Here is a 144,179-nt window from a genome sequence, read left to right as displayed (position 1 = left end):
CAGCGCTGGCCGGCGGCCGGCGGTTGTTAATTTCCAATAAAGTTATAAAATAAAAAAAATAAAATAAAAATTAATAATCTCTTACACGAATACACGTTGCACACGGGAGCAGCGCAAATTTAAATTCACACTAATATCATACACACACAGGAGCAATTTAGCTCATAGTAACTGCTACAGGGTCCCCACGGGCCCTCCTCTGTCATCCAGAGCCACTGTCAGCTGACTCAGGGAACCTTCCCCGCCCCCTTCCTTCCCTCATTCACTTGCTTCTGTCCTCTCCAGCTAAAATAAAATAAAATAAAAAATGTGTGTGGGTGTGTGTATGTGTATATATATATATGTATATGTGTGTATGTGCGTATGTATGTATATATATATATATATATGTATGCATGTAGATAAATGAATAAATAAATAAGTTTCAACACTTTCACGCTTCACAGATAAGTCACTCCACAGGTCAACCCTTCACACCGCACGTTCAGCAATTCCCGCTACCCTCCACGTCAGGTCCCACAACGCAGGGCATCCGCAGCCCACCAGAGTATTTCGTTAGATCACAGGGACGGCTGGGGATCCCTGGGTTGTGGGTCGGTAAATGGCGCAGTCAATGGACTGCTCCGGGCCCCCCCCCCCCCTATGCCTCTGACTGTTGTTGCAGACCCTGGGTTTTCGGCCGTGCTAGCCATTTTTTTCGTCTGCCAAGGGTTTTTCAAACAATTTCCGCCCGTGTCGACCACCGCCTGTTCCACTCTGCTACATCTGCGGACGTTTCGGTAAATACTTCTTTTCAGTCACCGTTCTGTCACCAGTCACACGGCGGGTTTTGCTTCCTGTCATCCCACCATGTTCATTGCCGGGTTTTCTTCAGGTTTCACGCATGTCATTTCATGCTCCAACATGTCTGTGGCCTGTTCCGTGTCAGGCTCACGCATTATTCATTACCATTTGTTGCCCATGTCGCCACGGGCTCACGTTTTTCCCAGACTATATCTGTTGCCAGTCACGCTTCAGGCTCACGTATTATTTGCCGTCAGTGCCTGTTTCAGGGTTATGTTTCCAATATATCATGTCTGTTGCCTGTCACATTTCAGGCTTACGTTTTTCTTTTCTGTTGCCAGTTACGTTTCTGGCTTACGTTTCTAATCTATCATGTCTCCTGCCTGTTACGTTCAGGCTTACGTTTTTCTTTTCTGTTGCCAGTTACGTTTCTGGCTTACGTTTCTAATCTATCATGTCTGCTGCCTGTTACGCTTCAGGCTTACGTGTTTTCTTTTTGTTGCCAGTTACGTTTCTGGCTTATGTTTCTATATGTATCATGTTGCCTGTTACGCTTCAGGCTTACGTTTTTTCTTTTATTTTTGTCGCCTGTTACGTTTCAGGCTTACGTATCCACTGTACCACGTCTGTTGCCTGTCACGTTTGTCAGGTTCACGTTTCTCTTATGTATTTATTCCCCGTTACGCTTCAGGTTTACGTTTTTTCATCCATTACCGGTTACAGGCCAGGTTCATGCTGTTAATCACTATTCTTTGTCGCTATCATTTTTTTCCAGATTCAATCAATATTATTTTCTACAGTACGACCCCAGTTTTTGTGTTCTTTTTCCAAAAAAAAAAAAAAAGAGTATTGTTACAGACCCTGGGTACTCTGCCGTTAATCTTCAACCAGGGATCCATGCATCCTTACAGAGGTCATAAAATTCCCCACTTGGGGTTCAACCAGGTAGGTGCCGGTTTTTTAGTCCTTCTCACTCCAGTCACACTCAAAGTTTTTATTCTCTCCACACAGTCAAGCAGCTGCAGCGAAGTATATAAAAAAAATAAAAAAAAATAAAAAAATAAATGATGGTTCCCTATGTCACGGTTGGGATGCATTGGCGCGTTCCGGTCTGCGTAGTCTCCCCCTCACGTTACCAATTATTTTGCAGTCACCGGGTGCTGCGCCACTCTGGCTGCGCTCGTCAGCCAGGTTGCGCTCATTTGTCCCGTTTGTGCCGACCATCGCTTTCCACTCTCTACATCCACGGACATTTCCGGCAACTGCTTCATTTTCTACCACACATTCGCGGTCTTCCAGGCTACGCTGCTATGCAACTTCCTATTCCTTTGTCACCCGCGTCAGGGTCACGTCATAGTCACCAGGTTGTCTCCAGTCACGTCTCAGGTCACTTCTTGTTCATGTCACCATGTTTTGTTTCTCTGTCATACCTGTCCACGACAGGCTGTTGCTGTCACGTGTCAGGCCTATGTATCAATTGGCGGTAACGGCCAGGCTCACGCCTCTTGCCTCCCACGGCCTGTTCTGTCCAGGCGTCCGTTCCTTTCTCAATCATTGGCCTGTCACGTTTCAGACTCACGCTTTATTACCATTGCCACTTTTTGCGCTTCAGGCTCACGTGCACATCTCACCACGTCGGGTGGCTGCCACGGTTCAAGCTCACGTTTTTTTTGTTCAGTGTATCATCTGTTGCCTGTCACGTTCAAACGCACGTTTCAATCTGTCATCTTGTTGCCATGTTTTATCTGTTGCCTGTCACGTTTTTCAGGCTCACGTTTTCAATTCATCATCTGTTTCTGTTACGCTTCAGGCTTACGTGTTATTTTCATTGTCTGTTGCCTGTTACGTTTCAGGCTTACGTTTCTAATTTATCTTAGGTTGCCTATTACGCTTCAGGCTTACGTGTTATTTTCATTATCTGTTGCCTGTTACGTTTCAGGCTTACGTTTTCAATTTGTCATAGGTTTGGCTGTTACGCTTCAGGCTTACGTTTCAATCAATTATCTGCTGCCTGTTGCGCCTCAGGCTCACGTGTTTTTATTTTTCAGGTGTTGCCTGTCACGCTTCAGGCTTACGTTCATGGCACGCCGTGTCTGCCACCGGCTGCGCATCTATGTACGTTTCCAGTTTCCGTTGCCTCTTTCGTTTAGGGTCCACGTTCGTCACTTCTCATGCCATGGTTATCGCGCTCAGGCGTACATAAGTGTCCGGATCACTCAAAGTCTTACGTTGTATCATTTATTTTCTGTTACCTGTCGCTTCAGGTTCACACTGTTAATTTACTGTTTCTGTCGCCTGTCATGTTTTAGACTCGATTCGGTAGTCTTTTCTCCGGTACGATTTCAGGTTTTATGTTTGTTTTCTCTTTTTGTTTTTCTTTTTCCTGTCTGGGGCCAAGCACGGTTAGCCTTCTCACGTCATTTCACGCTTAGTCCATGGTCCCGCCGTTCAGAGCACTAGACACTCGCTAGTCCTCCTTTAACCACCATTCACGTCTCGGGTGTCGCTTGCAAGGTACGGGGCTTCCTGGTCAAATGTTATTTTCTATTTGTCACTTCGCAGCTGCAGTATGTCGCATTTCCAACATCAAAGAAGGCCTATCTGTACCGGAAACACCCGCATCCAAGTGGCCCTATGGAGTTGGTCAATTCCGAAGTTGGTTACGGAGCTTAACCGGAGAGGGTTCCAATACCCTGTTTCCGCCGTAAAGCAGAGCCGTATAGGCTACTGATGGCTGAACCAGCAGCCCCGGACTTGGAGCAAGTCTCCATGTCCACCCTTCAGGTGTCCCTGGCGCAGCTACATGCCGGGATGGACTCCGTCGCCTCCTTGGTTTCGGACGTCCAGACCAGCCTCCTGGCCGTCAAGTCCTACTGGGGGCTGCCACCTGTCCAGTCCACTCTAGCCTTGCCAATAACCTCCACCCTAGGGCCCGTTCCCCCAGGTAGGGTTCCGTACGCTACCGAGACTGCTCCCTCGCTTTTCATTCCCTGCCGCAGCCAAACTGCTTGTCATTACAACGAATGTAGGGCCCCTTCATGCATGTTTCAGGGCTCACCCCAGCCGATGGGTCCTCAGATTCAGGCCATCCTGTTCCACTATCCTTCAACACCTTCAACGATATTTGGCCAAAGTCCAACATTTCTCCATGTTGGAAGACCCCGAAAGTAGGTCGGTTTTCTGTCTCAAACGGTTAGGGGGTGTTCAGAAGAGTAGTCACGCGGTCGTCCCGAGCAGGCAGGCTGTGTCAGGGGATCATTTAGAAGCTTTCCACCTCCCTAGATGGTCTTCCTTTTGGGCTCCTTTCCAGCACTATCATAAAGGCTGCCATGTTCTTTAGTTCCGCGGGTTCTTAGGACACAGCGCATTCACCCACAGTTTCAGTCAGGTCCAAGGGTTTAACCGGGGGTCAGCTGGTATGGCACGACGACCATTTCTCCTCACATCTCCTCACTTCCAACCTCACAGGTGGGTCCACCAGTGGAGGTGAAGTTCCTCCAGTCTACCAACGCATGGGCCCGGTCCAGGTGCTCAGGAGCCGGCTGGCAGCTCTGGGGGACTCCGCCCCTGACCGCCCATGGCTCCCGTTCCAGGTCTCGGCCCGCACGGCCTCGCAGTTTCATCTCCCACGTTCGCACCCTGGCGGCGGGCTTGGGTTTCAACCCCAAGACCATTTCAGGACACTCCTTCCGTATTGGAGCTGCATCCGCGGCTTCAAAGCACGACGTCCCCGGCCACGTCATCCGCAAATGGGTCGCTGGCGCTCCTCAGGCTTCTCACGTTACATTCCTACCCTCAGGCCGAGATATCCCAGGCATTCCACAGTTTGGTTTTGTAACTTGGTCAGTGGCGAAGGTTTTTCTCTCCCTACTCATATGTATTTTTGCCCCCTTTTAGGCTTACCCGCGGCATGGCTAAGGGCACCTCTCCAGCCATATCAGTTTAGGCAGGTTGGTTTCCTCTCTCAGGTCTCAGCACGTTCGGGGCACCAGCTCTCTGCCGTAGCCATGACCACAAGTAGTTTAAGGCTGACATGTCAGCCTGCATTTGTGGGAGGGGCGTAGGCGCTCTTAAAAGGAGGCACGCCCTCTCCTCATGTGCGGGCGTTTTCGGTGCCCCACCCTCCCTCCCCTTTTCTTTCCATACTCCTCAGGGTATGCCCCCTTTTAGGCTTACCCGCGGCATGGCTAAGGGCACCTCTCCAGCCATATCAGTTTAGGCAGGTTGGTTTCCTCTCTCAGGTCTCGGCACGTTCGGGGCACCAGCTCTCTGCCGTAGCCATGACCACAAGCGTATTAAAACGCATTGCACTCGCGGGGAGAAATTGCGCATTTTCCCGCGACGCACCTGCATCTTATCTGCCCCTCACACGCGACGCCCGTGTGAAAGAGGCCTTACAGTGTCAGATTTTTTTTACAATTGCAGTGCGTTTTTTTGTCCATGTTTTTTTTTTTGTAATGATGATGGGGGTTTTTTTCCAGTCATTTTTCTCTGTAGGGAAAAAAAGCCTGAAAAAATGTGACGTGCAAAAAAAGGCTTTTTATGCTACTTTCTTTGTGTATTTATGTGTCCAAATGTTACTTTATTGTAGTGAAACCTCCTGACCTGCAACATGTGCGCAGGTCCGCAGAAGCTAGCAGTCTTGATCCCATCTTCACCTGCGACTTTATTTCTGAGAAAACTGAACTTTTAATATATGCAAAGAAGCAACAGGGGCGTTGCCATTACTCTTAGAGGCTCCATTCTCCCTGCTGCTGCCATGCCTCCTGCACTTTGATTCACAGGGCCTGGCATTGTAACTGTCATCACTCCTGGACCTGACTTTTCCTAATCTTGCTCCTTTGCTGTGTGCTCCAGTACCCAGCACAGCCCAGTACAGAGAAGAACCGCCGGCGAGCTTCTCTCTTGTACTGCTCCTGTTCTGCGCCTGTACTGAAGCGCGTGGCAAAGTTCTAATTTTCTCTCTCTTTATGTCGATTTTGCAGAAATCTGTTAGTCTTTGGAACTTGAGACCTAAGAAGGAGCACATGGACTTTGCTCCCTTCCTCTCTGAAACTCCAGCCTAGACTCTCCTAGAGATTAAGGATGGGGCCAGCCCACATCTAACCTCCTAGGAGGGCTGAGCCCGGGTGATTCACCTTGGGTTTTGCCATCTATGCGCACTATACATAACATGGTAATATAATACATTGCATAACACTTAAAGGATATGGACACTTTTGTAAAAAATAAATAAAAAAATTACACTAATTAATTTTTATTGTGGAGAAAATAATTTCTTCAGTTGGTTCTATTTATCTATGTTTTTTTGTTTATGTTCTACAGCCTGTTCTGCTTCCTATGCACAGCAGGCTGCTCTCAGTGAGTTTACAGAGAATTGGTCATCTGACAGATTTTCTGTAACTCTGGTGTGCACAGGGGAGCACGCACGGTCCCCCTCTCCCTCCTCCTGTGTATGGCAGCATCAGGTGGGCGCTGTGTAGGTCAGCGTCATGTGGGCGCTGTGTATGTCAGCCTCAGGTGGGCGCTGTGTATGTCAGCCTCAGGTGGGCGCTGTGTATGGCAGCCTCAGGTGGGCGCTGTGTATGTCAGCGTCACGTGGGCGCTGTGTATGTCAGCCTCAGGTGGGCGCTGTGTATGTCAGCGTCAGGTGGGCGCTGTGTACGGCAGCATCAGGTGGGCACTGTGTATGACAGCATCAGATGGGCGCTGTGTATGACAGCATCAGATGGGCGCTGTGTATGTCAGCGTCAGGTGGGCGCTGTGTATGTCAGCCTTAGGTGAGCGCTGTGTATGGCAGCCTCAGGTGGGCGCTGTGTATGTCAGCGTCAGGTGGGCGCTGTGTATGTCAGCGTCAGGTGGGCGCTGTGTATGGCAGCCTCAGGTGGGCGCTGTGTATGGCAGCCTCAGGTGGGCACTGTGTACGGCAGCATCAGGTGGGCACTGTGTATGACAGCATCAGATGGGCGCTGTGTATGACAGCATCAGGTGTTTTTTTTTGCTATTTTTCAAGTGGTCTTAAACTTTTGATCACGACTGTATATATAAAATGTATCAAACTGGTGTAAAGTAGAACCTTTCATTTTTCACAGCTTCATTGGAAAATATAAGGTGGAATCTGATTGGTTGCTATGGGCAACTAAGCCAGCTCTACTTTTCACCAGTTTTGATAAATCTCCCCCAATGTGTACATAGCATTGTGTCATCACACTGTACTAATCTGTGTGGGACAAGTGACCGCTCACTGTGCGGACTGCACACAAATACTGTATTCAGAACATAGAAACATAGAAACATAGAATGTGTCGGCAGATAAGAACCATTTGGCCCATCTAGTCTGCCCAATATACTGAATACTATGCATAGCCCCCGGCCCTATCTTATATGAAGGATGGCCTTGTGCCTATCCCATGCATGCTTAAACCCCTTCACTGTATTTGCAGCTACCACTTCTGCAGGAAGGCTATTCCATGCATCCACTACTCTCTCAGTAAAGTAATACTTCCTTATATTACTTTTAAACCTTTGCCCCTCTAATTTAAAACTGTGTCCTCTTGTGGTAGTTTTTCTTCTTTTAAATATGCTCTCTTCCTTTACCGAGTTGATTCCCTTTATGTATTTAAAAGTTTCTATCATATCCCCTCTGTCTCTTCTTTCTTCCAAGCTATACATATTAAGGTCCTTTAACCTTTCCTGGTAAGTTTTATCCTGCAATCCATGTACCAGTTTAGTAGCTCTTCTCTGAACTCTCTCTAGAGTATCTCTGTAGGTGCGGGGCAGCAGAGCTGTGCTGTGTAACAGGATGTGGGGGCGGGGCAGCAGAGCTGTGCTGTGTAACAGGATGTGGGGTGCGGGGCAGCAGAGCTGTGCTGTGTAACAGGATGTGGGGGCGGGGCAGCAGAGCTGTGCTGTGTAACAGGATGTGGGGCGGGGCAGCAGAGCTGTGCTGTGTAACAGGATGTGGGGTGCGGGGCAGCAGAGCTGTGCTGTGTAACAGGATGTGGGGTGCGGGGCAGCAGAGCTGTGCTGTGTAACAGGATGTGGGGTGCGGGGCAGCAGAGCTGTGCTGTGTAAAAGGGATGTGGGAGCAGGGCAGGAGAGCTTGTGCTGGTGCATGTGAAATCCACAGGAACGCCCACAGAAACTCACAGGAGATGACAGCAGTGAGCAAAACTCATAGAAGAGCATTTCTGAGAGCATGTGAAGCAAAACTGATACCAGTAAACAAAGAAGTGCAATTTTATTATGTGCTGCATTACGGTAAGATATGGGGTTATTGATTTTTAGTGCACAAAGGTGCACTAAAAAAAGTCCTTAAGGACACATGACGTAGCCTTTAACCCCTTAGGGACACATGACGTACCGTTACGGCATGTTTCCCGAGTCCTTAAGGACACATGACGTACCGATACGTCATGTGTTGTTCCCATCACCGGCGGGCGGTGATCGGAACAAGGTGCCTGCTCAAATCATTGAGCAGGCACCTCAGCTAAATGCGCGGGGGGGGTCCCGTGGACCCCCCCTCCCCCGTGTCGGCGATCGCCGCAAACCTCAGGTCAATTCAGACCTGCGGTTTGTGGTTTTTACCTGGTGCGGCTGCGGTGCCATCGCGTCCCCGTGGGGCTGTGGGGGGGACCCGATGGCATGGAAGGCTGCGCAATGCCTTCCTGAGGCATCTGCGCTGCCTTCCGGTGAAGAGCCTGTGAGATCCAGCCCCCTGGATCTCACAGGCCCCGGAAGCTGTATGAGTAATACACACAGTATTACTCATACAGCCAATGCATTCCAATACAGAAGTATTGAAATGCATTGTAAAGGAATATACCCCCCAAAGTTCAAGTCCCAAAGTGGGACAAAAAATAAAGTAATAAAAAAAGTTGAAAAAATAAAGTTTTCCCCCCAAAAAATTTAAAGTTTCAAGTAAAAATAAACAAAAACGTCATTTTCCCCAAATAAAGTTAAAAAAATTGGTAAAAAATAGGGGGGAAAAAAGTATACATATTAGGTATCGCCACGTCCGTATCGACTGGCTCTATAAACATATCACATGACCCAACCCCTCAGATGAACCCCCTGTAAAAATAAAAACTGTGCTAAATAAACCATTTTTTTGTCATCTTACATCACAAAAAGTACAACAGCAAGCGATCAAAAAGGCGTTTGCCCACCAAAATAGTACCAATCTAACCGTCACTTCATCCCGCAAAAAATTAAGCCCCTACCTGAGACAATCGCCCAAAAAATAAAAAAAACTATGGCTCAGAATATGGAGACACTAAAACATTTTTTTTGTTTGAAAAGAGCTGTTATTGTGTAAAAGTTACATAAATAAAAAAAAGTATACATATTTGGTATCGCCGCGTTCGTATCGACCGGCTCTATAAAAATATCACATGACCTAACCTCTCAGATGAACACCGTAAAAAATAAAAACTGTACTAAATAAACTATTTTTTGTCACCTTACATCACAAAAAGTGTAATAGCAAGCGATCAAAAAGTCATTTGCACCCCAAAATAGCCAATCAAACCGTCATCTCATCAAAAAATGAGCCCCTACCTAAGATAATCGCCCAAAAACTGAAAAAACTATGGCTCTCAGAATATGGAGACACTAAAACATGATTTTTTTTTTGTTTCAAAAATTATATTATTGTGTAAAACTTACATAAATAAAAAAAAAGTAAACATATTAGGTATCGCTGCGTCCGTATCGACTGGCTCTATAAAAATATCACATGACCTAACCTGTCAGATGAATGTTGTAAATAACGGTGCCAAAACAGCTATTTTTTGTTATCTTGCCTCACAAAAAGTGTAATATAGAGCAACCAAAAATCATATGTACCCTAAACTAGTACCAACAATACTGCCACCCTATCCCGTAGTTTCTAAAATGGGGCCACTTTTTTGGAGTTTCTACTCTAAGGGTGCATCAGGGGGGCTTCAAATGGGACATGGTGTCAAAAAAACCAGTCCAGCAAAATCTGCCTTCCAAAAACCGTATGGCATTCCTTTCCTTCTGCGCCCTGCCGTGTGCCCGTACAGCTGTTTACGACCACATATGGGGTGTTTCTGTAAACTACAGAATCAGGGTCATAAATATTGAGTTTTGTTTGGCTGTTAACCCTTGCTTTGTTACTGGGAAAAATGGATTAAAATGGAAAATTTGCCAAAAAATTGAAATTCTGAAATTTCATCTCCATTTGCCAATAACTCTTGTGGAACACCTAAAGGGTTAACGACGTTTGTAAAATCAGTTTTGAATACCTTGGAGGGTGTAGTTTATAGAATGGGGTAATTTTTGGGTGGTTTCTATTATATAAGACTCGCAAAGTCACTTCAGACCTTAACTGGTCCCTAAATATTGGGTTTTTGAAAATTTCAGAAAAATTTCAAGATTTGCTTCTAAACTTCTAAGCCTTGTAACATCCCCAAAAAATAAAATATCATTCTCAAAATGATCCAAACATGAAGTAGACATATGAGGAATGTAAAGTAATAACTATTTTTGGAGGTATTACTATGTATTATAAAAGTGAAGAAATTGAAACTTGGAAATTTGCAATTTTTTTTTTATGTTTTGGTAAATTAGGTATTGTTTTAAAAATAAAAATGAATTTTTTTGACTTCATTTTACCAGTGTCATGAAGTACAATATGTGACGAAAAAACAATCTCAGAATGGCCTGGATAAGTCAAAGTGTTTTAAAGTTATCAGCACTTACAGGGAGTGCAGAATTATTAGGCAAGTTGTATTTTTGAGGATTAATTTTATTATTGAACAACAACCATGTTCTCAATGAACCCAAAAAACTCATTAATATCAAAGCTGACTATTTTTGGAAGTAGTTTTTAGTTTGTTTTTAGTTTTAGCTATTTTAGGGGGATATCTGTGTGTGCAGGTGACTATTACTGTGCATAATTATTAGGCAACTTAACAAAAAACAAATATATACCCATTTCAATTATTTATTTTTTTACCAGTGAAACCAATATAACATCTCAACATTCACAAATATACATTTCTGACATTCAAAAACAAAACAAAAACAAATCAGTGACCAATGTAGCCACCTTTCTTTGCAAGGACACTCAAAAGCCTGCCATCCATGGATTCTGTCAGTGTTTTGATCTGTTCACCATCAACATTGCGTGCAGCAGCAACCAAAGCCTCCCAGACACTGTTCAGAGAGGTGTACTGTTTTCCCTCCTTGTAAATCTCACATTTGATGATGGACCACAGGTTCTCAATGGGGTTCAGATCAGGTGAACAAGGAGGCCATGTCATTAGATTTTCTTCTTTTATACCCTTTCTTGCCAGCCACGCTGTGGAGTACTTGGACGCGTGTGATGGAGCATTGTCCTGCATGAAAATCATGTTTTTCTTGAAGGATGCAGACTTCTTCCTGTACCACTGCTTGAAGAAGGTGTCTTCCAGAAACTGGCAGTAGGACTGGGAGTTGAGCTTGACTCCATCCTCAACCCGAAAAGGCCCCACAAGCTCATCTTTGATGATACCAGCCCAAACCAGTACTCCACCTCCACCTTGCTGGCGTCTGAGTCAGACTGGAGCTCTCTGCCCTTTACCAATCCAGCCACGGGCCCATCCATCTGGCCCATCAAGACTCACTCTCATTTCATCAGTCCATAAAACCTTAGAAAAATCAGTCTTGAGATATTTCTTGGCCCAGTCTTGACGTTTCAGCTTGTGTGTCTTGTTCAGTGGTGGTCGTCTTTCAGCCTTTCTTACCTTGGCCATGTCTCTGAGTATTGCACACCTTGTGCTTTTGGGCACTCCAGTGATGTTGCAGCTCTGAAATATGGCCAAACTGGTGGCAAGTGGCATCTTGGCAGCTGCACGCTTGACTTTTCTCAGTTCATGGGCAGTTATTTTGCGCCTTGGTTTTTCCACACGCTTCTTGCGACCCTGTTGACTATTTTGAATGAAACGCTTGATTGTTCGATGATCACGCTTCAGAAGCTTTGCAATTTTAAGAGTGCTGCATCCCTCTGCAAGATATCTCACTATTTTTGACTTTTCTGAGCCTGTCAAGTCCTTCTTTTGACCCATTTTGCCAAATAATTATGCACACCTGATATAGGGTGTTGATGTCATTAGACCACACCCCTTCTCATTACAGAGATGCACATCACCTAATATGCTTAATTGGTAGTAGGCTTTCGAGCCTATACAGCTTGGAGTAAGACAACATGCATAAAGAGGATGATGTGGTCAAAATACTCATTTGCCGGCGTTTCCTTCTCCCAGGCTGTAGCGCTGGCCAATCGCAGTGCTCAGCTCATAGCCTGAGAGGTTTTTTCTTTCTTTCAGGCTATGAGCTGAGCGCTGCGATTGGCCAGCGCTACAGCCTGGGAGAAAGAGACGCCGGCAGGCTCCACTGGGTGTAGCCCAACATATGAAGATACCGGAGCCTATACCGGGAGAACGGAGTGGTGCCCAGGGATAATAGTAAGTGCAGGGGGATCCATGGGCGCCGCTCTCCATGTCTGTATACTTAGTTTTGATTTTCTATTCTAGTGAAAGGTCCTCTTTAAGGTGAAATAGGGCTGAGTCCTTAAGGGGTTAAGAACAAACCTATTTGCAGATACCCCCTGCACTGGGGTACTGCATTGTTATTCACAGCTGGGGGTGAGAGCAGTGCTTTCCACAATACAGGGCAGAGCTTTTGGTGCAAGAGTGCTGCCCTCGTTGCACCATTGAGCTCATTTTGCAGAATAGATGTGATTTCTCTGCAATGGAGGCAGAAACTCTTAAATCAGCTGAAAAGTAGGACTCTGGTAGTGCTTCTCGTTTAATAATGGGGTATGTGCTGACATGCCCTTTAAGTAGGGTTAAGCGAACCCGAACTATAAAGTTCGGGTTCGTACCGAGCTTTAGGCTTTTTTGTACCCAGACCCGAACCCGAACATTTTCGTAAAAGTTCGGGTTTGAGTTCGATGTTCGTCGATTTAATGGCGCTTTTTGAAAGGCTGCAGGGCAGCCAATCAACAAGCGTTTAACTAGTGTGCCCTTAGAAGCCATCACAGCCATGCCTACTAATGGCATGGCTGTGATTGGCCAGTGCAGCATGTTACCCAGCCTCTATATAAGCTGGAGTCACGTAGCGTCGCACGTCAATCAGCTCTTACTAGTGTAGGGATAGGATGCTGCTGCTGTGAGGGAGAAAATAGGAAAGATCCTAATATCATAACTTGTTGTTAACTCTGCCATCTACAGCGATTTTTTATTTTTTTTGTGGGTGCAATGCAACATTTTTGTACCCTGCCCTGAGCCCAGTGACACAGAAAAATAAGTTTTATCCGTCTGTTAGTTAGGTGGATACAACAGACGGATAATTTAATCCTGTTCTTTTAGTTCAGTGGGCAACATATACCCATTTTTTAAGTGCACTTGCACTGCATATGTGGGAAGGGAAAATAATATAGGTAATCCGTCTGTGAGTTCAGGGACCCAGGGGGTGACATATTCACATTTCTTTCTGTAAAGTACCCCTGTGCTGCATATGTGAGTGTAATTAATTCAGTAAATCCATCTGTTAGAATATATTTTTACATACATTTTTACATACATTTTTTCCCCCTAAAAAGCACATTTGCGCCCTGCACTGCATTTGTGATAGTGAAAGAAAATCAGTTAAATCCATATATTTCATTTGTGGGTGAAAAAATCATATATATTTTTCCATAAAGTACCTTTATGCACTGCAAATCTGATAGTGAAATATAATCAGTAAATCCATCTGTTTTACTGTGGGTGAAAAAATCATCTTTTTTTTTTCAAAAAGTACCTTTGCGGCCTGCATTGCAAATCTGATAGTGATATATAATAAGTAAATACAACTTGGACATTGTGGGTAAAAAACACATAAAGTACCTTTGCGGCCTACACTGCAAATCTGATAGTGAAATACAATCAGTAAATCCATCTGTTTCACTGTGGCTGAAAAAAATCATATTTCTTTTTCCATAAAGTACCTTTGTGGCCTGCATTGCAAATCTGATAGTGAAATAAAATCAGCAAATCCATCTGTTTCACTGTGGGTGAAAAAATAATAATTTTTTTTCAATAAAGTACCTTTGCAGCGCTGCATATCTGACAGCCAGGCAAAAATTCAGTATATCCATCTGTAGGATTGTGGGGTGACATTTCCACTGTTATCAGGCCAGTCATTCACAAGTGGCTTGGAGGGTGGGTTCCTGCACCAACATAGGCCAGGTACACAATTGTACAGCCAGGGCACATGTGCAATACATCATTTTTACACCTTGGACACAGAAAGATAATTTAACATCTAAAAAATAGATATTTATAATTTAATACTTAATCCATCTGTTTGTTCGGTGGGCGACAAACCGATTTTTGTGTGAAGTACACCTGCACCTGCATATGTGCCAGGGACAATAATATAGTTAATCCGTCTGCGAGTTCAGGGGTTGACATATTTGCATTGTTGGCTGTTTTATACCCCTGCTCTAAATAGCAGACAGGGAAATCATTTAAAAAAATGTGTCTGTTACATTGTTGGGTGACATTAACCCATTTTTGCAGTTGAAAAACCCCTGCTCTGCATTGCTGACAAGGAACAAAATTTTGTAAAAACGTCTGTTACTTCGGTGGGTGACCGCAAAAAATGAGGAGAGCGTCAAATAAGGGATGTTGCTTTGGTCATGGTGCTGCTGGTGTTGGTGGAGCTCCTGTTGCAGGGAGAGGACGTGGTCGATCTGTGCCAGTTACACGCACAAGTGAAACACCTTCCTGAGGTGCGAGTAGGCGACAGAACCTTCAGCGTTATTTGGTAGGGCCGAATGCCGCTCTACGAATGGTGAGGCCAGAACAAGCACAGGTGATAGTAGATTGGGTGGTTGACAGTGGATCCAGTTCCTTTACATTGTATCCCATCCAGTCCCCTGCTGAAAGATCAGAGTTGGCACCTGCAGCCGATGTCCATCCGTCTTTCACCTCACCCCCTTGCAAATCAGCCAAGCAGTCTGAGCCCCAAGTCATGCAGCAGTCTCTTCTGCTTTTTGATGACTCTGCTGGCAGGGTTTCCCAGGGCCATCCACATAGCCCTGCCCTAGAAAAGGAAGAGATTGAGTGCACCAATGCCCAACCACTTATGTTTCAGGATGAGTACATGGGAGGACCATCGCAGCACGTCTTGGATGATGACGAAACACAGGTGCCAATTGATGTGGCTTTCTGCAGTGTGCAGACCGACAAGGAGGGCAGGGGTGAAGACTGGGTGAAAGATGATGTGGAGAACGATGACCCCACATGGAATCAAGGTCAAGCGAGTGACCTGTGTAGTTCGGAGGAAAAGGCGGTGGTCGTACAGAGCCACCAGCACAGCAGAAGAGGAAGCAGGGTGCAAAAGCGGAGCGGCCGTTCCCTAGATACTACGCCTGCTACTGCCCACCACAGCAAGGGACCGAGCACACCAAAGCCAGCTCCAAGGAGTTCCCTGGCGTGGCAGTTCTTCAGACAATGTGCAGACGACAAGACACGAGTGGTTTGCACGATGGCACCCCTGGCACCCCACAAACAGAGGATCTGCCAGCAACACCACCACCTGGGTCACCAAGCATCCCCACCATGTCACACGGAAGCGTTCAGCTGTCTGTCTATCTCCCAAACACTGGAGTGAAAGAGGAAGTACCCCCCTACCCACCCGCGATCCCTGGCCCTGAATGCCAGCATTTCTAAATTCCTGGTCTTTGAAATGCTGTCATTCCGTCTGCTGGACACAGAGTTTTAAAGGGATTCTGTCATGACATTTTAGGCCTATAACCTAAACATATGATCAGGGCTGTACTAATAACCTGAATCCGAAACTGTCCTTATTAAATCTGCCTGTGGCTCTACAGGGAGTGCAGAATTATTAGGCAAATGAGTATTTTGACCACATCATCCTCTTTATGCATGTTGTCTTACTCCAAGCTGTATAGGCTCGAAAGCCTACTACCAATTAAGCATATTAGGTGATGTGCATCTCTGTAATGAGAAGGGGTGTGGTCTAATGACATCAACACCCTATATCAGGTGTGCATAATTATTAGGCAACTTCCTTTCCTTTGGCAAAATGGGTCAAAAGAAGGACTTGACAGGATCAGAAAAGTCAAAAATAGTGAGATATCTTGCAGAGGGATGCAGCACTCTTAAAATTGCAAAGCTTCTGAAGCGTGATCATCGAACAATCAAGCGTTTCATTCAAAATAGTCAACAGGGTCGCAAGAAGCGTGTGGAAAAACCAAGGCGCAAAATAACTGCCCATGAACTGAGAAAAGTCAAGCGTGCAGCTGCCAAGATGCCACTTGCCACCAGTTTGGCCATATTTCAGAGCTGCAACATCACTGGAGTGCCCAAAAGCACAAGGTGTGCAATACTCAGAGACATGGCCAAGGTAAGAAAGGCTGAAAGACGACCACCACTAAACAAGACACACAAGCTGAAACGTCAAGACTGGGCCAAGAAATATCTCAAGACTGATTTTTCTAAGGTTTTATGGACTGATGAAATGAGAGTGAGTCTTGATGGGCCAGATGGATGGGCCCGTGGCTGGATTGGTAAAGGGCAGAGAGCTCCAGTCCGACTCAGACGCCAGCAAGGTGGAGGTGGAGTACTGGTTTGGGCTGGTATCATCAAAGATGAGCTTGTGGGGCCTTTTCGGGTTGAGGATGGAGTCAAGCTCAACTCCCAGTCCTACTGCCAGTTTCTGGAAGACACCTTCTTCAAGCAGTGGTACAGGAAGAAGTCTGCATCCTTCAAGAAAAACATGATTTTCATGCAGGACAATGCTCCATCACACACGTCCAAGTACTCCACAGCGTGGCTGGCAAGAAAGGGTATAAAAGGAGAAAATCTAATGACATGGCCTCCTTGTTCACCTGATCTGAACCCCATTGAGAACCTGTGGTCCATCATCAAATGTGAGATTTACAAGGAGGGAAAACAGTACACCTCTCTGAACAGTGTCTGGGAGGCTGTGGTTGCTGCTGCACGCAATGTTGATGGTGAACAGATCAAAACACTGACAGAATCCATGGATGGCAGGCTTTTGAGTGTCCTTGCAAAGAAAGGTGGCTATATTGGTCACTGATTTGTTTTTGTTTTATTTTTGAATGTCAGAAATGTATATTTGTGAATGTTGAGATGTTATATTGGTTTCACTGGTAAAAAATAAATAATTGAAATGGGTATATATTTGTTTTTTGTTAAGTTGCCTAATAATTATGCACAGTAATAGTCACCTGCACACACAGATATCCCCCTAAAATAGCTAAAACTAAAAACAAACTAAAAACTACTTCCAAAAATATTCAGCTTTGATATTAATGAGTTTTTTGGGTTCATTGAGAACATGGTTGTTGTTCAATAATAAAATTAATCCTCAAAAATACAACTTGCCTAATAATTCTGCACTCCCTGTATTAGCACATAGAATCAAAACTAAAGTCCCTTTAGAGACCCTTTAACATTAAGAGTTTCCTTATTGAGCATATATTTTAATAGGATGAAATAAAGATATATTTTATTATTAGTTAGAGACCCCATAAGGGATTTTTTGGCCTGACAGACCGTTGAGTATATTTTCTATTAGCACATAACACTGGTTTTTATAACCTGTTATTCACCTACCTAAGGTGCCCAAGGGGACGTCGCTTCATACAGTGTGCCCGGCTGCACCCATCTCCGTCTGGTCCAGCGCCGCCTTCCCAGTTGAAATCCCCGCCTTCCTCACCTCATCTCCTCCTCCGCAATCGTCCGGTCCCTCTGCCAGATCCCACGCGTGCGCACTAGGCATAACCTGAGGGACCGGACGATCGGGGAGGCGGGGCTGAGGTGAGGAAGGCGGCGATTTCAACTGGGAAGGCGGCGCTGGGCACCAGACGGAGATGGGTACAGCCTGGCACACTGTATGAAGCGACGTCCCCTTGGGCACCTTAGGTAGGTGAATAACAGGTTATAAAAACCAGTTTTCTGTGCTAATAGAGCCACAGGCAGATTTAATAAGGACAGTTTCGGATTCAGGTTATTAGTACGGACCTGGCCATATGTTTAGGTTATAGGCCTAAAATGTCATGACAGAATCCCTTTAAGAATCGGATGGCGGTGGCTGTCCCACAGTACGTTGTGTCCAGCCGCCATCCCTTCCTTTTCCGCGCGGGTGCAATGCGTGACGTGAACCCATAGCACCCGCACTGAATCCTGACCCGTTCATTTCAATGGGTCTGTGTACATGAGCGTTTTTTTTTTTCACGCATCAGTTCTGCATTGCCTGAAAAACGCAGCATGTTCTATTTTCTGCGTTTTTCACGCAGCCCTGGCCCCATAGAAGTGAATGGGGCTTCAGTGAAAAACGCATTTTATCCGGAAGCAAGTGCAGATGCAATGTTGGAGATGTTGTTTGTAAACCTTCAGTTTTTTATCACACGTGTGAAAAACGCATCAAAACGCATTGCACCAGCGCGGAAAAAACTGAACAGCTGAACGCAATCGCAGACAAAACTGACTGAACTTGCTTGCAAAATGGTGCGAGTTTAACTGAACGCACCCTGAACGCATCCGGAGCCAACCTGTCACGCTCGTGTGAAAGAGGCATTACCGGTTCTCCAATGTATTTCTAACATTTTATGGAGTGTAACACGCTGACACTTGTGCCCCATTATATCCTTCATTGTCCGGTTACATAATGCAGTGACTTCCGTAATAATCCTCCTCCCCTAGAGGAAACAGGTCTATCAGGTTTCCAATATTCACAGATGGAAATTGAGTTATTCCCATGAAATAAATGAGCGTTACCTCAGACAGAGACACAGGGGTTTCCCTTACGTCCTACCAGCAGCACAGATGGGGTTAACCACCCCCGTGGACTGGTAGGACTGGCGGAATGTTTAATGAGCCCAAGCATAATAACTCAATTTAAGCAACTAAGTATGCCCTTAAAAGGAGGGAGTCAACCCCCAGCCCACTGTGTTTTTTTCTGTCCTCCCGGACAGGTGGACTAGGCGGAAAGTGTGGGGATCCTTATTTCTTTGGGTAACGCTGTTGCCCCCCTTTTGCTTATGTACCTCTTTAGTGGCCGACGGCTTATCTGCTGCCAGGCCCCACGCTGTTGCGCCTGGCTGAGGTAGGTTGGCGGCGTCCTCGTTCCAGTTTTTCGGTCCCTGGGCGCCTCCATCTTCCGGAAGTGACGCGGGGTTTCTCCGTCGCGTCACTTCCCGTTATTTCGTTTCCACACAATTTTTTTCGCGTTTTTCTCATACAAATTTTATTCGTACAAATTTTATTCATTTTTATTCGCATGTTTTCCTCCTGTTGGAGGATTTTTCAATGACCTCTGCTTTTTAGGGATTTTAGTTAAATCTATAGATTTTTCCTCTGTGGGCGGGGGAGGGGGTTGGCTCCGGAGTTTGTAAAGGCCCACTCTACTAGAGCTGTGGCTACTTCTTTTGCCGAGAGGAGTCTTCTGCCTCGACATGATTTGTAAATCTGCCTCCTGGAGCTCTGAATCGACATTCATCTCCCATTATAGACTAGATGCCAGACTAGCTGAGTTTTCGGCCTTTGGGCAGACTATTCTTAGTTCTGCCAGGCAGGAAGGCCCTCCCTAGGGGGTTTCTTCTTGCTATCTCCCCATCTGTGCTGCTGGTAGGACATAAGGGAATCGTTAATTTCTAACGATAATTTGTTTTCCCTTAGTCCTAACAGCAGCACACAAATATCCCACCCTACTAAGTCAAGTTTTTTTCTTGCTATAAACACAATGGGCTGGGGGTTGACTCCCTTCTTTTAAGGGGATACTTAATTGCTTAAATTTAGTTATTATGCTTGGGCTCATTAAACATTCCACCGGTCCTCCCAGTCCACGGGGGGTGGTTAATCCCATCTGTGCTGCTGTTAGGACTAAGGGGAAACAAATTATCGTTAGAAATTAGCGATTATACACTTTCCTTAACTTTTCACTTGTTCTCAGCTCACACACAGTAGAAACAAGCCAGCCTGAAAATCCTCTCTAAAATGTGCAGTGAATCCCTTATGTGTTATGTGCAGGCTGTGTTGTTGAATTAGCAGTGGATTTAAAAGGGGTTCTCCTGGACTAAGAAATACAATTACTGAAAATACTTAGATATTACTTTATTATAAATATATTACCAAATACCTTTCATTAGTTATAATGGCTCGTTTTGTCTGGGGAGCAATCATTAGGATAAATAAAATGGCCACCGTCCTATTAGTACATACAATACCGGTCCTAATCACACAGGAGGATTTTACAACACTGAGGTAAAGAGCCGCCTCAGCCTCTTCTCTGCTCTACTTGTCAGGGATTATAATCCTGAATACAGCCGATAAGACCTTTAGCTGAATCTCTGTAGGAATGGAGTTCACGAGGAGACATGAAGTACAGAGAGGAGGTGGGGATGTGGATAATGAGCAGCAGCTCTTGTATATAGTCTCCATTACCACAGTCTGTCCTGTCCATCCTCTGTGTACTTTATGTCTCCCTGCCTTTCCGGGGCAATAACTTTTTTATTTTTCCGTTTACACCATTTAATATTGCATACGATGTAGTGGAGCTGGAAAAAACAAACAAATTTGGCTGAAATTGGAATAAAAAAATGCATTTCCACAACAGTTTTATGGGTTTTGTTTTTATGGTGTTCCATATATACGGTAAAACTGACCTGTTACTTTCATTCCTCAGTTCTCCAGCATTTTAACCCCTTCTCGACTATATACTTTTTGCACATACCCCGTACAGTTAGCACGTGTACAGACGTCATGGCAGCTCTTTAATCCAAGCGCTGCAAAACGCTTGGATTAAAGCTTCTGCCCCTGCCCTGCTGCTGTCACGGACAGCATACAGTGCAGTAATGCCGGCAAGGGACCAATCAGAGTGGTCACTTGCCTGCAATCGATCCGATTGATTAGTCTGTGCAGACAAAATTAGAAATTTCATCTCCATATTCCTTTAATTCTTGTGGAACACCTAAAGGGTTAGCAAAGTTTTTAAAATCAGTTTTGAGTAACTTGAGGGGTGTAGTTTCTGAAATGGGGTCATTTATGTCGGGTTTCCACTATGTAAGCCCCACAAACTGACTTCAGACCTGAACTGGTCCTTAAAAAGTGGGTTTTGGAAATTTTCTTAAAAATTTTAAGAATGTCTTCTAAACTTCTAAGCCTTCTAACGTCCTAAATTTTTTTAATTACATTTACAAAATGATGCCAAAATAAAGTAGACATATGGGGAATGTTAAGTAATAAATATTTTATGAGGTATCACTTTCTGTTTTAAAAGCAGAGAAATAGAAATGTAGAAAATTGCAAATCTTTCAAAATTTTTGGTAAATTTGGGATTTTTTCATAAATAAAGGTGAAATATATTGACTCTAATTTATGACTATCATGAAGTACAATATGTCACGAGAAAACATACTCAGAATGGTTTGGATAAGTAAAAGTGTTCCAAAGTTATTACCACATAAAGTGACGCATGTCAGATTTGCAAAATTAGACGTGGTCACAGGGGTATCAATGACCCTTGGTCATGAAAGGGTTAATGCTTTTCATTGCCATATTCTGACCCCTATTACTTTGTAGTTATCCAGAGCTGTGTGAGGGTTCATTTTTTGTGGGGCAATCTGTACATTTCAGGGATACCATTCTGGGGTGTGTAAGTCTTTTTGACCACTTTATAATTTTTTGTGGGAGGTGAAGCGACCAAAAAACTGTGAAATTTTAAAAAAAAATTTCAATTTCACGTTTTTGCATGTGACGATACCCATGATGTGTATTTTTTTGTTGTTTACATTTTGGGGAAAGGGAGTTGATGAGCATTTTTATATATATATTTTTTTAATATATAAATAAATATTTAAAAACTTTTTTTTTCCTTTTTTTACACTATTTTATATTTCCCATAGGGAAATATAACAAGCAATCATCAGCTTGCTTCTCTCAGTGTATGAGAGTTACAATGTATTCCTATGGAGGAACTAATGTGCAGCAGCTTCAGTTCATTCAGGGAGGACTGAAGCTGCCGCACAATGCTCCCGACTCCCCGATCCTCGCCGGGGGAGGGGTGCCAGATCACACCTGAAAGCATGCGCTTCCGGGTTTTAGCACATTTAGATGCCGCGGTCATATTTAACCACTGCATCTGAAGGGTTAAAATTTTGCGATCGGCATTACCATTGTCTCCACATACACTCACCCAAAGAATTATTAGGAACACCTGTTCTATTTCTCATTAATGCAATTATCTAGTCAACCAATCACATGGCAGTTGCTTCAATGCATTTAGGGGGGTGGTCCTGGTCAAGACAATCTCCTGAACTCCAAACTGAATGTCAGAATGGGAAAGAAAGGTGATTTAAGCAATTTTGAGCGTGGCATGGTTGTTGGTGCCAGACGGGCCGGTCTGAGTATTTCACAATCTGCTCGGTTACTAGTATTTTCACGCACAACCATTTCTAGGGTTTACAAAGAATGGTGTGAAAAGGGAAAAACATCCAGTATGCGGCAGTCCTGTGGGCAAAAATGCCTTGTGGATGCTAGAGGTCAGAGGAGAATGGGCCGACTGATTCAAGCTGATAGAAGAGCAACGTTGACTGAAATAACCACTCGTTACAACCGAGGTATGCAGCAAAGCATTTGTGAAGCCACAACACGCACAACCTTGAGGCGGATGGGCTACAACAGCAGAAGACCCCACCGGGTACCACTCATCTCCACTACAAATAGGAAAAAGAGGCTACAATTTGCACGAGCTCACCAAAATTGGACTGTTGAAGACTGGAAAAATGTTGCCTGGTCTGATGAGTCTCGATTTCTGTTGAGACATTCAAATGGTAGAGTCCGAATTTGGCGTAAACAGAATGAGAACATGTATCCATCCTCTGATGGCTACTTCCAGCAGAATAATGCACCATGTCACAAAGCTCGAATCATTTCAAATTGGTTTCTTGAACATGACAATGAGTTCACTGTACTAAAATGGCCCCCACAGTCACCAGATCTCAACCCAATAGAGCATCTTTGGGATGTGGTGGAACGGGAGCTTCGTGCCCTGGATGTGCATCCCTCAAATCTCCATCAACTACAAGATGCTATCCTATCAATATGGGCCAACATTTCTAAAGAATGCTATCAGCACCTTGTTGAATCAATGCCACGTAGAATTAAGGCAGTTCTGAAGGCAAAAGGGGGTCCAACACCGTATTAGTATGGTGTTTCTAATAATTCTTTAGGTGAGTGTAACTATAGAGATGACCATGCCCGTCACTCATTCCAACCTTCTAAATTGACGTACTTTCCTGAGCTTTATGTATGCTGTCCTCTAGGGAGCATGACGTTGTCCTCACCTATGTACCCAAGAAACACACATTTTCATTTGACACATGCTATGAAGGATTCCATAAGCCTCAATATTATATGGTCACAGTATAGACCCCAGCATGAATCATCCCATTGAACATCTTCTAGTAGTCTGTAACGCCAGCATAACAGATGAGTCTGACAGATGCTTTCTAGTACAATCTGCTTTGATAATTGCCTTTAACAATAGAATTTTCCTTATTTTTTATTTCTAGAATAACGAGAGGAAGAAGAAATCCATCTGAGCTGTCCATCAGTGTCCCAGAATACGGAGCGATTTGTGGCCAGAAGAGTTACCGGTTCTGTAATGTATTTCTGACATTTTATGGAGTGTAACACGCTGACACTTGTGCCCCATTATATCCTTCAGCGTCCGGTTACATAATGCAGTGACTTCCGTAATAATCCTCCTCCTCCCCTAGAGGAAACAGGTCTATCAGGTTTCCAATATTCACAGACGGAAATTGAGTTATTCCCATGAAATAAATGAGCGTTACCTCAGACAGAGCACAGGGGTTTATACCCTTTACTTAAAGGGAACCTGTCATGTGGATATTTGATTATAATCTAACTAATTATATACAATCATTAACTACTAAAAAGTACCTTAGATGTATTCACTTACTGGTGTGACAGATGGTTATCTCATAATATATACACAAAGATGCCGCATGCTAATGATCTGATTTGAGTCCAGCGTGATGTCATTGAGTCCAGCGTTTATTTAATTAACAGCTATAGCCACTCCCCTGCCCACCTGCTGCTGGTTCATATGGAAACAAACTGTCATTCAGAAGCAGGTGGGCGGGGAGAGTCAGGAGCTCATGAATATTCATGACTCATCATTATCAGCTGGAGCTTTTTAATACAAGATGTTGGCAGATTGACTGTGTCAATTAAAGAAAGTGACCCAGCATTGTGCTAAGAGAATCAGTCACTTATTTATGTTGCCCTTAGTTAGGACACCATAAAACTGATGACATCCTCTCTAAAATGTGCAATGAATCCCTTATGTGTTATGTGCAGGCTGTGTCGTAGAATTAGCAGTGGATTTAAAGGGGTTCTCCTGGACTAAGAAATAAGGGGTTCTCCTGGACTGAAAATACTTTATCATAAATATATTACCAAATACTTTTCATTAGTTATAATGGCTTGTTTTGTCTGGGGAGCAATCATTAGGAGAAATAAAATGGCCGCCGTCCTATTAGTACTGTGACAGGATTAGCAGACGCAGTATAGAGGCAACAACAAGTTCTTTGGATCAAACAGTTCAGTGACAAAACAAGCAGTCATAATAAAGCAAAAAGTCACCTTGTGGTGTTGGTGGTAATTCACACCATGCGGCAATTCTGCTTTAAAGAGTCCTTGACCATAGCAGCACAAACCTGTTTTTGCACCAAACAGGTAGCAAGCCTTCATCCAGACACAAGGCTCCCAGATCCCGACACAGAGACCTCTCTTATGAGCCCAGCTGCCTATTTAAGGACAGCCAGGTGCTGCCAAAACCCAGACCCGCACTTAAAATTCAGTCAGGTATTTGACCTCACCTGGCTGTAAATCAGCCCAGCAGCACATGCTTGGAGGAAAATACCTGTTTTCCCAGACCAAACCTCTCACTGTGTCACAGTACACACCAAACCTGACCTAATCCCACAGGAGGACAAGTTACTTCACAACACTGAGCTAGAGAGCTGCCTTATCCTCCTCTCTGCTCTGCTTGTCAGGGGTTATGATCCTGAATACAGCTGATACATCTTCAGCTGAATCTCTGTAGGAATGGAGTTCATGAGGAGACATAAAGTACAGAGAGGAGGTGGGGATGTGGATAATAAGCAGCAGCTCTTGTATATAGTCTCCATTACCACAGTCTGTCCTGTCCATTCTCTCTGTACGTCATGTCTCCCTGCCTTTCTGTGGCAATAACTTTTTTAATTTTTCCATTTACACAATTTAATATTGCATACGATGTAGTGGAGCTGGGAAAAAAACCCCTAATGGGCTGAAATTGGAATAAAAAACGTTGGCCTCACCTATGTACCCAAGAAACACACATTTTCATAACATACGCTATACTATTAGAAAACTGAGAGAAGAAGGCTGCGCTCACCTGAATCCAAACAGAGAACGGGCGATGCCAGGAACAAAGCACTGATCCAATAGAAAAAAGTTCACAAAGCCCAGCTTACAGAAATATAAAATCCAGCTTTTATTGTTCCAAGACGTAAAATCCAAATAGCAAAAAAAGTCTACGTGTTTAGGGTCAGACAGCGATCCTTAATCAGGAATTTTTTTGTCATGATTAAGGATCGCTGTCTGACCCGAAACGCGTAGACTTTTTTTGCCATTTAGATTTTACGTCTTGGAACAATAAAAGCTGGATTTTATATTTCTGTAAGCTGGGCTTTGTGGACTTTTTTATACTCTATACCAGTGATGGCTAATTAGTTTGCCTTATTTCGCCAACCAGGTTCTGCGTTGGACCTGCCAAAAAGAGGACGTAACAAAACTGCCACAGACTAAGCAACAACAATGGCCATCCTGCGTCTTTTAGCAAAAGCTAACATTTTTGTGTAGCCCAATGGTGGTTCAACTCACCCCGCTGTCTTGTGACAGACCCTGGGTGCTATGATATGGGCTCTTGCAGAAGGACGCCAGGATGGTCATTGTTGTTGCTTCCTCTGTGGCAGTTTTGTTATGTCCATTTTTGGGAAGGTCCAACACAGAACTTGGTTGGCGAAATTTGGCAAGAAATTTGCCAACTGTGCCATAGCAGATGGGTGGTCTTTTAGGGTGTTGAGCATTGAAATCTGCTGCAATGACTTACTACTGCACTCCCCGGAGATCAGCATAATCTCTGTCTTCACCTCAGCTATATCTGTGTCAGTAACTAAGAGGAAATTGTTCACACCTTTGGCAGGAATAAAAGGTACATCACAGATTTGGATTCCTCATCAAATTCTCTGATGCATACAGTACAGACAAAAAGTTTGGACACACCTTGTCATTCAAAGAGTTTTCTTTATTTTCATGACTATGAAGGCATCAAAACTATGAATTAACACATGTGGAAATATATACATAAAAAACAAGTGTGAAACAACTGAAAATATGTCATATTCTAGGTTCTTCAAAGTAGCCACCTTTTGCTTTGATTACTGCTTTGCACACTCTTGGCATTCTCTTGATGAGCTTCAAGAGGTAGTCCCCTGAAATGGTCTTCCAACAGTCTTGAAGGAGTTCCCAGAGATGCTTAGCACTTGTTGGCCCTTTTGCCTTCACTCTGCGGTCCAACTCACCCCAAACCATCTCGATTGGGTTCAGGTCCGGTGACTGTGGAGGCCAGGTCATCTGGCGCAGCACCCCATCACTCTCCTTCATGGTCAAATAGCCCTTACTTTCAAAGTTTTCCCAATTTTTCGGCTGACTGACTGACCTTCATTTCTTAAAGTAATGATGGCCACTCGTTTTTCTTTACTTAGCTGCTTTTTTCTTGCCATAATACAAATTCTAACAGTCTATTCACTAGGACTATCAGCTGTGTATCCACCTGACTTCTCCTCAACGCCACTGATGGTCCCAACCCCATTTATAAGGCAAGAAATCCCACTTATTAAACCTGACAGGGCACACCTGTTAAGTGAAAACCATTTCAGGGGACTACCTCTTGAAGCTCATCAAGAGAATGCCAAGAGTGTGCAAAGCAGTAATCAAAGCAAAAGGTGGCTACTTTGAAGAACCTAGAATATGTTCTATTCTAAGTTGTTTCACACTTGTTTGTTATGTATATAATTCCACATGTGTTAATTCATAGTTTTGATGCCTTCAGTGTGAATCTACAATTTTCATAGTCATGAAAATAAAGAAAACTCTTTGAATGAGAAGGTGTGTCCAAACTTTTGGTCTGTACTGTATGTCACATGCATACACACCCCTTCTCATTTGAAAATATCAAATTGATTCCAAGATTATAAAATGGCCACCGTGTAGGAACACCCACCTTCACAGAATTGCCCCCTTCCCATTAGCAACAAGCCACATACAAGATGACATTCTCAACCACCATTTTCCATTTATTCAGGTGTCTCCATACTTTTGGACCACCCTGCATACAAAACATGTATATTATACAGTATATAGGAAATGAACACGGCCTCTCTCTGCTGGGACCTTACTAGACAGGATATAATGATGACCTCTATAGAATCAACTTGGCACAAATCAAAAAGAAACAAACACTTTTTCAGTAATCAGTTTATAAAAGGCAGTGAAAAAACTCTTTACAATGACCTCTGTATAATATAGAAAACAGGCTATCAACGTATGCACTCGTTCATCAGATATTTAACTAGTGAACCGGATTATGTTCAGACTTAGGACAGTGTCAAAACAGAGTTTCATGGAAAGTAATGCAGAATACATGCAAGACTCCTAGAAAGCAACGAAAATGCTTTACTTTTGTATGTGAAGATAAAAATGCTGGCCCTACGACATTTTCTAGTGGTCATCAGTGTAACACTGTGCTTACCTTATAAAGGACTACTTAAGAAAACCTACAGTGTAAGTTGTTCCAATGTGGAAAGGTATCTTTAATACAACGACACATGGAGCAGTGATCAGGAGGCAGGCAGTTACCCCCACAGCCACTGCTCTGCCTTTCCTGTTGTTTTAGCGTTAGGCAGTAATACGTACTGGTGTTTGACATCAGCCACTTAAAGGGGGTATTCCTATCTCAGAGTTTTAAGGGGTCCTCCAGGCTACAGATATTGGTGACCTATCCTCAGAAGAGGTCATCAATATCAGATCAGTTCGGGTCTGACACATGGCTACCCTCCAATAAGCTTTTTTAAGCTGCCATGGCAGAATCAGAAGACTCCATACACTGTGTAGTATCCTGTGCTGGCATACTAAAGCTTAGCTACCATTCACTAGAATGAAAGCTGAGCAACAGTACCCCGACATGGCCACTACACAGTGTACAGAGATGTCTTCCTTCAGCTTTGTACACTGTATCGTTTCTGGTGCCACAACAGCCCGAAACAGCTGATTTCGGGAGTGCCGGGTGTTGGACCCCAACAGATCTGATATTGATGTCATATTCTCCAGATAAGTCATCAGTATCTGTAGTCTAAAGAACCCCTTTAATGGCATATCCACAGAATATGCCATAAATATCTGAAAGTTACAGTTCCCTCTGGGACCCACTCCTATCTCTAGAACTGCAAACCCCTCCACCACCACCACCATCTGGATGTGGCAGCGAGAGGTGGCCAGTCTACAGAAACAGCCAAGCGGATATTCTGTGGCTATGCCATCATTGTCTGAGATGGTAATACTGGTTTAAATATTTAGCTTTAGTATCAGTTCTTTCTTAAACACAATGGCACCTTTGGCTGATTTTTTTTTTCTTCGTTGTTCATTAATGCAAAATTAACCAAATTTTCTAAATAGTTCTCATTAACAATTAAATTTTGTTGCTGTAGAGTCTATGCAATTCTCGCAAATGGCAGACTGTTCTGTTGCATATGAAAGATAGAATCGACAGCACACTTCTAAACACTGTGAATACTTTGCACACACTTACTAACTTACTATATTTCATCTTAAAAAGCAAAGACTAAGAACGTCCTTCCATATGAATTACCGAGGGCAGTTTTGTACAACAAAACAATAGTAAAATCCATGAAATGATTAAAATTTTGAACAAACAAAAACGCGCAACTAGACATTAAAAATACATAGCTCCTTGTGGGAGGGGAAGTATGACAGAGTACATGGCACGTGTAAAGTGAATTATGTGTTTGACACTTTTTATGAATGACACGGCTTCAAAATGTGTCAAGAAAATTTGGCGGCGCCAAGAGGCGTCATAAAATGTGCCAAATATATTAACGACATGTACCATTTTTTTGTATACATCATGCCAGTCATAAGACGGCGTAGAGAAGACAATGGTGTCTAACATGGCCAAACTTATGCCTTGTGTGCTGTTTTTTTTTTTTATAAATCTGTTGGAGTTCATAAAATCTAAATTTCTTTACATTTCCTTTCAGTACAAGCATAGCCTCTAACCACTTATATACAAGCAATGCCCCATTCTAGTAAACTACATATTCATTCATCTACACAGCCATATTTGTAACCTGGGTGCCATATATTTTTGCCAAAAACCGAAAAGAGGGAAGTCCTCATGGAAATGTTTTCCTTCTTCAGTCCACCAGGATGAATTTCTGTTTTTGGCAAGAATATACTGAGGAACACAGATGACATAAGTGGGCCCTAAACCATATCTGGGCCCTTAGCTAACCACCATCAATGCTAATAATGTAGCTGAACTGGGGATGATGAGATTCTAGAAAATGCAGCAGGACATTTGAAGGATGTCTTCAAGAGTACAAAACTTGATAATTTGCCAGTAATGGAAGCTTCTTCTGATAATCTGCCAGGCATCACAGATTTCATAGGCAGTAGGACATGGTTAAGAAGAGGCATCTGAATTTCTGAAATGAGATACATAAGATAGGGGGGTAGTGAGCAAAGCAAAATATGCAGAACTTGTGCTAATTTAGTCTCCTAGCAAAGATTTCAGGAAAACTATTGATGGCGTGTGCTTGTTTTTTTGCATGCATTGAGACTATTGACTTATATCTTGACCTCCACAAAACTTCCAAATAACCATTTGCAGACTACAGGATGAAGTACACATGGCAGCCTGCCTTCTGCAAATGGATATGTAGGCTTGCATGTGCAGCGAGCCCCTGTGCAAAAGGATGGGGTGGTAGTGGCCATGATGAGGTGTTGTGTCATGGTGTTCCCTTGGGATCAGTGCAGAGGAAAATTGGCTTGAAGAGGCAGGCCAGAAGTAAAAGTTTAAAAATCTCTCTTAGGGCAAAATATAACTTGTGGTACATCCAACAGTAGTAGGTACATAGGTGTCTACAATGTGCTACAGGCTTGGTGTTTGACTGGCCTGGAGGAGGTCTAGGTGATGGTGTCTGAGCCATAGTCCCTCACCTGCAGCAGTTTTGATGAAGAAAGTTGTATTCTTGACTCTGACAATCTTTCTGGAGTGAAGGTCTCACAGGAGACCTTGGAGTAGGAGCTCTGACATTTGCCTCCTATCTCTTCTCTGTCTGGACTTAAACAGCCCCCCTCCTGGCAGGAAGTAGGACCATTGTATTATTGAAATTCTCCTGCTGCTATTAAATTATAATCAAATGCGGATACATAATGTACATTTTGAGAATATATATTAAAGGGTATGTGTCACCAGCGATTCCCCCCCCCCATCCAACTGTTTGCATAGACATATAGCTGTGGTTCACCTGATTAAAGCAGTGTTATTCTTTTGATTATCCAAGGTTCCCGAATTATGATATTTGTTCTTGATATGCAAATTAGGCATTTGGTGCAATAAAGGCATCACCGTTGCTCTTGTTGCACTCAAGCTTCGATCCTTTCTGTGGCTAGCCCTCTTTTGGCTGCTTTGCCACTGTTAGACTATCACGGTTCCTCAGGTGACTCAGGAAATCAAGGAGATTGGCTGAGCGTGGAGGAATCTAACAGCCTCCTTGATTTCTCTTGATTCAGTGTTGATAGGGTTAATGACCACTTCCCTTTTCTCAGCTGTTGCTCAGTGGTCATCACTTCTACCCTTTATAGTCTGAGCCCACCCTTCTGACTATGCGGTTGATAGCTTCATTTGGGTTTGGCTGAGCTGGTGTGAGATCCTCTCTGGTGTTCCTGTTCTTCCATCTCTACAGAAGTTAAGTGTCAAGTTTGTTTGGAATTGTTATATTCCCTGTTGTTGTATCTGGGCCTGAGACAGAGACTTCCATTTGTCCATCTGGGGAGGAATGGGTTGTCTCTGGTCCTATACTTATTCCAGGGCATTATAGTGAAATCAGGGCCTAGGTATGCTGCTTATAAATATTCCTACTTTCAAGGTCTATTCATATTTATAGGTAGTCAGGGCCCGGATTAGGGTTGTCTAGGAGGTGACCAGTTTCTTCCCTAGTTTCCAGGCCCAGTTACTGTTCCCCTTCCCTCCTGTGTTCAGTGTAGAGATTTCCCCCCCCCCCATCCTTCCCCACACTGATCGTGACACAGACCCTGTCAATCAAAGCAGTCAGGTAGGGCCAGCCACAGAAATGACCAGAGCTTGGGTGCAACAAGAGCAATGGTGACGACCTAATTTGCATATTAAGAAAAAATATAAAATCAGGAAACCAGTGTCTAGGAAAACAGTTGGATAGGGAGGTCGCTGGTGACAGATTGCCTTTAAAGGCTACGTACACCTTTGGGGCAATTTTTTATTATGGCATTGTACTTATTTTGGACTAAAAATATTTTTTTCAATTGGTCTTTATTAAAAATATGGAGTCCTTTTTTTTTTTGTGTACAGAGCTGAGATGCTGTAGTGGCAGCCTGTAGACTTTTTGTCTTTTCCGTCATCTGGGGAGCAGTCGGACTCCTTATCTCGGCTCTCTGACCTTATAAACACTCATTAGCTCAGTTCATATCTTACTGATAAGAATGCGGCTTAAATAAGGCTACTTTCATCATTGGCTCTCAGAAGTAGTCCAAAAACGGATCGGTTTTGCCCTAATGCATTCTGAATGGAAAAGAATCCACTCAGAATACATCAGTTTTCCTCCGTTCAGTAACGATTCCGCTCTGGAGGCGGACACCAAAACGCTGCCTGCAGCGTTTTGCTGTCCGCCTGACGAAGCAGAGCCAACCAATCTGTCCTGGCACACAGTGTAAGTCAATGGGGACGGATCCGTTTTCTCTGACACAATAGAAAACGGATCCATCACCCATTGACTTTCAGTGGTGTTCATGACGGATCAGTCATGGCTAAAGACGACATAATACAACCGGATCCGTTCATGCCGGATGCATGCGGTTGTATTATTGTAATGGAAGCGTTTTTGCAGATCCATGACGGATCCTCAAAAAACACTAATGTGAAAGTAGCCTAAGTGTTTATGATGTCTCAGTAGTTTAGAGATAAGGGTTATTAGATGATCGGCACAAAGTGAAAGTACCAGTCACACAGTTAGAAAAACTGTTAACCCTTTGTGACAGAATGGCTCAATATTTTTAATAAAGGCCAATTGAAAATATGATTTTTAGCCAAAAATGAGTAAAATGCAATCATAAACAAAAATTGCCCCCAAGGATGTACATAGCCTTCAAAGACCAGGGACAGCCTGACCCTGAAACAGAAGATTCATACTTACCTGCTCCCCGCTGCTCCGATCCTCTGTTTTGCCTCTGCATTCTCGATTTTCCTGTCCCTGCGCTGTTTACATTTGGCCGACTATGGGGATGGTCACATACACCACTCCAGCCAGTGACTGACTTCAAGGGTGATATGGCCATAAGACGCATGTCACCGCTGAAGCCAGCCATTGGCTTGAGCGCTGCATGTGACCATCCCCATAGCGCGGGGACCAGGCTGCACTGATCGTGAGGGTTCCAGGAGTCAGACCCCCACTGATCAGATATTGATGCTCTATCCTGAGGATAAGCCATCAGTATTAAAATCCCTTTAATGCTGGTGACTGCTTTGTAGTACCCTAATATTTAAGAGGAGCTGACACCCATTCCGACACGTCTGTCCTAGTAACTACTTGCATCCCCCATGTAATAACAATTCTGTTCTATTATTATGACTCTATGTTGTGTCATTCCCGTATTATTCCTGCTAGAAGTTTGCAAATAAATTGGCAGCAGTGTGCAGTAAAGGTACTGCTGGGTGTTACCAGTAGCTGGTGTGTGACTCTGTCCAATCCGTGCTGTTGGTGTCGCAAGGACACACCCCCAACTGGTAACACCCACCTGTAACTTTACTGCAAGCTGCTGGCAATTCAATAATAAACTTCTAGTAGAAATGAAAAGGGAATCGTATTACAAAGAGTCATAAGAATAGATTTTCCAGAATCGTTATTCATGGCGGATGCATGGAGTTACTACAACAGACATGTCAGTAGAGGTGGCAGGTCGTCTATAAGAGTGCAGCATGGTCTCCAGCATGGTGCATCAAAGTGCCGTCAAGGGTAGTGAATTCTAGGTCAGCATTTTCTGCCTGTAGATTCCAGAAGGTAGAATCCAGGTACACTTATTAGTTCTTCCTATGGTTTACAGCCACTGACCTTAGGGATGTCTTCTCCTGGAGTCATGCATTCACAGTCTTATCACACGATTTGTCATTTAACTTTTCTGTACTACGAAGGAAAAGCAATTCAGATGTTAAGGACAGATCTCAAAAGGAACTTTCCAGAAGACGTAAGAACCACAAGTATGGATGTGAAACAGTCTATGAAATACAGATCATATTGGGGGTCATCGATTATAATCTTTAAAACCTGGTGTAGAAAGTCGCTAATTTTGTTACAAGGTTTGCCACAAATTTGCGACTTTAGGGTCCACTCACACGTCCGCAAAATGGGTCAGCATCCGTTCCGCAATTTTGCGGAACAGGTGCGGACCCATTCATTTTTAATGGGGCTGGAATGTGCTGTCCGCATCCGCACTTCCAGATCCGCATATCCGTTCCGCAAAAAAATAGAACATGTCCTATTCTTGTCCGCAATTGCGGACAAGAAAAGGCATTTTCTATGAGAGTGCTGGCCATCTGCGGTCCGCAAAACACATATGGATGTGTGAACTGACCCTTAAGCTTTCTCCAGCGCCCTCACCACTGTTCTAAAAACTGGGCACAGTGTGGTTGGAGGAGGCGGGCAGAAATCGGACGCATGTTATACTAGAAACCTACTCCAGTTCCTTGCTGGGGTAGATTTCAGTGTCTTGCACACAGACAGCAGAAGATGCGGAAGTTTTTAGTAAATGACCCCCATTATATCAATACCTGGCTTTTAAAGGTCTCCTAAGGTTACTTTCATACTAGCGGCAGCCTTCTCTGGCAGGCTGTTCCGGCGGGGGGGGGGGGGGAACAGCCTGCCAGATCCGTGCTGCCGCTAGTGCACCGTGTCGGCCCCATTGACTATAATGGGGGAGGGCCGGAGGGCTGGCCGCAGCACGGCAAACATGCCCAGAGGTGACTGGAATAAAACTAAGACATGTATGATTGATATAAATCTGACCGCTAGAACCACCACCAGTCACAAGTATGAGGGTCCCCTGTGTGAATACTGCAGTAGTGCATGTGACCACCACTCCACTAACTGTCTATGGGACTGCCGAGCACAGCGCTCACATGCTAACAGTCCCGAATTTACCAGGTTTGGGCCTAATTTTTAGAGACAGTCCCTGTAAATTCAATTGTCCCCGTGTTTCTGGGTCGGTGGAGTGGGCTTAGGATACGGTCACACTTGCGTTGTTAATTCCGGTATTTATATCCGGCAGAGGATCTCAATACCAGAATTAAACAGATCCGTTTTGAGTTTGCACATCAGGATGCATCCATTCCGTTAGGATGCGGTTGTGTAAAATCAAAAACGGGAAAAAACTGATCCGGATTTTTTAGGCTCTTAAAAAAATTGATTGGTCACCATTGACTTGCATTGTTTTCAGTGCCGGATCAGTTTTTTTTCTGTTTTTATGACCGGACACAAAACAAAATGTTGCCGAAACTGAAGACGCCCTGATGCATCCTGAACGGATCTCTTTCCATGCATGAGGACTAAACGGAAATGTTGTTTTCCGGTATTGAGATCCTCTGCCGGATCTCAATACCGGAAAACAACAACAACGAAAGTGTGAAAGTCGCCTTAAATGCCCCAAATTTACTAACACAAATATTGGCAAGTATGAGAATGCGGCTCAGCTCTCTCGTGCAGTCCCATAAAACTGAATGGAGCAGAGGTCACACGTGCACACTGCCGCTTCTTTAACGCACCCCTGTTCTTGTAATCAGCAGGATCCCAGCGGTTTTACCATCATACATTTATCACCTATCCTGGTAAATTTTTTCTTATGAGAAAACCCCTTTAAGGAATTGCACAGGAGTCGGACTAGGGTTGGACGATATCAAAAATATTCCCACGATAACGATATATATGGCGATAAATGCCCATTTAGAAGAAAAATACACTTGGGGCCACAAGGAGACGTTACACTGTATGGGGGCAGCCACAAGGAGACGTTACACTGTATGGGGACAGCCACAAGGAGACGTTACACTGTATGGGGACAGCCACAAGGAGACGTTACACTGTATGGGGCAGCCACAAGGAGACATTACACTGTATGGGAACAGCCACAAGGAGACATTATACTGTATGGAAACAGCCACAAGGAGATGTTACACTGTATGGGGGCAGCCACAAGGAGACACTATACTTTATGGGGGCAGCCACAAGGAGACATTATACTGTATGGGGGCAGCCAGGCAGCCACAAGGAGACATTATACTGTATGGGGGCAGCCACAAGGAGACGTTACACTGTATGGGGACAGCCACAAGGAGACACTATACTTTATGGGGGCAGCCACAAGGAGACATTATACTGTATGGGGGCAGCCAGGCAGCCACAAGGAGACATTATACTGTATGGGGACAGCCACAAGGAGACATTATACTGTATGGGGGCCACAAGGAGACACTATACTGTATGGGGGCCACAAGGAGACATTATACTGTATGGGGACAGCCCCCAGCCTCTCATGTGCCCCCCAGCCTCTGCCGCTTATCAGCCCCCTCTGGTAACTCAACCCCCCCCCCCCTCAGTATTAATCATTGGTGGCAGTGGCCACAGGGTCCCCTTCCCCCCCATCATTGGTGACAGTGGGCAGTGCGCCCCCCCTCCCTCCCCCAGTATTATTCATTGGTGGCAGTGGCCACAGGGTCCCCCTCCCCCCCATCATTGGTGGCAGTGTGCGCCCCCCCTCCTCCCCCAGTATTAATCATTGGTGGCAGTGGCCACAGGGTCCCCCTCCCCGCCCCCCACATCATTGGTGGCAGTGGGCAGTTCCGATAGGAGTCCCAGCAGTGTAATGCTGGGGCTCCGATCGGTTACCATGGCAGCCAGGACGCTACTGAAGTCCTGGCTGCCATGGTATGTTAGTGAGCAGCATTATACTCACGTGCGCCGTGGCCGCCGGGCGCTCCTTCTTCTGTCTGTGCGGCGCATTGCTAATGCTTATAGCATTAGCAATGTGCTGCACAGACCTATGAGAAGAAGGAGCGCCCGGCGGCCACGGCGCACGTGAGTATAATGCTGCTCACTAACATACCATGGCAGCCAGGACTTCAGTAGCGTCCTGGCTGCCACACCTGAGGGGTTAATCCTTTCAGAGGTCGGGTGCCGGGAATGCGAGTCACAGAATTCCTTCCCCCACGCCGAACTGCTGAGAGTGCCGCCGCAAGCGGCCAGCAGGTATCGGGGACATTTGCACGAGTACAAGTACTCTGCAAATGTCCAGTATAGGTTCCGATACATCGGGACATCCCTAGTTTATAGTAATCTTGTGTATCATCTCCTACTAGAAGGTGTATTGCAGGCTGCAAGCAGAAGTGTTGGTGGCGCTCCTGTCCTGTCCTGCGCAGCCTCACCTGTTATCTGATTCCGACGTCAGTGGGCGGAGACTGCATTATGGGAGCCTGCATGGAGGAGCCGGAGTAGCCGCTGCGGGCAGCAATTGGTATAGAATCATGCTGGGGCGGGCGGCCGCGGACGCAGATTTTGAAGCGGTCAGCGCACATGACTGCTTCTATGACGTCACAAAATACTGCGGTAATTAGGAAACAGCGATATCGCCGTTTTTTTAATACCGCGGTATATCGTGATACCGGTATATCGCCCAACCCTAAGTCGGACCAGATTTGCTCCCTTGTGAAATCCTTGACATCACTACGATCCGTAAGCCGCGTCCCGGTCGGGATTTCCAGCCTTCAGCCTGCAGAAGGGAACAGTGAAGAATTTGGGCTCTCCGTATCCCTGCATGATCGCTTTCCCTCCTAATAGTGGTAGATTTGGGAATTGCCATTTATGCAATTCTCTGATACCTACAAGAATGTAAGACGACAACCTCACAGTCTACATCGATAAGACCTCCAAAGCTTACCATTCCATCAGCGACACGGCCGTGCTGTGAGTCCTCTGCTTGCGATAATAGCGAATCAATACCACGGTTATTACCATGAGAATTATCACCACACTGCCGATGCCAATGACCAGCCCCAGCAGCAGGATCTCTGAGAACTTCACTGCAAAGACATGGAGGGCAACGTCAGTTTTACTGAGGGACTGAGACAAATGTACGACAGTTCACGGCTGACACACAAAGCTAGCATTGTAAGGGCTCGTTCACACAAACGTTTTTTGCGTTCCGTATACAGAACCATTCATTCATGTACTCTGTATGCATTCCATTTCCGTATTTCTGTTCCATTGAAAGACAGAACGATTCCTATTATTGCCCGCAAATCACGTTTCGTGGCTCCATTCAAGTGAATTGGTCCGCAAAAAAACGTATGTCTTCCGTATCCATTCCGTTTTTGTGGAACCATCTATTAAAAATTTATGCCCAGCCCAATTTTTTCTATGTGATTACTGTATACTGTATATGCCATACAGAAAAACGTAACGGAACCGGAAACACTACTGAAATAAAAACAAAAAAACGGAAAAACGGACCAGGGAAAAACGGCCCGCAAAACACTAAAAAAGACATTCGGTCGTGTGAACGAGCCCTAAGGCCTCTTGCACACGACTGTATGGATTTTGCAGTATTTTGCGGTCCGCAAAAAACGGATCCGCAAAAAATACAGATGACGTCCGTTTGCATTCTATTTTTTGCAAAACGGAGCAGCTGGCCCCTGATAGAACAGTCCTATCCTTGTCCGTTATGCGGACAATAATAGGATATGCTCTTTCTTTGAACGGAATGGAAAAACAGAAAAGGAAGGCATACCTTCCGTTTTTTTTGTGGACCCATTGAAATGAATGATTCCGTATACGGAACGCAAAAAACAGAATGTAAACGGGGGAAAAAAAAAACACGGAACGAAATACACTGGCAGGAACCGAACTGAAATACCACTTCAGCTGCCAAGGTCCAGGTGCTCCATGTAGTTATAGAGGTCCAAACACCTCTCCCGCCATACGTGTCTTAGTAAACTGTTTTATTCTCTATTAAATATCCACCCTGGAGCATCTGATCTGTTTTGTGCTCCTCTGTTATTCTTCCTGGAAATGTATTTCTTAATGTTACAATTCCCCTTGCCAGTGTTTTGCCCCCAGAAACTCCAGCACTGTCTAAATAGTGCTGCCAGACAGTAAGGAACAAAGCAAAGGGAACAAAAATACCCAGTTGTCAGTTTAACTGTACATTTCCAGGAGGAATAACAGAGGAACAGCAAAAGAAAAAAAAACAACGAGTTCTAAGTAATGCTGCAGAATAGTTTTTCATATGGAATACCAGTATGGGCTATAACAGACATGACACAATGCATTTACAACTTTTTGGGCCATTTATGCACGCGCTGCGGATATTAAAGGGGTTGTCTCCTCTCCGATTCAAACAGCTGTCCTTACACTGCATCATCACTACAAAGTAAACAATGAAAAGGAGGCAGCACTCGCTCCAGCGTCTCGGCCCCTTCAAGTAGCCGATCGGCGGGGGTGTCAGGAGTCAGACCCCCCTCCACACCGATCACATATTAATGACCTATCCTGACGTGAAACCAGGCAATCCCCTTAATTAAAGGTCTGTAGTGAAATATGAAAGCGCCCACGTGCATTTTTGGGGATCAGTGGCATTTTATCAAAACGCAGCATGCTCTAGGTATGGTAGTAATGGCCACCACAGCCAATGGGAAGAGGGACACCGCTTCTGGGGGGAAAAGGCAGACCCTGCTCTCGGCATTTTTGAGATTTATGCAGAGCACAGACAACCCTCTTGAAGGAGTCTTCCCTCTAAGGGTACTTTCACACAAGTGTTATTCTTTTCCGGTATTGAAATCCGGTAAAGGGTCTCAATACCGGAAAAAAAACGCTTCCGTTTTGTCCTAATGCATTCTGAATGGAAATCAATCCGTTCAGTATACATCAGGATGTCTTCCGTTCCGTCCCTTGTACGGTATTTGACCGGACAAAATACTGCAGCTTGTCGCTGTATTTTTTCCGGCCAAAATTCCGGAACACTACCGCACTTGCCAGATCCATGATTAATTTCCATTGAAATGTATTAATGCCGGATCCGGTACCAAGTGTTCGCAATTTTTTCGGTCTTCCAGTGTGCGCATGCGCAGTTCTTTCTAGCTTTAAAAAAAATTTAATACCGGATCCGTTATTCCGGATGATACCAGAAAGACGGATCCGGTATTTCAATGAATAAGTCTAACCGATCTGTATCTGGAAAAAAAAAATATCCGTTTGCATACGGATTTCTGAATCCGGCAGGCAGTTCCGGCAACGGAATTGCCTGCCGGATTCTAACAACGCTAGTGTGAAAGGAAGAGTTTCTCGACTCCAGTCCTCAGGACCCCCCTGCCGGTCATGTTTGCAGGATTTCCTTAGTATTGAGCAGGTGATATAATTAGTGTGCATACATCAGGACTTACCACAGGTATTCATCTGTGGGATATTCTCAAATCCTGACCGGTAGGTGGGTCACGAGGACCGGCGTTGAGAAACCCTGCTCTAAGGAGTCTTCCCTGTCTCCATCAATCTCTTAGAATTTGAATAAAGAGACAGTGCTCACGCTCACACTCATGCACACGCACAGGATCCCCATTCTAAATATCGTGCAGTTTCCTGCGATCATTCACTACCGATCCTCTGGATAGGGGACAAATGTTCGTAGTGGGAATACCCCTTTAAAGCGGTGATCACATTCTGCATAGATTTCTTATAGGCTATATACTAATGTGTATTGGCGCTATATTACTTGAGGGCTTTCTGTAGCCTGCATGCCCATTAGTACTGATGCATACAGGCTGCAGCCCCCCATAGCTTTCCCAAGATGGCTGCTGTGTCTTTTGCATCCCTGTATCAGCACCTGCGCAGTAGAAGACACAGCCACCATCTTGGAGAAACCTATGGGCGCTGTGGCTTTTTTACACTGGCACCAATGGGCACCAGCAGCGTATGTATCTCCATGAGAGCTAAGGTAGGTGCTGAAGCAATGCATCAGTTACGGACAACCCCTTTAATGATGGAACTATAATTCAACATTAATCTTTAAATCACATGTAGATGTTCCAGTGACTACTTGCCTTGGTCAACAACGCTCACCATAATCTCTCCAGTTTCTCCATGAGCATCTGGTGGATTCTTAACCTGGCAAAAGTAGGTCCCATTGTCCGTTTGCTGAATATTCCTGATGATTATAGATCCATCGTTGCGTTTAATGTTCCCATCCCAGACTGCTCGATTTTGGAAACGGCCCTTAGTAGTAGGAAAGGGCTCCCTATGGAAGTAGAAGACCTAATGGATGGAGCAAAGAAAGGGTTGAAAAAAGGCAATCCATTGTGTATGAGACTATCTGCATGAGATGCTTCAAGTGATGTCAACATTAGGGCTCATGCACACAAACATATTTTCTTTCCGTGTCCGTTCCGTTTTTTTTTGCAGACCGTATGCGGAACCATTCATTCCAATGGGTCCACAAAAAAAACAGAAGATACTCCGTGTGCATTCTGTTTCCGTATGTCCATTCCGCAAAAAAAAAATTACGGACAAGGATAGGACTGTTCTGTTAGAGGCCAGCTGTTTCGTTCCGCAAAATACGGAATGCACACAGACGTCATCCGTATTTTTTGCAGACCGCAAAATACATACGGTTGTGTGCATGAGCCCTTACTCTGGATTCAAGCATCCCGTTTGTATTGCATTTTTGAGCCAAAGCCAGAAATTGATCCATCAGGTCTGAGTACAAGTCCTGGATCCATCAGGAAGGAGAAGTACAAGTCCTGGATCCATCAGAAAGGAGAAGTACAAATCCTGGATCCATTAGGAAGGAGAAGTACAAGTGCTGGATCCACCAGGAAGGAGAAGTACAAATCCTGGATCCATTAGGAAGGAGAAGTACAAATCCTGGATCCATTAGGAAGGAGAAGTACAAATCCTGGATCCATTAGAAAGGAGAAGTACAAATCCTGGATCCATTAGAAAGGAGAAGTACAAATCCTGGATCCATTAGGAAGGTGAAGTACAAGTGCTGGATCCATCAGGAAGGAGAAGTACAAATCCTGGATCCATTAGGAAGGAGAAGTACAAATCCTGGATCCATTAGGAAGGAGAAGTACAAGTGCTGGATCCATTAGGAAGGAGAAGTACAAGTGCTGGATTCACCAGGAAGGAGAAGTACAAATCCTGGATCCATTAGGAAGGAGAAGTACAAATCCTGGATCCATTAGGAAGGAGAAGTACAAATCCTGGATCCATTAGGAAGGAGAAGTACAAGTGCTGGATCCACCAGGAAGGAGAAGTACAAATCCTGGATCCATTAGGAAGGTGAAGTACAAGTGCTGGATCCATCAGGAAGGAGAAGTACAAGTCCTGGATTGATAAGGAAGAAGTAGTCTTGGAGCCATCAGAAGATGAAATAAAGGTCCTGGATCCATCGGGAACGAGAAGTATAAGTCTTGGATTTATCAGGGAGGAGAAGTATAAGTCCATTCCTTTTGAATCCACTTCTGGCTTTTGGCCAAAAAAAAAAAAAAAACACGACAAAAACGACATGGGTTCTATATACATCTTTAGGTACTTTGATCTCAAATATATGTAGATGTTTTGATGCTTTTAAGGGCATCTCTATGGGTGCAGAGCTGTGATCTGTGACTACAGGAGGTCTGCGCTGTCCAGGCATTTAACCCCTTAGTGACCAGCCTGTTTTGGGCCTCACTGACCAAGCGTTTTTCTTCCTTTTTTCATCATCGCCTTCCAAAAGCTATAACTTATTTTTTTTTTCCGTCTATGTGAGGGCTTGTTTTTTGCGGGACAAGCTGAAGTTTTTAATGATGCCATTTTGGGGTACACATAACTTTCTGATTAACATTTATTAACTCTTTCTGGGAGGGAGAGAAAAAACAGCAATACTGCCACCAAGTTTTTATGTTATAAATTTTGTGGCGTTCATTTTTTGCCATAAATAACATATCTTTATTCTCTGGGTCAGTACGATTATAACTATACCAAATACATATAGGGGGTCATTTATCAAACTGGTGTACAGTAGAACTAGCTTAGTTGCCCATAGCAACCAATCAGATTCCAACCTTTCATTTTCCAAAGGAGCTGTCTAAAATGAAAGGAGGAATCTGATTGGTTGCTATAGAGTCTAAACCAATTCTACTTTACACCAGTTTGATAAATGACCCCAGAAATTATTTTTCGTTTTACAAATTTTGTGCAATAAAAGCCCTTTTTAAAAAAAAAAATTAATAATCATTTTGCTTCGCTGCATCCCTAGACCCATAACTTTTTTATTTTTTTTATTTCTATAGAGTTGTGTGAGGGCTCGATTTTTGCGGGAAGAAGTTTTCATTGGTATCATTTTGATCGCTTGTTATTACGTTTTTTTGATGGTGACTAAGAATAAATGAACAATTTTGACTTTTTTTGTTGTTTTTTTATGGCATTCACTGTAGGGGATAATTTACATGATATTTGTCTAGTGTGAGTCGTTATGGACGTGTCAATACCAAACCTGTGTGGGAGATGAATTTTTTTTTTTTTACTTTTTTTTAACAGCTTGATAATCCCACAAGGGAACTATACCAGGCAATCCTTTCATTGCTTCTAAAATACAATGCACTATCCCTATAGTGCATTGCATTTTTATGTCAGTGCTATACTGACATTGACCAGCAGGCTGCACCAGAGAGGCGTAGCTGGGGGAACACTCAAGGCAGACTTGGGGCCTACACCAGGTCTCAGCCTGCCTATACACACATCAGCACCCCTGGATCACATTTGCAGGGTGCTGATGGGAGACAGAGGGAGTCCGCTCCCTCTGTCACCGCTTCATAGGTGGCGGGCACCATTGCCCGCGGCATGTAAGGGTTTAAACAGCCCGGATCAGCACTACTGCCGGTACAGGCTGTTAGAGCTGGCGAGAGGCTCTCTCATGTGAGAGCCGAACCCCCACTCTCGTCTACACGGGAGCCTTAGGGCCCTTAGTGACCACCGTAAAAAGGCGTATTGGTGGTCACTAAGGGGTTAACTAGGTTTTCAAGGATCAGGATAGGCCATCAATATCAGATCAGTCGGGATCTGACTCTCGGCACCCTGCTAGTCAGCTGGCTGAAGTGTGCTGCCAATTTCACCATGGGCTCATGCACTTGGTAGTGACGTCCAGCGCTGCAACACTTCTGCTTGTACAACTTGTTGGACAACTGTCATAGGAACGTCTACTACTACTTTCCTTTTATTTTATTAGAAACTGGCACAGCAGTAACACCTAAAAGAAGATAAAATAAACTTTCCCTGTTGATATTTCCATTGCCTTCTGTGTGGATAAAATTAATTTTCAAGTAGTTAGAAGGTTGCGTCAACATGACAGTCTATGGGCCCCAGTAGGATATGTGGATATCATAGAGGGGTCTCCCATGAGGCGGGGCAGAGACATGCTGTAAGCAGTATAATACTATATGAATGCAGGCAATGGCTAAAACTATGACTAATGGCTAAGTGCTGCTCAGGGTGACTGATCTCTGAGGGTGTGGAAGAAGCTGGATATTTGCCATACAACGAGGCACTTTGCGTTTCAGTGATAAGAGGTAGATTTAAAAAGCGATTATAGAGGAGACAGTGCTGTAGGTCGAGGAGAGCAAACTGACCTAGACTAGAGGTAGATGTTCTGCCTGCCCCCATACAGTGTGCATGAGTTCTAAGTTTATTCTCTATGGTGGAGGAGAATTAGCGGTTGTTGGACCCCTCTGCTGACGGTTTACCTCCCATGAGAACAATGGATCAGACTTGTTGAACTACAACATTCCCAATATTTTTCTACATTGGCATCTGCCATTAAAGGAGGAGAATAAGGAGACCCGCATACATATTAGATGGTTGGCCAATCCCACCAGAATGACCAGGTTAAGCCCACATTACTCATCAACTGCCTACAGGCACCTTAAGAATTCCAGCCGATTCACCACACATCAAATACCAAGAGATATTAAAAAGGGATTATCCCATGCTTAATGTAAAAAAATTAAAATCAGACATCCTATACTACAGGACAATTAGTTATGAGCTTCGCCAAATTTGACAAAGAAATCCGCTTTTTGACGAGTTACTTTGTTGTGAGGCACATTTCTTTGTAAGTTGCAGGTGCAATGATGGGGAACGGTGATTGCGCTGCCCTCCGTCATTGAACCCCTCAGATGCTGCGCTCATCACTGATCGCGGCATCTGAGAATAATAGTGAGGGCTTCCAGGGGTTGAATCACTGAAAATAAAAATAAAAATACTCACCTTATCCATTTGAGCGCGAAGAGGCTGCCGTGGCCATCTTGATTGGAGATCTTGCGCGGTGTGTGACGTCATATGTCAACGCGCACAAGATATCGCGCGGGATCTTCAATCAAGATGGCCGCTGTGGCCTCTTCGTGCTCAAATGGATGAGGTGAGTATGAATTTTTTTCTACTGCCATTTTATGTAAAAAATTGATTCGTTACCACGAACAGGGGCGTAGTTATAGGGGGTGCAGAGGTAGCAGTCGCTACCGGGCCCAGGAGCCTGAGGGGCCCAAAGACCCTTGTGCCACATAAGACACTGGCATTATAGAAAGTGCATACTGGTCAATTTACACCTATGGCTGGAGGTAAGGGGTTAGGTTAAGAATTTGGCATGAGGGGGTGCCCTTTCAATGTTTGCCTCAAGCAGCAGGAAGGCTGTGTGCTCCCCTGCCCCTTGCCAACAACCACTTAGGGACGGGGGCCCAAGCAGAACTCTTGCATCAGGGCCCATGAGCTTTTAGCTACGCCCCTGACCACGAAGCATGAGGAAATTCAGCTTTGCGGCGAATCAAATTTTCCCTAATGACAATCTCTTTCTAACAAAGCCAGAACCAGCCCTGTACCTCACATGGATCCAGAGATCTCCTAGATCAGGGGTCTCCAAACCCCGGCCCGCGGGCCAGAACCGGCCCGCTTGTGCGTTCGATCCGGCCCGCCCGCAGCTGGCAGGTTGCAGGAACCAAATCCGCACAACCGCCCATGCTGTCACGCTTGTGTTGTGTGTTCGATTCCGCGCCCGCCCGCAGCTGACAGGTTGCAGGAACGAAAGCCGCACAACCGCCCATGCTGTCACGCTGTGCTTTTTGATTGGCTGCTGGGACCGCCGATGTCCCGGCAACCAGTGACGTCACAGGTGCGGCACCTCCCCTCTTCCCGCCCGCTGTTTGAAATAACAAATCCACGTGTGTAGCAGCGGGCGGGAGTCGGGACTCAGGAGTCCAAGAAGAAAAAAAAAAGAAGAGGAGCAGAAGCCGGCTACAGCGGAGGCAAGTGTTGCACAACGCTGATGGGGACACAATGGGGAACGCTGACATTGCTGTGCTGCGCTGATGGGGACACAAGCTGCTGAGGACACATACTGATGGGGATATTGCTGTGCTGCTGGGGACACTGCTGATGGGGACTTTGCTGTGCTGATGGGGACATTGCTGTTCTGATGGGGACACCGTTGATGAGGACACGGGTGTCCCCATCAATGGTGTCCCCATCAGCACAGCAATGTCCCCATCAGAGGTGTCCCCATCAGCGATGATGGGCACACTGCTGATGGGGACAATTCTGTTCTGATGGGGACATTGCTGGGGACACCGCTGTTTGGCACACTGCTGATGGGGACATGGGTGTCCACATCAATGGTGTCCCCATCAGGATAGCAATGTCCCCATCAGCGGTAACCCCATAATCGATGTCCCCATCAGCACAGCAATGTCCCCATCAGAGGTGTCCCCATCAGCGGTGATGGGGACACATGCTGCTGGGGACACCGCTGACAGGGACATTGCTGTGCTGATGGGGATGTTGCGGTGGACACTGCTGATGGGGACATTGCTGTTCTGATGGGACATTGCTGGGGACACCGCTGATGGGGACATGGGTATCCCCATCAGCGGTGACCCATCAGCGGTTTCCACATCAGCACAGCGGCGTCCCCATCAGCAATGATGGGGACGCTGCTAATGTGGAAACTGCTGATGTGAACATTGCTGTGCTGATGGGGACATTGCTGAGGACACCGCTGATTGGCACACTGCTGATGGGGACAAAGGTGTCCCCATCAATGGTGTCCCCATCAGTACAGCAATGTCCCCATCAGCGTCCCCATTCTGATGGGGACATTGCTGTTCTGATGGGGACACCACTGATAGGGACACGGGTGTCCCCATCAACCGCGTCCCCAAAGGCAGTGTCCCCATCAGTGGTGTCCCCATCAGCTGCTAATGGGGACTCCGCTGATGGGGACATTGCTGTTCTGATGGGGACATCATTAATGGGGACATTGCTGTGCTGATGCTGACATTGCTGTTCTGATGGGGACATTGCTGTGCTGATGGGGACACCGCTGATGGGGACATTGCTGTGCTGATGGGGACACCGCTGATGGGGACATTGCTGTGCTGATGGGGACAACGCTGATAGGGACACGGGTGTCCCCATCAATGGTGTCCCCATCAGTGGTGTCCCCATCAGCACAGCAATGTCCCCAACAGCAGCGTCCCCATCAGTGGTGTCCCCATCAGCACAGCAATGTCCCCAACAGCAGCGTCCCCATCAGTGGGTGTCCCCATGATGGGAATATTGTTTTTCTGATGGGAATATTGTTTTTTTGATGGGAATATTTTTTTTTTTATGGGAATATTGCTTTTCTGATGGGGACATTGCTGTTCTGATTTGGCCATTGCTGTTCTGATGGGGACACCGCTGATAGGGACACGGGTGTCCCCATCAATGGTGTCCCCATCAGCCGCGTCCCCAACAGCAGTGTCCCCATCAGTGGTGGCCCCTATCAGCTGCTAATGGGGACTCCGCTGATGGGGACATTGCTGTTCTGATGGGGACATCGTTGATGGGGACATTGCTGTGCTTAAGGGTGACACGGCTGATGGGGACATTGCTGTGCTGATGCTGACATTGCTGTGCTGATGGGGACATTGCTGTGCTGATGGGGACATTGCTGTGCTGATGGGGACATTGCTGTGCTGATGGGGACATTGCTGTGCTGATGGGGACATTGCTGTGCTGATGGGGACATTGCTGTGCTGATGCTGACATTGCTGTGCTGATGCTGACATTGCTGTGCTGATGGGGACATTGCTGTGCTGATGGGGACATTGCTGTGCTGATGCTGACATTGCTGTGCTGATGCTGACATTGCTGTGCTGATGGGGACATTGCTGTGCTGATGGGGACATTGCTGTGCTGATGGGGACATTGCTGTGCTGATGGGGACATTGTTGTGCTGATGCTGACATTGCTGTGCTGATGGGGACATTGCTGTGCTGATGGGGACATTGCTGTGCTGATGGGGACATTGCTGTGCTGATGGGGACATTGCTGTGCTGATGGGGACATTGTTGTGCTGATGCTGACATTGCTGTGCTGATGCTGACATTGCTGTGCTGATGCTGACATTGCTGTGCTGATGCTGACATTGCTGTGCTGATGGGGACATTGCTGTGCTGATGGGGACATTGCTGTGCTGATGGGGACATTGCTGTGCTGATGGGGACATTGCTGTGCTGATGGGGACATTGCTGTGCTGATGGGGACATTGCTGTGCTGATGGGGACATTGCTGTGCTGATGGGGACATTGCTGTGCTGATGGGGACATTTTTGTGCTGATGGGGACACCGCTGATAGGGACACGGGTGTCTTTGCGTTGTTTTGCTAAAGTTTTTTCTCTTTTGTTCTCAGTCATATCATGCTGATTACAAAAACGATCCATGTAAAATATATACATTTAATTTAATACATAACTGATTTTTTTTTCCGGCCCCCGAATACTTGTAAAATCTTCAATGTGGCCCTCCTGTTGAAAAGTTTGGAGACCCCTGTCCTAGATGTATATCAAGCTGGCAGCTTATGGGGCGTGCACTTTCTGAGGGGGTGTGTCCTTTCCGGATAGAAACTGAGCATGTGCTTCCATCTCAGTGAGCAGGACAGAGAGATTAGAAAAGAACAAACAGTAGGTGGCGCTATACAGATAGATTTTATTAAATAACTCAGTGGCTACACTACATTTTTAATTACATGCAATTACAAAAGTATTCAGATCCAAGTGCTGGTTTTAAAAATTCTGAATATTTTTCATGGGACAACCTTTTTAAGGAACCATGGCCACATTTTATATGATCTAAAATACACCTCTAGTCAAGTGCTATGGGTCCTACAAACCCAATTATCCCACAAACTCAAAACACTCTTTAAAACTCTTTTACTCCTTTCCCGAGGTTCCCTTTTTGTGGGTGGGTAGCAGATCACATGAGACAATCAAGCACCTGCATCTCCCTGGATGCATTGCAATTAGCACTTGTTAACCCCTTCCTTCCCCAGCATAGAAAACAGTCCCCCACATATAGCCCTAGAGGTACGTACAGTATGTAATGCACCCAAAGTTTCTTTCTCCGCTGTCTAGTGAGTGGATGAGGGGTGTCTGGGTTTTACCTGCTTCTCTACGAGTTCACTATTCGGGCACTTAGAGGAGGGGAGCAAGGGAGATACTGAGCATGTTAGTCCACAACTGAGAAGGTGGACCAGATGGGGGCGCCACCAGAGAGGAAAATGTCATGTAAAACTAAACAAAACAATATCTTTATGGCATGTATAATGCTTCATTATTCATTGCATAGTAAGAGTATGGAACTGATACAAAACGTTATCTGAGTAGCTCTTGTATTCTTTCCAAAGATGACACCAATGTAGGTACATGTACAATAAAAATATAAAGATAATTAAAAAAAAAGTATACGAGTCCCCTGGATATTCATACTTTATTAATTATGTAAGTGCTACCAGACAGCAGGCCGGAGCTACTGGATCTGCACATAGTAACGTGATCAAATCCATTTATTTCTGAACAGACATTAAGTCTCCGTTCACAAAAAGTTTTCATTGTTGTCTCTTTCTGAGCCTTGCAATGCGAGATGCTTACACACAGAATCCTTTACAGAACGTCTTATTGTTCAAAATACGGCAGACAAGTTGCAGTCCATTTTCTGGGCAGACTCCGGGTAATTCTAGTCACATACTCGTTATGAGGGCCCTCAGTGGGGAAACTGAACACTATGTAATCCCTGTAAGCCGTAAAGTGCCCACTGAACCCGGACATATCCCCTTTTTCTGACATGAGCATTGGAGCATTTCATTCTCCGATGCTCTCCTTTGCCCTGCGTTATATTGCGCAGGGCAAGGGCTTTTTTTTTTATATTTTTCCACTGCTAGGAGGAGGCTTCCACCTAGCAGTGTTCCCAGTGACGTCACTGGCACTGATGGTGTAACACCCCGCTAGGGGGCATTACCACTCTTTTTGCCCCATCACTGTTTCCTATGGTTAATGTAATGTCACCATACGTAATTATTGCAAGTCTTTTATAAATGTGCATTGCTTTCCAATGTAACTGTTATGTTATCATGCAATGTACCTGGTCCACCAGCAGATGGCGGCACCTCTCGCAGAGCTGTGTTAGCTGTAATGGAACCCTTCTTCCATTCCAGCCGTCTCTCTAGACAGGGAGGAGTTCAATGTTAGTGAAGGTCAGAGTAGCTTACTTCCTGCCTGGGGAAGCAGCAGGTCCTCGTCCCTGCTGGATGAGCCTACAGAAGTTAGTCTCAGAGCACCCCCTGTAAGGGGAAGGTCGTGTGCAAGCCAGCAGAGCATGTCTGCTCTGTTGAGCCCAGAGGCCAAAGCTGAATGCCTCCAGAGTCAGGAGTAAAGATTCCCTGAACAAAGACAAAGGTAAAGAGAAAGATGCAGACTAAGAGAAAGACAGAGTCAGACTACAAAAAGCTAAGTTACAGCCTACAGCAGAAAGGAAATGTTCCTATTTAATCCAGCCAGAATAGCAGATCCGAAATAGTACCGATGTAGCAGAGCTAAATGGATTTGCCTGCAAGAATTGATGCCAGGATCTGCTGATAACCAAGACAAAGTTGGAAGGTTGTTCCCTGATGCAAGTTTATTCAAGTAAAGCTGTTTCAACTTCAATAAAAAAAAAGTCTTGGCTCCATTTATTCTACAAATCCCTCAACTATTTACCCTATCATCACTGCTGCAGACGGATATCCAGGTAGGAGCACCGTGACAAGTGCAAAGCCGCACCTAAAGGGACACTATAGGCAACCCTTATACCACTGGCATTCCAATACCTGGGTTACACCATCACCTTCTACATAGGGGTACTTAGTCCTTCATTGCTGAAATGCAACTGGCGTCACGACAAAAACTCTAAAAACTCACATAACACCTGTAAAAGAGACCCCCTGGTACGGGACCTGCCCGCTGCAATGAGAGGGCTTTAGTGTTGCCCTAGCCATCTTACAGGCTAGGGCAGCACTAAAGACAGCCATTAGTGCCGGTGACGTCACTGGGAACACTGCTAGGCAGAAGCCTCTGCCTAGCATACCCATGGAGAGTACTCTACATCACCAGATCTCCAAAAAAAAGCCTAAAAGAGAGCATCAGAGCATGAAACGTCAGAGGGGCTGCCTGGGTGAAAAAGGGGATATGTCCGGGTTCAGCTCTTATCAGTCTTTACAGCCTCCATTTTGCACTTTTCACTCCTATAAAAATCATTATTGAGTGTGCCTGATGGTAGTAGGGATGCCCATGATGTTAAGTGTTTGGGTGCAAGGCAAGTCGTGTAGAGTGCAATGACCTGAGTATGGTGCAGGAGTTGGTAACCAGGCCCGATGTTGCAGAATAAACATCTTTCTTTATTTAAGTTTAAAATGGTTCAAAAACACAGTTCCCACAATATACACTGCGTGCAGAATTATTAGGCAAATGAGTATTTTGACCACATCATCCTCTTTATGCATTTTGTCTTACTCCAAGCTGTATAGGCTCAAAGCCTACTACCAATTAAGCATATTTGGTGATGTGCATCTCTGTAATGAGAAGGGGTGTGGTCTAATGACATCAACACCCTATATTAGGTGTGCATAATTATTAGGCAACTTCCTTTCCTTTGGCAAAATGGGTCAAAAGAAGGACTTGACAGGCTCAGAAAAGTCAAAAATTGTGAGATATCTTGCAGAGGGATGCAGCACTCTTAAAATTGCAAAGCTTCTGAAGCGTGATCATCGAACAATCAAGCGTTTCATTCAAAATAGTCAACAGGGTCGCAAGAAGCGTGTGGAAAAACCAAGGCGCAAAATAACTGCCCATGAACTGAGAAAAGTCAAGCGTGCAGCTGCCAAGATGCCACTTGCCACCAGTTTGGCCATATTTCAGAGCTGCAACATCACTGGAGTGCCCAAAAGCACAAGGTGTGCAATACTCAGAGACATGGCCAAGGTAAGAAAGGCTGAAAGACGACCACCACTGAACAAGACACACAAGCTGAAACGTCAAGACTGGGCCAAGAAATATCTCAAGACTGATTTTTCTAAGGTTTTATGGACTGATGAAATGAGAGTGAGTCTTGATGGGCCAGATGGATGGGCCCGTGGCTGGATTGGTAAAGGGCAGAGAGCTCCAGTCCGACTCAGACGCCAGCAAGGTGGAGGTGGAGTACTGGTTTGGGCTGGTATCATCAAAGATGAGCTTGTGGGGCCTTTTCGGGTTGAGGATGGAGTCAAGCTCAACTCCCAGTCCTACTGCCAGTTTCTGGAAGACACCTTCTTCAAGCAGTAGTACAGGAAGAAGTCTGCATCCTTCAAGAAAAACATGATTTTCATGCAGGACAATGCTCCATCACAGGCGTCCAAGTACTCCACAGTGTGGCTGGCAAGAAAGGGTATAAAAGAAGAAAATCTAATGACATGGCCTCCTTGTTCACCTGATCTGAACCCCATTGAGAACCTGTGGTCCATCATCAAATGTGAGATTTACAAGGAGGGAAAACAGTACACCTCTCTGAACAGTGTCTGGGAGGCTGTGGTTGCTGCTGCACGCAATGTTGATGGTGAACAGATCAAAACACTGACAGAATCCATGGATGGCAGGCTTTTGAGTGTCCTTGCAAAGAAAGGTGGCTATATTGGTCACTGATTTGTTTTTGTTTTGTTTTTGAATGTCAGAAATGTATATTTGTGAATGTTGAGATGTTATATTGGTTTCACTGGTAAAAATAAATAATTGAAATGGGTATATATTTGTTTTTTGTTAAGTTGCCTAATAATTATGCACAGTAATAGTCACCTGCACACACAGATATCCCCCTAAAATAGCTAAAACTAAAAACAAACTAAAAACTACTTCCAAAAATATTCAGCTTTGATATTAATGAGTTTTTTGGGTTCATTGAGAACATGGTTGTTGTTCAATAATAAAATTAATCCTCAAAAATACAACTTGCCTAATAATTCTGCACTCCCTGTACAGTGTGAATCTCCCCTAATGGTTTGGGAAGGAAGGAAAGAAATTACCATACTCTTTCCGCTCTATCTTTCTCAAGTTTCTTCCTGCAGAATCTATGCCTGGAAATCTCACTTTTGCAATCATGCTTGTAATTCGCAACTGAGGCGTACAGGTACAATCGGCCAAGTCGTGTTCGAATGTGAAGGGTGTTTTATCAATATTCCCCCACTATAGCAAAGTCTAAATCGCTTAGGTAGCAGGATACCTTACGGACTCCAATGCTTAGCTATGCAGATTTTTTTACTTTCCTGTCTTTTTCTCTCCTTCTGTAGATCATGCAGAGATCGGTGAGTCTCTGTAGTTTTAGTCCAGTCCTGGAAGGAATGGAGTACATTGAGTTTCTTTTTTCCTCCAATAGCTAACTCCAGGAGAGTACTCTCTAGACTCAACTGGGGGGCAGATCTAGGATCCACACTGAAGATTCCTGTAAGAGCTGTGCCAGAGTTGATTAACTCCGTCACTTCCACCTTCCCTTATTTGAGCGATAGATATTCCACTAGCCCCTATACACATGTATGCTCAGCTTGGCCAAGCATGGATGTGTTTTCAGTTGGGATGAGGGGAGTAAGCTGTTGCCATCTATCTCCTTATTGAGAGCAAAAGGATTGGGCATTCTGAAATCCTATATGCCTGACCCTTCTTCAGGACATACACATTAGATGGTTAGCTGCTCCTGCATGTTCGGCACATGTTTAATTTTGATCACCTGAAGTTTTTTTTCCAGGAAATACATATTAAAGAGGACCTTTCACCACTCCTGACATGCCTGTTTTAATAGCTACATGCATTCCCCATGGACTAACAATTCTGGAGCATCTATTCTTATAGCTCTATGTTGTGCTATTCCTTTATAATTTCTACTAGAAGTTATGAATGAATTGCTAGTGTAACGCCCCAGAGGTGCATTACCACTTCTGCACCCCGCTACTATCTTCTATGGTTAACCTAATGTCATTCTGTGTATTTATTTCCAGGTCCTGCATAATGTGCATCTCCTTTTTTGCAGATGTTTCTGTTCAATTGTAATGTGCCTGGTTTACCAGCAGGTGGCAGCATAGAGAGTGGAACCTTCCCTTCCATTCTAGCACCTCACCTCTGTGGTGTGGTGGGCGTGTCCCACTTGCTGCAGGGAGGGTGGAGTTCTAGTTAGTGAGAGTCAGTTAAGCTTAACCCCTTATTGGAGAAGGTCTAGCTTAAAGAGGACCATTCACTACAATAAAAAATCTAAACTAAGCATACAGACATGGAGAGCGGCGCCCAGGGATCTCCCTGCACTTACTATTATCCCTGGGCGCCGCTCCGTTCTCTTCATATTTTCGGCTCAACTGGGAGGAGCCTGCCGGCGTCTCCTTCTCCCAGGCTGTAGCGCTGGCCAATCGCAGCGCTCAGCTGATAGCCTGGGAGAAAAAAAAAACCTCTCAGGCTATGAGCTGAGCACTGCGATTGGCCAGCGCTACAGCCTGGGAGAAGGAGACGCCGGCAGGCTCCACCCAGTTGAGCCGAAAATATGAAAATACCGGAGCAGCGCCCAGGGATAATACACTGCTCAAAAAAATAAAGGGAACACAAAAATAACATCCTAGATCTGAGTTAATTAAATATTCTTCTGAAATACTTTGTTCTTTACATAGTTGAATGTGCTGACAACAAAATCACACAAGAATAAAAAAATGGAAATCAAATTTTTCAACCCATGGAGGTCTGGATTTGGAGTCACACTCAAAACTAAAGTGGAAAACCACACTACAGGCTGATCCAACTTTGATGTAATGTCCTTAAAACAAGTCAAAATGAGGCTCAGTTGTGTGTGTGGCCTCCACGTGCCTGTATGACCTCCCTACAACGCCTGTGCATGCTCCTGATGAGGTGGCGGACGGTCTCCTGAGGGATCTCCTCCCAGACCTGGACTAAAGCATCTGCCAACTCCTGGACAGTCTGTGGTGCAACGTGTGACGTTGGTGGATAGAGCGAGACATGATGTCCCAGATGTGCTCAATTGGATTCAGGTCTGGGGAACGGGCGGGCCAGTCCATAGCATCAATGCCTTCGTCTTGCAGGAACTGCTGACACACTCCAGCCACATGAGGTCTAGCAATGTCTTGCATTAGGAGGAACCCAGGGCCAACCGCACCAGCATATGGTCTCACAAGGGGTCTGAGGATCTCATCTCGGTACCTAATGGCAGTCAGGCTACCCCTGGCAAGCACATGGAGGGCTGTGCGGTCCTCCAAAGAAATGCCACCCCACACCATTACTGACCCAATGCCAAACCGGTCATGCTGGAGGATGTTGCAGGCAGCAGAACGTTCTCCACGGCGTCTCCAGACTCTGTCACGTCTGTCACATGTGCTCAGTGTGAACCTGCTTTCATCTGTGAAGAGCACAGGGCGCCAGTGGTGAATTTGCCAATCTTGGTGTTCTCTGGCAAATGCCAAACGTCCTGCACAGTGTTGGGCTGTAAGCACAACCCCCACCTGTGGACGTCGGGCCCTCATATCACCCTCATGGAGTCTGTTTCTGACCGTTTGAGCAGACACATGCACATTTGTGGCCTGCTGGAGGTCATTTTGCAGGGCTCTGGCAGTGCTCCTCCTGTTCCTCCTTGCACAAAGGCGGAGGTAGCGGTCCTGCTGCTGGGTTTACTGCAGACTGCTAGCAATTCATTCACAACTGGTGGCAGAAATAACAAAGGAAGGGCTCAACATACAGACATAATAATAGATGCTCCAGGGGGGAGGAGTTTTGCAGCTGAGTATGCACGCTGCTCTCTGTTCTCCTCTGCTAGCCAGCCTTAACCGGGCCATTTAATAGCTCCTACACCACCTAAATATGGGCAAAACAACCAGAGACAGGTCCAGGGACTTACAAGGAACTTCAAAATTGAGCTCCACTCAAGGAGAGATCGAGCGCTTTATGAGGAAAACTCCCGCCACTACGGCGTATGAGGCCTGCAAGATGGCGCCGACCAAGCTAAGAACTGCGCACACGACAGCAGCGGAAGAATCCGAAGCCGACGGAGAGAGCGAAGCAGAGGACACCGCTGTGGCAGTCGAAGACCAGAAGATATCCAAATCTTTCCTTAAAGACCTGCTGGCCCAGTCACTGGAACCTCTGGTATGTGAACTTAAAGACATTAAACAGGATTTAAGACACATGCACTCTAGGCTGGAGACTCTAGAAACGCACCAAGCGTCTATCATAGACTTTAACAATCAAGTAGCCCACAACTTAGACAGCTGCCAGGCTCATGTGAAACACTTGGATTCCCTGATAGAAGACCAGGAAAACCATGGTAGAAGGAACAATCTAAGATTAAAGGGTCTACCTGAGTCCGTGACTCCAGACATGTTGATCCCCGCCATATCCTCCATCTATACCGACCTACTAGGCCAAGAACCAGGTAACCTGGAGATGGACAGTGCCCACAGAGCGCTTCGCCCTGTGCCGAAGGAGCACGAGGCCCCAAGGGACGTCATCTGCAGATTGGTGCACTAAAACATTAAACGAAAGAGAAAATCTTTGCATCCTCTTGGTCGGCACTCCCTATTATGTATGAAGGCTCCACTATTACTATATACCAGGATTTATCTGCCATGATGCTCCGCAAAAGAAATCATCTAAGATCATTGTTGGACGTCCTTAAGAGCAGGAAAATCACATATAGATGGCTTTACCTCTTCGGCTTATTGATCAACTCACCTGGTCACAAGCTGGTAGTTCGTGCCTTTGCCGACGTATGTGAAGCCCTGGAGATAGACGCTCTGGACATCACCAACTGGAACTTTGCACAAAATATAGCCTCCCTACCATCACTCCCGATGATCGCTTCTTGGACTCTGGTGACATCTGCCAAACAACAACAGGCCGTCGGATGACGCCGAAGAGACTACAACCAGCATTGGAGGATCTGTTAAATGATGCCCGAGACCTACATTTGCTTTCTAATACTGAACTGCCCATAAGGTGGTCTGAAAAACCTTCCCATCTATTGCTGGCCCGGTGCGGTGGCTATAGGCTGTGTGGATGGAAAGTTCCCCCCCAATGTCCGTCTGACTGGGTCTACAGCATTGTTATTTTCCTTTTCTAATGGTTCACTTTCATTTATACCATTTAAGCGTTTTCCCTTATTGAGGAATATGTTTATAGAATTGCTCTACTGCTTTTTTTTCTTGTCTACCCTGTCTGTCATCCTCCCTACCCCAATCTCCCCCTGTCAGTTCCATTTGGATAGTACCCTAAACTATGAGAAATATAGGGTCCCCCACTGTGAGCTACTTGTATGCTGGGGCACATATACCCAGGGCTACACTGTTTCTAATACCCATCAAGATATTTAATTATATGTTCTATTTTTCCTCCTGAGGAGTTACCTATGCTGAAGTCTGCACTTTCAATGTGAAAGGACTGAACGCACCAGCAAAGAGGAGTCAAATATGCAAATTCCTGAATAAGCACGAGGTAGGAATAGTTTTGTAGCAAGAAACGCACTTTAGACATAAACATGTACCCAGCCTCTCCCACTTGCAATATAATAAGAAGTGGTTCCACAGTACATCCCCCCCCCCCCCCGGGGTTAGTATAGCTATACACAAAACGCTCCCCTTTGCCTTGTGTTCGTCCCAAATTGACCCTGAAGGGAGATATATTTTCCTCAAGGGGACGATAGGCTCTCAAATATTTACCTTGGGAAATATATGTCCCAAATGTTCTTCAGATTGAATGGTTGTGTAAGATGCTTTCACAATTCAGGGATTTTGCGGAGGGGTGTATTATTCTGTAAAGTGACTTAAATGTGGCAATGGACCCAGCCCTGGACTTCTCTAGCCTCTCTACATCCATCTCTAAGGTGGCTCTGGATAGGCTGCAGGGCGGATGTCTGGCGACTGTTGCACCCAGAGGATGGGGACTACTATTTATATTCCCATCATCATCAGTCATACCACCGACTGGACTACCTATTTTTCCCACCCCAACAACTACACCTATGCCAAAAATCTGAGATTGGAAGCATTACCCTCTCAGACCACGCCCCAGTTTTCTTGACATACGACTTACAAGGCCTCCCTAAAGCAGCTAATAGGTGGCGACTGAACTGCACCCTTTTGAGTGCAGAAGAACATGTGCAACAAATAGAGACATATCTGACTATTTTAAAATCAATGACTCTCCAGATATAGCCAGAGGCCTACTCTGGGAAGCCCACGAACCAGTTGTCAGAGGTCATTTTATAGCTTTAGGAGCCCACATTAACAAAATCAGACAAAAAACATAATGGAACTACAACAGAAAATTATAACCCTAGAAAAGTCCCATAAACACCAACCATCCCCTGAGGGGAAATTAACCCAACCACATACAGAACTTAAAAATCTCCTCAATGTTCAAACTGCCAAACTTTTCCTCACCTTCCAGTTTAAATATTATGCGCATGGGAACAAGGCCTTCAAACTCCTGATGGCGCAAATCAAGAAGAGTAAGGCCAACTCTTACATCTCAGCAATTAAAATCCCTACTGCACAATTATTACATACAACTGAACAAATAGCCCAGCAGCTTAGCAACTACTATAGTGACCTATACAATCTCAGGGCCCAAGCCAAGCAGGCAGATTCAGACTCTTGCAAAGATGTCATTGACGCCTGGCTATCCTCTCTCTCGCTAGCCAACATCGCCCATTAACAAAACCCTTCACTATGACTGAGCTGGAGGCAGGCCTGAAAGAATCACCAGTGAACAAATCACTGGGTCCCAATGGACTGCCGATTCCTTATTATAAATCTTTCAGAGAAGTTCTCATGCCACATTTGTTAGACGTGTGCAATGCGTCTTTGGGAGGGCTCACCTCTGCCTCCGCAGATTTTATCAGCACATATAACTATAATACCAAAAGAACAAAAAGACCCTACCCAATGTGCGAGTTATAGGCCCATATCATTATTGAATAATGACCTAAAACTATTTGCCAAACTCCTTGCCAGTAGACTCAAACCACTCCTCCCATCTTTAATATCCCCTGAGCAAGTGGGTTTTATCCCAGGTAGAGAGGGAAATATGAACACAGCCCATCTTCTTCACCTACTCCAATATCCAAGAAAAACAGCTACGCCCCTGGTAATACTTAGTACTGATGCGGAGAAGGCTTTTGATCAGGTAGACTGGCTATTTATGACCAGAGCCCCCCTCCACTTTGGTATCCCACTATGCTTTATCTCAGCAATTATGTCTTGATGTATGATTCCCCCTTAGCTCAAGTCTGGGTAAACGGTACACTTTCCCCCACATTCAGTAATGGAACCAGACAGGGATGCCCTCTGTCTCCCCTCCTATTCGTTCTCAGACTGGAGACAGTTCTACAAGCCATAAGACAAGACGAGAGGATAAAGGGGCTCACCTTGGGAAATACTCATCACCAATTAGCAGCATTTGCAGATGATGTTCTCATAATTCTTACAAACCCGACAGATGCGTTCCCTGCAGTAACATCTATATTAGACCCTTTCGGAATCTTGTCTAACTTCAAAATAAACTTCAATAAGTCCAAGGTCTTAAACGTCACCTTGCCTAACCCTACAGCCATCATGATTCAGCACTCAACCCCATTTATATGGACATCACACTCAAAAATTATTGGGTGTTAATATAAACCCTGAAGTATCTGCTCTATATAAGGCTAATTACCAAGACCTCCCTAAGCAGATTGGAAACTGCCTAGAATCATGGGACATCCCTTACGTCTCCTGGTTTGGGCGAAGAGCCCGCCTGAAAACTGTTGTCCTCCCAAAAATACTATATACCATGCAAGTTTTGCCTATCCCTATTCCCAAAGTATTCTTCCAAAAACTGAGAACAACTGTTTTATCCTTTTTGGGGAAGAAACTTAAACCAAGACTCGCTCATAAGTTTTTGGTGCAATCTGTGCAGAGGAGGGAGGGGGGGGGGGATGGGCCTCCCAGATTTCAAAACATACTATAAAGCGATTCAAGGGACTAGATGTCTTGATTGGCTGAGGGCTTCAAGTGAGAGATTGGATATCCAGGCCGAAAATGCCATGAACCCCACACCCCTTTGGCCAGCATTAGTTAGGAAAAAGCATTCCTTCCTCACAAACAGCAACATATACAACTCACTTACCAAGAATACCTTACGCCACTGGCACGAAGGTGGAATCAGGAAAGCACTGTCTTCTTGCCCTTTGGCTCTAGTGCAGGTCGCGGACGCCCTTCTAGACTCTCCGCAAGCTTTGAGGGATACTCTACCTCTGGAGGCCACCAACATGCGAGTTTCAGTACTAGACCTTTGTCTTCAGGGGTCCTTGCCCACTTGTTATGAGCTCAAGGCCTGTCCCCAGTTGAGGGGCCTCTCTCTCTTCCATACACAGCACTTCATTAAACTACCTTAAACCGTTCGTCTCCACCCTAGCCACCCACGATGAGCACTCTTTGTTTGAAAAATTAGCTTTACAACAGAAACAACAACTCAAAAAGATCTCGACCTTTTACTACTGCCTAAGATAAGTTAGAGTAAATACTGGTTTATACCTAAATGGGAGAGAGATCTCAGGGTAAATTTTTCAGATAGTGAAATAAAACAACTTCTGTCCTCATCCCCGAAAATTTCTAGATGTGTAAAGCTACAGGAAAATTAGGGAAAAGGTGATGACAAGATGGCATTACATGCCAATTAAAATGAATACCCTTTTTCCTGACAGTGATTCCTTGTGCTGGAGGTGCAGGGGAGAGAGGGGCTCCTATGTTCACATCTGGTGGCACTGCCCCAAGATCAAAGAATTTTAGGCGATCTTAAATCAGATTGTAATTGACTTGTTTTGTTTTATGCTTCAAGAGGGGATTGTCCCTTCCAACTAGAACTTATCTTTGATAGGTCATTATTGACCAATTGTATCTCTAAACATATTTATGCTTTCCAGATTAAAAATATGTTACAAAAAAAATAAATGAAAAAAAAAGAAGAATAGATGCTCCAGAATCGTTACTACATGGGAAATGCATGAAGCTATTAAAACAGGCATGTCAGGATTGGTGACCGGTCCTCTTTAAATGTGTTTTCTGGGAATACTTGTCTTTTAATTGATGCCCGCAGCCTGTCTCCGCTATGGAAAGAATCATACTTTTATCTGCTCCCCGCAGCTCTCTTCCTGCTCGCTGGCTCCAGCAGGTCTAGCTTCCAGTCCGTAGCTTGTTTATTTCCTCAGGAGCAGCCAGCCACTGGATTCAACGTGCTGTCCACATCCGTTGCTCCATTTCCGTGGCCCCGCAAAAAAGACAGAGCATATCCTATTCGTATATAATATAGGCATTTCTATAATTGGCTGCCCGTTCCGTTCCGCAAATTGCGGACCGCAAAACACAACACGGTCATGTGAATGAGCCCTTAGAGCGATCAATTCAGAGAAGAGCCTAAGAGCCCCCTTGGTAAACCATCAGCCATTTACATCCTGGGCGCCAGAATTTGCAGGGCCCGTATCTCTGGAATGAGGGGGGCTCAGAAACAAATTACAAAGAATGAAATACTCAGGAGGAGCAGGGATAATTCAAGGGGTTGTTGTGGCTACAGATATTGATGATGGGTAACCAATATCAGATTGGTGGGGGCCCAACTCCCTGCACCCCGGCCAATCAGTTGTTTGAAGGGGCTGTGGCCTTTATGTGGGTGCTACATCCTATTCAGTGTTTACCTGCATGCCACATCCCTTGTAGCGGTGCTGCAGTGTAAATACAGCTTTGTCTCCTATTCACTGCCGCTAACATAAAACATGATGTAAACCATAGAAAAAGCCTTTTTTTGCCTGTACTGTATAGTGCAGCATAAGAACTAGATGGGGAAAAAATAAATAAAAAATCAGTTAAATTAAGTTTTTTAAAATATATATAAAAGAAAATATAAAAATATAAAAAATATCAAAAGAAAGTAAAACAAAAATATAAAAAAAAAACCCCTATCTGGTGAGTGACCTCAGATGTACCCATACTCACTCTACTGTAGCTTCCCTTATGACTTGAGAGTGGAAAATACAGCTCGCTGATCCCCAAACATACCCTAAATGTACCTGTGTAGACGGCCACAAAAGGGCGAAGTATTGTTCACTACGGCTCCTTTCTTCTTTTGCCGAATCAGATATAATGGCACCTCCAATGCTGTTACTCTTATTATTTGATGCTTTTATTTCAGTCATTTTTATATAAAACATCCTAATAAAAACTAATTGAAAAAAATATATATATGAAAAATGATATAATCCATTTCTCAAATCTTGGTTGGCAGAGAAGAAAAAATAAATAAAAATGTAAATTCTAAAACTGCCCGTGTCCTAAAGCGTGAAATAGATGATAATATAACCGTGCATTTCACAGGAAGTCAGCCTCACAGGAGAGACTGACATCTTTTCTACAAGAGAGGGTACAAAATGCATGGATCCAACTAAGCCTGGGTGAAACTGATTGCACTGCTGAAATATTATAAGTCCTAAAAAAATTAATTCGCCAGAGCACTTTTTTAAATGATTTCCATCTCCACTCCTCACAGCTCAATTTGTATTTTCTAGTTATAGTAGAAAAATTATATCTTATTTTTCCCATTACAACTAGCTCATAATGCCTCCACCCACCCAGACCACACAATACTTTCTTGTGAACATCCCTGTGTCATAGAACAATGGTGTCTGGCAAGCCATTTACAATACAATAGCTAGACATCCGATGTGGTTTCTGTGTGAATGGTGTTATAATGGAGGTCGTCAGGACCAAAGATCAAAGATGTTTACACCCAATACATTAAAGGGGTCTTCTGGTGCTTTTATATTAATGACCTATCCTCAGGATATAATATTAAATATCTGATCGGTGGGTGTCCAACATAGGGTTGTCACGATGGCAAAATTAGGATTCGATTTCGATACCATAAAAAAGCATTGCCATATTCAATACCATTCGATACCACTCGAAAAAATAAAACTCCAAAAAAGCCACGTGCAATCCATTATTTTTTTTAGGGGAGAGGTGACTAAAAAGTGACAAATAATGCGTTTTCTGTTACGGCGTTCACCGCATAGGAGATATTTTTTTAATAGTTTGGACTTTTTCAGACATGGAGATACCCAGTATGCTTATTTTTTTATTGTTTATATATTTTTATATGTAATATTGGGAAAGGGGATGATTAAAAAAAATTGATATTTTGGTGGGTTTTTTTACTTTTTATTTTTAAACTTTTTTTTTTTACAACCATTAGCCCCCTTAAGGGTCTAGAACCTGGGATCTTTTAATCCCTTGTCCTATTCACCCTAATAGAGCTCTGTGCACACAGCAGCAGGGAGATTACCATGGCAGCCAGGGCTTCAGTAGTGTCCTGGCTGTCATGGTAACCGATCAGAGCCCCACGATTTCACTGCTGGGGCTCCGATCAGAAGCTGCCACTGCCATCAATGAAGATACTAAGATACTGAGGAGGAGGGGACCCTGTGGCCACTGTGACACCAATGTTTATAATACTGGGGGGGGGGGGCGCACTACGCCACCAATGCATATAATTAACCCTTAAGGGGTTGTCTCATTACAGACAATGGGGGCATATGGCTAGGATATGCCCCCACTGTCTTCCCTATATCGGGAATGGAGCCCCGCAAAGTGGTGGCTGGAGGATTCAGTTCCAGCCACCACCAAGCGCTCGGCTATTTTCGGCGGCCCCATGGAAAATGAATGCAGGGTGGCTGCACATGCGCAATGCACCCTCCACCACTTTCGGGGCTCCGTTATCAATATAGGTGCGGGTCCCAGTGCAGACCTGCACCTACAGTATAAGACAATGGGGGCATATCCTAGTGATATGCCCCCATTGTCTGTGATGAGACAACCCCTTTAAATACCATTGTAGGCTGCGGGTGTCGGCGGTATCACATACCTGGCACCCGGCCTCTACTACAGGGCGCTGCAATCCCTGTCAATTAACCCCTCAGGTACCACACCTGAGGGGTTAATTGACACTGTTCGGCGGATCGCTGTGCCCTTTCATAGAGGCAGGGTCCCGGGTATGTGATAAAACAAGCAAATCCCAGTATCGTATCGATCCAGGTACAAAAGTATCAATTGGGTATCGATAGTTCGACACCCGGTGCAACCCTAGTCCAACACCCACCGCACCACCTCCGATCAGCTGCTCTGCCGTAGCTCTGGCGCCAGAAGTCAGTACCAGAACTACAGCTCCATCCATTGTGTAGTGGATGGAACTGGTTACTGCAGTGTTGCTCCCACTGAAGTGAATGGGAGCAAGGCCAGGACTTTAAGGTTAGGAAATTGGTTATGTTTTGTTTTTGATTGTGGATGTACCTAATCTGGGTCTCTGTATACTTTTGCACATGAATCTATGTTATCTTTGATTCTGTATAAATGCTAAAGAAAGAATCAATTAAAAATGATTTGATTTAAAAATAAAAGTGCTGATTGTGGGGGTGCAGATTGCCAGACCCCCACCGATCAGATATTGGTGGCCTATTCTGAGGATAGGCAATCATTATAAAAGTACCAAAACACCAATTTAAACGACCCCATACACAATAAACTATTGCTGGTTAAATCTGCTGTTTTTAGTTAGACCAGCTGACTATCTAATGTGTATGGTGAGCTCCCGACTCCCCTGCATAACGGAAACTAGACGGATCTGTTTTGCAGCCCATAGACTTCTATTATGACGGAGTGAATAACGGAATGCCTCTAAAGGCATTGCGTTATGCATTCCGTCATAGAATTGCGTTATGGTCCGTGGTGACGGAATCCATAACGCAATTCACCTTTTGCCAGTAAACAAAGCGTGAACGAATTTCAAAATAGGACATTCGCTCATCTCTAATTGTATCAGCTGGATCACAATAGTTTAACCATTTACACACAGTGATGTGTACACGTCTGATACAGTATTATCTGGTGTCCTTTGTATTCTGTCTGTATAAGGTGGAAGATAAGATAGAACAATCCCCCGCTGAACTTGTAGATTCTGCCTTTACAAGTCTCATCAACTGGAGAAGATACCCAAAGGTGGGCTAAAGAAGGCGATAAACATTAGATAAATGTCACAGAAACCTGCTGATGTTGGTGGGACCAACCAACCATGGAACGTGTATGGTGGGCTCCTAACTTATCCCTCGCATCTTGGATGTTCTCAGTGAGGTAGGCCACCACAAGAGGCATCTGCCAGCAGCTTACTGTCACCTCCCTATTGGGAACACATGTACACCCGGCCGAGCCAAGTCGATATGAGTATGGGAGGATCAGTTCAGATAGTCATTGGCTGGGCAAGCATTTGGCCGTCAGATATCTCATGTATATGGCCAGCTTTACATGCATCAGACAGATTGGGTTTGTTCCATCTAATCCAGTTTGGACATAGAGTTCACAAGAAGCAGTGTGGAAATGGCTCAGAGTACCAGAGGATCCTCCGGTTGGCCTGGGCTCTGACACAACAATGTACCCCTAAAACACTAGGGCTTTCTAAGGCCCAACAGAAAACTATTCAACTTTGAGCTGACTTTAGAGCCAGTCACTTACTGGTAATGTCTATTTCTAATGCTATGAAACTTAGGGCCCATTCACACGACTGTATGGCTTTGCTGATCCGTAATTTGCGGATCCGCAAAACACAGACACCAGCCATGTGTGTTCCGCAATTTGCGGATCGCACATGTCCGCAACCATAATAGAAAATGCCTATTCTTGTCCGTGATTGCGGATAAGAATAGGACATGTTCTATCTTTTCTGCGGAACCGCGGTACGGAATAACGGATGCGGACGGCACACAGTGTGCTGTCCGCATCTTTTGAGCGCCCATAGTAATGAATGGATCCGCAGACCTTCCGCAAAATTGCGGAACGGCTACGGATCCGTACATACGGTCGTGTGAATGGGCCCTTAGGGAGTGGATGTGGGCATGCTCTGTATAGACTGATGGTGGGCCCTGAGGTGTCAGGTGGCAGCACTCATCTCCCCATGCTCTAGTTAAATAATTGTAACATGCTCATTTAACGTAGGTACACTTCCATTGTAAAGGCATCCTTGATAGCCGACAGTCACTCCTCTGTACACATGCATACTTGATTCCGCCATTCATGCATGTGTTGTCAATGGGGAGAGGTGAGTAAGTTGCCACCAGACACCTTAGCGGCTGTGAACAAAATTCAACATCCCCGATTCTCCCCCCAACCAACAGAGTTGATCGACTCCCATACTCTTCAGTTAATTGGCTGGACAGCTGAAATCAGAGGTTCCGACAAATTTTCGTTTTAGTATGAAGGTCTTGCAGGGAAGTCAACCCTGTTAGACAATGATCATATGTGACAGGCCGAGGCGGTCCACCTGCAAAGCACTGAATACCTTGGTGAGGGTAACACACTTTATATTTATCTGTGAGCCTAAAGCGAGGCAATGTTATGATGCAAACTTGTAAGCAAATATTTCCATCCAGACCAGACACACATGAGCGAGTTCAAAGCGAGAAACTTGCAGCGTGTGTCAGTGTGAGGTCCCGTTCTGACCTCCCCTCCTCCGACAGGATCGCACAGCATTGTAATGATTTATAATGCTGTGTGGCCATGAGAGACCTGGAACGTACTGAATTAGGCCTCCTGCACACGACCGTATGGCTTTTTCAGTGTTTTGCGGTCCGTTTTTTGTTTCCGTTGTGTTTCTGTTTCCGCTCCGTTTTTCCGTATGGCATATACAGTATACAGTAATTACATAGAGAAAATTGGGCTGGGCATAACATTTTCAATAGATGGTTCCGCAAAAATGGAACGGATACGGAAGACATACAGATGCATTTCCGTATGTGTTCCGTTTTTTTTTGCGGACCCATTGACTTGAAAGGAGCCACGGAACGTGATTTGCGGGCAATAATAGGACATGTTCTATCTTTCAATTGAACGGAAAAACGGAATGCATACGGAGTACATTCCTTTTTTTTTGCGGAACCATTGAAATGAATGGTTCCGTATACGGAACGCAAAAAACGGCCAGTAAACGGGAAAAAAAAATGGTTGTGTGCAGGAAGCCTTTCACTGACATAATGCTGTCAGTGTAATACAATAAATAACAGGGACACAGTCTTAGGGCTTGTTCTCACGACCGTATGGCTTTTTCAGTGTTTTGCAGACCATTTTTCACGGATCCGTTGTTCCATTTTTCAGTTCCGTTTTTCCGTATGGAATATACAGCATACAGTAATTACATAGAAAAAATTGGGCTGGGCATAACATTTCCAATAGATGGTTCCGCAAAAACGGAACGGATACGGAACACATACGGCTGCATTTCCGTATGTGTTCCGTTTTTTTTTGGGGACCCATTGATTTGAATAGAGCCACGGAACATGATTTGCGGACAATAATAGGACAAGACTCAAAATGTAGCGGAATGGAAATGCGGACATACGGAAACGGAATGCTCACGGAGTACATTCCGCTTTTTTTGCGGACCTATAGAAATGAATGGTTCTGTATACGGAACGCAATAAACGGCCCGTATATGGAACGCAAAAAACGTTCGTGTGAACGAGCCCATATAAATAGGAGAGAAGGTCAGAACGGCACTCCACACTGACACGCTGCAAGTTTCTCACATTGAACTCACTTGTGTTTGTCTGGCCTAATAGATAGAGTAGTATTTATCCTGCAGTGCTGTACATTTGATGCGAGAAACAGACTCATCCTGATGAAGCAAAACAAGGAGATGTTTGATACACGCCTCTTTCCTATGGTTGGAGTTGATGAACATGCCCGTATATACATTTCATTGACGTGTAACATAATAGACATGCACGGCCATTGTCACAACTAGATTCTCAGCAGCACCTTAATTTTTCGGAAAACTATGATTCATATAGACTATCAACAATGCATCACAGAGTGGGTACTTTAGGCATTTACATAAATCGCAATTTATACTATGCCATAACGTACTGCCGTCAGGCGTCCTAGTACTGCTAACCCTCGGCTATTCCATCAATAGACGAAAACCTTTTGTACTGTAGTTCAACTCCCATTCCCCAGCGAAAGGCATCTGTAAGAGACAGCCTGTAATCCGCGTTGCCACAGGAAATGTAAAATAAATGTTAAATCACAGTAATGTTCAATATAAATTAGCTGAATCGTCCTGACTTGCACACAGATCATTGTGCAGAGAGGGAGAGGTATTAAGCTGTGTCCAAGATTTCAGGATTATATTTTTTATTTTTAATATAGATATTGAAAATGAAAAGAAAATCAACAAACAAACATTCTTCAAATAGGTTGTTTTCCCTTTTAACGAAAAGTTATGAGAACTAAAAGCTGTGGCATGCGCAGAAGGCTAGTATAGATTTATGTCTTGGATTTCATATACGTTTTTGTCACGGAGAAGCATAAAGTGGGTGTTTTTGACGAGTGAGTAATAAGCGTGTATTACAACATAGCTGTGTGACATGTGCTCACATGCAGGGGAAGGGTAAAACAAATCTAATCCTTGAGTTACTTCATAAGCTCAATGAATGGGATCATTAAAGTAAACAAATACATGGGTGTTCCAAGAATAATTAAAAAATACTCACAGACTCGCTACTGCCCCCCGAAAGAGGTTGGAAGGTCCAGGCCACAGTCACGTCATCGCCCAGTGGTGCATAAGAGCTGAAAGTACACTTCAGGCGGGTATCTGTCCCATTCTTAACCTGCAGCTCCTTTGAAGTATATACCTCTATTGCAGAGACTGAGGGAGAAAAGGCAATTGATACAACAGTAAGTCAAGCCCCGATTACCACCGACTCCCCCGTCCTGAAGCAAAAGCATTTCTGCGTCTTCTGCCTTGCTCTACATTAGGAATCACAGAACCACCACCATTAAAACCACTTTTATTAAGGCCTCATGGTCATGACAAACCATGGACCTGCAAAAGACGGACACCGACCGCCATTGTTTCCACATCTATAAAAATGTCGAAATAGACAAGAATAGGACATGTTCTATTTAGGCCTCTTGCACACGACCGTATGGCTTTTTCAGTATTTTGCGATCCGCAAAAAACGTATTAGAGAAAAAATACGGATGATGTCCATGTGCATTCCATTTTTTGCGGAACGGAACAGCTGGCCCCTGATAGAACAGTACTATCCTTGTCCGTTATGCGGACAATAATAGGACATGTTCTATATTTGAAACGGAACGGAAATACGTAAACGGAAGGCATACGGGGTACCTTTAGTTTTTTTCGGATCCATTGAAACAAATGGTTCCGTATACGGTCCTTATACGGAACGGAAACAGAAGAAAAAAAACGTTCATATGCAAGAGGCCTCATTTTGTGGGCCAGAGGAACTGACATGCAGGGTTCTGCATCCGATGCGCCAAAAATGTGAATTGGATGCGGAACAAAAATACTGTCATGAGCATGGTGCCTTAGCATGCAAAAAAAATCCCTTTCATTGAAAAAAATCATGCAGGTGGGGCTACCTCCAGGGCGAAATATTCTCTGCAATGTCAGTCCCTAGACTGTAAACCCTGTCTAAAAACAGAATGGGCGCCCCAATACGGGCGATCCCGTGTGAGAAACCTCCTACAGAGAAAGAGGTATCACCAAACGCCGTGCATCGTCAAATGTCAATATTCTGGCAAATTATTCAAATTCCAATAATCTAGAAATAATACAGTTGTAAAAAAAATCTAATGATACCTATACTATATCTTGTACACAATCCCAACACATTTCCTTGTGTTATTAAACCACAGTTATATGAAAAGTGTAGATGTATAAAATGTAGATCACAAGTGGCCAGAAACAATACCTTATAGCGGTATGTGTGCGCACCAATTGCAGTACTTCCAATAAGTCCGGAAGATAATGGCTAAATCAGCGTTCATAGGTTACGGTCGTTAGAGATTATCTCATGGTGTAAAAGTGCCACCAATTACCCAATGACACAAAAATTGTCGCTTGCCCACAGCAGATCGTGCTCTGTAAACGCGCTCTGCTGAGTATGTATGTGGATGAGTGATGGCATTAGCAATACGGTGGAGGTGATCGCTGCATGTGAATGTGTCTCCTCCACTGAGGGGCAGGCGATTGTTGGGAAGGAACGCTTCCTTCCTGACAATCTGCAGCTGTATCATCCTGTCTATAGCTTTGAGTGATAAACATGTATAGGTAGGAGAGGTACAGTTAGTGGCCAAAAGGTAATGGACTGGAAATTCGGAGCCGCTAACCTAGCAACCTAATATATCATATATGGCTGGCGACCGTCAGATATATGATAAAGGCACCTTTACACTGCCTGAACATTAGGCAGATTATCGCTTACAACGGTTGTTAGCGATAATCTGCTGGTGTAAAGGTGCCACCGATTACCCGATGAACGACCTAAACGCTCGCTCATCCAGTAATTGCGTTGTTCATGCGGACACCTTAAGGCTGGGTTCACACTTGAGCGTTTTACAGCGCGTTCAAACGCGCTGTAAAACGCTCAACACATGAAAACCAATGCTTCCCTATGGCCCTGGTTCTCACTTGAGCGTTTTACAGCGCGTTTGAACGCGCTGAAAAACGCCCTACGCTCAAACAAGTTCTTGAGCTTCTTTGGGGCGTTTTGAAGCGCGTTTGTGGCCATAGGACACTGCAGTCAATCACACAAACGCGCGTCAAACGCGTGTTTACTATTGCAAAAAACGCGCATAAAAACGCGCGAGTTAAACGCGCATATCAAATACGCTCAGGTCTGAACCCAGCCTAAATCATCATTTGCCAGCAGCAGATCACACTGTGCTGCCGGAAAACAATGATTCAGTATAGGGACAAGCGATGTCATTAGTGATCACTCCTCCCCATACTGTGGAGGAGATCACTGCACTGACGAGCAAGCGATTGCCAGGAAGGAACGGTTAGTTCCCAACAATTGAGCATTGTAAAGGGGCCTTAAAGGGGTATTCCCATCTAAGACAATGGTGGCATATCACCAGCTCGGCTATTTTCGGCGGCCCCGTAGAAATGAATGGAGGGCAGCAGCGCATGCGATGTGCGCTGTCCTTCACTTTGCCGGGTGGGACCCGCACCTATCAGACAATGGGGTATATCCTAGCGATATGCCCCCATTGTCTTAGATGGGAATACCCCTTTAAGGAATAGATTGTATATTGCCTTGGGGCTAAAACACAATATATGTGCACATGCACCATAAGTAGTTACAGTCAAGGTTGGTGCTCCTCGGTCACTAAATTACACTCAAAATACATGCTACTCATCCACCACAGCGCAGGTGAAACAAGCTCAGACAGCCAAAACCTGCCATACATTGCTATGGGCAATAAAATGAAAACATCCCAGTGTATGCATTGATCTACAGCAGCATTAGGCAGTCTTGTCTGTACCTGCGTGTCCCCAGTTGGCAACTGAAGTAGTGTGATCCAGAACTATAGCCGGCCACGTGGTGTGCAGGAAGACACACTGTGCCTCGGACAGGAGTTAAAAGCCGCGGCACACTTGTAGGTTGCCACTAAGCTCGATTGGGGATAAATGTGGCTTCTATAAGAGGGAACGCATAGGGATGTCCTGCACATATGGCTGAGCTGTTAGTGTCCCTCGTATCACCACTAAGGGTGATCGACTGTCATAGGTGATGGTTCCACAGGTCATCAAAGGTAGGATTGAAGCGTTCACCACGAGGCCTCCACACTTAAACCTGATCGTCGTGGGATCCCAAACAACCTGGATTCATTGCTAAAGACGATAAAGTTTCAGTCCGTAGCAGTCCAGGTTTCTCCTTCACGACAGCACTGCAAAGAAAGGCGACGATGGCTGTCTGTCAACGGCAGGACATTTAATGGGCACCATGACACCAAATTTCCTTCTGCTGACTTCCTGGAAATGGTCCAAGCAGAGACAAGGGTGTGTAATGAAGGTGTCACGTGTGTCTGGATGGTGACCAATGAAACTGTGGAATCTGCTCAAGCTTGTCAGAGGATCAAATGATCCTCTCTACTGGTGGTCTGTCTGGTCCATCCGGAGCCTGTTCACCATGTGTTTGTGCCTTCACATAACCACTGCTCCCAACAATTAAAAAAGAGGTCACAACGGCATAGAAGGCAGGCAATTCGACAAAATGAGCATTCTGCTTCTCTCAGTCCAGTCATAAGTGCCCTTTAGTGTTGAGCGAGCATGCCTGGCCGAATACCAGTTCGGTTTGAGCATCGCTATGCTCTGCACATGGCGGTGCTCAGCCGACTACCGTATATGCTCGAGCGCAATGCTCCGGTCTCCCCCCCGCACGTTTCGCGGCTGCTAAGAAGCCAATAAACGTGCAGTTAAGTACTGCCCTCACTGTAATGCCAGTAGCCATGTTGGTTACGTCATCGGGTGCAATATAGCATCCGATGACGCGTGTTTGGCTCATTCTAAGGCCTCATGCACACAACCGTTGTTTTGGTCCGCATCCGAGCCGCAGTTTTGTCCGCATTCGTTGCTCCGTTCTGTGGTCCGCAAAAAAATATAACCTGTCCTATTCTTGTCCGTTTTGCGGACAAGAATAGGCAGTTATATCAATGGCTGTCTGTGCCGTTCCGCAAATTGCGGAAAGCACACGGACACTATCCGTGTTTTGCAGATCCACAATTTGCGGACCGCAAAACACACAACGGTCGTGTGCATGAGACCTAAGTCAGGGAAAGCTGAGGATAGGAAGGGACAGAGAGTGTAGGGAGTGTAATCGAATATTATAAGTGTACAAAGACGTTTCAAAGACCCAGAAGTCCTTGTAAGGACTATTGTGTGTGACAGCAGCAATATATTTTTGTAGCGCAACCTGTGCTAAATTGCTTAGTGTTAGGCCTCATGCACACGACTGTTTTATTCCGTGTCTGTTGTGCCGTTTTTTGTGATTTTCTGCGGACCCATTGACTTTCAATGGGTCCGTTAAAAACTCGGCTAATGCACCGTTTTCCGTCCGTGATCCGTGGTTCCAGTCCGTCAAAAAAATATAACCTGTCCTATTATTTTCGCGGACCCATTCAAGTCAAAGGGGTTTATATGATTTTTCTTGAAAAATTATGTTCAAAGGCCATATTAAAAGAAATTGTGGATGGCACTGTTATGGGTAGGGGGATCTGTGCACTGTTATGGGGAGGGGGATCTGTGGATGACACCGATATGGGGGGGGGGGGGCTATGGATGACACTATATAGCATCTTATGCTAAATGTGTCATCCACAGATCTCCCCCATAACAGTGCCATTCACAGATCCCCCTCCCCATAACAGTGCCATTCACAGATCCCCCTCCCATAACAGCCCCGGCCCCGCCGCTCACAGCAGTAGACTATTCTGGCAGTAACTTTTACTCAGCGCATCTTTATTACCTTACAATGAAGCTCCGGTAACAGGCAGAGCGGGCTGCGGCGTAATGTCACTCACTCACGTGACGCGCCTGCTCCGCCCACTTTATGAATGAGTGACGTTACGCCGCCGCCCGCTCTGCCTGTTACCGGAGCTTCATTGTAAGGTAATAAAGATGCGCTGATTCAAAGTTCAAGGACCCTCAGGCATAGCGCCTGACCGCCCTCTCCCGCCCGCATAGCAACGAATCGGCCGATCATTCGACAACGAATCCAGTTATCGAATATTATCGATAACGTCGATTAATCGTTGCAGCCCTAGACAGCAGCAATATATATTTTAGCGCATCTTGCACTAACTAGCGTGTAATAGGCCGCTGCGGACTGTTAAATTATCCGCGCCACATCTCCTGTTTCCTGTTTATAATGTGCGCATCCCTAAAATATCAGTGATATCCAGTGCAGTTTTTCCGTAGACTGTGTCCTCTTCTGACAGTGACCTGACCAGGCCCACATCTGCTGTGTAATGTGTGCGCTTCTAAAAATTTTCTGTGACATAAAATTACATTTTTCAATAGACGGTGTCCTCTTCTGTCAGTCGGGAGTTGGTAATTTGTGCGCCCTCTGCTTGCCTTCCTTGGACCTGGTAGCCGTTTCTCAGGCTCCCTCTCCGGAATCGAACACTGATTTCCAGTTACCCGTGGTCACCATGTTAGGCTACTTTCACACTAGCGTTCGGGTGTCCGCTTGTGAGCTCCGTTTGAAGGGGCTCACAAGCGGCCCCGAACGCATCCGTACTGCCCCGATGCATTCTGAGTGGACGCGGATCCGCTCAGAATGCATCAGTCTGGCAGCGTTCAGCCTCCGCTCCGGTCAGCAAGCGGACACCTGAACGCAGCTTGCAGCGTTCGGGTGTCCGCCTGGCCGTGCGGAGGCAAGCGGATCCGTCCAGACTTACAATGTAAGTCAATGGGGACGGATCCGTTTGAAGATGACACTATATGGCTCAATCTTCAAACGGATCCGTCCCCCATTGACTTTCAATGTAAAGTCTGGACGGATCCGTCTGAAGCTACTTTTACACTTAGAAATTTTTCTACAATATAATGCAGACGGATCCGTTCTGAACGGATCCCAAGTCTGCATTATATGAGCGGATCCGTCTGGGCAGACCCCAGACGGATCCCCTCTGAACGCTGGTGTGAAAGTAGCCTTAGGCGCATAAAAGAACATCGAAAGTTGATAGGGCAGACATTCAAATGGATCATCGACGTCACGGGGACGTGCGATCAGGCAGAAATTATCTAGAGTCAACAAAGCGGCAGCAGGCCCTCGCCCATAATGTTTGCGATGGTCAGCTCACCTGCAGGCCCTAAACCATAATTTTTTCGATGGTCAGCTAAGCAGCAGGCACTCTCCCATAAGAGTCTGGTCAACACAATCCTCACCGCCGGGGGTCACGTAAATAATTAGCACGGAGGAGTCTCGTTGGTTATCGGAATTAACCAGACAAATCGCTCCATAAACTCAGAACGGCCACGCACCACCACCCACAAAATCAAGAAAAAGCTATCAATCTGTCAATCCTTTCCGTGTCTGGGCCGGGTGAGGTTTGTCGCGTTGAGTCAAATTAAGCCGCAGGCTCCACTCCTGGTGGTGCCCTTCCGTCAATTAGTTTAAGTTTCAGATTTGCAACCATACTCCCCCGTAACCCAAAGACTTGGGAATAACGCCGCCGGATCGCCTGTCGGATCGTCTTCGAACCTCCGACTTTCGTTGTTGATTAATGAAAACATTCTTGGCAAATGCTTTTACTGTGGTTCGTCTTGCGCCGGTCCACGAATTTCACCTCTAGCGGCGCAATACGGATGCAACCGGCCATCCCTCTTAATCATGGCCCCAGTTCCGAAAATCAACAAAATTTTGGGCTGAACTTGCACTTTATATACAAGTAAATATACAGGAAAGAATGTTTCCTAACAATTTTTCCTCTAAAATCGTTCATCTTCGGTTTTGTGCGTATTATTGTCAGTCTGTAAAAGTGGCGTACTAATCAGACAACATCGTTCCCAGCAGCGACCTGGGAGTCCAAGATGCATCCAGACATCCTCCCAATGCTGTTCCGAACCATTTGGGTGGTGTTTCCATCAATTTGTGACATTTTCCTATACCAGGCACCCTCCCCTCTTCAGAGCAGGGGGTGCCTGGTTTAGGCTGGTTTCACACGGGCGTTGCGGGAAAAGGTGCGGGTGCGTTGCGGGAACATGCACGATTTTTCCTTGCGAGTGCAAAACATTTTAATGCGTTTTGCATTTGCGTGAGAAAAATCGCGCATATTTGGTACCCAAACCCGAACTTCTTCACAGAAGTTCGGGCTTGGGATCGGTGTTCTGTAGATTGTATTATTTTCCCTTATAACATGGTTAAAGTAAAATAGGGATGGAGGGGTTAAAAAAATAAAATAAAAATTTAACTCACCTTAATCCACTTGTTCGCGCAGCCGGCATCTCTTCTGTCTTTAACTGTGAGCAATAGGACCTTTGATGATGTCACTGCGTTCATCACATGGTCCATCACATGATCCATCACCATGGTGATGGATCATATGATGAGCGTAGTGACGTCAAAGGTCCTATTGCTCACAGTTAAAGACAGAAGAGATGCCGGCTGCGCGAACAAGTGGATTAAGGCGAGTTAAAAATTATTATTTTTTTTAACCCCTCCAGCCCTATTTTACTTAGCATTCTGTATTCAGAATGCTATTATTTTCCCTTATAACCATGTTATAAGGGAAAATAATAATGATCAGGTCCCCATCCCGATAGTCACCTAAAAAACCGTGCATGAAAATCGCACCGCATCCGCACTTGCTTGCTGATGCTTGCGATTTTCACGCAACCCCATTCACTTCTATGGGGCCTGCGTTGCGTGAAAAACACAGAATATAGAACATGCTGCGATTTTCACGCAACGCACAAGTGATGCGTGAAAATCACCGCTCGTGTGCACAGTCCCATAGAAATGAATGGGTCATGATTCAGTGCGGGTGCAATGCGTTCAACTCACGCATCGGATCCGCGCGGAATACTCGACCGTGTGAAAGGGGCCTTAATGCTCGGGTTCTCCCATTGACTTCCATTATACTCGGGTGCTCGGTCAAGCACCCGAACATCCAGATGTGTTCGGCCCGAGCACTACGGTGCTCGATCAACACTGGTGCCCTGTCAAAGTCTGTCAACTGGGCAAAATGTCTTCTAGTGCGTTTTCGGGGCATATCTAGCAGTTAATCTGTCACCAAGAGGTACACTACCCAAAAGTAGTCTCTGAGAGACATTTTAGGGGGCAGCAGTGGATCACTTTTACAGCTTCTTGTGGCAAGACCCAGTGATCTGCCTGAGACATAACTGCACGCTTAGCTTTGTAGTAATCTGACATTTCTGTCACGGTGCCTTTTTTTGTTTTGTTTTTGTCAATAAGTGTACATTAGGCAATTATTGTATTATAAGCAAATTCACAATACATTATTACGGTATTTTCCAGATCACTCCTTTCTAGAGAAGAAGGAGAATTTCCATAGTAAATCATGTAACAATAGGTTCTCCAGAATACAGGTACTGTTAATGGCAGCCTGTATTATGTGACTGGTGAGCAGAGAGGCTGTTGTGAATGGAATAGTGCAGTCCGCTATGTCATGCAGTAAAAAAAAAAAAGCATAAAACCTGGTGTATACCGCCGAATAAAAACCAAATTAACACTCTTGGCCTCCATCAGTATAACGGCTCATGCATATGACTGTGATTTTAGTCCACATCCGCTCCGCATTTTTTGTGGATAGGATGCAGACCCATTCATTTCAACATAGCCGCAAAAGATGCAGACAGCACACCGTGTGCTGTCCACATTCGTATGTCCGTTCCATGCCATCCGCAAAAATATAGATCATGTCCTATTCTTGTTCGCATTACGGACAAAGATAGGACAGTTCTATTATGGGCTGGACGTTCCGTTCCGCAAAATGATACGATAATGATAATGCTACGATCGTGTACATGAGGCCTTATAATGATTTATAATGCTCATGCTGTGTGTCTCTGCCAGACCTTGAATCTACTGAATTGTTCTGACATAACGCCATCAGTGTAAGGGCTCATTTACACGACCATGGTTTGGTTCCGCATCTGAGGTGCCTTTTTTACGACTCGGGTGCAGACCCATTCAATTTAATGGGGCCGCAAAAGATGTGGACAGCCCACCGTGTGCTGTCCACATCCGTTTCCCCGTTCCATGGCCCCACAAAAATTATAGTTCATGTCATATTCTAGTCCATTTTGCGGACAAGAATAGGCATTTCTATAATGGGCCATCCGTTCCGCAAATTGCGGAAAGCACACGGGTGGCATCCGTGTTTTGCGGATACGCAATTTGCGGGCCGCAAAAAAAAAAGGCACGGACGTGTGAATGAGCCCTAATTCAGTAGATACAGGTCTGGCAGAGACAGCATTATAAGAGGTGCTGAGGTCAGAATGGGAAATCATGCTTACACACGCACATTTACTAATGGACTTGTGACATTGTGTCCGGCTGTGCGACACAATTTTGGAGCACGGCCGGTTTTGTGCATCGTACGCCAATTGGGTGTGACAAGGGCGGGGGCGTGTCAGGAGCCGTGCTGGAGTTAGGACCCCAGCTTTGGGAAATTCACTTACATTTACAGGTGCAAATGTAAGCTAAAAGCTATGTCAGCAGGGGTTGGTGTCATTTTTATCCCAAGCGCACGGACTGCCACAGATGCGCCTAATTTATGACAAGGTGCACGCCTCGTCATAAATTAGACGGATCTTACGGCAGCGCAGAGGGAGGAACTAAGACCAGCGTAAAAAGCTGGTTTCAGCACCAAGACTATCATTTTACACCAGTGTTTGTTCCCCCCCCCCCCCGTGCCGTCAGAGAAGGTGCCTAATTTATGACGAGATTCAGGCCTCATTATAAAGGAGGTGCACCGCTGTCAGTCCTTGGAGTAAAAACTAAAACAAACATAATCAGAAAAAAGCAATTCAAAGAGGTTAAACACCCTCCCTCGTAGTCCTGCCCGACCCATCAGGCGCCCCTGACGAAGCTTGGAGCGAAACCCGGGTCGGGCAGGACTACGAGGGTGTTTAACCTCTTTGAATTGCTTTTTATCTAATTGTTTGTGAGTATAATAAATTATTTTTGTATCTGACCCTTGGAGACGGTGCTTCACTATTGGTGCGACTTTCTGATGTTCCACAGAATTGTCCGATAAGGAAAAGGAAGTTCTACTAGGAAATAGATATTTCCCTATGCTCATGAATATGGATGGCTCTGAATTAGTTGATTTCTTCCTTGATATTCGAAGCAGCGCGGTCCAACAAAAACGCATTGGAGTAAAAACGACTCCAATCCTGGACTGGAGTAGTTTTACTCCACATTTACACCTGCTTCCTGGTGTAAAAGATAATAAGGGGACGTTCAGATATGCGGCATGCCCGATCCAGCACGAATGCCGGCAGTCGACCGGACAAAAACTTTTGCACGCAACCCTTTTTGTTTGGCCGAAAACTTGCCATTTATGGCAGAAAGTGTCAGGATCCCCGCTGGACCCCATTATAGTCAACGCCGGAGATCTGTCAGTTCTGGATCCGGCAAAATCCGACAGGCTGTTCTCTGCCGGATTACGTCCACATATACGAATGTACCCTAAATCTGTTGGGCCCGATGTCTCGGCCCCCACCACGCTCCCATAACTCTCTCACCACTCAAAACATTGTTGCGGCGTCATTTAAAAAGTCACAAAACTGAGTCATGCAACATTTTTTATGCTAAAAAGTAGCCTAGTGTCCTTTGTAAATGGCCCCCATATTTGATCTAAGTCCTTCTCGGGCCAAGTCATCACACGAATGTGGATTGCGGATACAAAATAAACCCCTTATTATGTGCGGAGTGCTACCTTCTACTCCTGTGATGGCTAACCTCCGGCACTCCAGCTGTGGTAAAACTACGACTCCCAAGATGTACACTTGCTTGGCTGTTCTCAGAACTCCATATAAGGCCTCTTGCACACGAACGCGTGCTCCCCGTGGTCGCGCTGCGGCCCGCAAAATGCACGAGCACAGTCCGTGGGGCAGCCGATCGCGGACCCATTCACTTTAATGGGTCAGCGATCCGGCCGTTCCGCAAAAAGATCGGACATGTTCTATCTTCTTGCGGAACGGAAGTACGGGATGAAACCCCACGGAAGCACTCCGTGGTGCTTCCGTAGGGTTCCGTTCCGTGCTTCCCTTCCGCACCATTCCGCATCTCCGGACCTATTGAAGTGAATGGGTCCGCATCTGTGATGCGGAATGCCCACGGAACGGCACCCGTGTATTGCGTATCCGCAAATGCGGTCTGCAATACGGCAACGGGGCGCACACGTTCGTGTGCAAGAGGCCTAAATGAACGGAACTTGCTGGGAGTTGTAGTTTCACCACAGCTGGAGTGCCGGAGGTTAGCCATCACTGTAAGGAATAACGTATTTTCTTTCCGTGTCCGTTCTGGGTTTTTTTGCGGACCGCATCCGGAACCATTCACTTAAATGGGTCTGCAAAAAAAATTGTAAGTTAGTCCGTGTGCATTCCGTTTCCGTATGTCCGCATGTCCGTTCCGCAAAAAAATAGAACATGTCCTATTATTGTCTGCATAATGGTCAAGGATATGCGGAATGCACACAGATGTCATCCGTGTTTTTTTGCGGCTCCGTGTTTTGTGGACCGCAAAATACATACGGTCGTGTGCGTGAGCCCTGAAAATGCATCATAAACTGCACGTGTGACTCCAGCCTTACCTGCGGTGTATCTATTATCATACAGGGAAGGATTCTGATAAGACCAAGGAAATGGGGAAATTTCTAAAATAAAGAGTCACAGCGTTGTGTAACCGGCTGTGAAGCGCAATCACCTGGCGTACAGCAGGTAATGTACATTCTGTGGACAAGACGAGGCAGATCAGCAGGTAGACGTCAGGAAACATTAACCCATTAGGGGCCTCAATGCTCCTCTGCCTGACCAGGCTCCTACCTGACCTCTACACCCAGTGGTCAGGGTGCAACCACTCCCTGCAGTGAGTCACAGTGTGGAGGGCTGTGCTCCAGGGCATTCCTAGTCATCCATTATTTAGGCTGGCATCCTCTATCATATATTCTTAACTCATTGCTTTCCATAGATCACCTGTATAGGTACGGTAACCTGCATGGACTTACCTGCAGCGATCACGGCTATCCGGACGGCTAGACCAAAGGAGCTGAGAGCAGTCATGATTGTGGCTGGGAGTTGTGCAGCCTGTCCCTCCGGAGGAATGTCTCCACAGGTTCAGGGGAGAGGTCTTCCCACCTGTACTGGTGGCTCCAGTTACTTTGGGAGGAGTTAGTACTTACATGGATCTGACAAAGACAAATGCAGGCGTGACGGACACGTTCAGGACCGTATACAATGTGGGAAATTGTTTGTCACGTTCCATAGGCATAGTTCTCCCCTGGGTAACTATGTCACCTAGTACTTCGAGGCTGAATGATCACTTGGCTGAGGCGAGGCACGTGGAAATACACTGGATATATGGAAATTGTCTGGCGAGCGGTGAAATTCACACCAGATATAGTGGGGGACATTTAATAAAATCTTAGTTGTCCCCCCTGCTCTGCCGTTGCATACTGCTCATTTATGACATGGCGTGCACCTGTCTTAAAAACTGAAGTTTTTCATCTACTTTTTCGTAAAAAAGTAGCACATTTTCCAGGGCCCCCGACACGCTCCCCCCTCCCGCGCAACTGTCCTACTAGGAGTACAAACAAAATATTGTCACACAGGCATTAAAATTGTCGCAAAAATACCCTTGGCGACTATTTTTATGCCAGTGTCTGCAACGTAAATTGAAATGTTGTGGATTTAAAGTCCGTACTGCCTGTGAAGCTATTTACGGATTCCGGTGCGAACACAAAGGTCACCCACTTTGCTGGTACTTTACCGCACAGCGGATTTCAATTTATAGAACATAAAGAAAGTGAAGTTTATTCATTGAAGCATAAGCATTTTAGCATTTTTTTTGTGGACCGTATGCGGAACCATTCATTTCAATGGGTCTGCAAAAAAAAAAACCGAAGTTACTCCGTGTGCATTCCATATGTCCGTTACGCAAAAAAATAGAACATGTCCTATAATTGTCCGCATTACGGACAGTGATAGTACTGTTCTCCTAGGGGCCAGCTGTTTTGTTCCGCAAAATACGGAATGCACACGGACATCATCCATATTTTTGGCTGATCCGTTCTTTGCGGACCGCAAAATACATATGGTTGTGTTAATGAGCCCTAAAACTACTTTAGCCCCTTACTGGAGTAGTGTTTCGTCAACAGTTAGGCCTCATGCACACGACCGTTCAGTTTTTTGCGGTCCGTAAACCGCAGAGCTGCAAAAAAACAGAAGCCACCCGTGTTCCTTTGGAACAGGCGGCCCATTGTAGAAATGCCTATTCGTGTCCACAAAACGGACAAGAATAGGACATGTTATATATTTTTTGCGGGGCTACGGAACGGAGCAATGGATGCGGACAGCACACGGAGTGCTGTCCGCATCTTTTGCGGCCCCATTGAAGTGAATGGGTCGGCACCCGAGCCGCAAAAACTATGGCTCAGATGCGGAGCAGAACTACGGTCGTGTGCATGAGGCCTTACTCTTGTTTTCAGGTGTAAATGTTAGTAAATTTGTCGGAACTGATATCTCAGCCCCCACCGCGCCCCTGCTACTCCCAAATGCGATAAAATGTTATCACACGGAAGTTTAAAAAGTCTCACGTCTTTTTTAATTCCGAAAACCGACATATATGTTAATAAATGACCCTCCAAATGTCCACAGCGATGAATAGATGATGTACGTTTAGTGCATATGGTGTGGGAGCGCTCCACATTAGGTTCATACTGGAAAGAAATATTGGGGGTCATTTATCAAACTGGTGTAAAGTAGAACTGGCTTAGTTGCCCATAGCAACCAATCAGATTCCTCCTTTCATTTTACAAAGTAGCTGTCTAAAATGAAAGGTGGAATCTGATTGGTTGCTATGGACAACTAAGCCAGTTCTACTTTACACCAGTTTGATAATTGACCCCCAATATACCTTGGAAAAAAAAGGAGGTCATATATGATTTTTACGCCACTTTTTGGACTGCCTGCGCCTGCATGATGTAGAAGCTCCAGAGGGCAATAGCTTTAAATTTGTCACTGGGCTCAGCGCATGCTCGGTGCTTGCCCAGTGACACATTTGAAGCTGTTGCCCTCAGGAGCGTCTACATCACGCAGGCAGGCCGCGGTACTGCGCCTGCGTGAGATTTCACATAGTGGAGGGGGCGGCGGCAAAGAGTTCGGGTGTGGGCAGATACTTATGCTGGAAGAGGCGTGTTTGGACTCTAAAGGAAGGCGGGCTGGGCACTGTACGGGGGAGTTACTGGGCTCCAGAGAAGGATAATAACGCCCCTCTGGGCACCTTGGAGACTCATTTGCATAACATATAAAGTTGATTTTATCGCTAATGAAACTATGAAACTTAAAATGAAGACTACAGCTGGAAATAAGGTATTTTATTGTACATGGCAGTAGTAACACCTTAATATGCTCAAACTAGGTGACAGATTCCCTTTAACACTGCTCTAATAGCCCGAAGCCTCAAGCAGATTTTAGCAGCTATTAGTGGAATATACCAATGCAGGACACTAGGTGGCAGCACTGTTATATTGAAAATGAAGTGTTCAATGATGGCTATAATTCCATAAGTGAACACGATGGGCAATCGAATGATTTTCAGTTATAGTCACCCAGGGCGACTTAAAAAAAGTTTTTAAAAATATATTTTTAACTATAATGGAGATTGGTGGAGATCGGGCTGATTATGAGAATGGGGGCCCTGTACCCCCTGCAGCCCCCTGAAATGAACGGAGTGGCCAGTCGCACATGCACACGGTTGCTCCAATAATTTGTATGGGAGTTCCAGAATAAGCTGACTACAGTGTTCGGCTATCTCCGGAATTCCCATAGAATTGAATGGAGGAGCTGCGCGTATGCCCGACCGGCCTCTCCTCTCATTTAAGGGGGGCTGCGGGGGGGGGGGGGGTATAGAGCCCTCGTTCTTGTGATCGGTCGGGGTCCCAGCAGTAGGACCCCGACCGATCTAATAGTTATCCCCTATCATGTGGATAGGGGATAACTTCATGTAACCGGAATACCCGTTTAATGATTAGATGGAGAATATTCAGATGACTGTGGGAATCTACCACATATTTCTATACCAGAAAACTCATGGCTTCCAACTGGAAACAACCAGCTCCACCCAAGGTCAAAGAAATCAAAGCCAAATTAAATGGTATAATATGGTTACAGAGACTCATAAATAAAAAAAAGAAGTGCTATGCACATATTCTTTAGTATTTAGGGTCCATACCTGGATAAGCATCCCCCAAATGTTCTTTAGAGCAGGGTTCTTCAACTCCAGGCCTCAGGGCCCACTTGCCGGTCAGGATTTAGGAGTATCCCACAGAATGAATACCTGTGGTAAATTCTGATGGATGGACATTAATTATATCAGCTGCCCAATACTAAGGAAACCCTGAAAACATGACCGGCAGGTGGGCCCTGAGGACTGGAGTTGAGGACCACTGCTTTAGAGGGACAGGCCATATACACTACCCACAAAAAGTTAGGAATATTTGGCTTTCGATTCACATTTTTAAAAAACGTAAAAAGTTCACACTACAGTGATATTATATCATGAAAGTAGGGCATTAAAGTAGAAGCAGCAATGGTGATTTCCTCATCTCAAACAATTTATTGAAACAAAAGACACCACCAGTGCTGGGTATACCCCCACAAAAATGTCAGTGTCTCCATAACTTGTCATGTGGTGTTCAGCATCAATTACAGCTTGACAACGACGTCTCCTGCTCTTCACAAGACGACTTATTGTCTGCTGAGGCATGGCATCCCACTCTTCTTTAAGGGCGGCCCTCAGGTTATTGAGATTCTGGGGTACAGACTAAGGTGCACTGTCAAATAGGTTTGGTTCGGAAAGCCCTTTAAATGGTCTCCTTAAAGACATCCTTGCAACGGTCAGGGAAAGGCGGCCAACTTTGGCTGAAACTTAGGCCGAGTTCACATGAACGTGTGTGACCCGTGCCCGTGCTGTGGCCCGCAAATTGCGGGCCGCAATGCACGATCCCCGGCCGTTAATGGGTCCGCGACCTGCCCGTTCCGCAAAAAGATAGGACATGTTCTATCTTTTTGCGGAAGTGAATGGGTCCGCATCCGTGATGCGGAATGCACACGGAACTGTGGCCGTGTATTGCGGCCCGCAATTTGCAAGGGCATTTTCGTGTGAACTAGGCCTTAGGAAGAGTCTGGTTATGCTCCAATTTCCACCTGCACTGCCAAGAACCTATGTCAAAGGCCTTATGCACACGACAGTGTGCTGGCCGTGCCCGTACACGATCGAGTGGCTGCCGTCTGCGGACGCAGACCTATTCACTTGAATGGGGTCTGCGATCCACATCCGACAGACTGCACTGCAAAAAAGTTGTGCCCAACACACATAAGTGCACCATATACATGGTACACATACATAAATACAGCATTTATACACTACACACACATACCACCCAACTTTTAAAAAAGCCTAAGGAGCTAAACTATGGAATGGAAGCGCTCATCTCCAGCTGCCGCTGTAATTTTAACAACCGGATCTAGAGATCCTGAGGGAACTGGTTGAATGCCATGACTGGTTTTGTGGTCTGCAAATTGCGGATCTGCAAAACACGGATACCGGCCGTGTGCATCCAGCATTTTGCGGAACACAACATCCAGCCCTATGATAGAAATGCCGATTCTGGTCCGCAATTACGGACAAGAATAGGACATGCTGTTTTTTTTTGTGGGGCCATGGAATGGAAGTATGTATGCGGACAGGACGCGGTGTGATGTCCGCATCTTTTGCAGCCCCATTGAAATGAATGGGTCTGCATCCAATCCGCCAAATTGCAGAACGGATGCAGACACAAATATACGGTGGTCTAAATAAGCCCTAATAAAAATAATAATCTTTATATAGTGTCAACATTTTCTGCAGCGTTTTACAGTCAGAGGGTAGCCTCTTGCTTAGCCAGAAGACCCGGACCATGACAGATCAGTGTGCTCAAATGTGGGAAAGTCAGGTTTCATGTTGGGAAGAGAAGAAGTTCAGGTCTGGGCCCCTCCTTCCCTCGGACCGCATAACAGTTGCGTGGTCTGCCTCCAAGGAGGTACACCACTGGGGGTTGTGTAAACCTCACTACCCCGACATTTCAAAACATGATTCGCCTATTTCTTCAGTAAAAAGTATTGAAGCATACGAAAGACCGTATATGAAAATAAGCATGTCAATTTCTCTTTTCCAGCTAAATACCATTTTTTTAAATAAAAGTCTCAGAACAGTTTAAAATAGTAAAATAAGTCAGGAGTCACGCTCCTGTTCTAACATTTCCAGATCCCCTGGCAGTCCATCTCCACAGGCGGGAAATTACTTCTCAGCCAGTTACTGGCCACATAAGAGACCTGCTTCAGCCATTGGCTGAGCAGTCATTTCCTGTTTGTCAAGAGGGACCAGGAAGTAGAAAGCAGTGAGGGACCAAGAAGTAGAAAGCAGTGAGGGACCAAGAAGTAGAAAGCAGTGAGGAACCAGGAAGTAGAAAGCAGTGAGGAACCAGGAAGTAGAAAGCAGTGAGGAACCAGGAAGTAAAAAGCTGTTAGGGACCAGGAAGTAGAAACCAGTGAGGGACCCGGAAGTAGAAAGCAGTGAGGGATCGGGAAGTAGAAACCAGTGAGGAACCAGGAAGTAGAAAGCAGTGAGGGACCAGGAACTAGACAGCTGTGAGGGATCGGGAAGTAGAAACCAGTGAGGGACCAGGAAGCATCGGAATGGGATCAACAGGGGATCGTTAAAGTGGTTTTCTACGTTTTTGATATTGATGACCTATCCTTATGTACCTCTGCCAACGAGCTGTTTGAGGAGGCCTCCTCGCAGATTACCAAGGACAGCGCCATCCACTGGATAGCAGCTGTGCTTGGTATTGCAGATTGAATGGGACTGAGTTGCACCTAGGCCAATGCGGCCAATGAACATGACGTCACTGGCCGAGAGAGCGGTGCTCCGTGCTACTTCAAACATCTGCTCGGCAGGGGTGTCAGGAGATGGACTCCCGCCATTCAGATATTGTATCAATATAAAACTCTTGGACAACCCTTTTAATGTAAATATGGCTTATTTTATACTATTCTGAGCCTTTTTTAAACACATTTTGATCAGCCAGACAACCCCTTTAAGAAAAGATAAGAAAGAAAATGAAAACCCCAAGAGTGTACTACGGTAAAGTAATTAATTTAAGTAATTAGACGGTCCTCATATGCAGCACTTGTTGCTTTGCGATTCCGGAAAGACCTATTTTTAAAGACAACTTCGGAAAATCTATGTGGTTGTAACTGTGGGTTTAGTTTTATGCTGTTACGAGAAAAAAAATGTATGCCTCAGAGAAAAGCAGGTGATGAGTTTGTTAACACGAGTTGTGTAGATCGGGATGGTAGACTGATCAAGAAGGGGGAGGAGAGGGTGACAAAGGAAACCCAAATACGAGGAGATCGACACATCAAACAGATGCAGGCAAGCAGAAGGTAGAGACATGTGAAAACGAATCGATAGCAAAAAGACAACACACAAGAAATATAGAAAAATAGCCATATACTGGTTATACCCATCACTGCACCAAACAAAAAGTTGTAGATGATGAAGCTTCGGAGTATACTGCCGCTGCTGCTGGTTGGACTATGTGTTGGTGAGTAAGAAAATAGGTGCGGGGCCCTAAAATTTATTTTCAGGGGGCAAGCAGAGAAAATAGAAAATATCTTAGAAGCTTGAGGTATTATACATGTCAATCACAGACAGTCACTGTAAAGGCTGCAGGTTAAATGTACGGTAGATGCTCATATATATATGGCGCCAGCAGAAGTATGCTTTCATTGTATAACCAGTTTGCCATATGGAGAGGTTATATATTACATCATATTTTATAGATTCTATACTTTTTGCACTTGGCCTACCGTTCACATTGTGTTCCAGTAACGGATTTCAGCAGGCCAAAATAAAAAAAGTTTCCCTTACTTGAATCCAAAATATTTTATTTAAAAAAAAAAAATAATAATTACGAAAGGTAAAACAACTGTAGATACGTAATATTCATTTCTATGGGGTTGCAAAAAATGCAGACAGCACATCCACGTGCTGGCCGCAGCCGTGCTGAGAATGATCAAACGTGTCCTATTCTTATCCATTTTGCGGACAGGAATAGACATTTCTACAATGGGGCCTACGGAAAAAGGGCAGGATGCACACAGACCGCATCCATATTTTGCACATCACGCAGGAGGCCTTAGCCAAGGTCCGTATCAGCACCTAATGGTTCCAGTTTTCGTACTTTTCCTTGGGTTATGACATAGTGATTTTCCTTTTCATTTCTATGTGAAGGCGCCATTAGGCTGAGTTCACACGGGCGAGATTTCCGCGCGGGTGCAGTGCGTGAGGTGAACACATTGCACCCGCACTGAATCCTGACCTATTCATTTCTATAGGGCTGTGCACATGAGCAGTGATTTTCACGCATCACTTATGCGTTGAGTGAAAATCACAGCATGCTCTATATAGTGCGTTTATCACGCAACGCAGGCCCCATATAAATGAATGGTGCTGAGTGAAAATCGCAAGCATCCGCAAGCTGCTAAGATGACAGTCTATTCACTGTATTATTTTCCCTTATAACCATGTTATAAGGGAAAATAATTACATCTACACACCACCAAACCCAAACCTGAACTTCAGTGAAGAAGTTCGGGTCTGGGTACCACATTCAGGTTTTTATAACGCGCATGCAAAACGCATTGCACGCGCGCAATAAAAACTGAACAACGGAACGCAATCGCAGTCAAAACTGACTGCAATTGGGTACCTACTCGCGCGGGTTTGCCGCAGTACACCCGGGACGCATCCTGAACAAATCCGTCACGCCCATGTGAACCCAGCCTTACACCTGCTGAGGAACAGGCAATGATCTGGATTGAACCGTTGAGCAGAGATCTCTTTTGTATGGGGACAAGCAATCGCTACTGCCTGTGAACAAAAGGATTGGGCATGTGAAATCCAACAACCCGCTCCTTCTCTCCTCCAATATCTGCTGTCGAGCGAGGGTCAGGAGGCCCCCCATACAATGATCGGTAAGGAACGGTTCATTCCCTATGCCTGATCATTAGGGCTCATGCACACGACCGTATGTATTTTGCGGCCTGCAAAACACGGATCTACAAAAAATACAGATGATGTCCATGTGATGTCCGTATTGCATCAGTTTTTTTTGCGGATCCATTGTAACAATGCCTGTCCTTGTCTGCAAAACTGACAAGAATAGGACATGTTCTACCTTTATTGCAGAACGGCCATGTGGACATATGGAAACGGAATGCACACAGAGTATTTTCAGTTTTTTTTTAGACCCATTGAAGTGAATGGTTCTGCATACGGGCTGCAAAAAAAAAACAGGACGGACACGGAAAAAAAATACGCTTGTGTGCATGTAGCCTTAAGCAGAGATGATCATCGGTGCATTTACATGCAGCAATGATCTCCTCTGTATGAGGAAAAGAGATCGCTACTTCCCGTCAACAACAGGATGAAATTCCGACAACCTGCTCCTTCTCTCCACTGCCATCAAGGAGAGTCAGGAGGCTCCTCTATACACATGTAGATGGTTAGCTGGCCCTGCCAAAATCGTCTAATATGTGCAGCCAGTTTTCATGTTCTAGATTGGTAGTGACATGTCAACCTCAGCCGTGTTAGCCCCCCATATCAAAAATTTTTAACAAAACATATGCAGTTGGTTAGATCTTTGTTAGATCAGGTTAGATCAATTGTTGTTTGCGTTAGATCTCATACAGAAGTAGAGATATTAACAGTTATTTGCAGGGGGGGCTAACCCGTCATCAGCCCCCCCTTATCAAAAAATTGACCAAACAATTAGCTATTTTGGAAGATATTTGTTAGATCAGGTATGATCAACTAGTTGTTTTGTTAGATCTCACATAATTACAGACTTATTAAGTGATTAATGAGGGGGGCTAGCCCCCCCACATGCAATTTTCAGGTAAAATTTGATGCAGAGTAATAGGCCTTCGTTAGATCCGGTAAGATCCAGTGGTTTCAATGTTAGATCTCATATAATTACAGAGATATTTCACATGAAAACACAGATATTAGGTAGTAATAAATAGGGGGGCTAGCCCCCCCACATGCAATTTTCGGGTAAAATTTGATGCAGACTAATAGGCCTTCGTTAGATCCGGTAAGATCAAGTGGTTTCAACGTTAGATCTCATTTAATTACAGAGATATTTCACATAAAAACACAGATATTAGGTAGTAATAAATAGGGGGGCTAGCCCCCCCACATGCAATTTTCTTGTAAAATTTGATGCAGACTAATAGGCCTTCATTAGATCTGGTAAGATCGAGTGGTTTCAACGTTAGATCTCATATAATTACAGAGATATTATGGATATTTGGTATTGCATGTGGGGGAGCTAGCCCCCCTATTTAATACTTCCTAATATCTGTGTTTTCATGTGAAATATCTCTGTAATTATATGAGATCTAACATTGAAACCACTTGATCTTACTGGATCTAACGAAGGCCTATTAGTCTGCATCAAATTTTACCTTAAAATTGCAATTGGGGGGCTAGCCCCCCCTCATTAATCACTTAATAAGTCTGTAATTATGTGAGATCTAACAAAACAACTAGTTGATCATACCTGATCCAACAAATATCTTCCAAAATAGCTAATTGTTTGGTCAATTTTTTGATAAGGGGGGGCTGATGACGGGTTAGCCCCCCCTGCAAATAACTGTTAATATCTCTACTTCTGTATGAGATCTAACGCAAACAACAATTGATCTAACCTGATCTAACAAAGATCTAACCAACTGCATATGTTTTGTTCAAAAATTTTGATATGGGGGGGCTAACACGGCTGAGGTTGACATGTCTGTTTTTAGTAACTACTTGCATTCCCCATGTAATGACAAGTCTGCAGCATCTATCCTTATGACTCTGTGTTGTGTCGTCCCTCTATTAATCCTACTAACTTTGTGAATGAATTGCTGACTTGGTGTTACTAGTTGGGGAGTATCTTTGACATAGTCTGACACTGTTTAATCGACTGTGCAGAAGCAAACTGATAGAACCCAGTTGGCAATTCATTCATAAACTTCCTTTGGTAATAATAGAGGAACAGCACAACATACCATTATAAGACTAAATGCTACAGAAATCATATTGCATGTGCAATGCACGTAGCTGCTAGAACAGACATGTCTGGAGCGATGACGAGTCCTCTTTAAGCTTTTCTGCAACTTAATGAGCCAGGCCTTTACTGTGAGAAGGGAGAGCTATCATTAAACAGAGGAAAATACGCCAAGGACTCTGCAAGATAGTTAAGGGGTTGTCTCATCCGGGACTCTGATGCCATATCAATGTCGGATAGGTGCGGGTCCCACCTCTGAGACCTACACCAATCTCCAGAACGGGCCCCCAAAAGTGAAGGAGAGCGCACCACACACGCACAGCAAGCTCTCCATTTATTTATATGGGAGTACCTTCAGCTATTTTCAGAAGTCCCAGAGAAATGAGGCCACCGCTCCATTTGGAACTGCCGGAGATAGCCAATCCAGCGCTCGACTATTTTCGGCAGTCCCATAGAAATGAATGAAGGGCGACTGCGCATGCTCGGCTGCTGTTTGCTCACTTCAGACCGGCATCAGACTGGCCCACCAGGGTACTAGATGATCCTCCGATGGGCCCAGGCTCTACCTTAGAAGGCCCCAAGGATCCAGGAGAAAAAAACATTTGGAGCTGTCTTCGGAGACAATCACTTGCCACTTGGGTCTTTTTCTTTGAATCAAAACCCACTGTAAGCCCACTCTAATAATATGTAACCGATTAGCCATCGACAACCAGTAAATAACACTGATTATCTGATGACAATGGTGCCTGTCAAGGGGTAAGATATATTAGGCAGCAAGTGAACTGTCAGTTCTTGAAGTTAATGTTTTGGAAGCAGGAGAAATGGGCAAGTGAAAGAATCTAAAGGACTTCGACAAGGAGCACATTTGTCATGACTGGACGATTGGGTCAGAGTATCTCCAAAATGGCAGGTCTTGTTGAGTGCTCCAGATAAGAAGTGGTTATTGCCTGCCAAAAGTGGTCCAAGGAAGGACAACCGGTGCCAGGGCACCCAAAGCTCATTGATGCATGCAGGGAGTGAGGCTAGCCATCTGGTCTTATTCAACAAAAGAGATATTTTAGCAAAAAATTGCTCAAAAGTCACTGCTCGTTATGGTAGGAAGCTGCCGCAGCCTGCTTTGTGCGGGGTTGCACAGGTCAGGGTACCTATACGGTCAATATGGACCCCTGTCCATTGCCAAAAAGCACCTACCGTGGGCATTGGGAGTGGACCATAGACTAGTGGAAGAAGGTAGCTGGGTTTGATGAATTACGTTTGCTTTTACATCATGTGGTTGGCTTGGTGCCTGTGCACCTGGAAGGAGGCAAGCCGTTCAAAGTGTTGACTTGGCCTTCAGATTCTCCAGATCTTAATCCACGCATTTGAACTCAGAGGATGTGTTCTGTGCTGCTAACATCTTGGTGCCAGATACCACAGGACATCTTCGGAGCTTCTTCTGTAGCCCATGCCTTGTCAAATCAGAGCTGTTTTGGCGGCACAAGGGAAACCTACACTTTTTGATTTGGACCATTGGACTGAGTGTTTCGGTATATACATTGTACATTATTTTGTATAATGCCTTCCTTATATGACTTTCTAAAGTAAGAGGAGATACAGTACATACAAATTCTTCAGTCGTCTTCTTGTGCCAAGGTGTCAGAACTTCTATTTAACCATGTATGGAGAAACCAGTGGCAACCAGTTTGGCAGCCATTATAAAACTTCCACGGGGTGGGATACTGAGCTCTCTGTTCCTGTTTTGCAACATACCTAAGCAGGTCTGCCATTGCAAAGTGTGGCAAATGTGAAGTTATCAAAGCCTGAAAAAGATATAAGAAATTAAAGGGTATGCCCAGATTTGTAAATCATTTGTTATTTAAAGGGACTGTGCTAAGTTCTCCACAGAATAGGCTAACTGATTGCTGGGAACGGGAAGAGGCTGGCGTTTGGTACACGGGGAGCCAGACGGAGAATTACACCTTTGCTGGTAATTATAGACTAGGTAACCTAAAGGTCAGGCACCCTTTCACTGGGAAGAGCACCTTAAATACATGAGGATGACCAGCCATTGGTTGGGGAAGGATCTGGATGTGTGAAGCAGGCTAGGAGGCCTATAGACCTGATGCGCTGGCCACGGCCGATAGAAGATGCCGATGGCTGGAACTACCAGGGCCAAAGTTAGAGGAGTTGGGACCAGGGCAGAGGGCATTCTAGTAGCACTGCATCTGTGCCCACAGGAACGAACGAGGCAGCAGCGGGCATGGGGCGCCAGTGCAACAAGATGGTGAGAACAGGACCCTAGTTTTTGAGATGTGTGATGGGCCCAGCAGTTGGACCCCCAGTGATCAACTAGTTTTCCCCTATCCTGTGAATAGAGGATAACTTGCAAACTTGGCACAATCCCCTTAATGCTTCAATAAAAAAAAAATGGTATTTACTAAGAATATCCAACAATTCTTTGGCTACAGCTCCAATACAAACCTATATGTCTCCATGGATACAGATTACAAAAAAACTCTAATGCCTCACTCAGGGGTTAATATCTACAAGTAATTTCCCACAGCTTACCACAACTGCCGGTGTGATCAGAGTCAGGTTTCTTGGAAGTTCTTCCCCGTTCTTTTCTGAGAAACATTAAAGGGTTGAGTTTTGTATAGAGATGGGAATTCCTCCTAAGCTCATTTTATTAACCTTATTTTTCAGCAAAATATTTCAATAAGGAAAAACCTAAAATGTGTACATGCACATTAATATCACATATTAGTATTGGTATTATTCCTAATCAAGCATCGGTCTCTTGCCTTTTTATGTAACTGACATAAACTTTAACAGAGAAGGCCACTCCCAAGCCTGGTCACTTCTCTATTAAATTCAATGGGCAGAAGGCAACTGCTGTGATTTGGTTATTGGGGTCATGGAGCCCCCATTCTCTCCATATACATGTATAAGGTATGGATGGTCTATGCTTTAGCTGTGTAGCGTGGAATTAGCCTTTTAAAAAAGGTTTTAAACCAAAAATTTTAATATTCTATGAATGATAGGTCAGTGTGACCAAAAGGGCTGATATTTTTTAAGTGCCGTGACCTCTCCCTGGGAGCGCTAGCAATCATTTTCCTGCCAATCACACATTGATATAATATCTAATCAATAAGGGCTGTATATTGCAATCCCCAGTGGAGAGGCTGGACCACAACTCTGCCTTGTGGCCGTCTTTGAGGGAACCTGCCATCAGTTTCAGCCAGAGGCTTAGCTAAAGGTTCATGGGCCCTGGTGCAAGATTTCAACTTGGGACCCCCTTCCCTCAGTGCTTTGTGGCCAGGGGCAGGGGAGCACATAGCCTTCGTCCTGCCTGAGGCAAAAATTGAAACGGCAACTACCACCCATAGGCCAAATTTTTGACCTAACCCCTTCGCTTCAGCCAGAGGTGTAACTTGACCAGCAAGCACTTTCTATAATAACGGCGTCTTTTTATGCGGCACAAGGGTCTTTGGGCCCCTGCAAGTTCCTCAATCCTGATTCCCACATAACCAACAACTTTGTTTTACTCTAAAATGCTACAGGTCTTCTAGAGGTTTCCTAGATATTGATGGCTTATCCACAGGAGTATCAAAATGGTGGGGGTTCAACTTCCGGTACCTCCACAGATCACTTGTCTTAGGCCCCTTTCACACGGGCGAGTATTTCGCGCTAGTGCGATGCGTGAGTTGAACGCATTGCACCCGCACTGAATCCTGAAACATTCATTTCTATGGGGCTGTGCACACGAGCGGTGATTTTCACGCATCACTTGTGCGTTGCGTGAAAATCGCAGCATGCTCCTCTTTGTGCGTTTTTCGCGTAACGCAGGCCCCATAGAAATGAATGGGGTTGCGTGAAAATTGCAAGCATCCGCAAGCAAGTTTGTGCGATTTTCACGCACAGTTGCTAGGTGACGATCGGGATGGGGACGCGATCATTATTATTACCCCTTATAACATGGTTATAAGGGAAAATAATAGCATTCTGAATACAGAATGCATAGTACAATAGGGCTGGGAGGGGTTAAAAATTATTTTTTTTTAACTCACCTTAATCCACTTGTTCGCGCAGCCGGCATCTCTTCTGTCTTCATCTGTGAGCAATAGGACCTTTGATGACGTCACTACGCTCATCACATGATTCATCACCATGGTGATGGATCATGTGATGAACGCAGTGACGTCATCAAAGGTCCTATTGCTCACAGATGAAGACAGAAGAGATGCCGGCTGCGCAAACAAGTGGATTAAGGTGAGTTAAATTTTTTATTTTTTATTTTTAACCCCTCCAGCCTTTTTTGTACTATGCATTCTGTATTCAGAATGCTATTATTTTCCCTTATAACCATGTTATAAGGGGAAATAATACAATCTACACTACAACTAACCCAAACCTGAACTTCTGTGAAGAAGTTCGGGTCTGGGTACCACAGTTGGTTTTTTATCACACGCGTGCAAAACACATTGCACCCGCGCGATAAAAACTGAACATCGGAACGCAATCTCAGTCAAAACTGACTGCAATTGCGTTCCTACTCGCGCAGGTTTGCCGCAATGCACCGGGACGCATCCGGACCTAATCCGGACTCGCTCGTCTGCAAGGGGCCTTAGTCAGCTGTGGGCCCTAGCAGGTTCCATCCACTGTGCGGTGGACGTGCCGGGGTACTGCAGTTTAGCTCCCATTCAAGTGGATGGAGCTGAGCTGCAGTATTCTAACGCTGGAAACTACCCAGTGGACTGAGGTATGTTTTCTGGTGCGGCAGGTTGTGCGAAATATATGATTGGTGGCAGACCACCACCAATCTGATATGGATGACCTATCCTGAGGACCAGCCACCAATATCTACAGTAAATCCTGGAAAACCTCTTTGAAAGAAAGCCTGGTTTCCAAAAAGATCCATACTCAAGGACAAGTGTCTGCCGGTCGGCTTCCGTGACTTCTCACCACCTTGCTTGTCTTCATTGACAGATCTCTCCATTACCCCCCTTCCCCCCCCCCAACTAAAAAATGAATAAAGAAAAAAGTTGCAAATAAATATGGGTCCTGAAATTACCCTCTACTCGTCCAGCAAAAAAGAAGCCCTCACATACATATGTAAGTTCAAATAATAAAAATGCTGCGGCTGTTGGATCGCAGTGGGGGAAAAAAACAACATTCTTTGCACCCTCCAAGCTAAAAATTTGCTGCATTATAAAATGACAAAAAAAGTTCTGTCTGCGCCTTCGTTTGCATGGAGTATTATTTTATTTTTAGAAGGTAAATGGCTTATTTCATATAAAAATCAGATAATCAGACATTGCCTGAAATTAGCTTTATCGCCACATTCGCTAATATAGACTGTGTTTATGTGTTTCAGATCGGTTATCTGCACAAGTCGATCAGTCAGGTAAGACACAATCCACCCTGGATATTGTTTCCTCGCTTGTATGTTGCCAGGCAAGGGTTAAAAAAAAGGAGACTCACCTGTCTCGAAGGAGCTGGTAGATATACGGTATATGCATCTTAAGTCTATGAAGCCGGCATTCATGGGCATAACACTTGCTATGGGGCCCAGAGGTTGAGGGGGCCCTATCAGGACCATAGTGGATTTTGGCAATGATGTTAGTTTTCTGATATACATTGTTGTTAAACATACCTATATCGCTAGTTATGCTTTTTTTTTTTTTTTGCGGTGCATGCATCGTTTTTTGTCCGGCTGGAACCCAGCACTCGTGCTGGTAAGAGGCTGGATCGCAATATAGTCAATGGGGTCTGGAGGTGAATGGCAGTATCTAGCTATACGGTGAAGTTCGGCAGGCTGTTGCTCTGCAGATCAGGTAAAGGCAGATGTGAAACTAGCTTAAAGGGGTTGTCTCATCTTGTCTCTAGGATATTGTCACAGCCAGACAGCTGAGAAGCGCTGACAGGAGCTTTTCAGATCCTCCTCCTTGAATTTCTTTGTTTTGGTTTAGTTTCTCATCTCGTTAGTCTATCTCAGCTGTCATGCAGTTGGACTGATTGCTGCCCTTTAAGTTCCTCCCCATAATGCAGTAGTGTGCGGCTGATACAACTTCCTGGAGTGTGTGTGCATGCAGTTCCCAGTTCCCAGTCGTCTGCAAGATAAGTGCTGTTTATGTATTTATGATTTTCTCTTTTCTGGATCCAGGGGACCCTGACTCTCTCCGTGTCAGTGTAGGGAGCCGGTGGTCGTGTCCCCTCACTATTGTAGGGTCTTCAGGTAATAGATAGCCGAGGAACGTGGATATGCGCCCATCCACCTTTGGGGTGTTCGCATAGGCTGAGCAGTGAGGGAGAGTGGCAGGTCTATTGCAGGGGTCTCCCTTTGTTCCTTAGTTGTGGATCCAGAAAGGATATTCCTGTTTTTGCTATTGATTCAGCTCCACTTTCTCAGAAATCATTAAAGGGCATAGTTCACAATATCCGTTTAATTGTGAGTGATGCTCATGTTGAGGATGTGTCATGTTTCGTCCTTAGCGGTTTGCCTACTCCTCTAGTGTTGGGGCTACCCTGGCTCACTAAACATAACCCCACCATTGATTGGCAAGCGAGGCAAATAAATGGTTGGAGTGACTTTTGCAGAGAGAATTGCCTCATAACATCTGTTTCTGAGGTTTCTACTAAGACTGTACCACCTTTCCTCTCTGAATTTTTGGATGTCTTCTCTGAGAGTGGAGTTCAGGGTTTACCTCCGCACAGGGAGTATGATTGCCCTATTAATCTCATCCCAGGCGCCAAGCTGCCTAAATCTCGTTTATACAATCTCTCCCAACCTGAGAGGGTCGCTATGCGTGCTTATATCTCTGAGAGTCTGAGAAAAGGACACATACGACCCTCGAAGTCACCTGTTGCCGCTGGTTTTTTTTTTGTTAAGAAAAAAGATGGTTCTTTAAGACCATGTCTGGATTTCAGGGAGCTGAACAGTATCACTATTCGTGATCATTATCCGCTTCCTCTGATCCCGGACCTGTTTAACCAGGTTGTTGGGGCTAAAGTCTTTTCCAAATTAGACCTAAGAGGGGCATACAACCTGGTTAGGGTCAGAGAAGGAGACGAATGGAAGACGGCTTTCAATACCCCTGAGGGCCATTTTGAGAATTTGGTTATGCCTTTTGGTTTGATGAATGCCCCAGCCGTTTTTCAGCATTTCGTCAACAGCATTTTTTATCATTTAATGGGAAAATTTGTATTAGTGTATTTGGATGACATTTTGATTTTTTCTCCTGATTTCAAGACTCATAAGGAACACTTACGTCAGGTCTTGCTCATCCTGCGGGAGAATAAATTATACGCGAAACTGGAAAAATGTGTGTTTGCGGTTCCAGAAATTCAATTTCTGGGGTTTCTTGTCTCCGCTTCTGGTTTTCGCATGGACCCCGAGAAGGTCCGTGCTGTGCTTGAGTGGGAGCTTCCTGAGAATCAGAAGGCGCTGATGCGTTTTTTGGGCTTTGCCAATTATTACAGGAAATTTATTTTGAATTATTCCTCTGTTGTTAAACCACTCACTGATATGACCAGAAAGGGTCGGTAGAGGCGCGTAAGGCCTTTTCTAATATCAAGGAGAGTTTTGCTTCCGCTCCCATCCTAGTACAACCTGATATTTCGTTACCCTTCATAGTTGAGGTTGATGCTTCTGAGGTAGGGGTGGGTGCGGTCTTGTCTCAGGGTTCCTCTCCTGCCAAATGGCAACCGTGTGCCTTTTTCTCAAAGAAACTCTCCTCCGCAGAGAGAAATTATGATGTGGGAGATAGGGAATTGTTGGCCATCAAGTTGGCTTTTGAGAATGGCGCCATTGGCTAGAGGGAGCCAGACACCCTATTACCGTGTTTACTGACCATAAAAATCTGGCCTACTTGGAGTCAGCCAAGCGTCTGAACCCGAGACAGGCCAGATGGTCTTTGTTCTTTTCAAGGTTTAATTTTGTTGTCACGTTCCGCCCTGGGGTTAAGAATGTGAAGGCAGATGCCCTGTCACGTTGTTTTCCGGGAGGTGGGAATTTTGAAGACCCGGGTCCCATTTTGGCTGAAGGTGTGGTGGTCTCTGCTCTTTTTCCTGAATTGGAGGCAGAGGTGCAGGCAGCCCAGTCAGAAGCTCCTGATCTTTGTCCTCCTGGGAGGTTGTTTGTGCCTCTCGCTTTGAGACGCAAGATTTTTAAAGAATACCACGATACGGTCCTTGCTGGGCACCCGGGGGCAAGAGCCACACTGGATCTCATCGCTCGGAGATTCTGGTGGCCTTCGCTTCGTAAGTCGGTTGAGGGTTTTGTGGCAGCTTGCGAGACTTGCGCTCGTGCCAAGGTCCCTCATTCACGGCCATCAGGTCCTCTCCTTCCTTTGCCCATTCCTTCCCGTCCTTGGACACATCTGTCCATGGACTTCATAACGGACTTGCCTCGTTCCTCGGGGAAGTCTGTGATTCTGGTGGTGGTGGACCGTTTTAGCAAAATGGTGCATTTTATCCCTTTTTCTGGTTTGCCCAATGCTAAGACGCTGGCGCAGGCATTTATTGACCACATTGTCAAATTGCATGGGATTCCTTCAGACATAGTCTCTGATAGGGGCACGCAGTTTGTTTCCAGATTCTGGAAGGCTTTCTGTTCTCGCTTGGGGGTTCGGTTGTCATTCTCTTCTGCTTTCCATCCGCAGTCGAATGGCCAGACAGAGCGCGTCAATCAGAATCTGGAGACATATCTGCGCTGTTTTGTGGCGGAGAATCAGGAGGATTGGTGTTCTTTTTTATCCCTTGCTGAGTTTGCTTTAAATAACCGTTGTCAGGAGTCCTCTGATAAGTCACCATTTTTTGGTGCATATGGGTTTCATCCGCAGTTTGGGACTTTCTCGGGAGAGGGCTCTTCTGGTTTGCCTGATGAGGACAGATTCTCCTCGTCTTTGTCATCTATTTGGCAAAAGATTCAGGATAATCTAAAGAGCATGAGTGAGAGATATAAGCGTGTGGCAGATAAGATACGTGTGCCTGGTCCGGACCTGAATGTTGGTGATCTGGTGTGGTTGTCTACCAAGAATATCAAATTGAAGGTTCCCTCCTGGAAGTTGGGTCCTAGGTTTATTGGGCCTTACAAGATCCTGTCTGTCATCAATCCTGTTGCCTACCGTCTTGATCTTCCTCAGACTTGGAAGATCCATAATGTTTTTCATAAGTCCTTATTGAAACCTTATGTTCAACCTATTGTACCCTCGCCTTTGCCTCCTCCTCCGATTATGGTTGATGGAAATCTTAAATTTCAGGTCTCTAGGATTGTGGATTCTCGTCTTGTCCGTGGTTCCCTCCAGTACCTCGTTCATTGGGAGGGTTATGGTCCTGAGGAGAGGATGTGGGTCCCAGTGATGGACATTAAGGCCTCTCGTCTCATCAGGGCTTTCCATAGGTCCCATCCTGAGAAGATGGGCTCTGAGTGTCCGGAGTCCACTCGTAGAGGGAGGGGTACTGTCACAGCCAGACAGCTGAGAAGCGCTGACAGGAGCTTTTCAGATCCTCCTCCTTGAATTTCTTTGTTTTGGTTTAGTTTCTCATCTCGTTAGTCTATCTCAGCTGTCATGCAGTTGGACTGATTGCTGCCCTTTAAGTTCCTCCCCATAATGCAGTAGTGTGCGGCTGATACAACTTCCTGGAGTGTGTGTGCATGCTGTTCCCAGTTCCCAGTCCTCAGTCGTCAGTCGTCTGCAAGATAAGTGCTGTTTATGTATTTATGATTTTCTCTTTTCTGGATCCAGGTGACCCTGACTCCCTCCGTGTCAGTGTAGGGAGCCGGTGGTCGTGTCCCCTCACTATTGTAGGGTCTTCAGGTAATAGATAGCCGAGGAACGTGGATATGCGCCCATCCACCTTTGGGGTGTTCGCATAGGCTGAGCAGTGAGGGAGAGTGGCAGGTCTATTGCAGGGGTCTCCCTTTGTTCCTTAGTTGTGGATCCAGAGAGTCATTGTTTATATGGTATTGTCTTGTTTCCTGTACACCATCCGTGACAGATATACCCCCATTGTCTGATAGGTGCGGGCCCAGCGGTGGGACCCGCACCTATCTCCTAAACGGAGCCCCGATAGTGGTGGAGGGTGTACTGCGCATGCGCAGCTGCCCTTCATTCATTTCTGTGGGGCTCAGCTATTTCCATCAGGTCCATAGAAGTGAATGGGAGCGGTGGCCGGTCATGCGCGGTGCTCTCCCATTCACTTCTATGGGGAGAGCGCAGGTGGTGGCCGGAGCGGAGTCCTCCAGCCACCACTTTGGCCCACCACTTGATATAGGTGCAGGTCCCAGCGGAGTTGCCATACTTTTATCCCAATATTACACCTACAATTATCATGAGAATTACCCTTCAAATAACTTCGCTTCACAGCAGCAGTACACTGACAATGGATTGCCTGTCTATATAGGAGGTCTTATCATTTGTGATACAGAAGGACAGTATTTTATTTTTGAGTGATACAGTACTGCTAAAAGAAAAACTGTGAAAAAGTCTAATACAATGTTTTCTGTGTTGAGTTTTAAAAACCTACCCCTATCTGATGGAAGTGTCCCTTAAACTGAGCGGCTTCATGTGATATAAACATGATTTAAGAACTATCCAGTCTTCTCTCGTCCCTTGCCTAAAACGTTTTATTGGATTTCAGACATATAAAAGCAATGATTCACCTACGTGTTTCGCACTATGGCCCCCATTAGTGTATTGTTTGCCAAACCTGCCAAGAACACTGGGTCTATTGGACACTATAACGTGTATGGGGAGCTCCCGATGATGATGTCGGGGGGGGGGGGGGGGGGGGGGGAAGGATCGGGCAAAATTTATATTTTCTTCCAATCCTTTTGTTCTCCTAGGAGATAAGCCACATCCAGAAGCTTTCTCCTCTCTCCCCACTGAATAAACCTACAGTGTCGGTCGGGCTAGACATATGAGGGAGTCATGAGAGATACCTATGGGTCGAAACGATTGTTTGCAAGACAGCTATTGAATGTGTATGGGCGGCTTTAGCCCCACAGCTCGAAACCCGTAATTGAATATTTGCTTTTATATTCCTGAACTCTGAGATGTTTTATTCAAAGGACGAGAGAGTGCTTTATATTTTTGAAATAATTCACAGAGAGGGGAATTTATCAACATGTTGATGAAATGCAGTGTAATAAAGAAGAAGAAGAAGGGGTGTTCGCATGGAGTCGGGAAGGATTTTTTTATTCCCCTAAGGCCTCATGCACACGACCGTTGTTTTATTCCGTGTCCGTTGTTCCGTTTTTCGTGATTTTCTGCGGACCCATTGACTTTCAATGGGTCCGTGGAAAACTCGGCTAATGCACCGTTTGTCATCCGCGTCCGTGATCCGTGGTTCCAGTCCGTCCAAAAAATATAACCTGTCCTATTTTTTTCACGGAAAACGGTTCGCGGACCAATTTAAGTCAATGGGACCGTGAAAAAACGCGGAGGCACACAACATTGTCATCCGCGTCCGCGCGTCCGTTTCCTATAATTTGCATGGCAAACTTGACTTCGATTTTTTTTTACTTTCCTTTATGTCTGGTGGTCCTCCAAAAATAAAGGAAGACACACGGAAACAAAAACGGAAACGGATCACGGAACAACGGAACCCCATTTTGCGGAACGGAACACAACGGTCGTGTGCATGAGGCCTAAAGTGGGGAAAATTGGCTTCTACCTCACAGGGGTTTTTTTTGCCTTCCTCTGGATCAACTTGCAGGATAACAGGCCGAACTGGATGGACTGCCGAAAATAGCATAGTGCGGGCTTAACTATTTCCGTAAGCCCTATAGAATTGAATGGAGGGAAAGTGTGGGCTCCGTTGTAAGTATTGGTGAGGGTCCCAGAGGTGGGACGCGCACCTATAAGATATTGAGGCATATCCTAGTGATATGTCTTCGATGTCCAAGATGGCACACCTGTTGACAGATTCTGCTTCGTATTGCAGCTCAGCCTCATTCAATTCAACGGAGCTCAGCTGCAATACCACACGCAAGCAATGGACAGGGGTGGCACTGTTTTTGGAAGAAAGCAGCCATGTTTTTCTAATCCTGTACAACCCCTTTAAGTGATTAAATGTTTAAATATTTGGAACCCGCAAAGAATCAAGAGATGCCTAACATGAAGAGGCCAGATGTCTTTTTAAACTGCCTGGCCTTTTGTATACAGCACTATACAGTAGCGATGGGGGAGATTTACTAAGCTAAATGTGTCAAGCCATTAATATTGATGACCTATCATCCAGATCCGACACCTGGCGCCCCTGCCGATCTGCTATTTGCGAGCACCGCTCCTTCTTCTCAGAAGTGCAGTATAATACAAGTACTCGCTCCATTCAAGTGAATGGAGCAAGTACTTGTAATTGCACTACGCCACCGCGCCACTGGAGACGAGATGTAGTGTAATGACCAGGAAGTGGGGCCCACATGGAGCGCTGCCTCTTCTTCATACAGCTGATTGGACCCCCACTGATCAGATATTGATTACCTATCCTGACAATTGGCCATCAATATTAATGGCTAGACAAATAACTGGTGTACATGCAGTACGCAGCCCTGCAGGGTATTGCGATGGTGAGGTCACGGTTAATAGGCAAACGAGGGTTGCTCTTGGTTACTCACAGTTTATGAAAGACCCTGGGCAGGCGTACAGCAGTGATGGAGAGGCTGGCACAGGAGTCCTCTGGGGCACTCTCAATGTATAGGGACCAGGCCGGTGGTAGGTGAGGTGCCCTGGGTGTTGCAGGTTTAATGTGCCGGTGGCAAGATCCCTTTAAGTTCGTGACGCCAGTGCCGGTAACAGTGGCACACCGATTGATGGTAGGAATAATGGAGGAACACATGTTGCAGTGAACCAAAACTTCCTTTTACTGAAACAGTTAACTATATAAATACAGTCTTTTGTTCAGTTCCACATGTACAAGAAGGTAACAGGCAGGCTTTACATCCAATGGCAGGCACAATGTTCTTGCAAGATACTCAGAGGGTTAAACATTTACAGATCAGGCTGCACTTTTCCTCAGGATCCTGTCTGTCTTTATCCCAAGGCCCGTATGCCCTATTGCTGGCTTTATCCTTGGTTAGGGAAACTTCCTCTCGTATATGACTCCTTGCTTGGTATATATACTTCTGCCCTTCAGCTCTCTGTTTGGCTGGAACAATAGCTCTGCTCTGTACTCTTGTGGGAACTGGGTTTCTCAGGAGGCAGGCTCTTCTCCTGGTGGCAACTAGAAGCCTGGGCTTTCTAGCTGCATATCAGAGGCTGGGTCCCAGCTACCCTCTGCCTAGGGTGCACACTGACTTCAGGAATGCACAGACTCTGACTGACTGCTCTCTTTGGTCTGGACCTGGCTATTTATACTAGGGGGTTCCCTAGCTCCCTCTACTGTCTAGGAGGAGGAATTACACCCCTACAGGCCTGGTACGCAAGAGATAACATTAATAAAATGACATTATACATTAAAATGACATATAAAATACAATAACCATGTTCCACAGGAGGTGGGGAACAACATGGCCCAATTGACCCTTGTGTGGTGCCCACATTTACCTAGTGGGACACTACATACATGCTTTGCCCCCCTCATTATTATGTTTTAGACACCAGCATCAGCCACTGTGATAAATTTGGTGCATCTATAGATTGTCTACTACGGACAGGATTAGTAAATCTGCCCCAATGTTTTTCTTTTTTATTATTATTATTATTATTATTAAACATTTTTAGTACGACACACCTTAGCTGAGCTTAGACTGAAGTTGGACTGCTTAAAGGGACTCCACCGCAGTGCATTTGAAACAGTTCCCAGCGCACTGTAATTCTCGTACTCCCATTTCCAGACATGACATCAATATGCAAATTAGTATAAAAGAACCCAAGGAGCTTCTTGTGCATGCGTGGTTCAGTTGATGAAGCCACCGCCCACAGAAGGGCACAGACGGCGCAGGAGCAGACAGAGACGAGATGTGCCTAGTGCCATGAAATTTCCTATGGAGATGTAAGGGTGTCTGCGTCTGGAGCAGAAGAAGCTGGAAATAAAGCAAGGAGGGTCGGAGCAGGGCTAGGTACAACGCCTTGGACTCTTTTGTACTAATTTGCCTATTGATTAAAACCTGTTTTTCAAGGGCAAAAACCATCACAGAAAGGCATGTTTGGAAATGGGAGCATGAGTACTACAGTGCGCTGGGGTGACTGAGGATAGACTGTCTTTAAAGGGGTTGTCCCATGAAAAAATATTCTACAGTTTTCAAACCAGCACCTGGATCTGAATACTTTTGTAATTGCATTTAATTAAAAATTTAGCATAGCCACCGAGTTATTCAATAAAATGGATCTGTATAGCGCCACCTGCTGTTTGTTTCTTTTTCTTATTTCTTTGTCCTGCTCACTGATAAGGCGCACATGCTCAGTTTCATCCTTCAACTGCCTCCTGAGCTGTGATAGGGAGAGCTGAGACACGCCCCCTGAGCTGTGATAGGGAAAGCTGAGACACGCCCCCTGGGCTGTGATAGGGATTACTGAGACACGCCCCCTGAGCTGCCGCAGAAAAGACACGCCCCTTGAGCATCCAGCTTGATATAAATATTGCACAGCAATGAATGTGGAGATCTTTGGATCCATGTGAGGTACAGGGCTGGTTCTAGCTTTGTTAGAAAGAGAGTGTCCTGCACCATATGATGTCTGAGTGTCATCTTTTACATTAGTCATGGGATAACTCCTTTAAATATGATAACTCACTGCTTACATATGGCACTGAAAGATTTATGATTACTAAATTATGGATTGTATGTCTTCTGTCTGTGCTACTTACACATGCTCTGGTTATGGGATTCTGACATGGGGGTACCTACAGTACAGTAATGTGATGGAAAAAGGAATCCAGCTAGCAAAGGAAGCAATATGGACAATCACAATACATTAGTAAGTGGCTTGTATTAACTTCCTCTACATGATAAATGCCATTTGCTGAAGTGAGACAACCCCTTTAAAGAGTAACTAAACTTTTGTATGATTTTTTTGTGAATGTGTCCCTAATGCCCTAATAACAGTTTTTGTAATATAGTTTATTAATGTATTTTGTATTTTTATTCCACTTTTTCCCCCCTAAGGCCTCATGCACACAACTTTGTTGTGTTCCGTTCCGCAAAATGGGGTTCCGTTGTTCCGTGATCCGTTTCCGTTTTTGTTTCCGTGTGTCTTCCTTTATTTTTGGAGGATCACCAGACATGAAGGAAAGTAAAAAAAAGTCTAAGCCAAGTTTGCCATGCAAATGATAGGGAAAAAACGGACGCGGATGAAAATCTTGTGTGCCTCCATTGACTTGAATGGGTCCGCGAACCGCTTTCCGTGAACAAAAATAGGACAGGTTATATTTTTTTGACGGACTGGAACCACGGATCACGGACGCGGATGACAAACGGTGCATTAGCCGAGTTTTCAACGGACCCATTGAAAGTCAATGGGTCTGCAGAAAATCACGAAAAACGGAACAACGGACACGGAATAAAACAACGGTCGTGTGCATGAGGCCTAAAGCGCACCTTTTCCTGTGCGCTTAAAATTCACTTCTCTGTACACCGTACGGAGTACGGACTTTGCATTTTATGAATGATGCCGCAGCGCAGGCGCAGGAAGTATGGGCAGGAGCGCATATTGCTGCTCCTGTCCTTGCCCCCCGGAGGACACCAGCATCACCAGGAAAGATTAAAGGACCTTAACATGTATAGCTTGGAAGAAAGATGAGACAGAGGGGATATGATAGAAACTTTTAAATACATAAAGGGAATCAACAAGGTAAAAGAGGAGAGAATATTTAAAAGAAGAAAAACTGCTACAAGAGGACATAGTTTTAAATTAGAGGGGCAAAGGTTTAAAAGTAATATCAGGAAGTATTACTTTACTGAGAGAGTAGTGGATGCATGGAATAGCCTTCCTGCAGAAGTGGTAGCTGCAAATACAGTGAAGGAGTTAAAGCATGCATGGGATAGGCATAAGGCCATCCTTCATATAAGGCCTCATGCACACGACCGTTGTGTGCATCCGTGGCCGTTGTGCCGTTTTCCGTTTTTTTTCGCGGACCCATTGACTTTCAATGGGTCCGTGGAAAAATCAGAAAATGCATCGTTTTGCAGCCGCATCCGTGATCCGTGTTTCCTGTCCGTCAAAAAAATAGGACCTGTCCTATTTTTTTGACGGACAACGGTTCACGGACCCATTCAAGTCAATGGGTCCGTGAAAGAACACGAATGCACACAAGATTGGCATCCGCGTCCGTGATCCGTGGCCGTAGGTTACTTTAAGGGTGCATTCACACGTCAGTATTTTTACCTTTCCAGATAAACGTTCCTGTTTTTTGCGGATCCGAAAATCTGGACGACATGAGGATGCTTTTAGCATGTCATCCGCATTTTTGACGGATCCATTGACTAGAATAGGATGACGGAACGCAAAATCGGACAAATAGTAGGACAGGGTATATTTTTTTCCCAGGATCCGAATAACGGAACCCACGGAACGGAACGGAATCACGGAATTGGAGAGCACCATGAGTGCTGTCCGATTATTTGCGGATTCCATTGAAAATGAATGGATCCGCATAACGTTCCGTTTTTAATCGGAACGGATGCGGAACACCAAAACGGACGTGTGAATGGACCCTTATACAGACGGATTCGAAGATCCGTCTGCATAAAAGCTTTTTCAGAGATGAGTTTTCACTTCGTGAAAACTCAAATCCGACAGTATATTCTAACACAGAGGCGTTCCCATAGTGATGGGGACGCTTCTAGTTAGAATATACTGAGAACTGTGTACATGACTGCCCCCTGCTGCCTGGCAGCACCCGATCTCTTACAGGGGGCTGTGATCCGCACAATTAACCCCTCAGGTGCTGCACCTGAGGGGTTAATTGTGCATATCATAGCCCCCTATAAGAGATCAGGGGCTGCCAGGCAGCAGGGGGCAGACCCCCCTCCCTCCCCAGTTTAAATATCATTGGTGGCCAGTGTGCGGCCTCCGTCGGCCCCCCTCCCCCCCTCTATTGTAATTTCATTGGTGTCCAGTGTGCGGCCTCCCCTCCCCCCCCCCCCTGCCCGATCATTGGTGGCAGCTGAGATTCCGATCGGAGTCCCAGTTTAATCGCTCTGGGGCTCCGATCGGTAACCATGGCAACCAGGACGCTACTGTAGGCCTGGTTGCCATGGTTACTTAGCAATATTACAATATTAGAAGCATCATACTTACCTGCTGGCTGTTGCGATGTCTGTGTCCGGCCGGGAGCTCCTCCTACTGGTAAGTGACAGATCATTAAGCAATGCGCCGCACAGACCTGTCACTTACCAGTAGGAGGAGCTCCCGGCCGGACACAGACATCGCAGCAGCCAGCAGGTAAGTATGATGCTTCTAATATTGTAATATTGCTAAGTAACCATGGCAACCAGGCCTGCAGTAGCGTCCTGGTTGCCATGGTTACCGATCGGAGCCCCAGAGCGATTAAACTGGGACTCCGATCGGAATCTCCGCTGCCACCAATGATCGGGCAGGGGGGGGGGGGCGCACACTGGCCACCAATGAAATTATAATAGAGGGGGGGAGGGGGGCCGACGGAGGCCGCACACTGGCCACCAATGAAATTACAATAGAGGGGGGGAGGGGGGCCGACGGAGGCCGCACACTGGCCACCAATGATATTACAATAGAGGGGGGGCCGGGGGGGGGAGGCGCACACTGGCCACCAATGATATTTAAACTGGGGAGGGAGGGGGGTCTGCCCCCTGATGTCTTACAGGGGGCTATGGTACGCACAATTAACCCCTTCAGGTGCGGCACCTGAAGGGTTAATTGTGCTGATCACAGCCCCCTGTAAAAGATCGGGTGCTGCCAGGCAGCAGGGGGCAGTCATGTACACAGTTCTCAGCATATTCTAACTAGAAGCGTCCCCATCACTATGGGAACGCCTCTGTGTTAGAATATACTGTCGGATCTGAGTTTCACAATGTAACTCAAATCCGATGGTATATTCTAACATAGAGGCGTTCCCATGGTGATGGGGACGCTTCAAGTTAAAATATACCATCGGATTGGAGAAAACTCCGATCCTATGGTATATTAACTCCTGACTTTACATTGAAAGTCAATGGGGGACAGATCCGTTTGAAATTGCACTATATTGTGTCAACGTCAAACGGATCCGTCCCCATTGACTTGCATTGTAATTCAGGACGGATCCGTTTGGCTCCGCGCGGCCAGGCGGACACCAAAACCATGTCGGACACCATGTCCGTGGATCCTCCAAAAATCAAGGAAGACCCACAGACGAAAAAACGGTCACGGATCACGGACCAACGGAACCCCGTTTTGCGGACCGTGAAAAAATACGGTCGTGTGCATGAGGCCTAAGATAGGGCCAAGGACTCTTCATAGTATTCAGTATATTGGGCAGACTAGATGGGCCAAACGGTTCTTATCTGCCGACACACATTCTAGGTTTCTAGGATTACTAACTCCTGGCATATCACATGGATACCCTGTAACCATGTACTATGCCAGAATTAGCTGAGCGGAGCGGTGCTTTGCTAAGCTAAGAGCTGATATGCGGGACTCTTAGCAGTCAGCGGTGTACAGAGAAGTGAATTTTAAGCACAGTGGGAAAGTTGTGCTTTAAGGAGGAAAAAGTGGAATAAAAGTACAAAATACATTAATAAACTATATTACAAAAACTATTATTAGGGCATTAGGGACACTTTCACAAAAAATCATACAAAAGTTTAGTTATTCTTCACTCTACTAAGCCGTGGCAAGTGCTGGTGTTTGCATATATATATATATATATATGTATCCGGGCTGTACACCTCTGTGTTTTGTACCTCAACCCTTTTACCATTTGTGTACTGACTGTGGCTACTTTCTGGATTAACCTCTTGTTTACTGAATTGGCCTCTTCTAATCCTCCTGGCATACTGACCCTGGCTAGTTTCTGGATTAACCTCTTGTTTGCTGTTTATCTGTCTCTCCTTGCTCTGATCCTGCTTGTCCACCATTCTTTGCATCCCAATAATTTTGGTTTGTCTACTTCTAGCGAACTCGCACGAGTTTTCTGATACATTACACTGCAGACATAACCTGGGTCCCTAGGAGCCAAGTCCATATGGCCTCTCCCCAGGCTCTGGTGAAGCACCTAGGGGTAGCCTTAGCATCCTACCATCCGTATTGTTTAAGGAAGACCGTGTTTCTGAGTTTTCTGGTTGTGGTTCTGGACTGTATTTCTGTACAGTAATCCTCGTGATAATAGTAGGTGTTGAATTGGAATGATGGTATGACAGCTTTTTTTTTTTTTTTTGATAGGCCTATATAAAGATGCACATAGAAGAGCATTGCAGAGGGGTATTTATGTGATATTTATGTGATATATCAACAGGATACACCATAAATGTTTGATGGGTTGGGGGTTACACCTCTGGTACCTACTCATATCTCATAAACTAGGCCCCACAGTGAATGGAGAGCATACCATGGCTGTGTGGCATCTTCTCCATTCACTGCTATAGGACTTAGATAGGAGTGGATCACAGAAGTGGGACCCCACCTATCAAACATTTATGGTCTTTCCTATTGATATGCTATTCATTTCCAGATGGGAATACCCCTTTAAAGGGAACCTGTCACCTCAAAAACGCATATAAAATTGCCAGCATTACCTTATAGTAGCCCCCAGTCTATTCATAATCAGGCAGTCAATCAAACAAGAGAGGCGACGGTTAGGGGACGAGCTTATCTTGACTTGAAGCAAGGAAGCCGCTGCCCCCTTGACTTGAAGCTGACCGGCAACATAGCGCTGATGGCGCTTAAAATATTGTTTTTTTAAGCTATTGAGCATCAGATTACCGGATCAAACATATGATTATGAACAGACTGGGGGCTACTATAAGGTAATGCTGGCGGTTTTATATGCGTTTTTGAGGTGACAGGTTCCCTTTAAGCGAGACTGTCACCAAAAATAGGAGAATTTCTGTTAGTTAATGACCCCCATAATGTTTAATAACAGCAGATTAATGTGTTGTCACATATCACTTCCTATCGACTTGTGTACTTATAGCTCAGGGTGTATAAATTCAGTGAACTCACCACTTTTCTTTTACAACAGGTGATTTTCAGGAAAATCACAATTTCCAGGTGCATATCTCAGGACTTAAAGTGGAAATTACCTGTCCTAAAGAAGGACCCACATCGCTGACATTAGCTTCAAAGAATAAAGTTGTGAGTTCATCTAAAGAGAAACACGAACTGGAAAATTATTCTTCAGACAACAATGGGATGTACAGCTGTGAGGATAGCTACCTTTATCTACATGCATACGGTAAGTGTGAAAACAGAATAATAGAAATAATAATAATAAAACATGACATATTGTTACATGTAAGGAACCTGAAGGTGTTGTCAACTTTCTAAAAAAAAATAATTATAAAACACCATAAACCTTTGGTTACTAGTGGAGAAGACCCTAAGCACCCTGATGTCTTAGCCCAACACCCTGCATCAGGGTAGCTCTCTGCCCATGAATGCAATCTGTAAACAATATTAATCAAGATGTCGAATGATTCATCCATATGCAGGCTGCCCCAGATGTATCCTCTTCCGTGTCGGTACCAAAAGTGGTCAGCGCATGCACAGCTACAGGAGATTCTACTTTATCTGTGCATGCGCACAATGCTTTCTCGGGTAGCGCCGAAGAGGATGCATCCTGGGCAGTGATCACGCGGGTAAATCAGGTGGTGGGCCTGTAGGGGCCCTTAAAATGGAGGGCTAAATTGAGAAATGAGGTGTTCCTGGCTTGGGATTTCCTATGATAGGGCCCACAAGCCACAACATGACACAACCCGTGCCTGCACAGAATGAGACGCTCTGGTATTTAACAGCCCTCTTGCAAAGCACGTCTCCTCAGATTTCTGACAATTGAAGAAGAAATTTTGTGTAAAAAATTTGCAATAAAAAAAGTCGCTTTCCACTTTATCCAACTTAAAAAAGGTTTTCCAAGATTTTAACCCCTTGAACACCGGAGGTTTTTTTGTTTTTGCATTTTCATTTTTCTTCCCTGCCTTCCCAGAGTCATAACTTTTTTATTTTTCAGTTTATATAGCCGTATAAAGGCTTGGTGTTTGTGGGACAAGTTGTACTTTCTAATGCCACCATTTAATATTGCATAGGATGTAGTGGGAAGCGAGAAAAAAATTCCAAATGGGGTCTAATTGGAAAAATACGCGATTCCGCCACAGTTTTACAGTTTTTTTTTTTTATGGCGTTCACTATGCCGTAAAACTGACTTGTGCTCTTCATTCTCCAGACCAGTGGGAATCCAGCGATAATGTATACTTTTTCTTGCATTTTAATACTGAAAACAAAATAAAAACTTAGAAATTTATATCTACTGAGCTGTGTGGGGACTCATTTTTTGCAGGACGATCCGTAGTTGTTATTGATACCATTTTGGAGTGTGTGTGTTAAATTTTTTGGGTAAGAGAATCGATGAAAAAAAATGGCGAATCGGCCATCTTGATATTTTTTTTGCGGTATGCTATTCGCCGTATGGGATAAATATTTTTATATTTTAATAGTACGGGCGTTTTGGGACACGGCGATGCCCATGATGTTTATATTTTTTTATTGTTTATTTATTTTTTTTATTCTAGGGAAAGGGGGTGATTTTAAATTTTTATATTTTTTATATTTTTAAAATTTTTGTAGCCCCTGTAGGAGGCTACAATATGCAGTACTCAGACTTCTTACAGTTTATACTGTATTTCCATAAAACTACAGTATAAGCTCTAATTGCTGTTATCCTATGTTGGCCTGCTGGCCAGCATAGGAACTACAGCTCTAACACCACTCAGCGTATTAGAATTAATGAGCAGCTTCCCCGATCGGCGAATGGGGGAGCTGGTCTTAACCTGGAAGCACGCGCCTCAGGGTTTTTCACCATTTAGATGTCGTGGTCGCGATTGACCACAGCATCTAAAGGCTTAATTGCGTATGGTCAGCATAATTACCGGTCGCAGACATGAGCCGCGGGCCTCTGCCAGCTATGGTGCCTGCTGCATGCGGGAGTGGAAACCATGTTTAAAGACCCTCCCAGCATCGTACATGTATGGCACTGGAAGCCTAAGGGTTAATGACCAGGCAATTTTCCATTCTTTCATTTTTGTTTTTTACTCCCAGCCTTCCCAAAGCCATAACTTTTTTTAAATTTTCCATTCATATAGCCGTATCAGGGCTTGTTTTTTGTGGGACAAGTTGTACTTTCTAATGGGACCATTTACGGTTTCATACAATGTAGTGGGAAGCGGGAAAATCCCAAATGGGGTGCAATTCTAAAAAAAAACACACAATTCCGCCAAAGTTTTATCAGTTTTGTTTTTACAGCGTTTCCTATGCAGTAAAACTGACCTGTTACTTTCATTCTCTGGGTCACTACAATTACAACGATACCATATATGTATAGTTTTTCTTGTGTTTTAATACTGAAAAAAATATCAAACTTTGGAAAAAACTATTTTTTTCTTTGCAGCACCATATTCTTACCCCCATTACTTTTTTTTTTTTCAAATCAAAAGGTTGTCTGTGTAATGCAGGACAGGAGAGGTCCTCCAGAGTGATGGACGCTCTTTGTAACTGTTCTCCCCCCTTTCTCAGAGATGAGGATCCTGAACAGTGGACCCCCCACCTCTACCCCCACCTCTATTAAACCATAATGTGTGGCCACATTTGAATTCACATTCTCTTCTTTGTTGTAGTATGTGAAACCTGCACCGAGGTCTCCGGTATGATGGTTGTTTGTGTTGTGATCGCTGATTGCCTGCTCACAACTGGAGCTTGTCTTTTTGTGTTTATATTCTGCAAGAGAAATCCTGATCAAGCCCGAGAAAGTGGATTCGCAAAGGGAGCTAATAAAAAAGGTATCTAAGGGCAAAACAATATGTAGATCTAATTTCTGCATTCGGTGTGTGAATACAATTATTTTTTTTTATCACGCAGGGAACAAAGAACGTCCTCCCCCTGTTCCCAATCCTGATTATGAGGTAAATATAGGAGAGGAGAACGTACTTGGTGTTGATATGACTGTGTGGGTTTTTATACTTTAACAGGAGCGGACTGAAAGCGGTCCTGGAAAAAAAATAATAAAAGGGGCCCCATGTTGTAGGCTGGTCCAAATTGACATAAGACAGGGCAACACAAGTAGGCAGGGATAAAAGAAGTAGGTTGGGCCTGCAATATTACAGAGCAGCACAAAACACCACCCCAGCAGAACCAAATACTACAGGGCAGCAGTGATGGCCAGTTCGCAGTGTTCGCCAGCGAACACATGCGGGCTGCCATCTTGACTCACAAGTCCGGCGATGCACAGGTAAGCCCTTACCTGTGCCTGCGTCGCGAGCTTGTCTGAAACAAATGCGGTCACCGGGAGCAGGCAGTTCTGAGAACAGCCCGATGAAGGCCCCCAGCGGCTGTTCTCGGAACTGCCTGCTCCCGGTGACCGCATTTGTTATAGACCGGCTCGCGGCGCAGGCACAGGTAAGGGCTTACCTGTGCATCGCCGGACTTGTGAGTTAAGATGGCAGCCCGCATGTGTTCGTTGGCGAACACTGCGAACTGGCCATCACTGCAAGACAGTACAAAATACTGGCGCAACAGATGCAAATGCCACAAAGCAGCAAGAAATACTGCCTTAACAGCAGCAAATACCACAGTGCAGCACAATATAGTGCCTCAACAGAAGCAAATACCACAGTGCAGCACAATATACTGCCCCAACAGAAGCAAATACCACAGTGCAGCACTATATACTGCCCCAACAGAAGCAAATACCACAGTGCAGCACAAAATACTGCCCCAACAGAAGCAAATACCACAGTGCAGCACAATATAGTGCCTCAACAGAAGCAAATACCACAGTGCAGCACAATATACTGCCTCAAGAGAAGCAAATACCACAGTGCAGCACAATATACTGCCTCAATAGAAGCAAATACCACAGTGCAGCACAATATACTGCCTCAAGAGAAGCAAATACCATAGTGCAGCACTATATACTGCCCCAACAGAAGCAAATACCACAGTGCAGCACTATATACTGCCTCAAAAGAAGCAAATACCACAGTGCTGCACAATATACTGCCTCAACAGAAGCAAATACCATAGTGCAGCACAATATACTGCCTCAAGAGAAGCAAATACCATAGTGCAGCACTATATACTGCCCCAACAGAAGCAAATACCACAGTGCAGCACTATATACTGCCCCAACAGAAGCAAATACCACAGTGCAGCACAAAATACTGCCCCAACAGAAGCAAATACCACAGTGCAGCACAATATACTGCCTCAACAGAAGCAAATACCACAGTGCGGCACAATATACTGCCTCAACAGAAGCAATTACCACAGTGCAGCACTATATACTGCCTCAAGAGAAGCAAATACCACAGTCCTGCACAATATACTGCCTCAACAGAAGCAAATACCACAGTGCAGCACAATATACTGCCCCAACAGAAGCAAATACCACAGTGCAGCACAATATACTGCCTCAACAGAAGCAAATACCACACAGTGCAGCACTATATACTGCCCCAACAGAAGCAAATGCCACAGTGCGGCACAAAATACTGCCTAAACAGAAGCAAATACCACAGTGCTGCATAAAATACTCTGGCCCTCACCACAGTTTTCAACGGCTTCACTGTCCACCTGAGGACGATGATACAGTTGAGTTCAGGAGGATACTTGCGGCCGTTGACCAGGTGCATAATACCTAATGCTCCTCATGTTAATTAATGCTGAAAGCATCAGATCATTAGGTACCCGTCTGGCAGCCGTGAGCATCGGCCCACTGGGAAATTTCCCTGTAGAGTCTATGGCCAGTCAGCCCATGCACTTTTATATTCAGTTCTTAAAAATTTCGGATTGTGTGATTACTGTTTCCTAAGGTAAGAGTTGCCACAAGTACACCTCAGCAGAAAGGGCCCACTCGTGAGAACTGGGATGGTGGGCACTGACAGATAATGAGGAGGATTTAGCTTGCTAAAAACGTTACTTATAAACCTGTTCAGAGCCATGGATAGGCAATCTTTTCTGCCTGAGGCACAACACTCTTTATTGTTGCAAAACCGGCAATAGTGGAGGTGACAATGGCGGTATCTCTGCTGGTACCCCAACTGGATTATTGTTACAATCTCCTTCTAACCTGGTTTAGCCCTCTGTCAGGTAGATACACATGCACCTCCAAAGCTATTCGCTATCGATGCTCATGGTCCCATTAAATTACAATGGTCAGTTGACTACCCGCCATCTGTGCCCACCTACAGCAGAAAAATAGGGTTTTTATACCCCAACTAAGCAACAGTCAGGTGGAGAACCTGGCACCTTTGCACCCCCATGTGATGTGCCCAATCCTAATATACTCTCAATATGGCATCTGTGGCTGGACTACTCTCCAGTGTGATATCGGTTTGGCAATTTCCTGGGCATCAGTACTATAGAACCTCCATCTCTCCCTGTTACACTATTAGCACATCACTATAAAACATTGTCATCTATCACATAGATCAACAAACCCCATCAGTGGGGGTTCGACTCCCGGCTCACCCCCCCCCCCTTCCTGTTCAGCTGTTTGAAGATGCTGTGGTGCTCTGGTGAGTGCTGCAGCCTCTTCCTAGGACAGTGATATCACATTCATCATTTACATGGCCTAGACACAGCTCAGTCCTCAAGTGAATTGGCCTGAGCTGCAATACCAAGCACAGACACCAGACTGCAGCAGCCCCATGGCCTCTTCAAACAAGTGATCGATGGGAGTGCTAGGTGTCGGACCCCCATCGATCAGATATTGATGACCTGTCCTGAGGATAGGCCATCAGTATCAAAATCCTGTAAAACCCCTTAAACAAGGTACTGCCATTCAATAACATATATCTACTGGACAGGTGATAAATGTTGGGGACCCCAGCTACTTTTCACTCCTCACCAGCAGGAGGTGTATAGAGCAGCCATTGAGCTTCCAGGCTATCGCTGTATGCAAGTCTATGGGTGGTACACAGGTTCGTAGTTAAAGACTCATGGGCCCTGGTGCAAGAGTTCATCTTGGGCCCCCTCCTCTCAGTGCTTTGTAGTCAGGGGCAGGGGAGCACATAGCCTTCCTGCTGCCTGAGGCAAAAATTAAAACGGCACCGCCCCCTCCTCCCATGCCAAATTCTTGACCTAACCCCTTCCCTCCAGCCAGAAGTGTAACTGGTCCAGCATGCACTTTCTATAATACTGGCGTCTTCTAATGCGGCACAAGGGTCTTTGGGCCCCCTCAGGCTCCTGGGCCCAGTAGCAACTGCTACCTCTGCACCCCCTATAGCTACGCCCCTGGTGGTACAGAAACAATTAGGTGAGAACAACCTCCATACAGCTCCCCCTCACCACAGCTGAACTGGGTCATGTTCTGACCGATCTAAAAAAAATTAACAGCAATGACTGTGCCATATAGTTACTGCTAATAAACTTTTTCTGTTTTTTTCTTGTTACAGCCAATCCAGAAAAGGAGGCAAGATGTATACGATGGGTTAAACCAGGCATTAAAATAACTTTATCAGCCTGCTTTTGCTTCTACATCACTTTATTTTTCCCAAGCTTTTTTTATGTAAAAAGATTATCTTATCAAGTCTTTGTAAACCTTGGTCAGACCACGAGACTATTCACTTCTTGCATTGATTTGTGATCAATAAAAAAAATGTCTGTGTGTGAATTAAATTATGTATACTCCATTCTTATATTTTTAGGACCTGCATAAAGTGAAGCTGTCACATTGAAGATGCAGTGCAGTCTGTAGACAGCTTGTTATAGAGCAGGAGGAGCTGAGCAGATTGATGTATAGTTTTATGGGAAAAGAGTCAGCACTTGTCATTTCATAAATCCTTTCTATTCTTAGGGGTCCAGTGGGTGGTCCTATCAGTGAGATAGCTGTAGAACCGCCCACTGGTCTCCTAACCCTTATAGAGCCTCAGCACGATCAACCCTATTAAACCAGACATATTTCCAGGTAGGGTTGATCATGCGGATTAAAACGATACCTTAGTTATCTTTGTACGTGGCAGCATTCCCAGGATATCAACCTCAATTATTATATTAATTAGCTCTTTCGAGCACCAAGGAGTGGGCAGAAAGCTTGGAGCACTGCTGAGAACAGACAACCCTGGATAGAATATATTGCCCCCTACAATGGCTACCACTCCAACTCCATGAGATCCTCCGGTGGTCACCCTGACAGGCACATGTGCTGTAAGACTGATGCTAGGCCCAGTCTGACATTGCTGATAACTACTGGCACGAATACAAGGGAGGGGAGGGACACAGAACTAGGCCTCAAGGCTAGGGAGAGGGAAAAGGTCACCTCCTAGGAAGCCCCTAAACCTGGCCCTGACTCCTGTCAGTATGTATTGACCCTGAAGGTGGGAAAATACATACGCCGTAACCTAGACCCTAGGAGCCCTGAAATGCCCTAGGTAGTGGCAGGGAATGAGACTACTGATTCCTTCCCAGGTGAACGAACCAGCGTCTCCCTGAGGCCTAGTAACAACAAGCACAGGGGAAACAACCAAATACAAAGAGCAGTTCAACTTAACTTATAGAAAATGGATTAGCAGGAACACAGGTAAGGTCCACACACCAACTCTTCCAAATCCAAGCAGAGAATATCAACCGCATGGTATGAAGTGTGAGACCAAACGAAGTAGGGAATGCAGTAATGACCACGGGCTGCACCTGACAAGAGGTGTGGTCATTACCAAACCACAACACTGAGAATCAAGAGACTGTCAGTTAACCTCACGTGCAGTCAGTCTGTCCGATCTTCTAACCTCTGTTACAGAAGGTACCGTGACAGTACCCCCCCCCCCCCTTCTACTGGTGACCTCCGGACACCCAGGACCGACCTTATCCGGATTAGCCCAGTGAAAGGCTTTCACAAGGCGACTGGCATTAACATTGGATGCTGGAACCCACATTCTCTCCTCTGGACCGTAACCGTTCCAGTGAACGAGATACTGGAGGGATCTACGGAGGATTTGGGAGTCCACTATCCTGGCGATCTGAAATGCAAGAAAAATTTATGGTAGTAGTTGGTGAACCCCAAAAATCGCATGAGCGCTTTCAGATTTTCGGGTCGATCCATCCAACACAGCACAGACTTTTTCCGGATCCATACAAAAACCCGAAGATGAGAGTAGGTAACCCAAGAATTGCACTTCCGGAACCACAAATACACACTTCTCCATCTTAGCATACAATTTATTCTCCATTAGGATCTGTAAGACCTGTCTCACGTGATCCTGATGCTTCTCCATGTCGGGAGAATAAATTAAAATATCATCCAGATACACCACCAAGAAGCTGCCTACCAGATGATAAAATATGTCACTGATGAAATGTTGAAAAACAGCAGGAGCATTGGTCAACCCAAAAGGCATGACCAAATTCTTAAAATGACCTTAAGGGGTATTAAAGGTCATCTTCCATTCGCCCCCTCCTTGACCCTTACCAGATTAAATGCCCCCCTCAAATCCAACTTAGAGATCACCTTGGCACCAACAATCTGATTGAATAAATCTGGGATCAAAGGAAGGGGATAGGGATAACGGACAGTAATGCGATTAAGCTCACGGAAATCCAGACATGGCCTAAGAGTTCCGTCCTTTTCCTCAACAAAGAAAAACCCTGCAGCAACTGGGGATTTGGACGGTCTAATATGTCCCTTAGCCAAACTCTCGGTGATATACTCTCGCATGGCTGCTCTTTCGGGTTCAGAAAGATTATACAACCGAGATTTGGGCAATTTAGCTCTGGGAATAAGGTTGATAGGACAATCATACTCTCGATGTGGGAGTAACTCCTGTTCTCCACTTTCAGAGAATACATCAGCAAAATCAGAAATAAAGGAATGTACAGATTTAGTGGTTACAACAGAAAGCGATGTGCTAAGACAGTTGTCTATGCAATAATCACTCCAATCAAGAATCTGTCTCGCTTGCCAATCGATGGTAGGATTATGTTTACTTAACCATGGTAAACCTAGCACCACCGGAGCAGGAAGACCCTCCAGTACAAAACACGAGATGGAATCTTGATGAAAATCACTAGTGATGAGCAGCAGGGGCAATATTCGAATTCACGATATTTCGCAAATATTTGGTTGAATATTCGTCATCTATTCGCGAATTCAAGATTATTTTCTTGATCAAGAAAAATCGGCAATGTAATATTCACATAATGCGCGCGAAATACAAGCGTGGGTCACTATAGCTAAATTTTTAAAGCTGCTAGAAGTTTCCTGAGACTGGAGAAAATGGTTGGCACGGCAGAACATTACAATAGCTTTATATGCAGATAGAGTGCTCCAATATATTCGCGATTGTAAAATCGGCACTAATGATGCAAATATTTTGGCGCAATATGTGAAACTTCACATTTTAACAGGTCTGACTACTTATTAGTGATTGGTGCACTAAGTATTGTTGTGAACTTGTGACATCACAGCACTATGTATGTATGTAGCATACATACATACATCACTATGTATGTATGGACAGCAGAACCTATCAGCTACACTATATCACTATCTAACCTACACTGACTATCTCCTACTAACTATCTGTATTATATATATAAGGTAACTAACTAACTATCTAATGTAATGACACAGGAAAGCAGAGAGCACAGTAATGACACTGCTGTCTCTCTCAGATCTGCAAAATACTGCATACAATGGCTGCTGGGAAGTTTCTTATATAGTAAGGGGTAGGCAACTTTCCTATTAGTTGCTAGGGATGTTGCTAAGCTCAGACAAAGACATTGCAGCCTTCTCATTGGCCCACAAGCAAGTAGGGAGGTTACTGGTGAAAATAAAATCTAGAATATTCGAAGTTACAAGTATATAACACAATATTCAGAATATTCGCGAATTCTCGAAGCGCTGATATTCGCGATGAATATTCAAATATTCTCACCCAACACTAAAATTCACCCACCTTTAAACGGATGTCCTGCACAATTTGCGATAAACATTTTTGAGTGAGTGGAGCAGAATCAATTGCAAACACCGAAATATTTTTGTCTAATGCATTTGTTGTAAAACCATGCATACGAACAAACTAACCATCAACTAGATTAACCCCTGCCCCACTGTCAATAAACACCTCAATTCCCACAGTTCTGGAGTCTAGCGCCACCTCTGCCGACAGGAGAAATCGGGTACTACCCTTAAATGAAAATAGTATGTTTTCTGGCTCCCCACCCACACCACCAATAGTTGGGGATTAAAAGTTTTTTTTGTTTTCACCTTGACGCTGAACGTAAGGACATATATTCACAAAATGTCCCTTCTTTCCACAACAAAAACAGACTCTCTTCATATGACTAAAGCTCTTGCCAGCAGTTCCAGGAGTAGCTCCACCTAACTGCATAGGCTCGTCACAAGGCGTAACCACATGTGTCTCTCCACCACAAGTGTCAAAGGAAGCCGCCACATCATTCAACAGTACGTCCTCAGGGTGAGGAACCCTAGATCTCTCTCAGGCGTCTATCAAGACGTAAAGCAAGGGACATAGCAGCCTCCAATGACTCAGGATTTTCATGAAAGGCCAACACGTCCTTCACCCTCTCAGATAGCCCCTGACAGAATTGGCTACGGAGAGCAGGATAATTCCACTCCGTATCCGTAGACCATTCCTAAATTCAGAGCAATAGGTCTCAGCGGAGCGCTCTCCCTGCCGTAAACCACGTAATTTGGTCTCAGCCTAAGAGATCCGATCCGAGTCATCGTAAACAAGACCCAAGGCTCTAAAAAATTAATCTACCGACTGGAGCTGTCCGACCAGTGCAGACATAGGATCCATAGCTGCACTGATCTAAACAAAATTGCGTTTTTTGGGCGGTTGATAATGTCACGAATACAGGGGAGGAGAGGGACACAGAACTAGGCTTCAATGCTAGGGAGAGGGAAAAGGTCACCTCCTAGGAAGCCCCTAAACCTGGCCCTGACTCCTTTCAGTATGTATAGACCCTGAAGGTGGGAAAATACATACGCCGTAACCTAGACCCTAGGAGCCCTGAAATGCCCTAGGTAGTGGCAGGGAATGAGACTACTGGTTTCTTCCCAGGTGAACGAACCAGCGTCTCCCTGAGGCCTAGTAACAACAAGCACAGGGGAACAACCAAATACAAAGAGCAGTTCAACTTAACTTATAGAAAATGGATGAGCAGGAACACAGGTAAGGTCCACACACCAACTCTTCCAAATCCAAGCAGAGAATATCAACCGCATGGTATGAAGTGTGAGACCAAACTAAGTAGGGAATGCAGTAATGACCACGGGCTGCACCTGACAAGAGGTGTGATCATTACCAAACCACAACACTGAGAATCAAGAGACTGTAAGTTAACCTCACGTGCAGTCAGTATCTCCTATCTTCTAACCTTTGTCACAGAAGATACCGTGACAACTACCTTTCTTCCACTTACAGAACTGCCCTAATTGCCGTATATCTATTTTCATATTCTGACACAATCCTGTCATAATAAAATTTGTAATAATCTGTAATCCCTTAACCTCTTCAGGACACATGACGTACCGGTACGTCATGTATAGTTCCGATCACCGCCGCCCGCTCAAATCATTGAGCAGGCACCTTGGCTAGATGCGCCGGGGGGTCCTGTGACCCCCCCATGTCGGCGATCGCAGCAAACCGCAGGTAAATTCAGACCTGCGGTTTGCTGCGTTTCCGGGTTATTCGGGTCTCTGAGGACCTGATAACCCGGAACAGGATGGTGATCGGTGGTGTGATTTTACCCCACCAATCACCATCCTGCGATCCTGAGAGGTGATGTGACATCACCTCTCAGGATCGCCTCTGATTGGTAGGTGGGCGGGCGGGAGATTCAAATCTTGGCAGCGCTCCTCTCCTCCTCCTTTTGTGTCCTGAGCGGAGGAGAGAGGAGCGCTGCAGTGCATGTGTGGATCTGAGCCAGCATCACCCCATCTGTGACCCAGCACCCCCCATCTGATCAGCCAGGTAATTAGGGAAAGGCTAGGGAAAGGTTGGGCTAGGCAGGGCTATAAAAGGGAAAGTTAGTGGGAAAAAAAAGTTTAATTGCATCACCCTAAGTCCACAGCACAGCTGTGTGACCCTAGACCCCCCAGGGGTGCTGCCGCTTGCCCCCCTGCACAACTTTTTTGGGGCGCAGGCAGTTTGCACTCTTAGCATCCGGCCACTGTTAGCGCATCGCACACCCCACCGCTGATCAACTTCGGACGGTTGATCAGCGGTTTTGAATTTAGAATTATTTTTTTTTTCACATTTTTTGCCCTTTTTTATTATAGTCTTTTTTTTGGTGGAGCAGACGAACCTGTACGCCCAACAGTTCGTTGCTCAACACCCGGGCTCCTTTTTGGCTATGCCCGGTGGCTGGATGCCGGTCAGTGCAGCCAAGATGAGGACATTTTGGGGCCTCGTGCTGCATATGGGCCTAGTCAAGAAACCTAGTGTCAGGCATTACTGGAGTGGGGACGTCCTCTACCAGACCCCACTTTACAGTACGGCCATGACATGCTCCCGGTTTGAGGCCATCCGGAAATGCCTGCATTATTCAGATAATGCAGCATGTACTCCCCCCCCCCCCCCAGGTGATCCTGCCTATGACCGCCTGTACAAAATCAGGCCGGTCATCGATCACTTTGGGGCCAAATTTGTACAGGCCTATGTACTTGGAAGGGAGGTCGCGGTTGATGAGTCTCTCATTGCGTTCAAGGGGAGACTCATTTTCCGCCAGTATGTTCCCTCATATGGCGTGAAGCTGTACAAACTTTGTGAGAGTACTTCAGGGTACACTCACAAGTTTCGTGTGTACGAGGGGCGAGATTCCCGCATTCAACCCCCAGAATGTCCCCCCACTCTGGGTGTTAGCGGGAAACTTGTGTGGGACCTTATGCACCCACTGCTAGATAAGGGTTACCACCTTTACGTGGATAACTTTTATACTAGTATCCCCTTGTTCCAGTCCCTCGCCGCCAGATCCACTTCCGCTTGTGGGACCGTGTGGAAAAATCAACGCGGCCTCCCTGCCCACCCCCTCCAGGTACCTAACCCCAGGGGTGAGACCCGTGCCCTTACCACTGGAAACATGTTGCTGGTCAGATATAAGGACAAGAGGGATGTCCTTGTACTGTCCACAATTCATGGTAACGGCATCACCCCTGTCCCTGTGCGAGGTACCGCGGCAACGGTCCTCAAGCCCGATTGTATCGTCGACTACAATCGGTATATGGGAGGAGTTGATCTCTCTGATCAAGTCCTCAAGCCATATAATGCCATGCGCAAAACCCGGGCATGGTACAAAAAAGTTGCGGTCTACTTGGTACAGGTTGCCTTGTACAACTCTTTTGTGCTGTCCCGGAGCGCTGGCAACACAGGGACATTCCTTCAGTTCTATGAGGCAGTCCTCAAGGCCCTGATCTTTTCGGACCGGGAAAGAGTAGGCCGGAGTACCTCGGGAACTGGAGGCGCCCGGATCGTCCCTGGCCAACACTTTCCAGGTGTGGTCCCCCATACTGCAAAGAAGGGACGGACCCAAAAAAGGTGCAGAGTGTGTCACAGGAGGGGGATACGGAAGGACACCACTACTCAATGTGACACGTGCCCCCGATCATCCGGGCCTCTGCATTATTGGTTGCTTCAGGGAGTACCACACTCCCATGGAGTACTAAATTTATATCCCAATGTAGCCACTGACAATCGGATAAAAAAACTATGGTTCTCAGACTTGAGACACCAAAAAAAATTGTAAAAACTCAAATAATTTAAAAAAAGTATACAAAATAGGTATCTCCGCGTCGGTAATAATCTCCTCTATAAAAAATACCCAATGACCTAACCCCCCAGATTAACACGGTCAAAAAAAAAAAAAAAAACGGTGTAAAAAAAGTTTTTTTTCCGTCACCTTACATAACAAAAAGTTTTATAGCAAGCGATCAAAAAGTCATATAGCCCTCAAAATAGTGCCAATAAAACCGTCCTCTCATCCCGCAAAAAATGAGCCCCTACATAAGATAATCGGCTAAAACCTAAATATTTGTAAAAAAGTAGACTTATTAGGTATCGCTGCGTCCCTAAGAATCTCCTCTATAAAAATACCCCATGATCTAACCCCACAGATTAACACGGTCAAAAAAAATATTAAAAACGGTACCAAAACAGCTATTTTTGGCACTTTTCCATTTCAATCCGTTTTTTCCGGTAACAAAGCAACGGTTAACAACCAAACAAAACTTAATATTTATTACCCTGATACCACAGTTTACAGAAACGCCACATTTGTGGTCGTAAACTGCTGTATCACTAAAAGGCAGGGCGCAAAAGGAAAGGACCGACATGGTTTCTGGAAGGCCGATTTTTTATTGACACCATGTCCCTTTTGAAGCCCCCCTGATGCACCCCTAGAGTAGAAACTCCCTAAAAGTGACCCCATCTAAGAAACTACACCCCTCAAGGTATTCAAAACTGATTTTATAAACTTTATTCTTAGATGGGGTCACTTTTATGGAGTTTCTACTCTAGGGGTGCATCAGGGGGGCTTCAAATGGGACATGGTGTAAATAAACCAGTCCAGCAAAATCTGCCTTCCAAAAACCATATGGCGCACCTTTCCCTCTACGCCCTACTGTGTGGCCGTACAGTAGTGTACGACCACATATGGGGTGTTTCTGTAAACGGCAGAGTCAGGGCAATAAAGATACAGTCTTGTTTGGCTGTTAACTCTTGCTTTGTTAGTGGAAAAAATGGGTTAAAATGGAAAATTTGGCAAAAAAAAAAAATTCTCAAATTTCATCCCCATTTGCCAATAACTCTTGTGCAACACCTAAAGGGTTAACAAAGTTTGTAAAATCAGTTTGGAATACCTTGAGGGGTGTGGTTTCTTAGATGGGGTCACTTTTATGGAGTTTCTACTCTAGGGGTGCATCAGGGACATGGTGTCAAAAAAACAGCCCAGCAAAATCTGCCTTCCAAAAACCATATGGCGCACCTTTCCCTCTACGCCCTACTGTGTGCCCGTACAGTAGTTTACGGCCACATATGGGGTGTTTCTGCAAACTACAGAATCGGGGCAATAAATATTGAGTTTTGTTTGGCTGTTAACCCTTGTTTTGTTACTGGATTAAAATGGAAATTTTGCCCAAAAATCGAAATTCTGAAATTTTATCTCCATTTGCCATTAACTCTTGTGGAACACCTAAAGGGTTAACGACGTTTGTAAAATCAGTTTTAAATAGCTTGAGGGGTGTAGTTTCTAGAATGGGGTCATTTTTGGGTGGTTTCTATTATGTAAGCCTCGCAAAGTGACTTCAGACTTGAACTGGTCCCTAAAAATTGGGTTTTTGAACATTTCTGAAAAATTTCAAGATTTGCTTCTAAACTTCTAAGCCTTGTAACATCCCCAAAAAATTAAATATCATTCCCAAAATTATCCAAACATGAAGTAGACATGTGGGGAATGTAAAGTAATGACTATTTTTGGAGGTATTACTATGTATTATAGAAGTAGAGAAATTGAAACTTGGAAATTTGCAATTTTTTACACATTTTTGGTAAATTTTGTATTTTTTTTTATAAATAAAAATTATTATTTTTTACTTCATTTTACCAGTGTCATGAAGTACAATATGTGACGAAAAAACAATCTCAGAATGGGCTGGATAAGTCAAAGCGTTTTAAAGTTATCACCACTTAAAGTGACACTGGTCAGATATGCAAAAAATGGCCTGGTCCTTAAGGTGAAATAAGGCTGTGTCCCAAAGGGGTTAAAGTGGTTATCCCATGAATAATCTAAAAAATGAAAATCAGACATTACATAGTACATGACAATCTCTTTCTAACAAAGCTAGAACCAGCCAGAAGATCTCATGGGTCCAGAGATCTTCCCATTCATTGTTCTGCTAGATTTATATCAAGCTGATAGCTCAAGGGGAGTGTCTTTTCTGCTGCAGATAAAGGGGCATGTCCATGCTATCCCTATCATAGCTCAGGAGGCAGTTGAAAGATTAAACTGAGCATGTGCAACCTTCTCAGTGAGCAGGACAAAGAAATAAGAAATTAAGTGGCACTATACAGATGCATTTTATTGAATAATTCAGTAGCTATACACATCTTTTAATTACATGCAACTCCAAAAGTATTCAGATCCAGGTGCTGGTTTGAAAACTGTAGAATTTTTTTGTGGGACAACCGCTTTAAAATCCCATATACAGTGGATATAAAAAGTTTACACACTCCTGTTAAAATGTCAGGTTTCTGTGATGTAAAAAAAAATTAGACAAAGATAAATCATTATAGAACTTTTTCCATCTTTAATGTGACCTATAAACGGTACAACTCAATTGAAAAACAAACTGAAATGTTTTAGGTAGAGGGAAGAAAAAATCTAAAAATAAAATAATATGGTTGCATAAGTGTGCACACCCTTAGGCCTCATGCACACGACCGTTGTGTGCATCCGCGGCCGTTGTTCCGTTTTCCGTTTTTTTTCGCGGACCCATTGACTTTCAATCGGTCCGTGAAAAAATCGGAAAATGCACCGTTTTGCAGCCACATCCGTGATCCGTGTTTCCTGTCCATCAAAAAAATAGGACCTGTCCTATTTTTTTGACGAACAACGGTTCACGGACCCATTCAAGTCAATGGGTCCGTGAAAAAACACGGATGCACACAAGATTGCCATCCGCGTCCGTCATCCTTGTCCGTAGGCTACTTTCACACAGACGGATCCGCTGATCCGTCTGCATAAAAGCTTTTTAGGTCTGATTTTTCACTTCGGGAAAACTCAGATCCGACAGTATATTCTACTGTGTACATGACTGCCCCCTGCTGCCTGGCAGGTGCTGCCGGGCAGCAAGGGGCAGACCCCCCCCTCCCTCCCCCCTGTATTTAACTCATTGGTGGCCAGTGCGGCCCCCCCTCCCTCCCCTGTATTTAACTCATTGGTGGCCAGTGCGGCCGGCCCCCCTCCCTCCCTTGTATTTAACACATTGGTGGCCAGTGCGGCCGGCCCCCCTTACCTCCATCCCTTGTATTTAACACATTGGTGGCCAGTGCGGCCGGCCCCCCCTCCCTCCCTTGTATTTAACACATTGGTGGCCAGTGCGGCCGGCCCCCCCTCCCTCACCCCCCTAATTAAAATGACTGACCCCCCATCATTCGTGGCAGCGGAGAGTTCCGATCGGAGTCCCAGTTTAATCGCTGGGGCTCCAATCGGTTACCATGGCAGCCAAGACGCGACTGCAGCCATGGCTGCCATGGTTATTTAGCCATTTTAGAAGCATTATACTTACCTGCGATGTCTGTGACCGGCTGGGCGCTCCTCCTACTAGTAAGTGAAAGGTCTGTGCGGCGCATTGCTTATAGCACAGACCTTTCACTTACCAGTAGGAGGAGCGCCGGGCCGGTCACAGACATCGCCGGTAAGTATAATGCTTCTAAAATGGCTAAGTAACCATGGCAGCCAGGACTGCAGTAGCGTCCTGGTTGCCATGGTTACCGATTGGAGTCCCAGCGATTAAACTGGGACTCCGATCGGAACTCTCCGCTGCCACCAATGATGGGGGGTGAGGCCGCACTGGCCACCAATGTGTTAAATACAAGGGAGGGAGGGGGGGCCGGCCGCACTGGCCACTAATGTGTTAAATACAAGGGAGGGAGGGGGGTCCGGCCTCACTGGCCACCAATGTGTTAAATACAAGGGAGGGAGGGGGGCCGGCCGCACTGGCCACCAATGTGTTAAATACAAGGGAGGGAGGGAGGGGGGGCCGGCCGCACTGGCCACCAATGTGTTAAATACAAGAGAGGGAGGGGGGGCCGGCCGCACTGGCCACCAATGTGTTAAATACAAGGGAGGGAGGGGGGCCGGCCGCACTGGCCACCAATGAGTTAAATACAGGGGGGGAGAGTCATGTACACAGTTCTTTTAGTATATTCTAACCTGAAGCATCCCCATCACCATGGGAACGCCTCTGTGTTAGAATATACTGTCGGATCTGAGTTTCACGATCTAACTCAAATCCGATGGTATATTCTAACATAGAGGCGTTCCCATGGTGATGGGGACGCTTCAAGTTAAAATATGCCATCGGATTGGAGAAAACTCCAATCTGATGGTATATTAATAGGGACTCCTGACTTTACATTGAAAGTCAATAAGGAACGGATCCGTTTGCAATTGCACCATATTGTGTCAACGTCAAAACTAATACTTTGTTGAAGCACCTTTTGATTTTATTATAGCACTCAGTATTTTTGGATATGAGTCTATCAGCATGGCACATTGTGCCAATATTGACTGGTATTTGGAACTGTTCATAATTCCCTCTATCTTAACTAAGGCCCCAGTTCCAGCTGAAGAAAAACAGCTCCAAAGCATGATGCTGCCACCACCATGCTTCACTTTGGGTATGGTGTTCTTTTGGTGATGTGCAGTGTTGTTTTTGCGCCAAACATATCTTTTGGAATTATGGCCAAAAAGTTCAACCTTTGTTTCATCAGACCATTACACCTTTTCCCACGTGCTTTTGGGAGACTTCAGATTTGTTTTTGCAAAATATAGCCTGGCTTGGATGTTTTTCTTCGTAAGAAAAGGCTTTCGTCTTGCCACTCTACCCCATAGCCCAGACATATGAAGAATACAGGAGATTGTTGTCACATGTACCACACAGCCAGTACTTGCCAGATATTCCTGCAGCTCCTTTAATGTTGCTGTAGGCCTCTTGGTAGCCTCCCAGACCAGTTTTCTTCTCGTCTTTTCATCAATTTTGGAGGGACGTCCAATTTCTTGGTCATTTCACTGTTGTGCCATATTTTCTCCACTTGATGATGACTGTCTTCACTGTGTTCCATGGTAGATCTAATGCCTTGGAAATTCTTTTGTACCCTTCTCCTGACTGATAACGTTTAACAATGAGATCCCTCTGATGCTTTGGAAGCTCTCTGTGGACCATGGCTTTTGCTGTGGGATGTGCGATTTCAGGAAAGACCAACTAGAGCAGCTGAACTTTATTTGGGGTTAATCAGAGGCACTTTAAATGATGGCAGGTGTATGCTGACTCCTATTTAAAACGATTTTGAATGTGATTGCTTAATTCTGAACACAGCTACATCCCCAGTTATAAAAGGGTGTGCACACTTTTGCAACCACATTATTTTAGTTGGGTTTTTTTTTCTTCCCTCCACCTAAAAGATTTCAGTTTGTTTTTTAATTGAGTTGTACAGTTTATAGGTCACATTAAAGGTGGAAAAAGTTCTGAAATGATTTATCTTTGTCTCATTTTTTTACATCACAGAAACCTGACATTTTAACAGGGGTGTGTAGACTTTATATATCCACTGTAGATCAAAAGCTTTTTGAAGGATTTTATTATCTTGCAGTTTGTTCAGAGAATACATTAGAGAAGTGCTATGTACAGGGATGTGGTGTCTTGTGAACATTGTAGTCTGTAAAATGCTTTGATGGATTTATTACTCATTAAAACTTTCAATGCTAAGTCACGGAATGGCATTTTTTCATAGCACAGGATGGATGGAGGGCATGAACCTGCTAAAACAGACTAGGCTTCTTTTCTTTACAGTGTATTCAGTCTTACCTGTATTACCCTTAAAGGGCGTGTACAGCATTAAATAAAACATGACTTATTTCTTCCAAAAACAGTGCCACACCTGTCCCCTCAAGTGAAGGTGAGCCAGCGTGCGATATGGAAGTTCTGAAGATAGGCTATTTTGGGCAGTCCCACAGGGGTGAATGGAGATCATGCCGCACATGCGCAGTGTGCTTTTCTTCACTTCAGGTGTCCTGTTCTCTAGATAGGAGCAGGTCCCAGAGGTGGAAACTCGCTCATCTCTAGTAACCATGTGCCTTTATATAATAGGCAAAGCACCTGTGAATCCCACACTTCCAATCTTATCTCCTTACCTGAAACAACTTTTTCCACTTAGCTCTAAGACTGAGGTTCATTTACTTTTTTTACCCCTTGCACTGTGGATATTTACACAGTGGCAATTTGTCACAAAATGGTGAATCATGGAGGAATGAGTCTCCCCTAGCTTTTGACTCCTGGATAGTTAAGGTGGACCAGATTTACTGTTTTGAAGAGCTGGCTCACTGGGAAATGAATACACGCTCAAAGTTCTTGAAACTGTGGGGCCTGTGGAGAGACTACAGGGGTTTCACATCTAAGGCCCTCTACAAAACCATATGGTACTCCTTCCTTTCAGAATCCTGATATGTGGCTATAAAGAGGAAGGATTAACAACAACATATGGGGTGTTTCTGCAAACTGCAGAATCAGGGTAACCAATCTTAATATTTGTTTTGCTGTTATCCTTTGATACTTTACCCAAACAAATGGATTACAAATGGACATTTTTACATTTCACCTCCATTTATCTTCAATTCTTGTGGAACATCTAAAGAGTTAACAAAGTTTGTAAAACCATATTTGAATAACTTGAGTGGTGTAGTATTTAAAAATGGAGTCATTTATGGGTGACTTCTACTACAAAAGCCCCTTAAAGTGACTTCAGAACTGAATTGGTCCTTAAAAAAAGATGGTTTTGAAATTTTTCTTGAACATTTTGAAAATTGCTTTCAAAATTCTAAGCCTTATAATGTCCTCAGGATAGGTCATCAGTATGTGATCGTGGGGGTCCAACACCCAGAACCCCTGCCAATCAGCTGTTTTGAGAAGGCAGTGGCGGGTGTCAGACCCCCACCAATCAGATACTGGGGACCTATCCAGATGATAGGTCATCAGTGAAAAATCTTGGAAAACCCCTTTAAGCCAACTTGGCTTACTCTCTTTCAGGTATTTAAAGGGGTTCTCCGGGAATTAGGAAAATGAAAACACTTAAATATTACTTTATTATAAATATATACTTTATTATAAATATATATATAAATATCTTTCATTAGTTATAATGGCTCGTTTTGTCTAGGGAGCAATTATTAGGAGAAATAAAATGGCCGCCATCCAATTAGTCCACACAAAACCTGTCCTAACACAGGAGGGCAAGTTACTTCACGACATGGAGCTAAAGAGCTGCCTCATCCTCCTCTCTGCTCTGATTGTCAGGGATTATGATCCTGAATAGAGATGATATGATCTTCAGCTGAATCTCTGGGGAATGGAGCTCATGAAGACATGAAGTACAGAGAGGAAGGACAGGACAGACTGTGGTAATGTGGGGCTGTGGTAATGGAGACTGCATACAAGAGCTGCTGCTCATTACCTACATCCTCACCTCCCCGCTGTACTTCATGTTTCCTTATGATCTCCATTCCTACAGAGATTCAGCTGAAGATCATAATCATAATCCCTGACAAGCAGAGCACAGAGGAGGGTGAGGCAGCTCTTATAACTAATGAAAGATATTTGGGAATATATTTATAATAAAGTAATATTTAAGTATTTTCCTTTTCTTAATTGCTGGAGAACCCCTTCAAGCCAAATATGTTGACGGATTATTAAGCACACAGAAAGCAACATAAGTCTAAAACACAAGATTCATCTTTTTTTGTAAATCCTCTTTTAAATAAAGCAATGAAAAACAGAAACACTGCAGGAACCATACAGTAAACCTTCAGAGTGACATAGTACGTTAAGTAGTTATAGCTAGTTCACATAGCGGATAGGTCTACATTAATCTAGACATGAAAAGTATGTCTCCTATAAAGCGTGTTATAAAGAAGAAAAAGGGGAAGAAGAGGAAGACGGGGGAGTGAAAGAAAGGAGTAGTCCAGGCGATAGGGAGGGGGGGATGCATTTGACATTGGAAGGCAAGTGGAGTATAACAGTTAACAGAGAACTGCAAAACTACTTATGACAGGTACAACTTAACAGACATTGCATGTAGAGGGCTAAAAGAGGTGGTCCTCTTGAAAGTAGCCAGGTATGATTATTCATTTCCACGTCCCAGTGTTGATATAATTTTTGCGAAACACCTGTGGGGTCAAAACAATCACTACACCCCTAGATAAATTCCTTGAGGGGTTCAGTTTCCAAAATGGGATCACTTTTTTTTTTTTTTCACAGTACAGGTACCTCTGGGTCTCTGCAAATGTGACATGGTGTCCCAAAAGCGTTCCAGCAAAATCTGCCCTTAAAAAAGGGCAGATACTGATGACCTATCCAAATGGTAGGTCATTAGTAAAAAAAAATTTGGAAAATCCCTTTAAGCCAAATTGGCTTACTCTCTTTCAGGTATTTAAGCCAGTTCTGTTGACAGATTATTAAGCACACAGAAAACAATGAAAAAAAAAGTTTTTTTCCAAAGAAATGTTCCCATATTTTGCTGTTTCCCAAGGGGTAACATGACAAAATGCACCCCATACTCTGTTTCGCATTCTCTCCAGAATACGGTAATACTCCATATGTCGTCTTGTTTTACAGTCTTGTTCTCAGCCATAGCAACGAGCCCCTGCGCTTTGGGATGTGCTGACTGACCCCCTTTTTCTTTGCAGTTTCTACTGGAGGTGTGGCTGCCTCCTTAGTCGTGCACTCCAGCTCGTCTGCCCCATAGGCTGATTTTAATTAGTGTGAGTATATAGCTTGGCCTGCTCCCCCTCACTCACTGAAAGCCATTTGGCACCAGGAGAGAGATAGTTTGTGGACTCTCATTGCAGTCTTTGGTGGCCATTTGGTGCCAGGAGTGGCGTGGAGTGAGCCCGGCATGCATGTTGGTACCTGCATTCCTTGGATATAATGGAGGCCATTTTGGCACCAAAAATGACAGAAATTAAAGCAGGCCCAGCATGCATGTGGAACCTACACTCGCTGAATTATATGGTAGCCGCCATGGCACATAACAGGTAGATTTTAGTGTTAGGAACCCGTCTTACAGAGGTCGCCTTGACGTGCGGCAGACGGGCTCAAATAATTTTGTACAAAATGATTTGCCAAGCATCTCTAACTTATAAGTATAGCATTTGCTATTATTATGCAATTTTGTACTTTATTTGGTTTGCAGAGAGCTGTTGCATTGCATGTTTTGTTTTACAGTCTTGTTCTCAGCCATAGCAACGTGCCCCTGCGCTTTGGGATGTGCTGACTGACCCCCTTTTTCTTTCCATATGTCGTCATAAACTGCTGTATGGGCACACAGCAGGGCCCAGAAGGGAAGGAGAGCTATTGGGCTTTTAAAGAGCAAATTTTGCTGGAATGCTCTTGGGACACCATGTCACATTACAGAGACCCATATAGAGGCATACTGGCCATAGACCGCACAGGGAAATTTCCAAATGGGCCAATACCCCAGGGGGACACCCAAGTCTTCCTCTATGCGTCTGACCGGGTACATAATGAGCTCTTAACGGTAAAGGCACAGGCCATCCTGAATTCAACTGCTGTCGCCCACACCTCACCTCCTAAGCCCCCTGCACCATAGACAACTGGAGGAGGAGGACAGGTAGCTATTGATGACCACCACAGAGGGCCAGCTTTTGAGACAGTATATTGTGCTACACTGTGTTATTTCGTTCTGCTGGGATGGTATTTTGCACTATGGTATTGTTGACCCTGCCTACTTGTGTTGCCCTGCCTTCTCTTAATTTGAACCTGCCTACAAAATTGGGCCACTTTTTTTTTTTTTTCTGGGCCACTTTAAGTTTCCAGTCCGCCCCTGGACCCAGAGGTACCTGTACAGAGAAACAACCCCATAGTGACCCCATTTTGGAAACTATACTCCTCAAGGAATTTATCTAGGGGTGTATTGATCGTTTCACAGAATTTATCAATACTGGGCCGTAAAAAAGAAAAATTACATTTTTTTCCAATGAAATGTCATTTTAGCTCCATATTTTGCTGTTTTACAAGGGGTAACAGGACAAAATGCACTCCATGCTCTGTTAAGCATTTTCTCCAGAATACGGCAATACCCCATATGTCGTCATAAACTGCTGTATGGGCACATAGCAGGGCTCAGAAGGGAAGGAAAGCTATTGGACTTTTGGAAGGCAGATTTTGCTGGAATGCTTTTGGGACACCATATCACATTTGCAGAGACCCAGAGGTACTTGTACAGTGAAAACCCCCCAAAAGCAACTCCATTTTGGAAACTGAATTACAGAATTTATCAATACTGCGCCGTGAAAAATAAAAATAACATTTTTTTCCAATGAAATGTTGTTTTAGCCCCATATTTTGCTGTTTTACAAGGGGTAACAGGACAAAATTCACCCCATGCTCTGTTAAGCATTTTCTCCAGAATACGGCAATACCCCATATGTCATCATAAACTGCTGTATGGGCACACATCAGGGCTCAGAAGGGAAGGAGAGCTATTGGACTTTGGAGGGCAGATTTTGCTGGAATGCTTTTGGGACACCATGTCACATTTGCAGAGACATTTGTAGTGAAAACCCCCCAAAAGTGACCCCATTTTGGAAACTGAACCCCTCAAGGAATTTATCTAGGGGTGTAGTGATCATTTTGACCCAACATATGTGTTCCAGAAATGAATGTGCATCTGATGGTGAAAAATGAATATTGAAGTTTTTCCACACATAAGCCATTTCAGTACCAAAATGTTGTGCCCATTTTTTGCCAAAATCAACTCTCTAAGGCTACTTTCACACCTGCGTTTAGGTGCGGATCCGTCTGGTATCTGCACAGACGGATCCGCACCTATAATGCAAATGCTGGTATCCATTCGGAACTGATCCGTCTGCATTACTCTGTCAAAAAAAAGTCTAAGTCCAAGTGTAAGTCAAACGGATCCGTCCTGACTTAGATTGAAAGTCAATGGGGGACGGATCCGTTTACAATTGCACCATATTGTGTCAATGTAAACGGATCCGTCCCCATTGACTTACATTGTAAGTCAGGACGGATCCGTTTGGCTCCGCATCGCCAGGCGGACACCAAAACGCTGCAAGCAGAGTTTTGGTGTCCGCCTCCAGAGCGGAATGGAGGCGGAACGAAGCCAAACTGATGCATTCTGAACAGATCCTTATCCATTCAGAATGCATTAGGGGTAAACTGATTCGTTTTGGGCCGCTTGTGAGAGCCTTGAAACGGATCTCACAGGCGGACCTAGAAACGGCAGTGTGAAAGTAGCCTAATTTGGTCATTTACACAGCGCTAGTTGACAATTGCAGAAGCTCTGAAGTGAAAAAGGTTATGAAAAGCCTCAGCAAAAAGGCAATTCATCTCTCCTATATTCCTTCCTCTCAACTAGCTTTGCAAGCAAGGTAAAATAGACCCCCCCTCTAGTACTTTTCCAGTTGCCGACAATATACAGAGTATTGTGGGGACATGGTTTGCACTAATATTATAATTTGTGAGCTATGGGGCTGGTCAGTTAAATAAAAAAAATAATGGTCAGTATGTGTGACATAAAAATAAATAAAAAAATCCAAGGAAGTATGAAAATATTGAAAACAGTCTTTAATTCACAGGCCGGGTTTTGTGAGGCATGTTTCACATTAGTGGATATGGTCTTTTCTAATTTCACGTTTTGCAAACACACAACATTTTTTGGGGGGTTTCTGTTTATTTTCAGTGCGGGGGATTTCTGTGGGGAAATGCTGTCCGGGAATTATCTTGCTGACATCACTGCCAATGCGCTCTCCTCCCCACCCTGGTCAGTAAACATCAGGGTTTAGATAACTTTTTCTTGAAATTGCAGGAAGGTATTCCTACTGCCAGCTTATCTATACAGCACAAAGGCATTGTACAGGGCAACTTGGGTCAGATGGACAACCGGCTTCTTGTACCATACTTTAGTTTTGCGCATGGTGCTGTATGGCTTGATGACCTGATCAGAAAGGTCCACGCCACCCCTGAATTTATTATACTCCTGTAGGCACACAGGTTTGGTGGCTTGGGTGGTGGATCCAAGTACAGGGACAAGGGTGCTGCTGCCATCATGGATTGTGGTTAAGATCACAAAGTCTCTCTAATCCCTATATCTCACAAGCATCAGATGTTCGCTGCAGACGGCCCTGCTCTCTCTCACTCCAATTAATTGTATCAGCAATGTTTTGGGGAGGCCCTTCTAATTCTTCCGAATTGTGCCACAGGCTACAGTGGCTCTAGACAAATTATTTGCTAGTTAATTAGAGCTAGGCATGTATACCTGAGTTAGTCTGTCAATGATTGTCAAAAGATTACCTTATAATAACAGCTTTCTTTAACCCTTTATACCCCGGGCCAGTTTTCACCTTCCTGCCCTGGCCATTTTTTGCAAATCTGACATGTGTCACTATATGTGGTAATAACTTTGGAACGGTTTTACTTATCGGGACACATTGTACTTCATGACAGTCATAAATTTGAGTCAATATATTTCACCTTTATTTATGAAAAAAATGACAAATTTACCAAAATTTCAATTTCTCTGCTTTTAAAACAGAAAGTGATACGTCATAAAATATTTATTACTTAACATTCCCCATTTGTCTACTTTATGTTGGCATCATTTTGTAAATGTCATTTTATTTTTTTACGACATTAGAAGGCTTAGAATTGTAGAAGCAATTCTTAAAATTTTTAAGAAAATTTCCAAAACCCACTTTTTAAGGACCAGTTCAGTTCTGAAGTCACTTTGTGGGGCTTACATAGTGGAAACCCCCCATAAATGACCACATTGTAGAAACTACACCCCTTAAGCTACTCAAAACTGATTTTACAAACTTTTTTAACCCTTTAGGTGTTCCACAAGAATGAAAGGAAAATAGAGATGAAATTTCAAAATATCACTTTTTTGGCAGATTTTCCATTTTAATCCATTTTTTTCTTTAACACATCGAGGGTTAACAGCCAAACAAAACTCAATATTTATTACCCTGATTCTGCGGTTTACAGAAACACCCCACATGTGGTTGTAAACTGATGTAAGGGCGCACTGCAGGGCGCAGAAGAAAAGGTACGCCATATGGTTTTTGGAAGACAGCTTTTGCTGGACTGGTTTTTAGATGCCATGTCCCATTTGAAGCCCCCCCCCCCCCCCCCCCCCCGATATGCACCCTTACAGTATAAAGTATAAACTCCCCAAAAGTGTCCCCATTTTGAAAACTAGGGGATAAGATGCCAGTTTTATTGGTACTATTTTGGGGTACATATGATTTTGAATTGCTCTATATTACATTTTTTGTGAGGCAAGGTAACCAAAAAATTGCTGTTTTGGCACCGTTTTTATTTTTCACAACATTCATCTAACAGGGTAGATCATGTGCTATTTTTATAGAGCAGGTTGTTACGGACGCAATGATATGAAATATTTCTACCTTCTTTGTGTATTTGTTTCAGTTTTACATAATAAAGCATTTTTGAAAAAAAAATATGTTTTTGTGTCTCCATTTTCTGAAAGCCATCTTTTTTTTATTTTTCTGCTGATCATCTTGTACAGGGGCTCTTTTTTTGCAGGAAGAGTTGACATTTTTATTGGTACCATTTTTGGGTACATATGATTTTTTGATCATTCATTAATACACTTTATGGGGCAAGGTGACCAAAAAATTTGTAAATTCGGCACAGTTTGTATATATTTATTTTTCCAGCGTTCACCTGAGGGGTTGTCATCTGATATTTTTATAGAGCAGATCGTTACAGATGTGGCAATACCTAATATGTATACTTTTTCTAATTTATTTAAGTTTTACACAATAATAGCATTTTTTAAACCAAAAAAATGATGTTTTAGTGTATCCATAGTCTGAGAGCCATAGCTTTTTTATTTTTTGACCGATTGTCTTAGGTAGGGTCTCCTTTTTTGCTGGATGAGGTGACGGTGTGATTGGTACTATTTTGGGGGGGCATATGCCTTTTTATTGCTTGGTGTTGCAATTTTTGTGATGTAAGGTGACCAAAAATGGCTTTTTTGGCACTGTTTTTTTTTTTTACGGTGTTCATCTGAGGGGTTAGGTCATGTGGTATTTTTATAGAGCAGGTTGTTACGGATGCAGCAATACCTAATATGTCTACTTTTTTTATTTATTTCACTTTAGCACAATAATAGCAGTTTTGAAGCAAAATAAATAAATAATATTTTAGTGTCTCCATTGTCTGAGAGTGATAGCTTTTTTATTTTTTGACCGATTGTCTTAGTTAGGATCTCATTTTTTGCGGGATGAGGTGACGATTTGATTGGTACTTTTTGGGGGGATAAGCTTTTTTGATCGCTTGGTGATGTAAGGTGACAAAAATGGCTTTTTTTATACAGTTTTTATTTTTTACGGTGTTCACCTGAGGGGTTAGGTCATGTGATATTTTTATATAGCTGGTCGTTACGGACGCGGCAATACCTAATATGTATACTTTTTTTATTTCTTTTACTTTAACACAATAATAGCATATTTGACAAAAAAAATGATGTTTTAGTGTCTCCATATTCTGAGCCATAGTTTTTTATTTTTTGAGCGATTTTCTTATGTAGGGGCTCATTTTTTGTAGGATGAGGTGACGGTTTTATTGGTATCATTTTGTGGGACATACACTTTTTTGATCGCTTGGTGTTGCACTTTTTGTGATGTAAGGTGACAAAAATGGCATCTTTGACACAGTTTTATTTTTTATTTTTTTAGGGTGTTTATCGGACGGGGTGGATCATGTGATATATTTATAGAGCCGGTCGTTATGGACGCAGCAATACCTAATATGTGTGTTTTTTCTTTTTTTTTCAATTTTTCATTATAAAATCAGGGGAAAATCATGTTTTTGTGTCTCCATATTCTAAAAGCCATATTTTTTTTTTTTTTTTTTGGGTGATTGTCTTATGTAGAGGCTCTATTTTTGCAGGATGAGGTGACAGTTTGATTGGTACTGTTTTGGGCTACTTTTTTTTATCACTTTTTATACCATAGCTTCAGAGTGTGGAGGCGTGTCTCTCAGTAATCCAATCTGATTGACTGGCAGGGAGCTGCTGGATAAAGCAAATGTGTAAGGGAAAAGCATGTGAAGAAACTACAGATTGCTTTATGCATAATGCTGCAGCAGTAGTAACATATGCTAACATTTATTTTTGGATGAAAACATGACAGTTACACTTCTTAAGCAAAGGGACACTATTGTAGAAGTTATCTATATATAAGTGATACCCTTTGTCGAATACAGGATGTATAAGATCCCATGCGATCTTCCCACTAACGTCTAGGAATAGGGGGCATGTACTGTCCTTCCCCTTATAGACTTAGAAATGATAGATATACCTGGTGGCACTCTCACAGATATTATAGATTTTAATACCATACCGGGCCCTGTTATTTGGGAGATATTGCCTAAATTTGAGCCTCCCCTTAAAACTAACAAAGGATTCATCTGCTGCAATATTTTGCTCGGGCGCATAAAATTGGGAAAATGTACTAGAATAATGATTAATTAATGGCCTTATTTTATAGAGTCGATCAAAATTTGGGTCTTCTGGAAGTGGGCAGAGACTATTATCAGTGAAGTGAAGGGATTTGAGGATAGCCTTCAAAATGTGTTCAGCACATAAGTGTGTGGTAGAGAGGGGTGCTATATAATATATCCGGAGACCAATAATCATGAATACTTGGCTTTTTTATGATGCCAAAACTAAGAACTATGTCCCAAAATTTGCGCAGTTCTGCTGCATTTGTAGGGGCCCAACGTTGACCTTTGGCATAGAAAGAGATGAGATTCTGGGCAGTGAACTGAGCAGCATAAATGTTAGTCTGCTTTACCATTACAGGGGGTGATCAGTGGGTGGGTTTATTCATAAATTTTTTCAAATTTTCCTTCAGACTGAGCCTCTTCACAGGCTCTGCAGCAGCAATCTCCTGCTCTGACCAGCTCCGTGTCATGCCGACAAATCCAGCATTTAGCGCTGTGATTGGCCAGTCTGCACTAACTGACCAATCACGGCAATAGCCGGAATGGGACAGAGACAGTAGCGATCGCTTCTGTCGCCGTGCACAAATGCGCTAAATTACATGCGATTTGGACATACAGTTACGCCCAAATGCCTGAAGGGGTTAAGCTGGCAGAACACTTTTGAAAGACATCAGCCAAACTACATATACTCATTTGTTTTAGCCGAGTATGTATGTATTGTCAATGGGGAGAGAAGAAAGCCACTGCCAGACTCTTCTGCTTATCTCTTAGAGAACAATAGGATCGGGTGAAAATATTCAGTTTCTCAATCCTTCTCTCCCCTGACATCATCTATCAGGAGAGAGTTGGGAGCTCCCCATACACATCAGACTATTGGCTGAACATGTAGTTTTAGGCAGGTTTGGCTGACAATAAACTAATGTGTATGGGGCCTTTGGACAGGCAGTCTACATATAACAATCAAACCTTATTTAGTAATCACTGCAGTAATCCAGGATATAGCAAAGATTTACCTCAGCCGTGTTAGCCCCCCCATATCAAAATTTTTCAACAAAACATATGCAATTGGTTAGATCTTTGTTAGATCAGGTTAGATCAATTGTTGTTTGCGTTAGATCTCATACAGAAGTAAAGATATTAACAGTTATTTGCAGGGGGGGCTAACCCGTCATCAGCCCCCCCTTATCAAAAAATTTACCAAAAAATTAGCTATTTTGGAAGATATTTGTTAGATCAGGTATGATCAACTAGTTGTTTTGTTAGATCTCACATAATTACAGACTTATTAAGTGATTAATGAGGGGGGGCTAGCCCCCCCACATGCAATTTTCAGGTAAAATTTGATGCAGAGTAATAGGCCTTCGTTAGATCCGGTAAGATCAAGTGGTTTCAACGTTAGATCTCATTTAATTACAGAGATATTTCACATAAAAACACAGATATTAGGTAGTATTAAATAGGGGGGTTAGCCCCCCCACATGCAATTTTCTGGTAAAATTTGATTCAGGCTAATAGGCCTTCGTTAGATCCGGTAAGATCAAGTGGTTTCAACGTTAGATCTCATATAATTACAGAGATATTATGGATATTTGGTATTACGTCAGGGAGGGCTAGCCCCCCCACATGCAATTTTCTGGTAAAATTTAACGCAGGCTAATAGGCCTTCATTAGATCCGGTAAGATTAAGTGGTTTCAATGTTAGATCTCATATAAATACAGAGATATTATGGATATTTGGTATTACGTTAGGGGGGGCTAGCCCCCCATAATGCAATTTTCAGGTAAGATTTGATGCAGGCTTATAGGCCTTCGTTAGATCCGGTAAGATCAAGTGGTTTCAACGTTAGATCTCATTTAATTACAGAGATATTTCACATAAAAACACAGATATTAGGTAGTATTAACCGCCTCACGTCCGCCCATAGGATATAAACGTCCTATGGGTGGACGTCTATTTCTGACAGCACGTTTTAAAACGTCCTGTCAGAAATAGCAGCTGCACGCTAATCGTGCAGCTGCTGATCGGGTTGCCCGCTGTCAGTGACAGCAGGGCAACCCTAAGACAAGGCAGGGACAGTTCCCAGGTGTCCCTGCCTTCACGATCGCTGCAGACACAGCGCTCACCGAGCGCTGTGTCTGCAGAGAAGGAAGCGCTGTGCGCTTCCTGTTCCGGCCCGGCGGTCATGTGACCGCCGTGACCGGAGAGTGCAGGAGCTGTGTGAGGTCTCTCAGAGACCTCGATCAGCCCTGCTCTGAGGCTGTACAGCGCTGGATTGCTGCTGTACAGCCTCTATAGGGGTGCATTTGTCCTGTAACTGGGGCTTCTATGTCAGCCCCAGTTACAGGAGAAATCAACAGTGTAAAAAAAAAAAAAAAGTGAAGTAAATGTCCCCCAGAGGTCTTGTATGACCTTATGGGGGACGAAAAGTGTAAAATAAAAAAAAATAAAAATAAAGGGTTGAAAAAATAAAATAAAATAAAGTTTCACATGTAAAAAAAAAAAAAATCCCAAGTAAGGAATAAAAAAAAAATTAAAAATAGAAAAAATTAAAAAAAGTATACATATTACCGTATTTATCGGCGTATAACACGCACTTTTTCCCCCTGAAAATAGGGGGCAAATGATGTATGCGTGTTATACGCCGATATTCATTGCGGCCCGGCAAAGATGCAGCATCACAGACTGTGCTGTATGAGCCGGGAGAGAGGAGGGGCTGGAGTCCGTAACTAGGGGCGGGGCCCGGTGCAGTCACTGTACTCTTACACCGGGCCCCGCCGCTCACCAAAGTATTTATAAACGTGAATCCTTATCCTGTTATTAAGCTGCCCTCTCCCATGTTCCCATGTTCCCCTGTATCCCCATAGCACTTACTTAAGCTTCAATAGCAGGCAGAGCGGACGGCAGCAGTAACGTCACTCACTGACGTTGAGCGCCTGCTCCGCCCCCTTTATGAATGAAGCAGGCGGAGCAGACGCGCAACGTCAGTGAGTGACGTTACTGGTGCCGTCCGCTCTGCCTGCTATGGAAGCTTAGCTGCTTAAGTAAGTGCTGTGGGGATACAGGGGGGACATGGGAACATGGGAGAGGGCAGCTTAATAACAGGATAAGGATTCACGTTTATAAATACTTCGGTGAGCGGCGGGGCCCGGTGTATTGGGGGACACTGTTATGAGGGGGATCTGTGGATGACATATAGCAGTGTCATCCACAGATCCCCCCCCATAACAGTTCCATCCACAGATCCCCCCACCCCATAGCAGTACAATTTGAAATGGACACTGTTATGAGGGGGATCTGTGGATGACATAGCAGTATCATCCACAGATCCCCCCCATAACAGTTCCATCCACAGATCCCCCCACCCCATAGCAGTACAATTTGAAATTTAATTTTTTTTCCTGAAATTTCCCTTAAAATGAAGGTGCGTGTTATACGCCAGTGCGTGTTATACGCCGATAAATACGGTAGGTATTGCCGCGTCCGTAAAAACCAGCTCTATAAAAATATCACATGACCTAACCCCTCGGGTGAACACCGTAAAAAAAAAAAAAAAAAACTGTGTCAAAACAAGCAATTTTTGTCACCTTGCATCACAAAAGGTGCAACAACAAGTGATCAAAAATGCGTATGTCCCACAAAATGGTACCAATAAAACTGTCACCTCATCCCGCAAAAAATGAGCCCCTACATAAGAAAATCTCTCAAAAAAAAAAAAACTATAGCTCTCAGAACATGGACACATTAAAACATAATTTTTTGGTTTCAAAAATGCTATTATTGTGTAAAACTTTAATAAATAAGAAAAAGTATACATATTAGGTATCGTATAATGTCACTTGACTGAACCCCTCAGGTGAACGCTGTAAAAATAAATAAATAGAAACTGTGCTAAAACAACCAATTTTTTGGTCACCTTGCCCCATAAAGTGTTATAATGAATGATCAAAAAATCATATGTACCCAAAAATAGTACTAATAAAACTGGCACCTTATCCCCTAGTTTCCAAAATGGGGTCACTTCTTGGGAGTTTCTACTGTAAGGGTGCATCAGGGGGCTTCAAATGGGACATGGCATCTAAAAACCATGTGGAGTTCCTTTCCTTCTGCGCCCTGCCGTGTGCCCATACAGCAGTTTACGACCACATGTGGGGTGTTTCTGTAAACCGCAGAATCTGGGTAATAAATATTGAGTTTTGTTTGGCTGTTAACCATCGATGTGTTAAAGAAAAAAATTGATTAAAATGGAAAATCTGCCAAAAAAGTGAAATTTAAAAATTTGATCTCCATTTTCCTTTAATTCTTGTGGAACGCCTAAAGGGTTAACAAAGTTTGTA

General features: G+C 44.6%; 2 protein-coding genes across 3 annotated transcripts; one reads left to right on the top strand and one right to left on the bottom strand.

The window, feature by feature from the left end:
- Positions 1-28,577: 28,577 nt before the first annotated feature.
- MPZL2 (myelin protein zero like 2) lies at positions 28,578-80,455 on the bottom strand. 2 transcript variants are annotated; one of them, XR_005777708.1, is made up of 7 exons: positions 80,304-80,455; positions 68,285-68,439; positions 40,369-40,579; positions 37,215-37,356; positions 33,341-33,412; positions 29,628-29,680; positions 28,578-29,597 (listed from the first exon to the last, which is right to left on the bottom strand). XR_005777708.1 is itself a non-coding variant. In XM_040425639.1 (6 exons), exons 1-5 carry the CDS (start codon positions 80,356-80,358, stop codon positions 33,364-33,366), a joined length of 612 nt encoding a protein of 203 aa, XP_040281573.1. In that variant the 5' UTR covers positions 80,359-80,455; the 3' UTR covers positions 28,578-29,680; positions 33,341-33,363. The 2 variants fall into 2 exon arrangements, 1 of the variants encoding a protein (XP_040281573.1); XM_040425639.1 differs by having other exon boundaries at positions 28,578-29,680.
- Positions 80,456-86,736: 6,281 nt separating this feature from the next.
- On the top strand, positions 86,737-117,293 carry CD3E (CD3e molecule). Its single transcript, XM_040425625.1, has 6 exons — positions 86,737-86,942; positions 95,809-95,838; positions 110,574-110,786; positions 113,218-113,379; positions 113,459-113,502; positions 116,995-117,293. Exons 1-6 carry the CDS (start codon positions 86,891-86,893, stop codon positions 117,049-117,051), a joined length of 558 nt encoding a protein of 185 aa, XP_040281559.1. The 5' UTR covers positions 86,737-86,890; the 3' UTR covers positions 117,052-117,293.
- The last annotated feature ends 26,886 nt before the right edge of the window (positions 117,294-144,179 follow it).

The sequence above is a fragment of the Bufo bufo genome, chromosome 1 (assembly GCF_905171765.1).
Source record: "Bufo bufo chromosome 1, aBufBuf1.1, whole genome shotgun sequence".
NCBI classification, from domain to species: domain Eukaryota; kingdom Metazoa; phylum Chordata; class Amphibia; order Anura; family Bufonidae; genus Bufo; species Bufo bufo.
This window is presented reverse-complemented; position numbering and strand designations above follow the sequence as displayed.

Bases quoted from the DNA above. Each gene is read 5' to 3' on its own strand.
- MPZL2 (XM_040425639.1), bottom strand. From the start codon at position 80,358: ATGACTGCTCTCAGCTCCTTTGGTCTAGCCGTCCGGATAGCCGTGATC. The intron at 40,580-68,284 runs GTGAGTATTTTT...TCCATCCATTAG, and splicing joins CGGGGGGCAGTAGCGAGTCT to GTCTTCTACTTCCATAGGGA. The intron at 37,357-40,368 runs GCAAGTAGTCAC...ATGTCTTTGCAG, and splicing joins GGTGAGCGTTGTTGACCAAG to TGAAGTTCTCAGAGATCCTG.
- CD3E (XM_040425625.1), top strand. From the start codon at position 86,891: ATGATGAAGCTTCGGAGTATACTGCCGCTGCTGCTGGTTGGACTATGT. The intron at 86,943-95,808 runs GTGAGTAAGAAA...TATGTGTTTCAG, and splicing joins GCTGGTTGGACTATGTGTTG to ATCGGTTATCTGCACAAGTC. The intron at 110,787-113,217 runs GTAAGTGTGAAA...TCTTTGTTGTAG, and splicing joins CCTTTATCTACATGCATACG to TATGTGAAACCTGCACCGAG.